The sequence below is a fragment of the Purpureocillium lilacinum genome, assembly GCF_023168085.1.
Source record: "Purpureocillium lilacinum CBS 284.36 DNA, scaffold_4, whole genome shotgun sequence".
Taxonomy (NCBI): Eukaryota; Fungi; Ascomycota; class Sordariomycetes; order Hypocreales; family Ophiocordycipitaceae; genus Purpureocillium; species Purpureocillium lilacinum.
The window spans coordinates 4455411-4593168 of record NW_027072114.1 but is presented as its reverse complement, the minus strand read 5'-3'; the positions used below and the strand labels follow the sequence as shown (position 1 = coordinate 4593168).

Sequence of the window (137758 nt, the reverse complement as noted above, 5' to 3'; positions counted from 1 at the left end):
ACGACTTGTTCGCTCATTGACCACTCGCGCTGCTGCAATTCCCAGTTTCCTGGACTGATACAAATGGTGACGCACACACTCCGCTTCAGAACATTGTCCCTTATTGGAGCCGTGACCTCACTTGCTGCATTTTCGTACAATGTTCCATCTCCGGCCAAGGCCAGCATAGGGACTTGTGCATGTGGCCGGCTCTGCCGTGGTGTGGAAGGCTGTGATCGATTGGCCATACAGTATGCCGCGCGCCCTTGCGCACCGAAAGTGCGGAGACAGATGGGACAAACCCCGGCCAAGGAGAAGCATGAATTGGCCCATGTGGTACAGTTGTCCAGTAGAGAGCTTTCATTCCACACCGGCATTGTCATGGAGGGGGAGCGAGTTGTGGCATTAAGAAAACGCGCCCATTTCTGTATGGACAGGGAGTAAGTGGACACTCGACCAGACCCAGACGCCGCTTTCTGGGCGTCGTTGAGCGGTATCTCTCGCTACCTTGTCTTCCGGTTTCTGACAAGCAGACCACACCATTGAAGTGTGGTCAGGTGTGGTCAATGTGACTCGCGCAATCAGAAAGAAGAATTTGGACATGGGGCTGCATCCAGATGAGGTGGCAGCATGACACTCCGTGCCGTGCGAAGAGAGCGTCGTCCAACTCGTGTCATGCTGCTCGCTGATTTGGATTCGCGTATGGTGTGCCAGGGCCATGTGCTGTGCGACGCCGCGGGCCGTCCAGTTTTCGACCTGCAGAGTACTCTTTCAAGAGCGTGCGATTGTCCTGTTCTTCTTCACGTGGCAGTTACCCACCGATCGTTGGCTTCTGGTCGCGCCGTTTGCCTGCTTCGTCCGATGCCTGACGTGGTCGATTAGGCGTGAAGCACGTAAGTGGATGCGTGGGCCGGGACCCGCTTCATCCGATGCCTGACATGCAGACCACCAAGGGCAGAGACGTGCGCCGACCAATTCTTCTGCGTCGTGTTGGCAGCTACAGTACATGTCGGTTTCTCGACATTGCTACGTAGCGGCAGCCAGAATTTGCCGTGCAGACCATTCGACGCAGGGCGAAACCGCTCCCCTAGTTCTTGCGTCACGTATGGCAGCTACAGTACATGTCAGCTTCTCACCGTGGCCGCAGGGTGACGGCCAGTTCTGCCGTGCAGGATCATTGCACAGTGGCGGCGGCCGCATCGTCCGCCTGGACCATCAACATTCAGATCCGGACGAAGGTCGCCATGCGGGGCGCGAAGACGGACAAGATGCCATGGGTGCTGGTTCGTCCAATCCTTTCATGTGGAAGGCGTCGTCCGGTTCCAGACATGCCGCTCGCTGATGTGGAGCCTGTGCCGAGACGCAGTCGCAGGGGTTTGTGCCGTCTACCTGTTGATCTGTTCGAAAAACCTGGGAAGGTTTTCAAACGTGGGAGAAGTTCACATCATCTGCGAAGATGGTCTTATGACTTGGCAAGAACCCTGGAATACCTACATCGGCCATATACAACGAAAGATTGGGATTCATCAATAAGAAGACGGCGGGGACGGGCATTTTAACAAGGCATACGCTTGACCCTTCGGATAGTGTTTAGCAGGTTTTGCCTCGACTCATATGCAAGTCAGCCCGACTTTCAGTCACTGTTGTAAGTGAGAACTACTAGGCCATAAAATCGTAAGCAATATTGGCTGCAGAACATGATGCTACATTGTAACAGAACCAAAAAAGTATTCCCATGTGAAGGGCAAGATGGCTGATGAACAGTGCACGCAAGCGGGGCCTACACCAGCGCCCATATGGAAGACTGGGAAGGGTTCCCGATACTCATGTGAACTACCGTTCGTTGGCCATCTCTGAATCCGTTGTCAGGCACACAATGCCACCATAAGTTCTGCCTCAGGATTGCAGGATTGTTTAAAAGCGCAAGGACAACAGATGCTGCCAAGTAAGACATGTAATATAGACCAGTCAAATTTCCTTCATGTGTCGTCCCTCCGCCACCCCGTCGATTGATGGGCATCCATTTGCGATAGACCGCCGACACTGGCAGCAACAATCCCGGGCATTCCAACCGCCGAAAGCATGGGCGTATTTATCGGTCGGATGGGAGGCGTCGATGACCGTCTCCTATCCTCTGTCCTGGTGCTGCAGCGAGACACTTCTCCGTGGCCATGTGGTGGCTTAGGCTCGTGAGACCTCGCCAGTGCCTCACTTAGCGCGCGTATACGGCCGCCCCTAACCTTTCGGAGAAACTCAAGGTCGTCCCCGATGTCTGAAAATACCGCGTTGTACTGTGCGGAGCTGGTGCCGGGCGAGAGTCTGCCGTCGCGCCCTTTCCTCTTGGCTGGGAGCCGCAACCAACATGGCCATTTCTTCTCAATCTTTTTGCCACAGCGCAATAAAAGTTCATCGGGGAACAGCCGGATAAGAATACCCACCGGGATCGAGCCGAAGCCTAGGCTAACAGAGATGGCCCATTGCTCCCCGGTAAGCCGGACGACAACAAATGCCGCACCACCAACGTAGATGATGATTAACTGTCCTCCAACCATTATCGACATCATTAATATGAACAACCAGTTGTGGTGTAAACCCTCAAATATATTGAGCTTGTTGTCAATGCGGCGACTGTTGATGAGCTTGAAGATCTGCATGAAAACAAAAACGTTGAAAATCAAGGTCCTCAGCTGAGCTTCCGGGTAACGAAGCAAATTCGGTCCGGCAAACCACAGGACGAAACAAACTACCAGCTGGTAAATAGACTGGCCGATAATCATTTTCCACATTGTGAGGTTGATCAGAGAGGCCGTTCGCAGCTCAGGTTTACGGTGGAGTATGCTTCCTGTTGGCGGGTCGGTCGCCAGAGCAAGCGCTGCAAAGGTATCCATGATAAGGTTCACCCACAGCAGCTGTACAGCGTTAAGCACTGACGTCTCATTGCTGTCCGACACTGCCGTAACGAACGTAATAACAACGGCGGTGATGTTGACGGTAAGTTGGAACTGTAGGAACTTTTTGACGGAGTCGTTGATAGCTCGTCCCCAGCCAAGGGCCTTGACGATTGAAGCGAAGTTATCGTCCATCAAAATGATATCAGATGCCTCCTTAGCAACTTCTGTGCCCGTTATTCCCATAGAAAAACCAACGTCGGCAGCTTTGAGGGCTGGTGCATCATTCGTCCCGTCACCCGTGACTGCGACAATCTCACCAAGATCCCTCAGTATCTTGACCAGAATGCGCTTATCTTCTGGGCTGGACCTAGCCAAAACGCAAAGGTTCTTGGAAATGGCTTCCTTCTCCTCATTGGGAAGTCGACGGAAGTCTTGGCCTTCCATAACTAGGCCATCTTCTTCTGCTAGGGTCGTTAAGATGCCGCATTCTCTTCCTACCGCTCTCGCTGTCTCAACATTGTCGCCAGTCACCATCTTGACTGATACCGACGCTGTTCGGCAATCCTCGACCGCAGCATGGACCCCTGGCCTCACTGGATCCCGGATCCCGACAACACCAATCCAGGTCATACCCTGAAGCACGTCGGCGAGCACGACATCTCCAGGGCCATCTGTCTGGGTCTGGTGAGGTGGCCAATGCTCGAAGTCACGATATGCAAGAGCCAGTGTTCTCAGCGAGTGTGCAGCAAAATCGAGCACAACATGTTTGATAGCATCCTTCTGGCAGGCTCGCAGCGACAGCGTTGATACACCCTTCGACGGGGCATCCAGTGAGTTAGTGCAATGGTCCAGGATAGTCTCCGGGGCACCTTTCGCAAATAACCTATATTTTGGGCTGACCGTAGGACTGTCGATTCCTGGCAGCTGAATAACGGCTCCCATGCATTCGTGGCGTGAATTGAAAGGGAAGAGCTGCTCGAGTGGGTTGTTGGCCCTTTCGATAGAAACTGGTCCGAGTCCAAAATATAGACGAACCCAATCAAGAAGCGCTGTCTCGGTTTTCGTTCCTACAAAGGCCATTCCACCGGCCCCATCGCCCTCAAAAGCGGTAGTGTTCACAGCCACGGCCGTTTTTATGAGACCTTTCAACGTTGTGTCAAGCTTCGAGGACAGTTGGTCCATGGGGATTCGAGTCAATTGCCCCTTTTCAATTCTCGTCGGCGATGAGTTTAATGGCTCCTGCTGTTCCGGTTGAATTCCACGCAAAATGCGGGCGTCGCCATCTGATTTCAGCGTCATATTCTCAGCGCCGAATAGGAGACCAGCTCCGTCGCCCAGTGCTCCCGAGACAACAGTCATGGCGTTTTCCGTCAAGGTGCCCGTTTTATCTGAGCAGATGACGGTGGCATTTCCCATTGTTTCGCATGATTGAAGATGGCGAACGAGGTTATTCTCCCTAGTCATGCGTTTCGTGGCGAACGCCAGCGAGAGCGTTACCGCAAGGGGTAAGCCTTCGGGGACAGCAACGACAATAATGGTGATAGATGTGATGAGGATTTGTAGGAAACTTTGCCCCTTTTCTTCCGGGGACTCATTATTTCTGGGCAGCCCGGCTAGGAACTTGATGAGAAGGACGGTGAAGAGCAAGCACCCTGCTCCGCTGCCAAGCTTCGCGATGTACCCTATCGTTTGGAGTATCAGCATTTGCACGTCGATATCAATAGATGTCGACGTAAATTCGTCTGCCAGCAAGTCAAGATGTGCCTACCAGCTAGAATATTGAGCTTGGACTGCAAGGGAGTGAGACCAGGATCTTCCTGTAGTGACATCATGGTCCGGCCATGACTTGAGTTTTGACCAACTGCAGTAACGAGAAAGGACCCGACTCCATCCAAGACCCTAGCCCCAGAGATGATGAATGGATCCAGTCTTTTGAGCTCGGGTGCTTTTTCGTTCAGAAGAGCCTGTAGAACATCATCTGCGGGGGTCTTCCTGACGAGGTCAGATTCACCAGTGGCAGAGGACTCGTCGCAACTCAAACTATGCCCCTCAACGAAGACGCCATCAACAGGAACGACGTCGCCTGCTTCGAGAAGCATTAGGTCGCCGACAACCACGTCATACACGGACTTTGTCGTGGGACTCCCCGAGCGAACTACCTTGACAAGACGGTTTTCTTTCTTCGTATTGAGCTTCTGAAACTGACGTTCCTTTTGCCAGTCGTTTAGCGCACCAACAATGACAACAATGGCGATCGCAACAATAATGGCTACGCCTTCCACCCAGTCGACCTTGGCGCCTTCATGGTGAGTTTGCCCGAATGTCTGATATAAACCGAGAGCAAGCGAGACGACAGCTGCGATGCTGAGTAGTATGAGCACACGGTCCTGCAACGCAACCCAGGCCAGCTGGAGAAACGACTTCGACTTTCGCTCTGGCAGTCGGTTTTCGCCAAACACTCGTTTCCTGTCGGCGAATCGGCCACCAGGTCCACTTGTTGGCGAAAGGAGAGGTGGCTCGCCGGCTTGTTGATCATTTTTGAGCCGGCAATGTGTCGGAAGAGTCGAAGTTGCTTGCTCGAAGGTAATTGACTTAGTTATTCGCCGCTCGTCAGTGCCTAAGCCGGCTCGACGGCTGCTCAGCAGGCCTCTCTCTAGCCCGTCCAGTCCTCCTAGGGCCAAAAAGCCGGCCAGGCTTTTCGGATTGATGAGCTTCCCTAACTGACCGGGACAGAAGGCGAATGGGTTGTTTTCAACCTTGAATAGATCTTCTTCGCCTGGATCTGGCAGCAGAGCGGTGGAGGTGGATCTTCGAATATCGTCCAAGGACCTTGATGTGCTGACGTGTCGGTCCATAGGACCAGCAGTGAGCTTCGGCGAGTTCCACGCATTTGCTGTGGTTGTAGGGACGTCTAGTGTCTTCGAGTCCCGCTGTGACGAGGACTGTGGTGCTGGAAGGTAATCTAAACCGCGTACAGGTTACTCTGTCAGTACTTGCGACAAAAGGTTGGTGATGTAGAGACTGCACCTCTTTCGTGGTCATGCGGAATGGCCGAGAGGTCGATCGCGATGGTAGGGGCGGTAGGTTGCGTCAAGCGCTGCGGTATATCTGACGAGTCCATGTCAAGGATTAAACTCGCGAGTTACTTTTTAAAGGTGGGTGAGAAACCAATTATGAATCTATGGCCAGGGGACTGGTCGACTGAATTATTCTGCTTCCTTGTATGCAAGCGGACATTCAGCCGCGAAAGCCACCCGACACAAAATTCGTCATCTACGTGTCATCGCCAGCCACGTCCCTGCTCGTCTTGAGCAAGTTTTAGGATACGTCAGGCTTTTTGCTATGTACGACCCGTCTGTTAGCTACGACCCGTCTGTTAGCTACGACCCGTCTTTTAGCTACGACGCCAACGATGTCCGCAGTCCCTGCCGGTCGCGTTCTGACGTTTGATCGTTGTGCAGTCCGTAATGCACAACGACCTGACGGCCGCGCAGAAGGCCCTTTGTGAATCAGGCAATAAAGTCTCTTCATTATTGATCTGATGGTTGAACTGATAGCAATTGAGGCCATAACCCTCAATTACAAGTGATTATTTGAGACATGGCAGGCAGAAGCCGAGCTGCATGTAACCATCCAGTGAACGAGCGCAGCTCGACATTGGCATGACGTCACGGATGTACGCGTTTGATGGTGTGCCACACGTTTATTGAACAGTGTCGTTTACCTGCTCCGGGTCGGTTCCAGGGCGGTCTTGTCACTGGAACCAATTTGGAGGTCTTCTATCCACAAGTGTTGGATTACCTGTATTCCATATGGGGGTGCTACCCAACACAAAGTACACCAGCCCGTGAACGACGCGCCACAGCTGCCCCTGGCTATGACACCACCGTCGTCTACAGCACCAGCACCTCCCCTCCGTATTGAGATACTGAGCAGCCTGTCGAATCTCAATATCGTCTCCCGACTCCTCCCCGCAGTGTCTCTTGTCAACCTTACTATCCTACCCTTCCCTCCTCCGCTGACGACTCTTCTTCGCCCTGTGTCGAACCCAGTCTCGCGTTCGCAAATGCCTCCTGTACGTTTGTGCCAGTACTTCCCTTCAGACAACCCCCCATCCTCAACCCTGGCACCCTTCTGCTAGTCGAGTCCACGACTAGATACGGGCATGCACACCTAGCACTGCTGCATCGTAGGCTGACGTACATTTCATCCAGATGACGAACAACGCCGATAAGGCCATGCATCGCGGTGAGCAGCTCCGAACGAGCTCTTACCCCTCTCTAGCGACCAAGCTGATGCCTTCACAGGAAAAATCTACTCGGTGTCCGGGTTAGTCGGCCGCCCTATGCCCAACGATATAACTCGAGAGCTCGACATAGAGAAATACGAAGCTAATCCAATCCTTGAATAGCCCTGTCGTCGTCGCTGAAGACATGGTCGGTGTTGCCATGTACGAGCTGGTATGTGCCGTTGTGGGTGGCCACTTGGCTGCGGGACAATGCTAAATTACGCTGCGCCCTGCAGGTCAAAGTAAGCCACGAAAATCTAGTCGGTGAAGTCATTCGAATCAATGGCGATCAAGCTACCATTCAGGTATACGAGGAAACCGGTATAAAACCAACGTCCGTACTTGACGAAACCAAGCAGCTGACCACAGCTCCAAAAGCCGGCGTCATGGTTGGTGACCCGGTCACTCGCACTGGCAAACCTCTCTCAGTCGAACTCGGCCCCGGCCTGCTGAACGGCATCTATGACGGTATCCAACGGCCACTTGAGGAGATTTCCAACGTCACCAAGTCTATCTACATTCCTCGTGGTATTTCAGTCCCCGCCCTTGACCGCAAGAAGAAGTGGACGTTCAATCCCACCAAGAGGGTCGGCGACCACATCAGTGGCGGCGATGTGTGGGGCACCGTCGTGGAGAACTCCTTCATTTCTACGCACAGAATCCTATTTCCACCCCGTGCACGTGGCACCATTACCAAGATTGCCAAGAAAGGTGAGTACACCGTCACCGACAAGATCATGGAGGTCGAATTCGATGGTCAGAAGACGGGATACGCCATGATGCAGTCGTGGCCCGTCCGAGTTCCTCGACCATCCACCGAGAAGCTCCCCGCCGAGGAACCCTTCATTATTGGACAGCGAGTCTTGGACGCTCTCTTTCCTGCTGTCCAGGGCGGCACCATTGCCATCCCCGGCGCTTTCGGTAGCGGTAAGACTGTCATCAGTCAATCCGTCTCTAAGTTCTCCAACAGTGATGTGATAGTCTACGTCGGTTGCGGCGAGCGGGGCAATGAAATGGCCGAAGTATTGAAGGACTTTCCCAAGTTGACCATCGAGGTCGAGGGCCGCAAAGAAGCCATCATGAAGCGCACCACCCTCATCGCCAACACCTCCAACATGCCCGTGGCGGCGCGAGAAGCCTCCATCTACACTGGCATCACGGTTGCCGAGTACTTCCGTGACCAGGGACTTAACGTGGCCATGATGGCTGACTCGACGTCGCGATGGGCCGAAGCGCTGCGAGAACTATCAGGTCGTCTGGGAGAAATGCCTGCCGACCAGGGTTTCCCTGCCTATTTGAGTGCCAAGCTTGCCTCCTTCTACGAGCGAGCTGGACGGGTCCAAACGCTGGGCTCACCCGAGCGCAACGGCAGCGTCAGCATCGTCGGCGCCGTCAGTCCCCCCGGTGGTGACTTCTCGGATCCCGTCACATCGTCCACTCTCAGTATAGTACAGGTTTTTTGGGGTCTCGACAAGAAGCTGGCGCAGCGCAAGCACTTCCCTTCCATTAACACGAGCGTGTCCTACTCCAAGTACACGGGCGTGCTGGACAAGTTCTACGAGAAGGACTACCCTGAGTTTCCGAGATTACGAGACCGCATCAAGCAGCTGCTTTCCGACTCGGATGAGCTAGACCAAGTCGTGCAGCTGGTCGGGAAAAGCGCGCTGTCTGATCCGGACAAGATCACCCTCGACCTGGCGGGCTTGCTCAAGGAGGACTTTTTGCAGCAAAACGGCTACTCTGACTACGACCAGTTCTGCCCTATGTGGAAGACAGATTGGATGCTGAAGCTCATGGTTGGGTACCACGATGAGTCCCAGAAGGCAATCTCGCAGGGCCAGAGCTGGGCCAAGATCCGTGAGGCCACGAGCGACCTGCAAGCCAAGCTGCGGCAGCTCAAGTTTGAGCTCCCATCAGATGGGGAAGAGGCCGTCACCAAGAAGGTTCGTGTAGCCTGTTTTTCGTCGTTAATGTAGGCACTGACTGGAAACAGTACGAGGCCATTCAGCGGGAGATGACGGACAAGTTTGCGTCTGTATTGGACGAGTAGGCGAGTAAGCGGCCTGCGCTATAAGAGTTGGGGTCCTAAGGCACATTATTCTGCCCGGAGGGTGGGTCAGAGCTGAAAACCGCCACCTCGTCGTCTATCCATTCAATGCGCCATCCTCCATAGTCCAAATGCCCGCTGTCTGAGTTTGTGCACTTGTCAGAGTCATCTGGCCAACAAGAACCAGTACATTGCTGCTCTGGACTCCAAAGCGACCATATACCTAGATTTCGCCACTGGATGACACATCGGAAGTGGCTGGTTATCTCTAGAAGCCTCTGTGGCCATGTATGAGTCGGGGCTATGCGAAAGGTAACATCCCGCTGCTTTCTGTGGCCAGAGACATCCACAGCATTATCGGGGCATTTTATACCCACACTCTTTCCCCGAGTGTAGGCCCGCGCCCTGCTGTTCCATCCTCGCGGTCCGGTCGCGCCGAGACGTATTAAGAAGCGCCTGAATGAATTGACTCGTCGGTCATGGATGCATGCGCGTGCATCAACTGTACAAGTTGTTGATCGAGCGAGGCTGTACGCGACGCGCGGAGCGCTGCCTTTCCCGACGCCGTACAGGGTCCAGGGGTATTTGGCGACAGGTATTTGGGGATCCCTATTTCGGCCTCACGGCCGTTTGCGCGGGCAGACTCCCCTCACCGCCCGGTATTTGGCGCCAAAAACCGCCACCCTTAGTACAGTAGGATGGTGCGCAGCAACCAGCTTAGCAACCCATACATTCGTGCGGCTCGCCTGCCTCAAGCCAAGGCATCATTTCCGCAAATTCCAGGTCACTATACTCTGTGGTACGCGCGGGATATCGTCAGGTTTGGCAGCCTAGTTATCTCTGACAGGAGGGGTGTCCGTGTCCCCAGAGCTGGACGAGGGACCGTTTCGGTTGGAACGGACGGTGAGGTCGGCGAAACAGACGGTAGCCAATAGCAGAGGCCGAAACCGGCAGAGGAATGGCCTTTGCGCCGAAAAGAAAAGCGCGAAAACAGACAGTAGCCCCGAACAAACCATAAGGCGGTGTTTCCGCATTGGATCGGGCGGCACTGCTAGACGGCCTCGCTGCGGTCAGCTTACATCATTGATTAACGGACACAACTGCCAAGGCGTAGGTGCGCGTCAGCAGGAAGTGGGAAGGGGCATCGATTTTGGTTGCACGTTGCGCTCAGCTTCGTAGATGGTTGAACTTGGCGTTTCCCAACTAACCAACCGTGCCATTACACCATTTTCGGTAAAGAAATTTTCATTGCCAAAGAAGCGTAAGCATAACCTCAAGACGAATCTGTAAATTAGATGAATTCTTTTGTGTCCATAAGGATGGAACCGCCAAGTGCGGAAGTCATAGCGATGTTGCCGGGACTGGGAGATCGGGCCCACAAAGACGATGAACCTCATGTCGGACTGTCCCCGAGGGCACAACCACCCTCGTGGGCATCGAAAGGAATGCCATGGTTGGCAATCTCGTAGACGGGGAAACGGCGAGCTCTCGTGGCTGTATTATAGAGCGAGTACGATACTCTCTATTGATTGAGAGCCTCGATTTGCTCATCCAGAAACGCAACAATCTGTCCCTTGTCGCCATGTGAAACAGCCGCAGCCACTGCATCACGCAACGAGCTTGCGACCCCCTTGTAGCTAGCTACATGGTCTCTAACTACGTGGTCTTTAATGGGGAGGGTTGCTCTGTGCCTCCCGGCATACCGAGCGCGATGCCCATGCGAACCGCTCTCCTGCCGCTGCTGTTCCAGCAGCTTCTTGGCCCTCAGACAAGTCCACACACAAAGGCCCTTGCAGACATCACGCAAAATGGACGGTGCCAGATCAATGAGGGAATGTGGGTTGGCCTCCTTGCCGTGCAGTCGGATCTGAGTAAACCAGGAGGACATGCCTGCAACCTGGTCAACTGCCTGCAATGTCTCGTACTCCACGCGGTGGGAGACAGCCTCAGATGAAAGGGTGGCTGCTTCCTGGATGCCGTACTGGTCGACAAGGTTTTCGATTTGCATATAGCAGTTGATCTCCAAAAGCCATGCCACCGCTCGATGTAGGTCTGCGAGGTGATTCACCGACCTTGCGTGATAAGAGTGCCTACTCTCGATGAAATCCACTGGGCTGTGTCGCGGTTTCTGTAGCTGTCCTGCGCAGCGATTCCGGCGCCAATTCGCCAGCTCGTCATACAATGAGACCACATCTTCCGACTTGACCCCTCGCTGTCTCGTCGTAGCCGTGCACAGCCATCGCAAGATTCTCCGCGCAATGACTGCTAGAGCTAGAATGGCTTCCAGGTAGCTCGCGCTCTGCGTCCGCGACAAGTCTGGCGGCGTGTCGACGTCGCTGTCCACTATGCGAGATGCCGTCTGGTAGTCCATGTTGTTGAAGGCGTCCAGGCCGTATACGTGCCAGAAAAGCAGTGTTCGCCGATCGTTGGCTCGTGCCAGCGCGGCAGGGGCATCGGGAGCGTGCGCCACATTGCCGCCTGCGCAAGACCGCAGCACCATAAGAACAAGCGAGTCGTGCGTCAGGTAGAGATTCTCCAGGTGATCATCCAGTGAGGAGTGGTCTGCACCGCTGTACTTGAAATGGAGCATTATGGCCAACGCTTCGAGGTCGTCGAGACGGGTTGGTGCTTGGCCGGCCGGCCGTCGGTGGGCCTCGAAGAAGGCATCCCTGAACTTGCCAGCCAACTTCTGCTGCACGTCCCACTTGTCGGGTGCATTGGTAAAGGGCATTCCACGACACGCAACGGCGAAGACCAGGCAGGGACTGCATCTTCCAGCGCGATAGTCCTCCCAGAATGCGTCTTCCAGAAGAACGGGCATGCACAACGCTGCGAGGTCAAAGTAGCCGTGCAGAGCGCCGTTGAACGTCGACGAGTTTAGACCACAGCTGAGCCATGGCTCGCGTCGAGCTGTGTGGCAGACTCCACTAGGCTCGGTGAGAGGCTGGGCAGCAGGACGGTAAGGGGGGTGTAGTTGAGCGGAAAGAGTTGCCGATGGGCTGGTGGAGGCAGGACATGCTGGATCCGCCACGAATATGTGATCTAGAAACAGACTGGCATCCAAGCTCAGTTCGAGAGGATTTCTCAGGAATGAGAGATTGGGTAGCGAGTCGTTTAGTAACGAAACGGTTTCTGCATCGGGCGGCGATGGAAACAAGGGAAGCCTGGTGTGTGTCGGGTGGTATCGCGAGTCGTCGTCACTGAGCACATCTTGCGTTGAGGAACGTGTGCCTGGTCTATCATCGTGCTGCGTGACTTGTGCGCGGGGTACAATCGCCTGACGTCGCTTATTGCGGATGCGAATATCGTCGGAGTCGTCGAGAGAGCACGTCAGTTGGCGCAGCGAACACTGTGAGCATCCTTCGTTGCCTCGACCTATGCGCAGCGCGCGGTCGCACTTGATCTTGCGTCGGTGGCAGAAGTCGCAAGACTCCCTCTCTACGCCTCTCTTGAGCTGCATTTTCTCGCGAAGTCGCCGCTGGGTGTCCCGACACCGTATGGTGGCTCGACGTTGGGTGCTGGGAGCCGCCGCGGTGATTCACATGTTGAGCAGGCGTTGCGGGCATGGCGGCCCTTGTCTTTCAGAATCGCCGCGGAATTTGGCTGGGTTCTCCACGCTCCTGCCCACTGTGGCGGGCGACGCCAGATGTTACTGGCTGCTCCCAGGGCGCGCGAGCTAAGGTCTTGGGCGGTGCACGGGACATTCACGGCGAAAACACGGCACTTACGCACCCAGTCGTCGAGAAGCTCAGGTAATCCCCCAAATGCTGGAGCAATATAACCTCTTCGCTTTGCGATGAAGTAACAATGGTGTGAGACGTCTTATGGTCTGCTAATATCAGGGCTTACTTCGACGAATACATATAATGAACGCCACTGGGCTCAACTCGACGGACCACATCGGCGTCCTTCCTTTTACGCCGGTATACGCACCCAATGCTTTCTTCCTCTCCATCTTCACTATCCTCCTTGTTGTACAAATTATCCTTACATACTTCTTCTGGAGATCCTACGGCTATGCAATTGGCATGCTCGGTGGGCTGCTGCTCGAGCTGCTCGGGTACGCGGCGAAGCTCATGCTCTCGCAGGATCGAAGGAACAAGAACGGATACATCATGTAAGCCGGGCGAGGATGGACCACCAACCGTGGCCTCGGTGGTGAACGAGGAAATTGGGGGCTGATCGAGAGACATTTCTCTTCCCTTCGCGCGCAGGTACATCATCGGCTTGACTCTCGGTCCTACCTTCTTATCGGCGTCTCTGTACCTCGGACTGAAGACGCTTCAACAACACTACAGTTTCACGGGTTTCTGGTACATCGGACCAGAGGTGTTTGCCGTGCTGTTTATTTTGGGAGACTTCATTTCTCTCGCTTTCATTGGAGTGGGGGGTTCCCTGGCTGCAATATATGCTGAGGATTCAATTGGCGTGAACCTCATGATTGCTGGACTGGCCACGCAGGTCCTCTTCACAACGATATTCTGCGGAGTCCTCGCCACAATCTTTCGGAAGACACGCTGGAAACTGAGACATGACAAAACTCGATTCTTCATGCTAGGTGCGTTTGCATTCCGGGGGTTTCGCTACTATGTGCTGCAGGGGTGTGCTGACGAACTGACCACCGCAGGGGGGCTAGTTGCTGCCATTTGCCTGTTGATTCGCTCCATTTGGAGAGTTTTCGAGCTCAGCGAAGGATTCAACGGTCCTCTTACCTCCAAGGAGTGCGTCTTTATCGCTTTGGATAGCATACCGATGGCCATCATGTCGGTGCTCATTACAACATTGCATCCCCGATTATGGTTCCACGAGAACCAGCATAGCATATCGAGAGTGAAAGACGGATTTTGGATTGTCTGTAGAGTGTAGTATACCGGAGTTCAAGTTGACGAAACATTCACAATTGCCTTCACAAGTGCCATCGCGAGTCTAACAACAGCCTCGTGTCCATCTGTGTGTCAGCCATGTTGCACTAATAGAACAGATTGCTAGCGTTGGTCATTGGTTGCTGTCAGCCGCCAAGCCATTGGGGCATTCCAACAGCATGTAGTCACATGCACGAGCTGCTGGGCGGGAAGAAGCAGACAATCGTCGCTGTGGCTTGTTCACCAAAGCCTCAATGCTCACCCCAAAAATCTAACTCAGTCACCCTTTTGGACGTCATCTTTGAGGCTACCAATTGCCGTTGTGAGGGACGCGGTTATCGGGCACCAGCCTGGCACCTTCCGAGCGCAAAGACTTGGGTTGTGGGCTGCGTTCAGTCCAAGGCACGGATGTCGCCCCCCAACGTGCTCGCCGTGCTCACCGTGCTCACCAGTCAAGGGCGTCGTTTCATACGGCATTTGCTTCCCCTTGGAGCGCGCCATGTCAGCGACGAGTCGCCCGGCAAAGGGGTCTTGCTCGGCTCGATGCGAGCGTTTTCGAGTGAAGGGCCTAGCTGGCGCAGTGTTCGCCGTTTGCGGGGCAACTTGGGGTCGCGCTAGCGAGTGTGCATCGCACAGTCCAACTGCGGCAAGACGGGCGGACTGAATTCCCCGATAGCAGCAAAACACGATCTCGTCTATGCGGCCGCATCGTCAGAGAGTGGAGCAGTTGGCGATCTACGCTCTTATACGGCCACGCGGTCCTCTCGAGCCATGTCTACATTTCGGTGAACGGCACCTCGCCCGCGTGGACTGTAGGGGGGTTCCCGTAGTCAACGATGAGGCCAGAACTGTTGATTCTATTGCTTGAACCTGAAGTTCTTGTGGGCGGGGGAGTGCCTTGAGGAACGAAGAGACGAAAGGATCCTTCTTCCGCCCCCTTGGTAAACTCGGACCACATGGTGGTCCGTGCCCTTCCAGCCACTGCTTCACCGCCACCTACTCCCCCCTTCACCTCACATTATAATCTTCAGCCACAGCATCGTCCATCCCCCGCGCTTTCCCCCCGCCCTTCCCCCCCGAGGCCCTCCGGACCGGTCTGCCACGGCCCCACTTCTCCGCCCAGTTCCAGAGCCTCTGTCAGAGGTCGCCGAGTCCACGCTTCTATGTTTCCGATACAATACCCAATACATTTCTAAATGTTGCCTCTGCCCCATACTCGAATATCGAGGTTCCCAGTCTTCCATAGAGGCGCTCCAGGTCTGACATTCATGAACCCCTCTCAGGCCGCAAATGCAGCATCCTAGCCGAGCAAGGGCTATCCAATCGTACGGAGCATGATGGAAAATCGTTTCTTTTGCCAGCTTCCCGCCCACTTTGACCGCCATTTCCTGCAATTCGTATCATTCAAGAATCACAGATTGCCTGATATCGACCGAACCACTTCATCGGCACTTCGGAATCTTGGCCAGCCGACTCACCCACAACAATGCTCGCGCCGTTGTCAAACAATGCCGCAGGAGCCACCGGCCACCCTTTCTCCACAGGAGGTTCGCCGCACGTTGAGAGGTATTGAATCACGTCGGGCACAGCAGCGGCGACCTTGCCGTCGCCGCTCACCCATCGTCAGAGTGCCACACGATGAAATCCTCCGTGTCTTGCGCGATTTAGATCGCCAACGTGACGAAGAACGCGCCCAACGCCGTCGAGATCGCAACCAGCATATACCTCACGCCCAACCGCCGACCACTCCACCTCCGACAGATGAACAACATGGGCAGTCCCCCCCCACTCCGCCACCAACACAGGCAAAACGTTCGCCCAAGCGGCCTCCACCTACCTCGGAGATGATCCAACAGCAGCGACACTCTATCGAATCCGTTCTACGGCATCGTGACAATTCTTTTCGTGCCAAGGAGCAGGCTTCAATCACAAGGTCCTGGTGCAACGAGATTCCCTTTCGCATTCAGGTCGACGCTCCTAGATCCTTCTATCAGGCGTTTACAGACGAGCAGACGCTGCCAATTTCGCACTGCGTCTTCTGCTATAGAAAGACACCACCGCGCGATCTTGACGCCGTCCAATGGGCCACTTACCTATCACCGTTCTTGCTACAGGCGACCAGGTCCATCCAGGCGTGCCAGGTGTGTCTCCCCCGAGAGCAAGGCGCCATGGTCAACGTGTGCAACGACTGTCACTCAGGTTTCGGCGGCAGAGTGCTGCCTAGAGCCTGCTCGGTCAATAACATGGCCATCGGTTGTGAGCATAGGTATCCGCCGGAGCTTGATGATCTCTCTCCCATGGAAGAAAGACTTATTGCCCCTCATACGCCTTTTGGCTACATCACCAAGTACACAGTCGACGACAATGCACGTTCCGGAATCAACTATCGCAAGCATGTGAAAGGCCATATATTAGTCTTTCCAAACAAAGTAGAGGACCTTGTGACTACGGTGCTCCCCCATCCATTGCTGGAGGCTATCGAGAACATACACGTTTCCTGGAGCGGCGCAGGTAAACCCGGCCCAACCGATGTGAGACACCTGCTTCAGGTGCGCAGGTCTAAGGTGACAACAGCCCTGGAATGGCTCCAAAAGAACAATCCTCTTTACGAAAACATTACCATCGACCAAGCTGAAATCGGCAGATGGCGCTATGCGGACGGATCTACTGTTCCGACCGCCATCATGGATCTCATGCGGCGAGAGGAGCCATCAGTCGTTGAGAGAACCCAAACCGACCATATTGTCCCGGACACGGATCGAGGCTTGGAAGCAGGCTGTTTCCACAGCATCGAAGATCTCGTTAACTCGATTAATTCTGCTGTAGCCGGTGAATCTTCTGATTCGGGCGGCGCTCCATCAACTGCTCAAGCTCAATCTCTGCTAGATGAGATAACGGCTCCTGCACTCGACCCCGCGGCCACCACAGAGCGAAACAATGCCGTCTATGAGACTTCTGCATCCGCCATGTTCCCCCTTGACGGGCCGGCTACCTTCGCGGAGAACGATAAGTGATCATTCCTGGCTGATGTCGTTGATCCAAATACAGAGCGACGTCGAGATTCAGTACCGTATGCTATGCAGGTCCAGTCTGCGCAAGGTCAACCATTCGTCCAGGTAGAGCGAGGCGCGGACTTTGCGGACAGTTTACATGAGGATTTCTTCCCTCGAACTTTTCCAAGCCTTTTCCCGTGGGGAAAGGGCGGCCCCAAATCGAAGCCAGATTCTTGCCATATATTGCAACAAGGACCCGCTGAATTGCTTCCCGGTCACTCGCTGCAGTACTGGGCTAGATACGTGTTACAGCGTCATGGTGGCCGGTTTGCCACGCATCCCGTCTTTTGTTTCCTGGTATTTAACACCCTACTCCGCTCATCCAACCGACGCATCAGCATGGTCCGTGTCACTAGAGACTCCTTCCACAGGCTTGAGCAAGCCTACTCAAGGCTGACGGAAGATCGGCTGAAGAGAGCTCAAGACGAGATGCGAGAGACGAGGACTACGTCAGATCCTGATGTATCAGTCTTACTCCGTGAGCTCTCCATTTTTGGTCACGCCCAGCCACTCTCAAACGAGTCTCGGTTGCTCATGCGCCGCAAGATACAAGCAATTGATGTTTGGACTGGCATGCCTGCAATTTGGATCACCATCAGCCCCAATGATATCAATAATCCAGTGAAGATGAAGCTCGCCGCCCACAGACTTCATGACCGCGAGGCCGCAGAGCAGCTCTTGGCTGACCTTCGGGAAAAATACGACAGAATTGCTCTCAGCACCACAGATCCGGTCAGTGCAGCTATATTCTTTCATCGAGAGGTATCTCTGTTCTTTCAGGAGTACGTTAAAGCAGGCCAGGAATCGATCTTCGGAAAGGTTAGCCACTACTACACCGCCATCGAGACAAATGAGCGCGGCAGCCTACATTTGCATGGACTCCTATGGCTAGATGGCAACTTGCAATTGCCCAATTTAATGAACGATATGGCCAGTCCCAACGAACGGGCATACAGAGATCGAGTTATCCGGTACGTAGACTCGGTCTTCCACGAGTGCCTAGACGAGGACGCGGGACGGGCCATTCGACAGCACAGGAAACCCATACACCCGGTGGAAGAAACTATTGCTAGCAACTCGGCACTTGCCAGGGCATTCGAGGAGGAATCCAATTACATCGCGTACTGTTGCCAGGTGCACTGTCACACCTACACCTGTCTCAAGTACTCCCTGAAAGGGATCGTCGAAGGAGACACGAACCCTCACAAAAGAACACTCTGCCGCTTCAGGGCACCATGGAAAATTGTCGAGAAAACAATGTTCGATAAAGAGGGCCTACTCCATGTTCGACGAAATCATCCCCTCGTCAATCGTTACAACAAGTCCCTGGCAATTGGTCTCCGCCATAACCATGACATCTCTATGATCTTAACCAGAACCAAAGGGCTGGCGATGGTGTATTACATCACCAACTACGCCACTAAATTGGACACGCCCGTATGGAAGCGCATTGCTCTTGCCGCTGAGGTGGCTCGCCAACTCAGTGAATCTAACCAATCTACGTCAAATGCACCAAACGACTCGCCTTTACATAACCAGAGGCAACCGGCCTTCTTGAATGCGAGCCGCCAATTCCTGATGCGAGCAGCAAATAGGATCTTTTCCGAGAGACAGCTCTCCGCTGTTGAAGTATGCTATCATCTTCTTGGTTACCCCACAGACTTTACCAATGTGCCACACTGGTCGTATCTAAACCTAACAGCACTTTATTGGACAATATTTCGCCTATGGCCACACCTCCGTTTCCAGGCCGCTGAGTTGACGACCGCCGAACAACCGCCGGAGACGGTGCCATTGAGACAAGGGGGGCGAACGCTTCTGTATCTGGACGCCTACGCGTACCGAGGCCCTATTTTACGAGACGTGTGCCTGTATGACTTTATGTCAATGGTTCAACTTGTTCGATGGAACGGCAAGGAAGAAGACAAATGCCACATTGCTCTCGATGGGCCACCTTCGATCTGCGATGGTTGGGCTCAAAAGCCTCGGCAGGCCGACCAGTACGCCATACCAATCTTCCAAGGATACATCAGCGACGATCTTGGCGAGGACCACCCGGTCTATGTCAAACGGTACTCTTCTATATCCCTACAACACCAGAATCCTCTGACCTTCGTCCAGGAACTCTGTGTTACACCTGGCTTTATTTATTCCCTGGGAAAATTTCCTGTCTCACAACGAAGGGGACGTCACCGACATATGGAGGAGCCATGAAACACAACTATCTCCACGTCTCCGTTTTCACGTCTCCAACATTTCCCTTTTGAGGAAGTCTGCCGAGGACGCGCGTAGGGATGCAAAGCTGTGGGCCAGCCAATCTGAGGGCGACGATTCCATCGACGTCGACTTTCTGCTTGACAATGATCCCTGCGGCGAAGACATTCCATCGACAGCTCAGCACCGTCAAACCTACGCCGCACTGGTCCATATCCTGCGCGATGCGGCAGTGGGTACTGACACTGCGACCAACTCTCCTATCCTTCAAAACCTGATACGTGACGTCTGCGAGGAGAACCCAGCAGAAGAAGAGCTATCTCTCGTTCAACACGAGAGCGGGTTGTACCGGCTCAACAAGAACATAAAACGCCTTCCCGTGTTGTCTGCAAATGATGTTCAAGCAGCGGCCAAAGCACAAAGTCTACTGTACCATCGGATGCTAGATGACGTGGCAAGCGCTTCTAACGACTCACTGGCTACGATCAACACCGACACCGACATGCTAGCTGGGAACGGTACTGCAGAGATTATCACCTCGGACGAGCGTGGTGGCCTCCATGTCCAAGCGCCTCGGATGCTGGTCAATGTCGGGCCTACCAGAACCTTTACGACACTAGGAGACGCCGCTGCAGCCGTCTTTGCCATGAATCACTTGCAGGCCATGGCCCTGCAGCTTGTTTGCGCCTTTTTGGACAGGTACACGGTCAGTCAGGACACGACTGGCCAACACCTTCAATATGTCGGTGGCCCGGGCGGTACAGGAAAGTCCAGGATCATCGACGCTTTAAAGGACGTCTTCACGGCGAGAGGCCAATCACATCTTCTACAGATAACCGGCACATCTGGCAGTTCAGCGGCCCATGTTGGCGGTACGACGATTCATTCCGCCTGTGGGTTGGACACGCACCGCGCTTCAAACAACGGACCTCCGCCTTTTCCCGAAGCAAAGAAATGGGCATGGAAACAAAAACTCGTCCTCGTCATTGACGAGATCAGCATGCTTGGAGGAGCTTCTCTGCACGCCGTCCATTGCCATCTTCAGGCGCTCCGAGACTGTTCAGACAAACCCTTTGGAGGCATCCCTGTCGTGTTACTCATGGGGGATTTTTACCAGTTCACCCCGGTTCGGGAGCTAAGCCTCCTACTCAACATTTCATTGGATCAAGCCCACGCCTCTGTCCGGCAGTCGTCCATTTCTCACCACAGTGGGTGTGCACTTTGGCACAAGTTCAAAACTATTGTCCTCCTCGAAGAACAAGTACGGGCACGGGATGATCCCCAATTCCGCGCGCTTCTAGATCGCGTCCGTAACGGATTGCAGACACAACGAGATCTGGACTCGCTCAACGCCAACATTGTAGATCGTTCTCAAATCACCTTCCACAGCGGCTTGCGTGCAATCACGCCGCTAAATCGCACTCGGTGGGCCCTCAACATGGAAGCTGTTGTGGGCTGGGCGCGCTTTCACAGGCGACATATTTCGATTTTTGTCTCAACTCACACTTGGAGAAGCGGCCTACCGCCTCAGAATGTGATTGCACGAACCATCGGACAAGGCGACGACTCCGCTTGTAAGGTACCCGGGGTCTTTTTCTACGCCCAAGGCATGCCTGTGGTTGTAAATAAGAACATCTACACCGGTTTGAAGGTTGTCAATGGTGCAGAGTTCACTACCATGGATGTCATACTCGATCCTAACCACCCAGGACACTACTTGGCTCACGATGTTACCATCCATTTCGGACCCCCGCTAGGCATCCTGCTGCAATCCAAAGACACCGAAGCATTCGCTATACCATCCCTTCCCGCCGGAACACTACTGATTCGACCAATATCCCATACGCTCAGCCCGAGTGACCCGCATTTCCAATTCTTGAGAGCGAAATGCACGCGCCGCGGTTTACCTGTTGCCCCAGCTTTCGTCCTCACCGACTACAAAGCACAAGGCAAGACGTTCGTGGAGGTGCTCTTGGAGCTGCGCGGCAATCGCGTGATCAATGGTGAACCCTCCAAGTGCGATTTCACAAGCCTCTATGTGCAACTGTCAAGGTGCACTACACTTCGAGGTATCAAACTTCTTGGCCCAGTGCGACCTCAGGATTTCATTGGAAATACTTTGGATGCGCCCATGATTGATGGCATGCGAAGACTCCAGAACCTGGCGGTAGACACGATAAAGGCGTATGAGTCTACCCGACCGCAGAGAGTGAGTTAGTTCGTAGCCACTCCGATAAATGCAAGAATCCCCATGGTTAGCCGTAGTAGCAAGCTGTACTTACTAAAGTGACCGGCCTGAGTCCCGACCATCTGGATCATGCCAACCGACCCAATGCGATAACATTACTATCGCATCAATGCCTACTGCTGCAACCGATTCTTTCGTGCCCAACTCCAGACCGTTCCTCAAGGCTTTGGAGGTCCCCACAAGGGACCGATCCCCTGTCGATGCTCTACCCTACGCCCCAGCCACCAGCCACAGCATATCGTTATATCCAACAACTCGCGCTCATGCATACAGCTAGCGCGCCCATCTAACACACCCCCCCAGTTTGTTGAAAACGGAGGAAAGGAGTGGCCTGATGAAAATGCTTGGGGTACACGTATGGACAGCATCGTCGCGCGGTGCATATGCAATATGCGGGATCATGCTGGCCAGACCGCCATTTCCGCACAAAACAGAACCCGAGGAGGAGAGATACACAATCCTCAAGCAACTCAAGAGGACACCAATAATAACCTCAGTCTTGATGACGAAGATGATCTGGATGCCTTCATTAATGTCGTGTGCGCGTTCATAATTCCCGTCGCGGATCCAACAACTGGCGACACCCGTTTCTGGCGACACCCTGTCGCCCCCTGGCAACACCCACTTCTGAGGAAGCACACCATCTTTTGTGAGCACACAACTTCGCTACACACCAATTTTCTCAATTTCCACGCGCAGCCACGCAGCCAAATCCAGCTTCGCTACCGCTTTAGCACCCGGCTCTGGACACTGTGATGCCTCTCTCCATTTTCATGGCGCTCAGAACCTCTGAACCTCCTTCTGTTGCAGCCTGCTTGATACTGGCAGAGCTAGACGCCCGTGCGAGGGTATGGTGTATCATACGTCACACAAAGCCAGAATCTGACGAAGGATTACGTGATGCTCCAGAATAACCTTGGGGTTCTATGTTCAACCTTGCGTTGCCGCATTCTGCTCCTTTGCGTTGACTCCGCCCTCTGTCGTCGAGCAGCCGAGTGCCCACCTAAAGTGGTCGGCAGTACTGTAGACGAAAGCACGCGAGTGTCAGCTTTCTACCCGGGACTCGTTGTATAAGGCTCTCAAACCCCTTCGGGTGTCGTCCTTCGGACTCCTACCGGCTTCGAAAACACTCGCCCTGCTCGCTACCGATTTATTCCACTTGACGTGTTTTATCCATATCATTCACTCTGTTCATTATGGTTCTCTCTCTCAGTCACGTGCCCGGTCACGTCTACGACGTTCCCTCTTGGTGTTAAGGGACATTTGAACAACACAACTTCTGGTCTCGACGGCCCTCACTGTGTAGCAACCCTGCCGGTAGCTATCCGTAATGCGCAGTGGGGGCCTCCGGCGGTGATCATTCACATTGAATTGTTTCAACAACAGCCCACTCTCTTTGGTGGCCTTCGCTTCACTTTTCTGGTCTCTGTCGATAGTCAAGTACATTTGTCTACTACATGTCGTATAATCTATACATTTCTACGGCCCGCTCTCTTTCCCGGCCGTTCACACTATAGCTGCTTTTCAGCCTTCCATCCCAGGACAGACGTACACGGAGTCTTACACCGAAACCCCGAGCCTAGGAAAAACCCCTTTTTCTCACATGCTGAGATCGCAGAGTGTCTGTGGTCCAACCATTCACGCAAACACGATTGCTCCACGAGCTCAACCGTGATGAATTTCGGCTCAGGGCTGCTCCCAAAGAGGTTGTCGCCGACCCGGTTGGAACACCAACCCAGGTAATGCTGTACAGCCCGTTGCGCTTCACCGAATGTCATTGGCCCTACCAAAGGAGACACTGCGTTGAAGAACAATGTGATGTAAGGATTCCCATCATTGGGAGTGGCGTGATACGCCGTCGCGTTCACAGCTAAAGAGTCCCGAAGCTGTTCCCAACAAGCATTTATGTCCTCGACACACCCAAAGAACAAATATACCACCACATGGTACGAGGACGTCGCCTCTACACATAGTCTGTCCAGGGCCCAAACCTGGCCCACAGTGAATGTAGGCACTCGATCGGTCCGAAGGATCCGCGTGTGCAAGCAACTGTAGAGGTCGGTATCCGACCTTAGCTCCGCAGAAAGGGTAGCATCACGGGCTTCGCGCGCCTTCGTCGACCATGCCTTAGGCGGAACGGGATCCGCCATCGCGTTTGCGAAACACAGGTTTCGATTCTTTGTATGTCTGCTCGTCGGCCACTCGCAATGGTAGTAGATGACAACCTCCCCGGTTGAATGACCGTTTGGGTTTCAGCACGATGCTTCACCCAAAGCCTGATTCGATCTCGTCGAAAAACGCCGTGTGTCTGTGTCCAGAGTGCAAGGATGGAACAGTGTTCCAAGGATGCCTCGCAGTATGGCCCCCGGGTCCAAGATTTGGGAGTAGGGAATTGGCAACGCCAAATGATCAGTCTCGTAAAATTCGTCACCGACCACTTTGAAAACAAGATGTTTAGAGGAGGAAGTTTGCTCCCGGCAAAAAAAGTCACGAGCCAACAGCTCTTATGCACATTGCAATGTGATCTCATCACGTGGGTGCCCCGCACCTTCCCTCAGCCAGCGGTGACTCGGCTGTTCGCGCATCTACCCGTCCAAATGGCTGCGGTTAATGAGCGGCTTACTACCGAATAAAAATTCCGGTCAATCTTCACCGAAGCTGAGACTTCCGTACGTCATGTGATTGATAAGCTCTACCCCGCTTCTGTGTCTCCGAGCCCACGAGTAAAACAGCTCCACACTTTCAAGGCAACAAGTGTTTACATCGTTCTAGCCGGGATGGCGGCACCTGAATCGTACCGTCTTCGGTTTGCGGACCTTCAAGATGTGGACAACAAAAGGGCACGCCTGGTGGAAGTGAGTAAAGGCCAGCCCAAAGCTTGGCCGCCAGAAAAGCTACTCATCGATGTTTGCAACAGGAGCTTCTGAACGAGCAGGAAAATACAAAGGGGGCCCTACAAAAAAGGGAATTGGATCTGCAAAATGAACAAGAGACGAGAAGAAGGCTTCAGCATGAAACGCTCGTCAGTGGGGCAGAAGATAGCCTGGGAAACAAGCGTCCCTTTGTGGTTCTGCTCATTGATGCTAATGTGGATGGCTATGCCGTAAGGATCCTTGCCGGCATCCCCGCAAATCGGGCTTGACGCTGACCTCCGCACTCAGTTCCAGGACAAATACACCACGAGAAGTGCGAAGGGAGCCACTGATGCTGCCGACGAGCTATTTGGCGACCTGCGGCGGTTTGTACGGACGCTTGATAGTGGCGCGAATGACCTCGATATCTTCGTCAAAGCCTTCGCGAACTTTTCCCGCCTGGCAGCCGCTCTTGTACGGGGCGGTAGGATGCGCGAGGAGGCCCAGGTGAGGGAATTTGCCGCGGAGTTTAGTAGCCGCCACGCTTTTTTTGACTTTGTGGATATTGGAGGTGGACAGCAATGCATCGACTGCAAGATTCATGGTAATTCCTCCTCCAGATACGGTAACTTTCACGGCTTTCCATTTCGGATCTAATAGTTCCCAGAGAGCTTGAGGTTTTTCGTGGACAGCCCACAGTGCAAGCATATCCTACTTGCTTGTTGCCATGGCTCTGGCTGCGGCCCTAATTTGGCGCAATATGTCGCAAATGAGCCGGCATTGGAGCGAATTACGCTTCTTGAGGGACCTCGACTGCCACCTAGACTAAGGTCTTTACAGCTCAGAAGAACCAAGTTCACCTAGGTGCTCATTCAGCCCCCGCCGGTACCAGAGGAGACCAAGGACGAGCAGACAAGCACCGGCACAAGCAGCTAATGGGTTACTCCGTGTCTCTCCTACATTGGCGGGTGGGTGTCGAACCTGTACGCAAGCAGCGTGCGGTGCAAAAGTGTTCGCAGAGATTGACTCACCTTCCCATGTAGTGCCGGAAGATCTGCGAAAGCGGCACCGAATTGCTCCAGTTGGCTGCGTCGCATACAGTACCCGTCTCGATAATATGTTGGAAGCCGACGGCGAGAGAGATATTTGGGCATCATAGCCTGCGCACCTGTCGGTAAGGCGCTTGGAGCAACGAATGACCCCAGGTCGCACGCAGAGATCGGTCGTCAGCCCTGCCAAGCAAGCGAGCCTTTCACCTCGGACAGTATTTGCCGACAGCGACGACGGTCGAACGTGAAGCGGAGTCAATCAATACCCGACGAGATCAAATACAAATATGTCGTATTGGGCTTGGTAGCGAAGTGGGATATGCAAGGAACTCGTCCAAAGGTATTTGGGTTCTTTTATGGACGGGGACGTGTCCGTCGGCAGATGGGGCGTGGAGGACCACAGTCAACAATGCGACCGCAATCGTCCGTGATCTGATCATAGCCCAGGACAATGTGCATTACCGCCCAGTCTTCCGGGGTTTATCGCAAAACAAAGACCGAGACGAGGTTTTGAGGCGTGTGTTGGAACGCTACGGACCGCTTCTAGGCACGGGTGAGATATGACAAGATTGTTGCACACATCTTAATCAATGTGGCAGAGTCCATCTCGATACGGCGAAGCAGTGTCGCCCGTGTAAAAGTGTAACATTGGTTACCACGCCCTGCACCAGCGAAGACAAGTTGGCAGAATGCATTACCATTCTAAGACGTTATGAGCTTTGGCCCTCCATGGAGCTCTTCACTACGTGTGTCCTGTCGGACATCGTCTTTCGCTTTCAGTGCGCTCAAACGGATCACATGCACCAATGCTCAGTGAAAGCGGCTTGTCCATTGAAGCGCGTATTGGAATACCCGCCGACCCAAGCAGATCGAGTCCAGGGTGTCAGAGGTACATAGGCTCGGTCAAGCCGCCGCGGGAAGCACTCATGTCGTAGGCTTGCGATGTCGCATATAGCGACCCTGTATGGCATGGCGATTGAACCTTGGTGGTCGCTACAGGAAGCGGAGACGTGCCACTCAAGTAGAGGCTATTGGCCGCGTTGATGCGTTGAGTGAAGACGCTATTGTTATTCGAGATGGACGTATGCGGTGACGCGGTTCCAACACGGCGTATGTAGAACTCGTCACTACAAGACATCCGTCATGCTTCAACTCAGTTTCGTCATATTTTGATACACTGCATTTTGTGAGTCCGCCGTTGTGTGAAATTGGGTCTGAGTGCGGGGACATCTCTCGTCGCGTCATGGCAAGCCAGCCACGACGCAACACAAGCAGTCACTCCTACACACCCCGCGCAGACGCGAAGCCAAAGCCATACTCCGGGTGCAGTGTCAGTGACTACGCCCCCTCGCTGCCAAACTCGTTTGTCCAGCGGACCTGCTTCTCAACGTCCCCCTTGGACACCGTCGGGTGCGAGTCCTCCAACGCCACCTCAAAGTCCTTGAGCGACACGTCGGGCGCCAGCATCTCGTCCGAGTTGACATCGTCGTACGTTATCTCAATTTGCTCGGGGTCGCCGGGCGAGCACGGCGTCAGCATCCGCCTGCCGTCTCTCATGACCTGCAATAGTTAGCGACTGCGGCCCCTCGCCGAGCTCGCGCGCCAGGATCGCGGGACCGGCGGTACTCGCCGGAACGGCGGTACTCACCGGCTTGTAGTGCGTTGCCTGCAGAATTTTGCGCACCGGCCGCATCAGCGCGTGCTGCACCACGTTGGCAATGTCGCTGCCTGAGAAGCCGTCCGATTTGGTTGCCAACGCGTTGCAGTCGTCCGCCTGCAGCACCGTGTCCGTGTCGCCGACGGCCAGCTTGAATATTTGCGCGCGTCCGTTGGGGTCGGGCAGGCCGATGTGCACGCGCCGCTGGAACCGCCGCCGGATGGCCGCGTCCAGCTGCCACGGGATGTTGGTCGCGCCCAGCACCAGGATGCCCTTGCTGTCATTGCCCACGCCGTCCATCTGCACCATGATTTCAGTCTTGATGCGCCGCGACGCCTCGGACTCGCCCTCACCGCGCGGGCCGCACAGCGCGTCGATTTCGTCGATAAAGATGACCGAGGGCTTATTCTCGCGTGCCATGGCGAAGAGCGCTTTGACAAGTCTACTCGATCAGCGATAATTCAACCCGTAGCCAAACGCCAGAGCCGGCAATGCAAACCGTTCACTCTCGCCCATCCACTTGCTCACCAGGTCCGAGCTGCTGATGCTGAAAAATGTGCTATTAGCCTCGGTAGCCACCGCTTTGGCCAGGTAGCTTTTGCCCGTGCCCGGCGGCCCGTACAGAAGGATGCCTTTCCACGCCTGCCGCTTTCCCTGGAAGAGGCTCGGGAACTTGATGGGCAGCACCACAGCCTCCTTGAGGGTCTGCTTGGCGCCCTCAAGTCCGGCAATGTCTTCCCACCGCACATTGGGCCTCTCTTGCAGGACTGCCCCCGATAGCGCGTTGCGCAGCTGCTTGCCGTCGTGGTCCTCGGGTGCACCCTCCGTCTTACCCGTGCTCGTCCCGTGAACGCCCGATAGTGCCTTGACGCCGTTAGAGTTATCCTCCTCGATTGCCAGAAACTTTTTGAGCTTCTCGGCCCGGTCCAAGTATGTCACCATCTTGTACTGCATCGCCACCTTGAGCCCCTTGTTCTTCTCCCACCTGAGCGCCTTGATCCAGAGCTCCATCGACGACATGTAAAGGCCGAACGCCTTTTCGTACTCCTTGGCGTGGTCCGCCGCGATGGCCTTTTGGACCTCCCCGATGACACGGTCCCGGAAGTTGGTCGACATGGCAGGCGTGGAAGGGGCACTTCAGAGAGGCCGTCGGCATCGAGAGAGTCGACGGACAGACATGAAGAGCAAGGGGCCGCGTGGTCGTTAGGCGATGAGGTAACCGCCGTAACTCTGTCTGCTCATTGGCGGGATAACAAGTTGGTATGGGCGTTGGCGCTGTCGCTGATAGCATGGTGGGCCACATTTGACCCCCGCGGATGGATCTACAGGCCTGGACACGGACAACCAGCGATACCACGGGCGAACTGTTGCCGTGATTCCCTTCAACTCCCTGGGATCAAGACGGCAGCCCATTGGTCTTCCAGCAACTGGCAACTGGCTCACAGCCGCTCTCATCTCTGAAATGGGGGGCGCTGCTGAACAACATCTTCCAGTCTGGGCTGGGGCCGCAGGGCCGCCACACATGCAGGCCACAGATCGATGACGTCACTGTCAATCCTGAATTGTCGCCACACAAGAGCGGGAAACAAAGCGCATAATTGGCCGCAAACGCCAAGAAAATAGGAAAACGCCCCTGCACCCCAACCCCCCTTTCGTCAGAGCACGATCGAAGCACGGTCTCGTTGAACCCAACATATGCCGAGAGCTGGGACAAGTAAGGAACATACCTGGGCCAGAGGTGACCTACAGACACGCGCACTCCAACCCATGATGCGTTCCACAGCAAGCAATGTTCTCCGCGCCACGACCCCCAGCCTCCGCTGCCGCTCCATTACGACTTCATCGCCCCTTCTATCCTCCCGTGGCATTAGGGATCTCACAACAGCTAAGACAGACACCGACGCCACTGGCGGTGGTGACAGCTCCTCGCCCAACGCCCGAGCTAAGCCCAAGGTTTACAACTCGAACATCTCGGGCTTGGGCTCAGGTCCGGGAAGTCAACTCACGGAGGGGCAGAGGGACGAAGTGGACGAACATAACCGCTCCTTTCCCACGAAGCAGGGCCCAAGAAAGAAAGAGAAAGTGGACCACAAGTTCTGGGGTGGCAGCTCTAAGGGCTGATGCTGTCGACGGGACGGTTGATTGACCAGCTGGAGGAAATTCGTCGGGGCGACATAAATCTGTTGAACAACGGGAAGAACGCGAGATGCCGCAGTAGAGCTTGCCAAAAGTTGCCTACGTACCTCGGAGAACTATTCTGAGTGCAGATGGTATGCGACATAAGTCTGGTTCTCTGTCGCACGCCACGATCCATTGGATAGCTGCAGAACGATCGGGAAGAAGATCCCCTGTGAATCGGGCAACGACGAAAGACACTTGCATTTCTAACTGCTATTGAATTGAGTTCCAACTTGGTATAAGTGACTGCAAGCTGTGGTTGGCTCCAATTGAGCTGTTTGTGCGAATGAATGAGTGAGTTGTTTTGTAGATGAAACAATCGTGCTACGATCAGGGATTTGACGTGCAATATTAAACTGTACTGCCTGCTTGGTGTGAAAGGGCGACGTGATGTTGACAGCTTTAGAAATGAATCGAGCGATTTCCGCCACGTACTGAATGAAGTTCCCTTCTTATACCAGAAGCAGTGGCGATAATGAGAAAGCTGGACATCCGTTGGCGACAGGTTCCTTAACAGCATCACGTTGACCCGTAATATACGGCACAGTACCGTACGACGCTTTGTGCTTCCAATGCCTCTGTTTTCTTGTCTTTTTCCTGTTTTCTCCTGGTCGTGGGGATTGCTCCTGTACCCACACCGGTGAAAAACAAGCCACTCGACAGTTCCCGCCTTTTGTCCGTCGCGCTTAGCCGAGATGTACGATATTTAAACCCGCTCCGGGAAAGCTTTGACATGGGCGTCGGCGACTCGTCCCATGGTTCGATGCGCCTGCAGAAGAGGTGTCTGCCCCCTGGTCGGCCCGGTCCAGCACAACGACGTTTGATGAAAGACGCTTGGTGACGATTTGTTGCTCTGCGTTTACAGACGTGGATTAGTTAATATCCACCACATGTTGCGCTCTGTAGCGCACAATGGAGCAAGCCGGGGCCAATCTACCAGTGGCCGAAGAGCTTGTGACGTCAGTGGTTTACGGCGCGCTCGGCGGGGTCCCACATACACATTTGATCAGTGTCGCTTGCCTGCCCCTAATTAGTCGGGCTATTTCTGTTCAAGGCGGTCTTTTCACTGGTAAGAATTAGTCCGCTATCAGAACTCGCCACATATCGCCCGTCTGGTCCAATCTATCATCCCATATGCATTGACCTCCTTCCCATGTTTGCAAAACTGTCAAGCAATTTTCCTGGACCTGAGCCGAAGCAGCCGCCATCTTGGTCAGCAACCCCAAGATCGAAGATCGGTACTGAGACAAAACACAGTTCTGCCATTGCCGCTGCCTTCGACAACAAGTTCCATTAGCAGCCTCAACCGAACGTCAACTACAGATTCCCGGATCTCCTCTGATCTCACTGCAGATTACATAGCATAGGCACATCACGTCATACTCCTACGACGACAGGAGAAGCATACCCAACCTTGCTCAACCCTTCACACCCCATCAGCGTCATACCCCACCAGCGCCAGCAATTTCCCCTTATGTGCCGGATAACCTCCACCTACATATCCACTATCCAACGCTGCCAGACAGAGACGAGCAGATCTATCACCCTCCAGCTCTGACCCAGCCATCTAACTGCAGGATCTTTTTGTTTGAGCGCAATTTCTCCTATCCGTGAATTTCGCAGCTCACTATGACGGTCTTTGTCTGCTCACTGTGAGTCAGCTCCAGGTACTACCAGGGGTGACTGTGCCGCGCAGTCTTATCCACTAACTCGTGACACTTTGCAGCTTTCTCCCGAAGACGATACATTTCAATCTCCCTAGTACGCCTCCACAACGGCTGACCGAATCCCTGGTTGGCTGTCCAAAGGCGATCCTCGTACCAACAGAGGAGCCTCCTGATGCTCCACTTGCCCGAGCCCGGCGAAGCGTCACGTCCCAAGCCAATGTCACGCCGCCACACACGCCTGTCAATATCGAGCCTGGCCTGTTCCCTGACGTCTTCCGCGTAAATCAGCCGCGTTCCCGCGCTTGCCCTCCACCGCCGGCCGAACTGTCTGAGCACCGAACGCGACAGGAGGCGTTTGACCTTGCCGATCCCCATGCTGCTCAACGTGGGCCGCCGATGAGCAGTGGCAGGACCGACGAAGGCTTCTTCACGTCGTCATGGATCGTCGTGGACTCCGACCGGCGCAACAGTGGGCTGTGCAGCGCCGTCCATGCTGCCGCCCGTGATGGCAAGCTAAATGATTACACCTGGGTTGGCACCCTTGGCATGCCCACGGAAGCACTGGAGGGTACACAGCAGCAGCAGGACATCGAGGACACCTTGGCAACCGAGCACGACATGCTGACCGTCTTTTGCTCCGACAAGGACTTTGATGGTCACTACATACAATTTTGCAAGAAGATCCTCTGGCCCGTCTTCCACTACCAGATTCCGGATGGCCCAAAGAGCAAAGCCTATGAGGATCACTCGTGGAAGTACTATGTCAACGTGAACCAACACTTCGCCGATAAGATTGTACAGAACTGGAAGCGAGGCGACGTGGTTTTGGTTCACGACTATCACTTGCTCCTCGTCCCCAGCATGGTGAGGAAGAGGCTCCCTGACGCCAAGATCGGTTTTTTTCTGCACGTCGCGTTCCCGTCATCTGAAGTCTTCCGCTGCCTCGCGGCCCGTAGGGACCTGCTCAAAGGTATGCTGGGGGCCAACCTTGTCGGCTTCCAGATCCACGAATACACGCGCCACTTCCTGCAGACCTGCAGCTGCCTCCTCACCATCGAAGCTACTCCCGAGGGTGTCCAAGTCGAGGACCGCTTCGTCGATGTCGTCAACCTCGCCATTGGCATTGGCCCAATCAGCCTAGATAAACACCGCGGCAATCTGGAGGTCCTGCAGTGGCTTTCAACAATGCAGAAGCGATACGAGGGCAAGAAACTTATTGTCGCGCGAGACAAACTCGACCTCGTGCGAGGCGTACGCCAGAAGTTGCTGTCGTACGAGTTGTTCCTGGACATGTACCCCGATTGGCGGGAACACGTGGTTCTCATCCAAGTTGCCCTGTCGCCCAGCGAAAAGACGAGCCTTGATGCGGCAGTCTCGGACATTGTAGCCCGTGTGAACTCGTCCCGGGCGAACCTTGCGTATCAGCCGGTTGTCTATTTGAAGCAGGATATTGACTATGCGCAGTATCTGGCGTTGCTTACTATCGCCGACGTCTTGATGGTCACTAGCCAGCGCGAGGGCATGGACCTCACCTCACACGAATACATCTTCTGTCAGGACGGGAAGATGAGTCCTCACGGGAAGCACGGCTCGCTCATACTGTCTGAGTTTACGGGCACATCGTCGCTATTCCATGGTAATCAGCTGTCTGTAAACCCCTGGAGCTACCGTCAGTGTGCCGAGGCCATCAAATTGGGGCTCGAGATGACTCAAGGCGAAAAGAAGCGCCGCTGGGAGAACCTATACGAGGCCGTGATCTGCCACACCGGGTCACTTTGGTTCGATGAGCTCCTTAGCCGCATTGACCAGGCATATGAGGAACAACATAAGCGGGATCAGACCTCGGTACCGCGCCTGTCGATACAGAGTGTCTCAGACATATACGGCAAGTCAAGCCGTCAACTGTTTTTGCTCGACTACGAAGGAACTCTTGTGAGCTGGGGCCCTGCCAATCAGACCATCCCCATAAGCCCGCAGCGGACGCTCACCGTACTCAACGACCTGCTCCTGGACGAATATAACATAGTCTATGTCATGTCTGGGCGAAGGCCGGAGGAGCTCGAGAGCGTCTTCCGGACGGTGCCAGAAGTGGGGGTTATTGCCGAGAATGGGTGCTTTATCCGTGACCGCGGCTCTGATGAATGGGTCAAGATGGCGGACGGCGCTCACATTGCGGAGTGGAAGACGTCTGTCAAGCCTCTTATGACCTACTTCCTGGAGCGAACTCCGGGCACCGAGATAGAGGAGCGGCATTGCAGCCTGCTGTTCCACTACGGTGGCGCTGAAGACTCTGCGACTGCGTCCCGCCAGGCGTCTGCCTGCGCCAGCCAGATAAACGATGCGTGTGAACCGCAGCATGTCCATGCACTCGTCATGGACGGATCTGTTATTGTAGAGTCTACCGACTACAACAGGGCTACCGCCGCCAAAAAGGTCCTCGATGATCTCAGGGGCAAGCTGGATTCGGCAGGCGACGACAGCCTAGTTGATTTCGTTATGGTCATAGGAGGCAGCAGCAAAGATGAGAAAGTATTCAAGTGGGCCAACCAGCTGCAGAAGTGCGGCACGGTCGATAGTGTCGTGACCGTGAGCCTTGGGAACCGTAGCACCGAGGGTCGTCCGAGGCAGAGGTGACCCTTGCTCAAGGCGTCAGCGGCAAGTTTGTCTTCTTCATCTAATTACTACCTGACTGTAGGCTAATCGTGTAGTAGGCACTCTCAATTGTCTACAGCGCCTTGCGTCAATTTCTCAATGATGCTCTTCGCCAAGATCCGCCTGCCCAGGACGGACAAGGCATTGATGGGTAATATTTATAGATACGAGAAAGCCTTACGGCAGTTTGATATTTTTGGTCAAGAAATGTAGGGCTACTTCTGCTGCGAGTTGAAGGCATTTGCGAAATGGTAATTAAGTCCATCCTTCGTTTTTCTTCGACCGACCAAACCCATGCATCGAACCCAGGTCCGCGATCTCTAGCTCCAATGCTTCTTGCCAAGACTGAATTGGGGGGAGGCAGGGGAGAGTCTCCGTGCGAGCATGACTGTCATTTCATCAGCCAGCTTATTGACGAGGATCGGCAATCAGTATCGGCACGGTCATATTTAAACCGACGGTGTTCGCCTTTTGACCGTGCCATTTTCTTGCGTCTTCATGCAGTGGCCAGTTTTTCGTGGGATTTCATGCTTTTCGCTGTGTACCTCTGACCTAGCCGCAAACCCGACAAGCCAACGGTCCAACCCGCACCCGCCACCACCTCCTATATATATATGAGGGTAGCAGCCCCGCACCGCGGTCCAGCACGCCCGTGTTTGTCTGCCAAAAGGGACGCAAGCATGCATGGTGTGCGACAACCACGCCATTGTAGAGTCTCCTGTGTCCGCTGGTAGCTTAGGCACTCGAACAGCACTTGTACCTTCAGATCTTGAGGTCGCCTTGGAGTCGACCACGCAATCTGCGATGCATCTGATTGCCATTCGTAGGTAGTGAAGGCTTTTCAATGCATTCTGGGCGTTTTTCTCATTCTTCTTCCGTTTGTTGCTGTTCTCCAGCAGGAGAGGTCTCAAAAGTGGTTTCGCCACCGACACCGGCCACAAACCCGTCGCTTTCCAGCCACCCTTGATGTTGGAAGCCGTGAGCGCTTGCGCGCGTGCTCTTTGATAGCAGGAAAGAAAGTTTTGCTTGCCGATCGGGCTCGAATCGGTCAAGAGGCTGAGAAATCCGACCTGTTTGCGGTAGTAGTGCTTCAGAGGGGAGAAGACGGACAAATCCAGCGGTTGCAACACATGAGAGGTATGAGGAGGCAGAAAAAGAAGATGGATCTTATGCTGGTAGCATAGATACATGAAGTCAACTGTCTCATGGCTCCCGTGGCCGTCCAATACTAGCAGTCTTCGCTCCGAAGTGTCGGATGGCTGGGTCCTCGGGATGAACATCTTCTCGAGCCATTCCACCGCAGTCTGGTCTGAAGTCCAGCCGTTCTTCGTCGCAGTGAATTGCCAGTCACTAAAAAGACTGAGATCTTGTGGAAACCATTGTTGCTGGACCGATGTCCCCTTGAAAATGACGAGAGGAGGCAAGAAGATGCCCGTGGCGGACACGCACTTGATGAACGACGTCCAGACGCGAGAACCAGGCGTTTTCTTTTGAACAGATCGTTTTTCAGCATTTCCGACAACCAGTCCATTCTCCCCAAGTCCTTCCATGATGCCTGCTTCATCCATGTTGTACCTGTTCTCGGGCTTAATGGCCTGAATCTCGGGAAGGAAGAAATTGTTGAACCAAGGCCGAATTACCTCGGTAGACGCGCCATTGACACGCGCAGAATCTCTGTGATGGCACTTCTGCGTCCGAACTGCAGGATTGCGTCCCAAAAAAGCTTGCATCCAGTGTTTTCCGAGCTGTGCGTGGTCTCCTTTGACGGCCAGCATGCGCTGTGCGCACTGCCTGATCTGCGAGTGCGTGGGAGGGAGCCCCAGAGCATCCTGGATGAGAATCCACTCGGTAAGTCGATTCTCTTGCGTCTGAGAAAGCCTCTGAAGTGAAGAAAATGCATCCTTTCTACATTCGTGGCCGTGCACGCGGTTGTAAAGAGTGGCCCTCGGGACACCCGACTCCGACGAGGCGGTCCTGACTGATTTGCCCTTGGTGATCGCATTGAGTGCCTGGCCAATGTCATATTCGGTATACGAAGCTTTCATCGTTCGGAGAATGCAAAAACAAAATTACAGAGAATTCAGCTCCCTGACGTGTCGACCAAGGCCATGGAACATAAGTGGATGGGCGGCGGAGACCTGCTTCGTCCGATGCCTGACATGCAGACCACTGTTGAAGGGAACACATACATACAAGGGCAGGGACATGCGCCGACCAATCCTTCTGCGTCGTATTGGCAGCTACAGTCGATGTCGGTTTCTCGATATTGTTACGTAGTGGCACCCAGAACTTGCCTTTGCAGATCATTGCGAAGTAGGGGGAAACGGCTTCGTCCAATACGTGCGTGGCGTGTGGCAGCTACCGTACGTGGCTGGATGGTGACGGCCAGTTCTGCCGTGCAGATCATGGCGAAGTGGGGGCCGGATCGTCCGCCTGGGCCATCGACATCCACATCCGGACGAACGTTGCCATGCGGGGGCGCGAACAAGCTGCCATGGGGTGCTGGTTCGTCCAATTTCTTCACGGCGTCGTCCGGTCCCAGACATGCCGCTCGCCGATGTGGAGCCTGTGCCGAGGCGCAGTCGCAGGGTGTCGCACAGAGAGCCAGTTGCACAACATCTGCTCTCAGAATATTTGTCCTCGGCAGCCAATGCTATAATCCGCGTGTTAAGGTCGAGCGCCTGCATGCGTTGTGCTTTGACTTCGTTGAGGTCAAAGCCCAAACACTGGCTGCATATATCGCAACACCAGCTTCAATTACAGGGACTCTGCACCACAAACCGGATCTTTCCTTTGTGTATAAAGAGCAGCGCACTGTCGTGCGCTTACAGATAGCGCTTCAAGATAATTCTCATCAATTACTACGATGCCAGCTGTGATCCCTGTGGAGCCAACTGTCTGACGCAGGGGTTTGTGCCGTCTAAATGTTGACTATGGCAATAGCGGACATTGTGTAAAGCTTGACAAGCAGATCACCGTAGCACACGCGGCCTTGGCGCATTCTTCAGGTACGTATTACGTCGCAGCTGAAAGTCGCTTTCTCGACATCGTCTGGTGGAATCTCGTGCTGCCGCGTCCATCGTTTCCTGCCGTCTAGCTTCTGCATGTTGTTGGCTGCTACAGGTCATGTCACCTTCTCGTCGTGACGTGGGTGCGTCCACTTCTATGCAGGACGTTATGGCTTCGCAGGACCTGATTCTGGATGTCTAGATGTTGTGCGGTATGCTGCCGCCGCGTCCGAAGGGCCAATTGCCCAGTTGGAGACATTTGCAACGCCAGTGGCACCGAAAAGCAGAAATTAGCCTTCTGTCCTGATGTGGGCAAAGGGCGGGTCAACCCCCAAGTGGTCATCTTGTCGACTACGGCACCTGCAGCCCGGTCGGTCGAGGGGTGCAGAAATAGTACCCTATGGGCCAAAAGGTGAACTTCAGTGACCCCATCCACCACCTTCCTTTGTCATCATACTTTCTTGGCATGCAATTGTTAAGAAAGTAGCGTATTTTACAGCAAATTGACTAACAACTGCACCACCAACACCTCGAGCCGCGCGCTGCGCTGGCTCTGGCAGCGGCCATGGCAACTGCCATGGGCTCGCATGCCGGCTCAGATCCCTTCGATCTGGACAATCATATCCCCCTAACTCTCGCCGACCGGGCCCGTGCCGCCCAGCTCCGAAATAGTTCTCCGGTTGTGGACCGGCCGATCGGTGTCTCGCCGGCGCCCCGGCGACCGGCCCGGACGCCATCTTCGCCTTTACTCCGACTCTCCCACTCTGCTGCTACGGAAGGGGCACAGCCCGCATACGCGTCGTACAGGCCTTCGCTGGAACCCATTCTGGAGCCCGTCTCCATCGTCGAAGGCGCCAACAGGGTCGCCCAAGAGCAAACGGATGCCTATAACGCCAAATTAGCAGTCTTCCACGCATTCTGCGAATCATTTGACCAGGCCGCGAAGCAATTCACGTCCGGGATTGAGCACACCTTCGCGAACCAATTCGCCACCAGCTTCCTCGACTTTTGGCGCCAGTCTCTCTCCATACTGCCCCCCGCGACGGCGCCGACGTACAGCAGCGTCGTCGCTGGGCGCAGCCCTCGCCAGCCCCCTGGGGTCCACGCCACTCCCATTGCTGAGGCCCCGCTGCCCGCACCACAACAAACAGCCGACATACGTCTCCAGGGACGACCAATCCCCGCCCCACCGAAAGAGGACCTCCGGGTCTTCGTACGACTCGACGCCGAAGCACCGGCGAGGAACTGCGAATCGTACGCGATCCGGACCCACATCGCCGCGAAAGCCGGCATCGACCTCCACCAAATTCCGGCAGCCTTTCCCGTAAACTCGGGCTGGGCTATTCGCACCGCGGACGCTACCACCAGAGATCTCATCGTTCAGCGCCAGTCCGAATGGGCGGAAGACCTGGGCGCGAAATCCGTCGAAGTCAGCAAGAAATGGTACACCTACGTCGTATCCCGTTGCCCTCGCAGACTCACCGACCTGCAGGGCAATGAAGCCGACTACGACACAGCAGTCAAGGACGAAATTGCCTGCCAAACCGGGCTGACACCCGTCAGCATTCGCCCGAGCAGACACGACTCAAATGACCTTCCAAACAAGACGCTCATAGTGTCTTTCCTCGAGCCCACCCAGAAACCCTGGAGGCTATTTGGCTCCAGCAGACTGGCCCGATACATTGACAAACCGACCGTGCCCAGCCAATGCGACAAATGTTGGGATTTCCACGCCCGACATAGCTGTGACCGCCGACCGACATGCAAGCGATGCGGAAAGGCCGGACACGACGACTCCTCTTGCGTAGCGCCGGAGCAGTGCGGCAACTGCCTCGGACCGCATGCCGCAGATTTTCTGAAATGCCCGGCACGTCCCATACGATCCCATGGCGCTTTCCGCCGATTGACCAAGGAAGAGAAAACCCGCGTCCGAGAAATGGGTGCCCAGCTATCGGCCCAGCTAAGGCAAGGCAAGGCTCAGGCGAACGCGCTCTCCCAACCGGACGGAGGATCGCCTCAGACCGTGAACCCCTCACCCAGACCGGCGCCATTGAGCGCTCCTGAGACGAACGACCGCGCTAGCCCTTCTGCTTCTGGTAGCACGCCCGGTAGCACGCCCGGTAGCACGCCCGGCAGCACGCCCGGCAGCATGCCCGGCAGCTCGCCCCCCAGCGCTCCCCAGCCCAACGACAGCCAAATCGAGCCTGAAGCCAACACTTCAAGAGCTGGGAGCGAGACCTCGACTCTCAGCCCAACCATGACTATAACCCCACCATACATCATCGTGGATACGACTCCTCGGCCAGCGAGCGGGCCTGCCTCTCCTTCTAAGAAGCGACGCATCGACCCCATCGCGCATGACCCATGACGAGGCATACCCGTGCTCCACAAAACGGCAAGAAGAATCTGCGAATCTTCCAAGCGAACGTGGGAAAGATCCCACCAGCACACGACTGCGCCCTCGCCCTTGCAGACTCTGAGCAATACGACGTTGTCCTGCTGCAAGAGCCATGGACAGAGGCTAAATATGGCTGCTGTCTCACCAAAACTCACCCAGCATATGATACCTTTTCTCCAGTCGATAGCTGGACCAATAATACTACCCGCCCAAGAGTCATGACATACGTCCGGCGACGCCCCGGCCTAACGGCCGACCAACGACGTCCCGCGACAACTCGTGACATTCTCTGGCTCACCATCAACAATACGACGATAGTCAACTGCTACCGACAGCCTGATTTCGACGGGGCTCTCGACATACTCCTCGCCTGGAGCCCGCCGAGCAGGTGCTTGGTCGCGGGAGACTTCAACGCTAAACACTACAGCTGGCAGACCGGTCGTCTCGATGGCCGGGGCGACGACATCGCTCACTGGGCATCAGAGTCTCGTCTCAGCCTGCTCAACCCGACCGACGTGCCTACAAACCCGCATGGAAATACCATAGACCTTGCCTTCTCGAATGTACCACTGTCCGAGGCAGTCGTGGAGGACCATCTGGCCACTAGTTCCGACCACTTCACGCTCAGCATAGCGCTCCCGGAGGTGGGCGTAGCGCCAATACCACCCGGAAAAGTCCGCGTCACGACGGAAGACGAGATCAAGCGGTTCGTAGATCTCGTCCAGTATGGGTCAGTGGATATCCCAGCCCCGACGACAACCACCGACGACCTTGATGCTCTTGCATCCGCCCTGGTGCGCCTCCTCCAAGCGGCGGCGAAGGTGGCCGGTCGCCCCGTTCGAAAGCAAGGGCGCAGCGCCCCATGGTGGACCGAGGAATGCCGCCTGGCCGCAGCGGAATACCGCGCGATCAGAAGAGTCTATCCCCTTGGATTTTGTCGGGATGTTCAGCTCGCCAAGAAGGACTTCCAGAGGGTTGTCCGCCAAGCTAAACGGCTATACTGGCGCAATCTCATCGACAGCTTCAACGACAGTTCATCTGTGTTTAAAGCCGTCCGATGGTTGAAGTCGCCAGGTGCCTTCCAACCACCACCCCTCGAGGTGGATGGCGTGGTACACGAAACGCAGCTCGACAAAGCCAATGCCCTCCGACGAGCCACGCTGGAAAGGCGAACCTCAGAAGACGACATTGCCGACCCGTGGGTCCCAGTCGCCCCGACTAAAGCGATACCATTCTCCCAGGATCTATCACTGGCCGAGGTGCAGGACGCGACCATCCGCACGGGAAACACATCCCCCGGCTCCGACAACATCACTGTCAATATGCTCAAAGCCGCCTGGCATATCATCGGCGAACATGTCCGTCGCCTCTACGAGGGCTGCCTCCGACTAGGCCACCATCCGCAACCATTCAGGGAGGCGGAAGTGGTCATGATAGCGAAGCCGGGTCGTCGGAATTTGTCGACACCGCGCGCCTGGCGACCAATCTCGCTGCTCTCCTGCCTAGGCAAGGGTCTTGAGAGGCTCATCGCACGCCGTCTAGCGTGGGCGTCCATCCACTATGGTGTGCTCCATCCGCAACAAGCTGGAGCCCTACCGAAGAGATCCGCTGTCGACCTCGTGGCTGCTCTCGTGCACGACATCGAAGAAGCATTCGCGCGCGGACTGGTCGCCACACTGGTGACAATGGACATTCAGGGGGCTTTTGATACCGTCCTCCGCAACAGACTGATCCTCCGTCTGCGCCAGCAGGGATGGCCCGATCACCTCGCACGATGGGCTGGCTCGTTCATGTCAGACCGCTCAGCGTGCGTGCGATATCAGGACATTACCACACCCAGTTCCCCACTGCAGTGCGGGCTGCCGCAGGGTTCACCCGTCTCGCCCATCCTCTTCTTGCTCTATACAGAGCCGATCTATCGCCTGGGCAATCCGAAGGGTCGATTCGGCTATGCCGACGACACCGGTATCCTATGCGTAGGAAACTCGCTAGAGATGACGGCCAACAGGGCGTCGCGCCATGTCAGCGAGCTCGTAACATGGGGCGCCGCCAACGGAGTAAGCTTCGACCCTGCAAAAACCGAGGTCATGCACTTCTGCCGAACCAAACCCAGGGTGTCGCCGCCTATCTTCCACGAGGGCGTGAGACGCCCGGAAAAGGCGATGCGCTGGCTAGGTATCTGGCTTGACAGCACCCTGACGTTTAAGACCCATGTCGAGAAATGGACTGCCAAGGCGCAGGCCGTGGCGCACCATCTCCGCGGACTTGCAAACACCAAACACGGCCCCCTCCCAAGCGCTATACAAAGAGCCGTCCGAGCCTGTGTCGAGCCAGTGCTGCTCCACGGCGCCGAGGCCTGGTACCCTGGATTGAGCAGCCCTCGCTGGAGCCAGCCCAGGAAAGAGGGCTCCTCTAGAATCCAGCAGCTGCTGCGGAAGATGAACAAGTCGCTTCACAACTCTATGCGTGCCGTCCTGCCAGTCTGGAGGACGACGCCTGTCGCCGCACTGCATCGTGAGAGTGGCATCCCGCCGATCGCCCAGTTGCTCGAAACTCGCCGGATGCGCTTCGCAGCCCGCCTTAAGCGTGTGGATGAGGCACACCCGCTGGCAAAACGCACACTGCAGCCGAAGCCGCCGACCATCCATAGGTCAATCAAGCTGAAGTACCAGATGCCTCGCGAGGCTTTCCGGACTAGACTCAGACGCAGCGATCAGCTGCTACCTCGTAGCAAACGACCACTGCTCCTCCCCCGCCGCTTCGACGACCACGCGACGCCCCTACAGACCGCGTCGAAAGACGAGTCTGCAAAAGACTTCCTGGAATGGCTCCGGTCTATCCCTCGTGAGACGCTCATCGTCTACTCAGACGGATCCCTCTCCACGGAGAAGGCCGCTGGGTACGGTTATGTGATTCATCGCAATGGACTCACCTTGACGAGTGGCAACGGTCGCCTTGGCCCAGCCGAGGTTTTCGATGCAGAAGCCAAGGGTGCCCTCGAGGGGTTGCGTGCTGCACTGAACCTCCCTAGCCCACGACGCATCTTTGTGTGCCTCGATAATCTCGCCGTCGCAAACTGCCTGAGAGGCACGCCCGCGGACTCTTCTCAGGAAGCCTTCCTCGAGTTTCAGGCTCTGGCCACGACGCATGGCGCCACAGAGGTCCGCTGGATCCCCGGCCACACCAACATTGCAGGCAACGAGCAGGCGGACGCCTTGGCGAAGGCGGCCACCTCCTTGCCCGAACCCGCAGACGCACTCCCAACACTCGCTCATTTGCGCAGGATTGCCCGGCAGCAGTCCAGAGACGCTTTTGAAGCCTGGTGGGACGCCTCTGCACCCGACCAGTACAAGCCACTGCATCTCAAGCCTACTACCGGCTGCCCGCCAGAGCTAGAGCTCCCACGACCACTGCTCCACCACCTGCTCGCGGCGCGGTCTCGTCACGGAGACTTTGCCGACTACCACGAGAGATTCAACCACGACGACGCGCGGCTGACATGCTCATGTGGCCGACGAAAAGAACCAAGTCATCTCTTCTATTGCCGAAAGATCCTGCCGCGACATCGGATGAGGCTGGCCCCCTCACCGGCTGCGGCAGTCAATCGTGCAATAGGCAGAGACTTCGACAAGTTCGTCAAGCTGGCGAAGGCAAGCTCGTTCTTCGAATGGGCGTGTCCTCGCCACTAGGCGGATGGTGGATGGTGATCGCTCCCTTTCTTTCTTTTGTTACTTCTCACTCTGTGACCCGTCCAGGCGGAGGGTGCTGCAACACCCTTTGCCCGCCCGGATCAATTGAGGCTGCTCTCGCAGCCTCCGCTGACAGCCTCTCTCGAGGCTATTAGAATACGGCACTTGGATGCCACGCTTGAACGACCCGCTGACGGGCACCGAGCACGAATTGGAGCGCCTTAGAGCCGATGAAATGCTGGATGGTGGTTTTGTTTACTTTTCGCGATGGGAAGATGAGGGGACACCTGGAGGTAATCTCTGAGAGACCCACCAGAACCTGTATCGATAACGTAGGATAGACCCACTAGCCCAGCACGTCCTGTGCCCCAAAGGGACCTGAGCGGCCTCACGGCCGCTGGACGGAAAATACACACACACACACACACAGTGACCCCATCCACACCCCCAGAAACTCATCCCCGCAGCCAAAGCCGGCCCTGATACCCACGTTTCTGGAAGCCATGCTGAAAGGCCACAAGCTCCCTGCTACCTGCATCGTCTAGTTCCTGATGAGTTCTGATGATGACGTACAGAAGAAGGTCATGCAAGGCCACAACTGACCACCCGAAGCGGCGGGGGAGGGGGTGGTCATAGCGGACCCTTGTTGGCAGGAAGTGGACAACCGCCTGTCATTCCCCCAGCCACCCCCCGCGACAGAAACCGCCATGGACGGCCACAAGCTGCGTCGGTCAGTTCCTGACGATCTTTGTCATTTACGTAAAGATCATGGAAGGTCACTTGTGGCCATCTGTAGGCGTGGGGGGGTGCAACCGCTCCTGACACCCACAGCAAACCACACCCCCCACCCCGCTTGGACTTCAATTTTTGGAAGTCCTGCGTGATGGCCGCAAAGCTCCCTGCGCTGCTGCGTCGTCCATCGCCCAGTTCCTGAAGATTTGCCAGCTTTGCGAGACGCTCATGCAAGCAGCATGGATTGCTAGACCGCCCGGTCTCACCAGCATAACGGCCCAACAATGCTTTGGCGATGGCTTCATTGGTGCCATGGCAGTGCAACGCGCGACTTTCCAGAAGAATTTGCGCCAGTTATGTCTTGGAAAGGCAAAAGCCTCATTATGGGTAGCGCCACCGCCAGCCGCACCTCGCTGGAGCACGGTGTCTGCCGTTGCTTTTTGGCAGGGCGGGCATTGACAACACAATATCAGCCGCAGCCAGCCAGGCCGGACGGCTTTAACCGTACAACACGAGTTGCACGTCTCGTCCAAGTCGACAGGGTGGGGCCCACGAATAGCCGCGAATGACAGCAACCGCAGGCGCGACGCCTCACTTGACCGCCCCTATTAATAGGGGGCCGTGGGCATCGTCACGATTGGGCGCCATCACTCGCGGTGCTGGTGCTGGGTCTGGAAGCGCGGCTGTGGAGACGCCGTGGCGGCTCGTACCGACAAGTCTCAGCCCTTGTTAAGACTGCTGCTACCGCGTCTAATAGGACTGCAACGTGCGTCGAGCGCTGTCCGTGGCTGCTTCGACCCCAATTTTCAGCTCGTGGCTGCCGTGCTCGGTACTTGGAGAGGGTCCGAGCCGACCCCCCGATAGCCGGGAAGTCTCCGTATCGGGAAAGGTCCACTTGCTACGGCACATGTACTCATTCAATAGTATTGATTCAGTTCCCGGGTTGATGGCAGTTGCATATTGTGTGTTGTGGTGACGGGACGGGGGCTCATAATTCAGTCCTGCCCGCGGATGTAAGCGGCGAGGAGCATGGGAGCTGCAGAGGAGCTGAAGGCATCGTGGAGAGTCCTGATTTGCACGGATTCCAGTATGAGTAACCACACAGTATGAAAGACGGGTACAGAATAGGCAGCACAGGCCGCAATATCGTGGCTTGTTGCTAGGTTGAGGCTTTCTGCAGCCCGGTCCAAGCCATAACCCCCCCCTCGGCTCTGGGGCCAGTCAACGAGCGGGTTGAAACCGTCAATGGCAAGAGGGCGCAGGCACGCCTCTTGCCTCCCCATGAGGCGGAACAACCCGTGCGAGTGCAGAATACGAACTCGATTGGACACACTGCCGCAAGCCCGACCCCAATAGACTGGGTGCCCAACATGAAGTCAACCTCGCCCTGGATATACCTTGCTCCTGGATATCGGCGAGGTGCCTGCCTCCTGGCCAGTCGACTGCACAGCCGCGACAGGAACTGAGATGGTGGATGTTGGCCTACGCACGGGAGCATCAGCCGAAGGCAGCCAGCCGTGTCCAGGCGAGGCATACCGTGATGCTATTCATGGATGCCGGCATCTCAGAGGTCGATGGTCCCGCGTCGTGGAGGCCGCGCCACGAATAACTGCATTAGGACTTGACGCCGTTGACGTGGTCGTGGACAACGGCTCAGTCCTAGCTAGGCTACACTTTGCGACGAAGTCAATTCTTCTCTTTGCGTGTTGGCAGTTGAGGCTTTCTATAAATTGGCTCCTCCCTCCGCCGTTTGTTCAGGATATTCCCACTCATCCACAGAACCAAGCCAGAGAACCACAGGCACAAAACAGTCGCTTCTTCTTCTCAAGTCTTCACACGACTTTCTTCCACTACAACAACAACAAACACTCTCGTTCACAGACGCCAATATGCGCTTCCTCACTCTCGCCGCCCCCTTCATCGGCCTTGCCGCCGCCATTCCCGCCCCTGAGCCTGCTCCCGTCAGCAAGCCCAGCAAGGTCAAGATCCACGGCATCAGCCTGCTCGGCAGCGGCTGTCCCCCCGGCTCGGCCGACGTTCAGGTCGATGCCACCGGCACGCTCTTTGAGGCGACCTTCTCCTCCTACGAGGTCCAGACCGGCCCGGGCACCAAGGCCATCGACTGGCGCAAGAACTGTAAGCTCACGCTGAACATGGAGTTTGACCAGGGCTTCCAGTATGTGGCTCCCAAAGTTTCCCTGTTCCACATCTCACGCTGGAGGGCTGTAAGCTGACTGCGTTGTTGCTAGGTTCTCCATCCTCGACACCGACATGATCGGCTTCGCTGAGATCCCCAGCGGCGCCAGGGGCCAGTGCTCCAACGTCTTCTCCTTCACGGGCAACCCGGGCAACCAGGTTACCTACGCCATCAACCTCAACGGCAAGTTCAGCGGCAACTTCGACCTCCACTCCAACCCCGGCATCGAGTCGTGGTCTCCCTGCGGCGGCAGCACTGCGATCCTCAACATGAACACCGCCTGCAACATCAGCCCGACCCACCTCCCTGCCCTCATTGCTGTAAGTCCCCTCAAGTCTCCCACCGCTGCAGCCCCCTCGTGTAGTTCACCCCCAGAGAGGAACGCTGACGATTATACTACAGGTCGACCACATCAGCGGCAAGCTCAAGGTCAAGTTCGCCGTCAAGTGGCGCCACTGCCCCCGCAAGTAAACGCTGCGGCCCACTTGCGTGACTGCCGTGCCTGCTGCGCGCGACTAGACACGCGGACTCAGATCTGCTAATACATGTCTCTGAGGACTAGGGCCCTGGGGGCTTTAGTCAAGACTTGGAAGATGTCAGAAGAATGAGGGGTGGATGATGGGGGAGTAGAAGTCCGTGCGAATGTTTTCGGCCGATTCTATGCTTTAGTTGCCCTCACGTCGCTCTTTTTCTGCTTGGGGTTCCCTGCCAGCTTCATGGTCGACAAGCTTTACATCACTCCCTAGGCTATAAGCTAATCAAACTTTGCTGCGCAAGTGATGATCACCTCGTGTTGCTTGGTCCTTTCCTGTTTGTGAAAGAAAGACGTACGCATCATGTGCCACTCAGCTCGCGGAAAGGTCCTGCGAAACTCTTCATAACCATACCCAGGCTTGCCGCTATATTCCTCGAGCGTACCGTAATCCCAAATACTCAATGTATTCTTAGTATTCCTGACAAGCAGACCCCATATTTGAAGTGTGGTCAGATGCGGTCACCCGGCCCGCGCAGTCAGAAAGAAGATCCTGGACGTGGGGCTGCATCCAGATGAGGCGGCAGCCTGTCGCTCCGTGCGATGCGAAGAAAGCGTCGTCCAACTCGTGGCATGCTGCTCGCTGATTTGGATTCGCGTACGGTGTGCCAGGATCATGTGTCGTGCAATCCTTACAGTAACACTGCCGCGGGCCGTACGTCGTCCAGTTTTCGACATGCAGATTACTCTGTCAAGAGCGTGCGATTGTCCTGTTCTTCACATGGTAGTGACCCACCGATTGTTGGCTTCTTGGCGCGCCCTCTGCTTGCATCGCGCTTCGTCCGTTCCCTGCCGTTCGATCATAGACGTGGAACATGTCAGTGGATGCGTCGGCGGGGACCCGCTTCGTCCGATGCCTAACATGCAGACCACCAAGGGTAGGGACGTGCGCCGATCGGTTTCTCGACATTGGTACGTAGCGGCAGCCAGAACTTGCCGAGCAGATCATTGTGAAGTAGGGGGAAACCACTTCGTCAGTTCTTGCGTCGCGTGTGGCAGCTACAGTACATGTCAGCTTCGTAACGTGGTTGCATGGTGACGGGCAGTTCTGCCATGCAGATCATTGCGGAGTGGCGGCGGCCGGATCGTCCGCCTGGGCCATCGACATTCAGATGCGGACGAAGGTCGCCATCCGGGCGCGAAGACGGACACGATGCCATGGGTGCTTGTTCGTCCAATTCCTTCATGTGGACGGCGTCGTCCGGTTCCAGACATGCTGCTCGCTGATGTGGAGCCTGTGCCGAGGCGCAGTTGCAGGGTTTTGTGCCGTCTACCTGTCGACAATGGCAATAGCGGACATTGTCCAAAGCTTGACAAGCAGATCACTGCAGCACACGCGGCCTTGGTACATTCTTCAGATGCACGCTACGCCGCAGCTGAAAGTCGGGTTCTTGACGTCGTCTGGTCGCATCTCGTGCTGCAGCGTCCATCGCTTCCTGCCGTCCAGTCTTTGCGTGTCATTGGCTGCTACAGGTCGTGTCACCTTCTCGACATCGTTACGTGGAGGTGTGTCCATTTCTATGCAGGACGTTATGGAGTCACAGGACCTGATTCTGGATGTGCAGATCTAGTGCGGTAAACTGCTGCCGCGTCCGAAGGCGGCCAGCTGTCCAGTTGGAGAGACTTGCAACGGCAACGATACTGAAAGGCAGAAACCAGCCTTCTGTACTAGTGTGAGCAAAGGGCGAGTCAGCTCGCAAGCGCCATATTGTCGACTACAGTACCTGCAGCCTGGTTGGGGGTGCGGAAATAGCACCCCATGGCGGCAAAAAGGGAACTTCCCTGACCTCATCCACGCCCGCCCCCCCCCAAAAACCTCATCCCCGCAGCCAAAGCCTGCCCTGATATTTCCGTTTCTGGAAGCCATGCAGAAATGCCACAAGCTCCCTGCGTACCTGCATCGTCCAGTTCCTGATGAGTTCTCATGACGTACAGAAGAAGGCCATGCAAGGCCAAAACTGACCACCCGAAGCGGCGGGGGAAGGGGTGGTAATAGCGGCCCCATGTTGAAAGGAAGTGGACAATCGCCCATCATTCCCCCAGCCACCCCCCGCGACAGAAACCGCCATGGACGGCCACAAGCTGCGTCGGTCAGTTCCTGACGATCTTTGTCGTTTACGAAAAGACCATGCAGGGCCACTTGTGGCCATTTGTAGCTGTGGAGTGGGCAACCGCTACTGACACCACAGCCACCCCCACCCGCACACCCTTGAACTTCAATTTGTGGAAGCCAAGCCTGATGGCCGCAAAGCTCCTTGCGCTGCTGCGTCGTCCATCGTCCAGTTCCTGAAGATTTGCCAGCTGTACGAAACGCTCATGCAAGGCCAATACCTGTAACCCGCAGCGGTGAGGGGAAGAGGGAGAATAGGTGCCCCATGGCGGCAACAAGCGGATAATCGCGCCCCGCATGGCGATCTTGTCGTCTAATTCTGGATGTCGCTGGCCCAAGCGGACGATCCGGCAGTCACCACGTAACGACGCCGAGAAGCCGCCATGTACTGTAGCTGCTCCACGCGACGCAAGGAATCGGACGAAGCGGGCCTTTTCCGCCGCGTCCACTTGCGTGGGTGTGCCACTCGAAATGGCTGTGGTTGCTTTGGAGGCTCGTGGTGCTTCTCTCGACCCTGCAATGGGTTTGCGATAACAGTGCTTAACCCTCGTAACAATTCGGCATGTCCGGCTCGCACTTCGCACCAACTTTACAGTAGTCACTACGCGTGGCTGTGAGCTGAAAGGCCTCGTCCACCTTCCGCCCCGCTAGACGACACATTTCCTCCAGCGACACGTTTTCCTCCAGGGTCGAGAACCGTCCACAGCTAAAAAAGCGGCAGGGCATCCGAAGGGGTCGGTGTCGTAATCTAATAGATTGCGAGCTTAGATACAGGTCGATTCTCGAACACCCAGGATGCCCAAGCATCGAAGGGGATACAACGAAAGAGACTGTGAGCCGCTCTTCTCAGTGCCTTGAGAGAAGGTTGCGACGAAGAGGAAGGATGAAGAACCAGGCTCTGGCCAACCGTGACAAGCGAGCATTATTGCTGGGAGAAAGACGTCCTTTACATTTCGCTGCATTCTCCCTGTCATAGTGATTGGTAGTTATAGGTACACCACTCTGAGTCTGTCTGCTGCATATCTCTGAGCATCGGCTGGTGTTGCCGGCATGCGCAAGGATCCTGTCGCACAGGGCTGGCACAGCCGAGACCCAACGTAGTGTAAGGATTATGGTTGTGTGTGTCCATGGTGACAGACAAGGCGTTCATCGGTGGTTCATCGTGTTCGGGCAGAGCCATGATCATCTGCTGTTCATAGGAGCTGGCTATCGAAGGGCTTGTGGTCGGCATTTCTCGGTTCAGCATGCTCGGTATTTGGGACGAGACACCCTGCGCCGGCTCCTCGGGCTGTTCAGGTAGATGTGGCTCCCGCAAATACTGGGCCACAGGCCCTGGGTTCACGGCGGGAAATGACATCTGTGCAGGCTCGGGTGTAAAGATCGCTCCGGATTGTAGATATTCGGTAATGGACTCGTTGCTGACGCCATGCTTGTTGAGGAGCTTTCGTAAATGCTTGTTCTCTTCCGCGACTCGCCTTGCGGCCGCCTGGATCTCGGCCGAGGCTTCGACGCCGTGGAGCTCGCAAGCCCGAAGCTGTTGTTCCAGCCTCTGCAAGTATTCCTTCCTCCTCGCGCGTGATCTCCTCTGGTTGTTTCGCACGCGCTCCAGGTTGTCCTTCTGCTGGGCGCATAGGAAGCAAGGGGAGGTCAGTTGTTGGCATTTGTGTTGCCCGGCTCGAGACCAGAGCTGGGTAAGTTAGAGCGAGTACTTACTGACGCTTTGGGCATTAGACCAAAGTTATTCGAGCGTACTAGACAGACGGTACGTCTTGCTCTCTCCACAAGCCCTATTATTTTCGCTCTCTGCTGCGTGTAGGCCAGCGAAAGAGAGTGGGCCGTAATTCGGAAGGAGCACCGCGCAGCAGTCAGGGGACACTGTGGCATTTGCACGTACGTGGGGGTTAGATGTCCTCACAGTTATGCAGCAGAGGAATACGACGGAGAGACGGCGAGGAAGGGACCGAAAGGCCCGAAAAGATATCACCTCGATGCCACGAATGTTTGGGAACATCTAGAGGCATGTGGCTTGATCCCACTGGCCCGCGACCTGGAGCTAGTGCGAGTGGATGTCTATGGTATGGGAGATGCTCCAGAGGAGAGGGTAAGGTTAGATGAAGAGATCACACCAAGAAGAGAGTATGACCAAAGGGTGTTCCAGAGGGTGCCCCGACATATTGACCTACCCAAAGGCGCAGGGCGCTCAGGCTAGCATTGTCTTTCATGGGTCCCTACAATAAGCCAGTGTCACAAAATCGCTGCGGCGTTAGACATGACCGCAACGTACCACTCCAGCTGCGCAACGCCAGATAAAGTTCATTTAGTCCCAGTGGCTCTAAGATTGACCTGTTAAAATTGATGCGGCTCTTGTTACTAGCTCGGCCTAGAAACTCTAGGGGCTGAGGGAGCTGAATTTGGAGCAGACCCCTCGAAACGCCACCGAAACTCACCTGGGCGAGTCGCACCACCTCAACAACTGTCGGACTGGACTCGTGTCGCAGTGAAGGCATCATAAATATCTGATCACGTAGACCGTTCACGGCACCACTGTTTTTGTCATGGTGGAAATAACTTCACGCAACTCAGCCTCTGCCTGCCATGTTCAGATGCCTACGGCCAACAGCACCAAGCAGTACAGGTAGCTACAAATTACTGACTACAGTCACCCATTAGATAGAAGAAACAAGTATTCCCCTACCTACGGTTTTCCTACCCAAGTGTGTGACACGTGCGAAATTATGTTTTCTGCAAACGTGTCCATCAAGGCCGGCAAGATGTAACCATAAGTCACGCGAGCAGGTGAACGAGATTTAGGCGATGCGATGATAAAACTTTTCAGAGTCTGTACAACAAGAGTTGTCGACGTACAGTCGGACGGTGGCTGTTCAGAGACAAGCTTTCCGCGCCGTCCTCTGCCTGCTTGAGTGCAGCCCAAAACTGCAGCTTCGTTGTCGACATATTGTTCCACACAACGAACACTAGCACTGTCTTTGTAAGTTTCGGTTTACCATCCTACAAAGCCTTCTGAGAGTGCAGATTAACAGCTATGATAGAGCTACTTGGCGACCGAACGAAGGCTTCGGGATCTACGGGATGATAGAACCGCACACCAAGCAGTTCACGTTTTCGGTCCAGGTATGATCGCCGCCATGCACATTCGACCTCAGATCACGGATTTCCCATACTGTTGGGACACTTTCAAGATTCAATCTCGCTTGGAAAAGGCCATCGTAGGCATGGCGCGTTCCCTTGGACGATCTTGTACTAACCAGCGCTGCGTCCGATTCATTCTCCGTGGACACCTGGAGTGATGTACCTGGATGTGGAGATCCCATAGAACCGGGCATGTTGCCATGGATCTGTTCCATCAGGACTGGATCAAACATGTCGCTTCCCTGGACGACTGCAGGCGACTGCGTTTCGGCAAGCTTCGAAGTGGCTGGTTTTGATGTACAGGGGCTCGCAAGTACCCTTGTAGCCGTTACGGCTTTCGCTGGACTCTCTGCTGCATAGTGCGGCTTCTCCGTCCCAAGGTCGTCGTGTACACGGGTGAGGAGCTCGTGCAGAAGACACTCGTAGTGCAGCCAGTTTTCGCACTCAGGGTTCGAGCAGCCGACCAACATCCTGTCGGGATTTGCAGGGCTTCTGCATTTGCAAACGAGGTCGACGGACTAAAGACATAGGTCAGTTCCCACAAACAATTTTCTAGTGGAAAATCCGAAATAGGATATCGCACCGAGAGTTCAGACGTTCGACAGTCAAATGCTTGCCTCCAGTAGAGCGCACCCTGAGTCGCTTCCTCTTCCGACTCCAACCAATGGTTGACTATGGCGGGCATAGCAACACTGACGACGTTGATGATATCCACTGACTTTGTGAGTCTTACTGCGCATCTAGCTGGGGGCAGCACCCAGGAGGTGTGTGCACTGACTGTGGTTGGAAGCTATCAACTCATGCTGTCCATGGTAAAGCTGTCGTCCTGACACGAAGTCTTCGTTGGTGAGGGTGTTTGGAGGCAACTCATCCGGTGAGTACATCCAAAAGACGCGTGCGTACACATTGTCAGCATCAAGTGCCCTGATCTCGAGAATCCTAGCCACCCAGTAGTCTGTGACTTCGGGTGGCCCTTGGTGTTCGGGGCTTGTACCCGTCGCGATCTGATGTTTTATAATCGTATCGTTCGTAACACAAACATAGTCATCGACATGGTATTTGACACCGTTGTCTAGAGAAGGACTCGTCAGGTTTCCAACCGTAAAGAGACATAGGCTGCCGGACCACTCACATATGAAACTCTTGTAGCGTGTCATGTCGAACCACTTTTTGCGCGGCTCGACGTCATAGGCCACATCCATAGTCTCATGTGTTGCAAACGCTCCCTTGGGCTTGAAGGGTGACGATTGCAGCAACTGCCCCTGGTCGTGGCCTAGGTCATCGCGTTTCCGCTTCTTGGTACGCTCCTGGCTCTCGGAGGGAGCTGAGAGTCCAGTCACTGTAAAGGGACAATGAGCACGATCCTTCTCCTGTATCCCGCGAAGCCGTCTTTTCGCTCTTGTAGTCATGGTCAAAACGGTGATGTTGAAGTGGGAGGATAGTTCGTTCTTGCGATGGCGACGCGACCGTGACAGAAGGGGACCCAGTGGAACGCCGCAACAATGCTGATTGGCTGACTAAACAGGGGTGGCGAGTCGCGCACTAAACGGGCTTAGGCTGAACAGTGGTCCTCCTTGTTGTAGGAGGCGCGACTCCTCGCCGTCCGCCTGCTTCAAACGATGGGATATATGTCCGAGACTCTACCCCGCGACAAACGCAAAAAGGAGCGCTCACGGGCGGGAACACGTATCTAGATAATTCGGACACAGTACATTTTGTAAATGCCCGTTTCTGCGCGTGGCGTCGTAGGCTCAGGCGCCGAATCCCACTGCTGATGGTGCGGCAGAAATCCACGTCGTCTAAATACGAAGCGCCGCCGCTGTCGCAGGAAATCGCACTGCCGACAAACCGCCCTAACTATGTAAAAATATACGCACAGCCAGGAAGGCCGTTTTGGGCCCATCAGTATCGGGCAACATCATCCGGCTGGGATGGTTGAGGCGCAGCTGCACAACAAGCTCAAGTGCAGGGTATGCAGGCCGCCGTGCAATTTCTCACTCCAGATTACACACAAGACTACTAGACTTCTGTGGAGTGGCTCTCCGCCGTGGCTCCTGGGTGGTTTGTTTTGGACGAAATACCTGAGGTACGTGTCCACAACGTTGATTAGCGCAACAGCGAACCTATCGGCATCCGTCTGTTATGGCCATGATGGTTCGATGGCAGCATCCGGACGCTGGTGAAGGCGCAGTGAGAACCGGAGGGCCTGTCGGTGGCAAAGGCTAGAACCCAATGTAGTAGGCGGTGTGGTCGGCGGGAGCGAACGTGGAAGGCGGCGAGCGACGGGCATTAACCGCACCGCCTTCCGCATTTGTCACACTCTCGGAGTGCCTGTCACTTGTGTAACTCCTGTAACTGGGACCTCTGAGATTTGACAGGAGAGCACTCAGCCCGAGGCATAAATGGCTCAATGCGAGGCAATTCCACGCAAAGCCATATTACGACTTACGAGACTCAAAAGTTCATCTGTTCTTGCCTTTCGTGGTGGCCAGCACAACCGTTGAGAAGCCTTACCCGGCCGTTCTTCGGGTAGTACAAGTGGCGCATCGGCAGTGGGACAAAAGGGCGGGCCGACAGTATGTGGATTCTAGACTGGAGGTGCTGAGGCAGACAATGTGACAATAGACCCAAACGCACGCGAATGTTGATCACTGCCTGAGCCGAAAAAGGCCACAGGCTGTGGTTGCCTGTTGATTGTTCGCCGTTTCGGGGAGCATCGATGTGTCCACGTCTGCGTGTGGGCGCGACTCTGAACGCGGCCCGCTTGGGGTTGGTTGGCCAGATGAGGACCAATTGACCAGTTCGAGACGGCGGTGTCCAATGGAGTAGGCGGTGTCTAATGAGTAGGCGGTGTCGAATAGGGTAGGCGGTGTCTAATAGGGTAGGCGGTGTCAGGTCTGTGGGGTACACATAAGGAAGGCGGTGTGTTCATGAGGAAGGCGGTGTGCACACGGGGAAAGCGTCGAATGGGGTAGGCGGTGTCAAATGTGGTAGGTGGTACACACGAGGGAGGCGGTGTTTCGTCGCGGATTGGTCATGCAGGAGGCATTCTTCACACCTCTCCAAGACGACCCAAGAGTCTCGGAGGGGTTTACCATTACGATCTGAGCAGGGCACGGGACGAGTCCTAGTCAGACTGGCAAGTCAGATTGGCCCATAGCAACAAGCCGCGATACAGTACAGCATTAGGGGCCCGGGCCATGCCTTGGAGCTTGCGAGGCAACGCAGGTGATAGACCGCTTGCCTGTGCATAGGCCGTCGACTTCATTCGCTCGGGGCGAGTAGGCGGCACCGGCGCTGCCGCAGGTAACGAGCAGGGAGGTGCTTGAGAGCTCCACCTACACGGGCGCAAGGTACGCAGATGGCCGTACCTCGCCTGAGCTTTGCTATCCTCGGGCCAGAGTCATCAAGCCGGGAGCCTGCACCGGACGTAAATGCACTTGACGCTATGCGAGCCATCGGCATAAGCCCTAATACTGTATTTCGTCAGAGGCCACGGACGTGCTGCCTTTCCATGCCTCGATGGCCAGTCGCGTCTGTCGGGGAGGGATGCAACAGCTGTCAGACGCGTGACGCGTCCAGGAACGGCCCGCACTAGATTGGTTATACATTGATGTAGGTTGCACTTTGGCCATTTTTGGCGACGAGGGACCAAGTGCCGCTACTGTCCGTTCGTCCGCAGCCTTTCCTGTGCCAGTTGAGCGCTCCTGGGCGGTATCGAATGAGGTAGGCGGTGTCGAATGAGGTAGGCGGTGTCGAATGAGGTAGGCGGTGTCCAGTTTGCAGCGTCTACATAAGGAAGGCGGTGTACGCAAGGAAAAAGGTGATTTGCACAAGATGAAGGCGGTGTGTACACGAGGAAGGCGGTGTGCACATGAGGAAGGCGGTGTGCACACGAGGAAGGCGGTGTGCACACGAGGAAGGCGGTGTGCACACGAGGAAGGCGGTGTGCACACGAGGAAGGCGGTGTGCACACGAGGAAGGCGGTGTGTCCGTCAGCGATCGATCATGTTATTCAGCTCTTCGCATTTATTCACTATGACCCAAGCGTCGTAAGGGATCCATCGTCATGGACCGACCGGGCACAGGACGAATCCCCAGTTAGATTGTCAAGTTCATTATGCCAACCTCGTGATGCAATCATTACGTTGCCATTCGTATCGCATTCAACTAAAAGTTCTCGGTCAGCCCTGCTATGGAAGGCACGCGAGCTGAAGCGATTTGCACTTGCTACGTGTCGGCACTGTGTTGGATGTTGTGGCGGCATGTCAGCTGTGGCGCGGTGTTCGATTGGGCAGGCGGTGACCAGACCTGAGAGTTGATGCCTGAAAACGTGCGGGGCGGCTGTGTGCAAATGCCACCAGATGTGGTGGGGGCCACCTACCCGAAGTGGCGGCATTTCCACGAACATCCAGATACTGATAGAAATAACTTAATAAGTATAATAGCGTTAATATTAATTAAGTAATATATATAAAGGGGTAGGTTTTACTATATTATATTTAATAAAGGTATAAAGTTACCCTTTAAATAAGATTATAAGCTTTAGTCTTATTTATAAAAGGTAAGTATATTATTATAGCGTATTAATAAGTATCTTAACCTTTATAAAACTAGTTATTTAAATAATATAATATATTAAGGTTTTTTAATTAGCGTATTAAATAAGCCTTTAATATATATATTAATAAATAATAAGAGAAGAGCTAGCTTTTATTAACGCTAAAATAATTAATATAAATACTATAGCTACCTTTAAGGTTAAGCCTTTAGCGCTTATAGAAATAGCTTAATAAATATAGTAGCGCTAGCGCTAATTAAGTAATATATATAAAGGGGTAGGTTTTACTATATTATATTTAATAAAGGTATAAGGTTACTTTTTAAATAGGCTTATAGGCTTTAGTCTCGCTTATAAAGGGTAGGTATATTATTATAATATATTAATAAGTATCTTAACCCTTATAAAATTAGTTATTTAAGCAGTATAATATATTAAGGTTTCTTAATTAATATATTAAATAAGCCCTTAATATATATATTAATAAATAATAAAGGAAGAGCTAGCTTTTATTAATACTAAAATAGTTAATATAAGTATTATAGCTACCTTTAGGGTTAAGCCTCTAGCGCTTATATAAATAGCTTAATAAATATAATAGCGCTAGTATTAATTAAGTAATATATATAAAGGGGCGGGTTTCTTAATTAATATATTAAATAAGCCTTTAATATATATATTAATAAGTAATAAAAGAAGAGCTAGCTTTTATTAACACTAAAATAATTAATATAGGTATTATAGCTACCTTTAAGGTCGGGCTTTAAGCGCTTATAGAAGTAGCTTAATAAGTATAATAATAAATAAGTCTATAGATATATATATATATAATAAGTTTAATACTATTATTAGGTTTCTCTATCTTTTATAATATAATAAGCTATATTCCCTTTAATTATTACTTAAGTAAGCTTTTAGCGCGTTATTAAATATATTTTAGTCCCTTTAATCCTTATATCTATTAAATATTAAATAAGAATATTAAGGCGTTATATAGGCTATATCCTTTTAAGATTAATAATGCTTAAAATATAGTTCTTATAGGCGCTTTTTATATTTATTATATTACCTTTAAGTCTTCTTAGCTTATTATATATTAAAAGAAATATAAAATCTAGCTTTTTATAATAAAGTTAATATATAATCTTAATTATTATTAATTATTAAGGCTTAGTTATTATATATTTTATACTTAAATATACCTTTTATATATTATTCTAGGAGCTATAAGTATTAAGGAAGTATAATAGACTATAATTATATATTAAGTTATTTAACTTATTATTATATAACTTATATAAGGCCTTTAATTTATTATATATAAAAGGTTTAGTCTATTTTAATAACTTCTTTTATAAGATCTTATATAACTTATTCTATAAGAAAACTAATATTAATAGAGCTATTAATAAGTTATATTATAATTAAGATAACTTTAAGGAGTTTTACTTATACCTCTTAGATTATATTTACGTTAATATAATATTATCTCTTATATATATAAATATACTTTTTTATTTTTCCTCTTTATTTTAAAGTCCTTTATTAAATATATATTATTATAGATACTTTAAACTTATATTAAGTAATATATTATAATAAGAAGGGCTTTATTTAGCTATTATTTCTTAATATATACTTTATATTTAATAGCTTTTATTGCCTTTATTAATCTTTACTTTAAGGAAATAAGATATTTAAAAACGCTTAAATAAGGAGAACCTTATTAAATATTATATATATATAACTATATTAAATTATAGTTATATATTATATTAACTAACTTATAGTAATTATATAACTTATATAAGGTTTTTAACTCGTTATATATATATAAATATACCTTTCTTATCTTAAAGTCCTCTATTAAATATATATTATTATAGATACTTTAAACTTATATTAAGTAATATATTATAATAAATAAGCTTAATTAATAAAATAAAAAGGCTTATTTTATTAATATTCCTTAAAGCTTAAATCGATAAAGTTTAGTTTTAATATTAAGATAAGAATAGAAATCTATTTATAAATAGACTAATTAATTATTATATTCTTACTTAACTACCTTAAAGGGCTTATATAGTTATTATATATTTAATTATTACTTATTTTATATTAAGCTATAAAAATTACTTAAAGAAGTTTACTTTTAATATTATTATAGTAATATACTTAATTATATTTAGATTATTTATTAATTCTTTATTATTAATAATTTACTTTTTAATATATTATTATATATATTCTTTATTATCGTAAAAGCTTAAGTAATATAATAAAATATAATTAAGTCTTTATATTATATCTTTAATAAAATAAGTAATTTTATTACCCCTTAATTAAATAATATATATAAAAAGGCTTAAGTAATTAATATTATTTATTTAAATAAATTAAGTATTAAATACTTTTAGCGCTTTTATTTAATACTTATTATTAATAATTATTAAGTATAAATAATATTAAAGACCTCTTATTATAATATATATATATTTCTCTAGAGTTAATATATAATATTAATAGAATTATAAATATTAAGTTTATTAATTATTAAATTTATATTAAAGTAACGCTATATCTTAAAAAGTCGCGTTATATAATAATAAAATAAAGTTAATAATAATAAAATCTTATATATTAATAAGTAGCTTTTAATAAAAAGGTATAATACTTATATAAATAAAGGAATAATTAAGGAATATTTATTATTATTATTCTTATTAATAAAAGATAATATATAAAAGAGTAAGTAAATTAGAGGCTAATAATAAAGGTATTAATTATATCTTAAAGGATAAGTTCCTTAAGGTATTTATAGTTCTAGCTTATAGTATTAATAATAATACGTAAAGGAATAAATAAGCTAGAAGTTAATAATAAAGGCATTAATTATATCTTAAAGGATAAGCTCCTTAAAGTACTTATAGTTCTAGCTTATAGTATTAATAATAATATATAAAAGAGTAAGTAAATTAAAGGCTAGTAATAAAGGTATTAATTATATCTTAAAGGATAAGCTCTTTAAAGATATATATATTAAGATTAATATAAAGATATATTATAAGTTTTATTTCTTTTAGCTCTCTTTAATAAAGCCTAACTTAATATTAATCGATATATTATAAGTTTTATTTCTTTTAGCTCTCTTTAATAAAGCCTAGCTTAATATTAATTAATATATTATAAGTTTTACTTCTTTTAGCTCTCTTTAATAAAGCCTAGCTTAATATTAATTAATATATTATAAATTCTACTTCCTCTAGCTCTCTTTAATAAAGCCTAGCTTAATATTAATTAATATATTATAAGTTCTACTTCTTTTAGCTCTCTTTAATAAAGCCTAGCTTAATATTAGCTAATATATTATAGGTTTTACTTCCTTTAGCTCTTTTTAATAAAGCCTAACTTAATATTAATTAATATATTATAAGTTTTACTTCCTCTAGCTCTCTTTAATAAAGCCTAGCTTAATACTAATTAATATATCTTATAAGTATATAAGTCTTTCGCTTAATAATATAATAATTAAAATAAGTATAAGCTAAAAGGTATACTTAAATTAAATAAAGTAACTCTATAAATAATTCTTAAGCTATTAAAGACTTAGCTATATAATAATTATATAAGTTTATAGCGCGCTTTTATTAATAGTTTTTAAGCTATTAAAGACTTAATTATATAATAATTATATAAGTTTATAGCGTGCCTTTATTAATAGTTTTTAGGCTATTAAAGACTTAGCTATATAATAATTATATAAGTTTATAGCGCGCCTTTATTAATAGTTTTTAGGCTATTAAAGACTTAACTATATAATAATTATATAAGTTTATAGCGCGTTTTTATTAATAGTTCTTAAGCTATTAAAGACTTAATTATATAATAATTATATAAGTTTATAATATACCTTTATTAATAATTCTTAAGCTATTAAAGACCTAGCTATATAATAATTATATAAGTTTATAATATATTTTTATTAATAATTCTTAAGCTATTAAAGACTTAACTATATAGTAATTATATAAGTTTATAGTATACCTCTATTAATAGTTCTTAAGCTATTAAAGACTTAGCTATATAATAATTATATAAGTTTATAGAGTATACTTATAATAGCGTTTATCTTTATTATATAATAGCCCGTTATAATATATCTAGCTTAAATATATCTATAAATATATTTATATTAATATTATAATAACTTATTATTATACTTCTTTACCTATAGGTTCCTTATAGATTCTTTATAGATTTCCTAGGGTTATAAAGGTATTATCTATTTTATAAGCTAATTAAAGTATAAATAAAGGTATTATTTAATTTATAGATTAATTAAAATATATATAATAAAGATATTATTAAATTAATATATATTAATTTTAAATATATATTAACTACCTCTACCTTAATAAAACTATTTTCCTTATTATTTTATATTTTTATACTTTATATTTCCTTTTATAAATAACTAAAATATAAAAAAACTAAAATATATAATAAATAAGTCATTATCCTATAATATATTAAAGTTTTAAAGTATATATTAAGGTATAAAGTAAGGAAATAAATCTTTAATAAAAATCCTTTATTAAACTAAAACTAAAAACTTTCCTTTATTTTTCTTAAACTACTTTTAACCTTACCCCTATAAGTAATATTAATAATTTACATTAAAGTAATACTATATCTTAAAAAGTTATATTATATAATAATAAAATAAAGTTAATAATAATAAGATCTTATATATTAATAAATAGCTTTTAATAAAAAAGTATAATACTTATATAAATAAGGGAATAATTAAGGAATACTTATTATTATTATTTTTATTAATAAAAAGTAATATATAAAGGAATAAGTAAGCTAGAAGCTAATAATAAAGGTATTAACTATATCTTAAGGGTTAAGTTCTTTAAGGTACTTATAGTTCTAGCTTATAATATTAATAATAGTATATAAAGGAGTAAATAAGCTAAAAGCTAGTAATAAAGGTATTAATTATATCTTAAAGGATAAGCTCTTTAAGGATATATATATTAAGATCGATATAAAAATATATTATAAGTTTTACTTCCTTTAGCTCTCTTTAATAAAGCCTAGCTTAATATTAATTAATATATTATAAGTTTTATTTCTTTTAGCTCTTTTTAATAAAGCTTAATTTAATATTAATTAATATATTATAAGTTTTACCTTTTCTAGCTCTCTTTAATAAAGCTTAATTTAATATTAATTAATATATTATATAAGTATATAAGTCTTTTACTTAATAATATAATAATCGAGATAAGTATAAATTAAAAGGTATACTTAAATTAAATAAAGTAACTTTATAAATAATTCTTAGGCTATTAAAGACTTAGCTATATAATAGTTATATAAGTTTATAATATACTTTTATTAATAGTTTTTAGGCTATTAAAGACCTAGCTATATAATAGTTATATAAGTTTATAATATACCTTTATTAATAGTTTTTAAGCTATTAAAGACTTAATTATATAATAATTATATAAGTTTATAGAGTATACCTATAATAATATTTATTTCTATTATATAATAGCCTATTTATAATATATCTAGCTTAAATATATCTATAAATATATTTATATTAGCGTTATAATAACTTATTACTATATTTCTTTACCTATAAGTTCCTTATAAATTCCCTATAAATTTCCTAAGCTTATAAAGGTACTATCTATTTTATAAGTTAATTAAAGTATAGATAAGAGTATTATTTAGTTTATAGACTAATTAAAATATATATAATAAAGATATTATTAAATCGATATATATTAATTTTAAGTATATATTAACTACCTTTACTTTAATAAAACTATTTTCCTTATTATTTTATATTCTTATACTTTATATTTCTTTCTATAAATAATTAAAATATAAAAAAACTAAAGTATATAATAGATAAATTATTATCCTATAGTATATTAAAGTTTTAAAGTATATATTAAGGTATAAAGTAAGGAAATAAATCTCTAATAAAAATCCCTTATCGAATTAAAACTAAAAACTTTCCTCTAAGTTTTTCTTAAACTACCTTTAACCCTACCCTTATAAGTAATATTAATAGCCTTTATTTCTCTTTAAAGGTTATTTTTATATTATTTTAATAATATAAAGCTATTCTTTAATAATTAATAATTTTATTTTCTTTTAAGTTTTAACTTAATAATACTCTTTCTTTTTTTATTTAAGTATAATTATATTTACTTTTTAATATCTTTTTTTTTAATTATATTATTATTTTCTATAATTTTAATTAATATCTTAATTAAAGTATATTTTATAATAGCCTATAAATACCCTTAAGTATAGTCTTTTTTATTAAGCTTAAGAAATCTTAGCTCTTATTCTTAGCTTATTTATAACTATCTTAAAATATCTTTATACCTTAAAGATTAGTTTTATTAAAGGAAGAAAAGTATTAAATAGCGAAATAAGATCTAATTATATAATATACTTTAATCTTAGCTTAGAAAATATAATATTATCTCTTAGAAATAAAAAGAAAAATAATAAAGAGTAGAAAAAGAGATAACTTATAATATTTAGTAAAATCTTTATAATTAAAGTATTTTTAATAATTTAAGGTAGCTTATATAAGAGCTCTTATTATAATTAAATAAATAAAGTATTTAAAACTTTTATATTTATATTTATTATAAAATTATATAAGAATTAAATTTATAAAATAAGGCTATTTATTATAATATAAAGTATTATAATTAAGGTAACTTAAATAAAGTAAAAATAATATTTATTATTAGCTATAATTATAAAGGTATACCTTTCTATCTCTTTAAAGAATAAGAGATTACTTTCTTTATATATACCTTATCTATCTAGCTTATAATATCTTTACTTATAGCGTTTTTCCTTTTATAGGCTTATATTATTTAATATTATACTCTTTTCCTAATAAAATATATATATAATATATATAGCTAAAAGTAAAGCTCCTTTATAAAGTTCTCTTTTTTAAGCTACTTTTATATATTATATTAAAAAGGCTTATATATATAAAGGAAGTATTAACTTAAAGAAGGGGACTTATAGATAAAGTTAATAATAATAATAATAAATAAGAATAATACTTACCTTAAAGGCTTATATTAATAAGAATATTAATAAAGAGAAAGTAATAATAATAAAAGGTAATAATTAAAGAAGTAAATAAAGGGGATTAAGGGGTAAATAAATATAAGCATAATAAAAAATAAGAGAGAGGTAATAAAGGTAAATAAGCTTAAAGGTATATATAAAGGTATAAAAGAGCTATTAAAATATAATAATAATAATATAAATAATATAAAAGGTATTTATATCTTAAGTTAATAGCTATTATTATAGCTTTATAATATAAAGTAAGGTAAAGATAAGAGATATACTTTATTATTATTATTATTATTATTATTATTATTATTATTATTATTATTATTATTATTATTATTATTATTATTATTATTATTATTATTATTATTATTATTATTATTATTATTATTATTATTATTATTATTATTATTATTATTATTATTATTATTATTATTATTATTATTATTATTATTATTATTATATAATATAAAAGTAATAATATAAAAGTAATAATATTAAAGGAAAAAAGGGACCTTTTTTAATATAGAAAAAAGCCTCTTTTATATAAATATATTAAATTAGCTATTAATTATATAAATTATAAATACGCTAATTAAATAGCTATTATATAGCTCTCTTATTTAATAAAGGGTAATAACTTATAAATTAACTCTTAATTAAGTAGATATTAATAGCTATATATAGCCTAGTTAATATAGATAATAATAATTATGCCTTATTTTAAATACTATAAGCGCCTTACTTATAGTTTTACTTAGATCTATATTATTCTATAAGGGCTACGCTCCTTTATAAGTAAGGCCTTTATAGCTATATATAAAGGGGAGGAAAGGGGTAATATTAAGGGTTAGTCCTTAAGGTCTAAGCTTAAGCCTAGCTTAAGCTATTTATTAAGTTATATAATACTATAAAGTAGAAAGGGGCGCTATATAGGGAAAAGGGGTACTATAAGTATAAAGGCAGCTAGCTTATATAACTCTATTTTACCTCCTTATAGTATATTTAATATTAATAAGCTAATTAGCTCTTACTTATTAAAGCTAGCCCTATTATAAAGACTAGAATATATTATATAATTAAATCTTATTTTATTATTTAGTACTTTTCTTCCTTTAATAAGATAGCTAGCTACTCCTTAAGAGTTTTACTCTATTTATATAAATAGCTATAAATAAGTATAAGCCTTTTAAATAGTCCTTAAGCATTAAAGCTATATATTTAAGAGAGTCTATTAATAATATATAATTATTTATATATATATTATAGAGTGCGATTCAGTAATTAAAAAAGGAGACTATTACCTCCCCGACGGTAATAGCTTAACAGAACAACCTAGAGTCCCTGCCCAGATTTACAAACAGCGGACATAGGATCCCTGCTACTATCCCTCAGCTGGTCTGGCGATTGTCTCCCTGAAACGCTGCTTGCGCCGGCCCAGGCTCCCATCTCATGACTCGATATAGGTCACGCCCCAACGGGAGCGGGGGCCAATCTCCACTCCACTCGGCTCTCGGGCCTAGCCCTGGCTCAGTACCACAGTGGGGCCGTGCTCTTTCGACAGCCTGCGCGCCATCTTCGAGGAACTGGCGAGTGGCGGCGTGTCCGGTGGCTGCAAAAGGCGTCAGTAACGCAATGGTAATGATTGGTCGGAAGGCCAAAACGAGGCGCGTTGTGACAATCAGTCCTGGGTCGTGACTCGGGAAATCCGGCAAACAGCTTATCAACGTCCACCAAGCACCTTCCTAATCAAGTTGGCCAGGTTGCGGACCTGGTGGTTCTGGTTCTGGCCTTTTCACACACTCTCACATTTCACGAGGACGTACGTACTTTCCGACAAGGATTCCCATCCCTTTGAAAGTGTGGAGGCAACCACTAGGTTCTGCGTCCACTGACACGTACTCCGCGCTGCCTCCAAAGACAAGAAACAGTGCGCCAGCGGTGGCGATTTTTCAAGGATCTCGAGGTAACGCTACGTATTTTAGGAGACTTATGGGTTGGGCTTGACTATCGCAGTGATTTGAGTACCGCAACTAGAAAGCGGCTCAGACGGGTTAGAATCCTTGCAGGATACCTAAGGGTGACCTTTGTACTTGCAAAGGGATATCAAGTCAACACAATCCCGACAACTAGAGGAGTCGAGACCAGCCTCCACCTTAGCCGGGATGCACTATTTATCCTCATTGAATCGGAGCCACACTGGGCCAGATACCGTTAGCGCCGAGGAAGCTTGTCTGAAAGCTTGTCTAGCGCGGTTATGTGCTTAAATCCTACGTCGAATAAAGACAACGCGTATGTCTTCCATGCTGCGTCTTCCTTTTTTCTGGAAGACCATCGAGGGACCATTCTTGGCAGTCTCTCCCCTCCCCCTGCGTTGAATTGGACACCCTCTGGCTAGCAAAAGCTCGTCTACTATGTCTTCACAGTCTCCCACGAAGGGTCTCGAGACCCAGGAAACGGTTAAGCCTCAGTCTCACGATGTGGAAGAAGGCACCACCCATTCGGAGGGTCATCTCAAGCGTGACCTTCGCACTCGGCACATGCAGATGATTGCTATCGGCGGTGCAATCGGTGCTGGCCTCTTTGTCGGTTCTGGTGGTGCTCTCCACAAAGGCGGTCCTGCGTCTCTGGTCATTGGTGAGCAATTTGAGGATTCGGAATTCAAGAAAATATAACGCTGACCAGTACAGGCTGTAAGAACCCTTACTACGACGCTCGATTTAACCTCAATAATTGACGAATATATTCCATAGATCTCATTATCGGCATCATGTTGCTGATCACCAATATGGCACTGGCGGAAATGGCCGTCCTGTATCCTGTCAACGGTGCCTTCTACACTTACATTGTCCGCTTTGTTGACCAATCTTGGGGCTTCGCCTGCGGTTGGGAGTACGCACTATCCTGGCTCACCGTCCTTCCGTTTGAGCTGATCGCGGCGTCAAAAACGATTGAGTTTTGGCGCACAGACATCCACATGGTTCGTCTCTCCCAGCATCCGCCTTGGCCTCTGCCGTTGGCTTGAAACTTAGCCCCTTCACTACCCCGGCTTCAAGACCTGAGATCTAACATATAATTAACAGGCCGTGTGGGTCACTGTCTTCCTTGTCGCCCTCACCATTGTGCAAATCTTTGGCGTCCGTGGCTATGGCGAAGGTGAGGGTTGCTGTTCAGCCTCCCGTGAACCTGACACTAATCAGTCGTAGTCGAGTTTGTTCTTTCCTTTATCAAGATCTGCGCTTGCCTCGGTTTCATCATCCTCGGTATTGTCATCAACTGCGGTGGAGTCGGCGATCAGGGCTACCTTGGCACAAAGTACTGGTACGACCCCGGTGCCTTTACTAATTTCAAAGGGTTCTGCGCCGTCTTTGTCGTTGCGGGCGAGTTTTTCCATCCTGTTTGCTAGTTTTTCTCTCTGGCTAATTTTACAAATAGCTTTCGCCTTCGGCGGTACTGAGATGGTCGGTCTCGCTGCTGCAGAGTCTGCTAACCCCCGGAAGTCTATTCCCACTGCTTCCAAGCAAGTCTTCTGGCGTATCGCTCTTTTTTACGTGATCAACCTCTTTATCGTCGGTATTATTCTCCGAAGCGATGATGAGCGTCTTCTAGGCGCCTCTGGTGCTAATACAAAGGCTTCGCCTTTTGTATTGGCTATTCAGGATGCCAGCATCAACGTCCTTCCGTCTATCTTTAACGCAGTCATCACCATCTCCGTCTTGTCTGTTGCCAACTCGTGCACTTTCGGATCAACTCGGACGATGCAGGCTATGGCGATTCGCGGCCATGCCCCAAAATTCCTGAACTATATTGACAACAAAGGCCGCCCTCTTTGGTGCGTGGTGATCCAACTTGCTTTTGGTCTCTTAGCCTATGTCGGCGAGTCTCCAAAAGGAGGTCAAATCTTTGACTGGCTTCTCGCCCTTTCTGGTCTTGCATTCCTTTTCGTGTGGGGCAGCATTTGCCTGGCCCACGCCCGTATGCGTGCTGGTTTCAAGGCCCAGGGCATTAATTTGCGTCTTGTTCCGTACAAGTCTCCGTTTGGCGTTATAGGCAGTTACATCGGCCTTGGTCTGAACGTTCTTGCCCTTATCGCCACTTTCTACTCCGCCCTTTTTGTAAGTTTGACATATGAATTGATTTTGCACTTTACTAACAGTGAGTTTGAGGCTCCTGATGGCTCCGAACCAACAGCTGAAGCCTTCTTCATGTCCTTCCTCGCCGGCCCTGTTATTCTCGTCCTGTACCTTGGTTGGAAGTTTTACTCTCGTGACTGGAAATTTTATGTTAGGGCTACCGACATGGATCTTCAAACCGGAATCGTTTTGCTGGACGAGGAGGAGCTTGAGGAGGAAAAGACATGGGCTTCTCTGCCTAAGCGCATTATGCATGCGGTTATCTAGAACGTAAAGTAATGCTTAGTTACTGTCGACTGGTTCTGAGATATCTCTTATCTTTCTATCTCCTTTATATACTAAACTTATACGCGTTAGAACTAGAGCAGTTCTAATATATAAGGGAGTTTTTTAATAATAATAACTATTATAACGTTATCTATTTCGTAGGGTCTGTAGTATATATAATTAGCGGTATATAAATATATATATCACTTATTTTTTAAGAAGGACGGTAATATAATTTAAAGGGTAATAAATGCTTATATATTAACGCTCTCGTATAAATAGTCTAAGAAAAGTAAGGGGCTGGGAGGAGCAAGGATTAAACCGCTATATAACCTGCCTATATATTTAAGTAATGTAACCTAATAGAAGGGAACGGTACGAAAGCTATCTATAGTGCTACTGTTTTCTATTCGCCACATGATTACAAGCGGCTCAGTCGACCACTCAAGCACTCTCCAGCAGTCAGAAGCTGATTGTGCAGTGAGCGCTCACTGCCAGTGCCCTCCATGATGCTGTTATAGGCCATCTCCTCTGGACTCAGACTCCTCCACCTCCAGTGTTGGAGGTAGTCATTCTTCCTGCCCTCAATCTTATCCACCACATGCTCACCCAGATTGGGGAGAAACTTGAACCCGTGCCCGCTGCCCCCGGTAGCGACCATGAGGCCAGAGGTATCGGGCACAAAGTCAATGACAAAATGGTTATCGTACGAGTCTGTGTACCAGCAGAGTCGGGTGGTCATCTCGCACTCTAGCAGCTCGGGCAGCTGTTCCTGAACAAAGGCATTGATGACGCGGGCCGCTGTGAGTGGGATTTGGCGGATGGCCTCTCGCGTCCAGCGTGTTGCCGGGACGCTTCGTGTAGCGCCGTCTGCCTGGGTCTGGGGGTTCGTAAATTTAGTTCCGCGGTATCCAATTTTGACGACGCCACTTGGATCGCGAGCGAAGCCGTAGAGGCCGCCATATTTTCCGCGGCGAATATCGTGCCTGTGGCATAGTGTGTCAGATTGTCACTTGATGAGGCTCAGAGTAGCTTGACTCACGACCACGTTGGGAAGTTTTCTGGCGCAAATCGATCCCATAATGCCTTGTTATTAGGTGGCAGCTTGAACATGGTAACGCTTCCGGAGGTGGTTTCGCAGAGGTTGTCAAGCTGCGTCAACAGCGATGGGGTCCAACCACCACATGCCATGATTGTCAGTTCAGCCTTGTGAGCTTTTCCGTCCGCCGTGAGGACACCCTTAGTGGTCGAGCCCGCATCTTGAAGCAAACCTGCGAATGTTCCCTTTGACCCTCCTAGGACAAGTTCCACGCCCAGCTTCTGGACTTTGTGAAGGGCGAAGTGGCAAGCTTTGTCGGCATAGACGAAACCAGACCTCGTATCAAGAAGAGCACTCTTATTCTTGATGTTGAAGGCATCTACCACGAATCCAAATCCACTGTCCCTTGCTCGCGCAACGTCTGAAGGGTCATTGAGATTCAGTTGTGTATCTCTCAGGCCCACTCTTTCCATGTTTTGGATCGTCTCTCTTTCAAACTGATCCATCTCGGATCCAGAAGTCATTGTGAGACAGCCATTGTTAATGAACAAGGCATCATCTGCGGAAAACCCTGCAGGTACCGTCTTGCCCGTTTTGACCTCATCGTTCCATTTCTTCCATTTCGTCATGGCGTCACGTGCAAGCTCTTGGTACTGGAACTGAGCACCATAGGCAGAACGAATGATCTTATTGATGTCTAAGGAGTCGCGTAAGTGGGTGCCTAGACGCCAGCTTCGGCAAACATACCTGCTGAGGCAGCATCGCAGCCTTTTTCGTACGAGTAGTGAGACAAGTCGTACGCTTGCTTGTCAAGCAATTTGACATTTCTATAGCCCCGTTCGGCGAGATGAAGCGCTGTGCTCAAGCCGAAAACACCCGCGCCCACAATCACGATTGACGCGGTCTTGTCTGTGATATGCGATGGCATGTTGGCAAGTATTTGAGACAACGTGGCCTGTAGATCAGTCGGTTTTCTGAATGCCAGTAATCTGAAGAATGTCACCTTGAGGGTGAGAAGCTCAAGATTCGTTTAAATATATAGAGTTGGGGATTCATGTTCCATCAGAGGGGCAAACGGCCGCGAAGGAGACGGACGTCAAAGCAGTGTGGTCGGAGATCCACACCACCAGTCAAGGCAAGCGGGCCAATTGAAACGAGGCCTCGTATACCTCCGAATTGAGGTCACCGACTCCGGCTCGGTGGGCCGCGCTCTGGGTGGACCCCAGGGCGGGGGAGGGTCATGTTGGAATGCCACGCCGTTCGTCGAGCATCGATCCCATCCTCCGCAACTGCATCTGGCCATCTCGAAGCAGGCTCATCATGAGACTAGATCCTCCCGCATGCCTCAACCATTCAGAAGCCGACCAGCCAAGGGTGCTAGCACACGCCAACGAACTGGGCCAAGGACACTTGTAGCTTGCATACACTGCAAAGACCGCAAAGTCAGGGTTCGGCGGCACCTCTACTCTTCGTTGAAAGGTTGATGATGCTGACGTCCCCGAGCAGTGTGATGGTCAGGCACCAGCATGCGGTAGTTGTCAACGGCAGAAGCTTGGTAAGGGCCATGAACGCTGTGTCTACAGGCAAGCGGATTTGTAACAGTGAGAGCCAGTCTGCGTCATTGAAGACCCAACAACAAAACGACAACAGCCCCGAAACTATCTCGAGACACTCGAACAGCGCGTAGTCTTTCTGGAAGACCAGCTACGAGCAACAAACACAAACGCAACATGCGACGCGGAACTCTCGCCCAGCTGCCAGCTGAATGCTGCCTCGGACCAAGGCAGTTCGACCATTGCCGAGGACGATGATCTCTCGTCAATGATTGGGACGCTCAGCCTCAACGCGGCTGGTTCTGAACCGAGCTATCTGGGGCCTTCATCAACCTTTGCGTTTTCGCGCTTTATGAAACCATCGCTTCAGTCAGCGCTATCGTCATTCCATTCCAATGTTGCCAAGCCGGGAACTGATGGACATGGTGTTGTGGCCCCAGAGCCATGTGCCCTGCCGGACTTTCACTCGGCCGTCAAGCTGAGCAACGCATATTTCCAGAATATCCACACTCAGTACCCATTCCTGCATGAAGCAACGTTTCGGAAATGGGAGGGTGCGCTGAAGGACCCCCAGAGTATGATTCACGACCTCAGTTACGACGCTGTGCCACTTTACTTTCTCAATATGGTATGTGCAGAAGTTCTATTTCAGAGATGAATTAACCATGTCCAAGGTATATGCAGTTGGAGCCCTTTTGTTACCACATATGGGATACTCTGCCGAGCAACTCTACGCATCGGCCATGCTTTATATCGACGACCTCCTTTGCCGCGATAACCTGGAATGCATACAGGCCATATTATGCTGCGGTACTTACTCATTAAGATCCTTTAAAGGCATATCCCATTGGTAAGCCCCAACCCTTCATTCTCAGTAGTATTGTTCCTGACACTGCAAAGGAAGTTGGGTGGGCTGGCACTGCGTCAATGCATCAATCTCGGATACCACCGCAGTCAAAGACGACTGAAGTCGACGGCAAACCAGTTCCAACAGGAAATGCAGAAGCGATCTTTCTGGAGTGCATATGTCCTAGAATGCACAGCTGCGGTTTTCCTGGGACGACCACTGAGTCTTCACTTGCAAGAGATAGATGTGGAGGTGAGTTTCAATATGTATGGCAACCCCGAATCTATGACTAAGTGTAGCTCAGTTTCCTTTGGATATCGAGGAATCTTTTCTGACCCCGGACGGGACATGTGGACCTCCACGCTCCTTGCCAACTGAGCCACCCACGCTCATGACCCATGCCATTCACGGTTTCCGAATCCGTAGCTTGTTTGGAAGCATTCAAAGTGCTCTCTATTCGGATTGCACTCTTCATGACCCACAGATTCGTCAAGACCGCGGCCAGCAATTGCTTATTGAGCTCGAGAAGTGGCGGGCTTCGACCCCTCCACCAATGAAGCCTCCTCCTGATGGAATACTGTCATTTTTCACGACCACCGACTGGAACGAGGTCAGCTATAACTATGCGATCTTGCAGATTTACCGGATCCAGATCGCCGATGGCAGAAACCCAGCCTCGGACGAAATGTTTCTGACATGTCTGAACGCAGCCAAGAACATCTGCCACGGCTTCCACCGTCAGTACTTTGGCAAGCCGACGACATATACATGGAGCGCACTACACGAGATGTTTCTGGCAGGTCTGACGTATATATACTGTCTGTGGACATCGCCAGCCGCACGCGAAGCCTCCCGGCATGACCATGTGAGTCGGACCTGCATGGACTGTACCATGTTCCTGGTGATCTTGGCAGAACGCTGGGCAGATGCTGCGCCATATCGTGATATCTTTGAGGTCCTCGCTAGCCGCACGATGACCATGATGGCCGACTCACAGCAGGGCAATTCTGTGGCCCCTGTGGCGCTAGTGCAGGGGCAAGATATGTATCCCGAGGACTTGCCACTGTGGATGGCGGGAATCTCGGATACGGGGTTGTCTATTGGTGCGGACTGGCTCTTAAGTGAGCTCATTGATGAGTTCCCGACACCGGAGCATTTTCCTCTTGGGGAGGAAGGTAGAGTATCTTAGGATTCTCCAACACAGCAGTTCATTACGCATGAAATAGTACTGTGCCTTGATGTGAAGGGAAAAAAGTGACTGCAAGGCTCGGTTGTAGATACTTGTGCCTGCAGCCAGCAGAAAGGTGACCATGTGCAACGGGGCAAGGCAACAAAACGCTGACTATCGTCACCACAATCATTCCATTGCATGCAACTCAATTGGGGTTAGTCAACCACCCACCCTGTCCCGCTCTCGGGGTAATCCGTACGGTAAGGGTATTGGCTGATGTACTCAGTCTCTACAGCGCACTCGTGGGATTGCGCTATTTTTTATCGAACCTGGCGGCGACGGATAATCCCGAGAAGGCGCATGTTGCCGTTTAGTGTTACCATATCACTTCCAGTCCGTGGTTCGATACGCCGGTACTACCCGAGGCCTCCCATCCGTCGGGTGGGCCAGCAAGGACAGCGGTCACGGACTGTCGGGATACCTGTAGCTGAACTTGACACGCTCAACAGCTTATTAATATCCTTTCCCTGCCCAGAAGTGAAATACTTTAGTCTTTCCAAACTATGTTTTCCGAGGCTGAAGACTATCAAACAACGCAACCATGGCCGACCGTCAAATCGTCAACAGACACAACTACACGTCTGCGTATCTCAATGAGGCTACTATCCACAATAGCGTGATATACTGTTCTGGAAAGGTTGGTATGGACGAGAAGACACGCACTCTAGTGTCAGATGATGTTGGTGAACAGACTGTAAGTAAAAGAAGTGACAATAGCTCCGTTCCTGGCTAATGCTTCACAGAGAGCAGCACTCAATCTTCTCCAGTCTGTGCTACACAAGGCTGGAAGTGACTTCACTAAGCTTCTCAAGGTATTAATTTACTATTAGATACGTAACAATATTGTTCGTTGATGATGACTCGCCGTCTAGGTCAACATTTTCTTGACCAACAGGGCCGACTTTGCGGCCATGAACGCTGTCTGTAAGGATGCTGCCTGTAGCGCTTTCTACTAAGCCCAACTAAAGAGTTAGACATTGATATGATCCCCGATCCGAAACCTGCGAGAATCTGTGTTACCGTTACAGAACTAGGGCTAAATGCCAAGGTTAGTGCAATGTCGGCCAGATTGAGACAATTCATTCGCTAATAAGTGCTTTAGGTAGAGATCGATTGCACGGCGATGGCTGGCGAGAACCTGTAGGCATCCTGGTGCTTGAATGAAAGAGTCACGTTCAGGCTGATTGTATATATGTCTTTTGTGAAGGAGACCCAAAATCTGAAAAGACAGAAGCCCGTATGTGCTAGGGCAACAGGCTTGACAGTACCGCCAGTTCATTCCTAACACGGTAGCAAGGGTAACTTCGCAGGTTACAATGCAATATAAATGGGTGCAGAGGGTCGATCAAAATTGGTTGACAGGAGCTGTGGGGGTTTGGAATGGAACTTGCGGAGTTAGCCCACCGCGTAGAAAGAAAGCGGTAGCAAATAAACGGACCTCAATGCATCGACGCAGACAGTACGAGTACTGCTGCATTTACTTCACTGACTGTCGTGTTCCTGCGCTTTCCACGCCAAACATTAGTACACCAAGTTGCCTTATGCATGCACCAGCGCATCAAGATTGTGTATTATGTCTTGAAATCCTTGATCTCAATATCGACACATAATTCTTCAAGTGAAGACCATGGGATGCTGTCTGATCTTCTATCCATACCGATTCGCTCAGGGTTTGCCGCACCGCACCTCCACCATCGTCGGCTCCCTTCCGCCGTCGTTTGACCCGTCCTTAAACCGCGTATGACCAGCGAGGTAAAGCTCGTCTTATCTCTCAGCTCAGACAATATTGTGTACGCTACGTTTGCTAATAATTACCTCCAAAACGATTGGTGCAGTTTCATTATGTAGAGCAGTCACACGATAAGGGGCTGCAGTGCGACTTGGATCAACGAGGGAGGTCCTAACAACGCCGCTGTGACACAGAGGAGCACCGGGAGGCGGGCCGCATCGGGCCGACCATTCCTCCAGGCGCACCTTAAGCCTGACTAATCACGCATCCACTGGTTTACCCCTGCGCCAGGATATCGGAAGCATACGACGCGGGTTAGACATTGGCCAATGCAACCCTTAATTTACTTCTCCGCACAAAATCTGGGGTATGGGGTAGCACAGCACGTGGATTCCGGACAATGATATCGGCGACGTCTCGCATCAGGTCAATGGGGAGCTGGCCTGGAGTCCCGGGCCTTTAAATTCAATGGTCTGCCTACATAAGGCTGCTGCTGTCAATACAAGCGATCAACTTCGTTGTCCACCAGACCCCGCATCGTGGTTGTTGCGAACAAGATGACGACCTTCAAAGACATTTTGCGCCGATCTCCCTTGGCCGATTACGGCAAGGCCCTACGAGAAGCACCTCGAGAAACAATCTTCAATCGCCGCCTGCTCTTCTCTGCCATTGTCTATGCTTGTGGTGGTATGCCAGTCAGTAAGTACACAATGAAAACGGACCTCGGAATGCATTAGCCATTCGAAAGACTGGGCTGACATTTGTTCTCTCAATCAAGTCTGGGATCAGGGCGCTTCGTCAGTCATGCCCTCACTTCCAGGGTTCCAGAAACAGTTCGACATTGACTCCGGCGCGAATGCGGACGCGATACGCACCTTCATTGCCATCATCTACATTGGCTACGGTGTCGGATCTGCCCTGACATTCTTCATCAACGATCGCGTCGGCCGTATATGGTCATTTCGCCTCTACACGCTTGTATATTGCATCGGCACATTCATGGCCATCTTCTCGCCGAACATCAAGGTCCTGTACGGCGCCCGAATCATCCAGGGCCTCGGTCTTGGGGCATTCACTGTCAGTGGCCCAATGTCAATTGTCGAGATTGCGCCGCCCCAGATTCGTGGACTGCTTGTATCCTGGTTTAGCCTGTTCATGGGCGTCGGACTCGTCGCGGCCGTCTTTTGCACCTTGGGCGCCTACCAGCATATCTCTGTGGGCAAGCTGCAGTACCAGATTGTCATGTTTGTCCCCATGATTTACCTGGCTGTCTGTATGGTGGCAACCCTCTTCATCGAGGAATCGCCACGCTGGCTCTTCTTGGTTCAACGACGCGAGGAAGCCATTGCCACTTTGGTTCGGATCCGCGGTCTGCCTGCCAATGACCCCCTTGTAAGCCGCGAGATCCAAGACATCGAGGACGACATCGGCACACAGGCGGAAGCGATCGGAAACTCGAGCTTCTGGACCATTTTTAAGGAAACCTTCACCAAGGCCTCAAACCTCCGACGAGTGCAGCAGAGCCTTCTCACCTATGCACTCGCGCAGCTTTCCGGCGCAAATCTCATTACCTCCTACTTTGTGCCGATCCTAGCAATTGTCGGGATTCAAGGGGACACGGCATACTCCATGTTCCTCAGTGGCATGTACGGAACTGCTAAGTTCTTTTTCATTCTCATCGCGTCCTTTTTCTTTATCGACGCCCTGGGTCGCCGCAGGTCTCTGTTCGTGGGCGCTGCCATGCAGCTGGTCACGCACGTCTATCTTGCTGTCTATGTGCGATACACGCAGTTGGGCCCTGTTCCCGAGGCAGCTTCGAATGCTGCTATCGCAGCTCTCTTCATACACGCTTTCGGCTATGGTGTTGGTACGTTGGCCTCCCTCCTGTGGCCATTTCCACCGAAAGCCTCGAAGCTAACTTGCGCCCAGGTCTATATCTTCTCCCTTACGTCTTTGGCGGTGAACTGTGGCCAAATCGTATACGGTCCTTCGGTGCCGCCCTGAGCCAGGCCTTCCACTGGCTCTTCATCTACGGGATGCAATATAGCATGCCTTCCATACTTTCCAGCTTTCACCAATGGGGAGCCTTCCTCTTCTTCGCAGCCTGGTGCGCTGTTGCTATCTTATATACGTACCTGATGATTCCCGAGGTGTCTGGCCTGACGGTTGAGGAGATTGAAGAAATGTTTAAGGGTCCGTGGTTTAACGCATATCGGACAAATAACCGAACCACTATCGAGGGGCGTCCTAACGCTGCTGACGAAGACATGGATAAAACAATATAAATATGCCATTTCATTGTTGCATTCTCTCTATAGGATAGAACAATATCTAGCTCGATCACCTCTGCCTGCCGTAGATTAAATCCTAGAGCACTATACTGATATCGGTAGGTAGACTATTGACTTCCGACGATCTGCCGCTACCTTATATAGCTGAATGACGTCGAGGGGTTCTTAAGTCGCGGCATCAGCCTTTTATTAGCTTAGAACCGAGCCAGAAAAAGTGCCTTATAAGTGATATTTTGATAGGCAATAAAAGCGTAATAGCTAGGTATACGCTATATTCCTCTGTAAAAAGGACGCTTAATATTAGCAATGATAAGTCCCCCGTGTTTAATAAAGGCGGGATGAACTGCTATACACGCACTTATTGAATTTAAAGCAGTGTTATATGGCGCGTGCCTTGGTGGTCCCTCGATAGGCGGGTCATTATTGCAGTGCTTCATGGTGACGAGTACGTCAAAAAGAGATGGGGCGCACCCGAACTCCGCCGCCTTGTTACTGTACGCAAAGAGCACCAGGACGACGAATGATGAGTACTGTTGAGGCGATTGCAATCCAACCATCATTCTCAGCGGTCACGATCACGTGTCCGCCCGGAATGCCGTCTAGTTGATATTCGCGCGCGAGCAGTCTGCACCGGTACGTCGCCTCAGTCACCCTCCGGCGGGCGGCAGTCGCCTGCGACCAAGGACACACCCGAGCTCCTAGTCGTGGGCTGCAGCGCCTAGTGGCTCGGCTTTCACCGTCCTCCCTACTTGGCAACTTTAAGATCCTCGTGGTCGTTCAGCTAGTCGTCAGAACACTTCGTTCAGACCGTTGAAAGTACAAATATTGGCTAGCCGCCTCAGCCACTACCTATATCAACTCCTGTTGTATTACTTTAGCAGCAATATCCGGATAACTGGTCTATAGACGAAGCGAGATAGCCCCATGGAGGGTTGCACCCATTGGCACCTAAGTTCTTCTTATTGAAGAGGTATACCCAGCCTGGAACAGCCCATAAGCTTTCATCGAGTGTGGGGGAAAGAGACAGACCATTCGCGCATCGGCACACGCCAGGGATGCAGCAACGAGGAGATGCACTATGTGCTGGTTCATACACTAGACTTCGCTGTGGAGTAAATAAGGGCAGCTCACTATGGGTAGCAGCCGCTGTCCCCTCGAACGCCAAGATGCATCTCAGGTTGGTTGACGGGAGAACATGAGACCGTTCCTACCACAGCGACGACTGACAGCAAAACTCCTAAGAGCCTCATGATCTATGTTGGAATCATATACTCCGAATGAGACCTTGAAGTGAAGTTGGTGAAAGTACACGGAGGTTTGTTCCAGGACCGACGAGATAATATATCCGGATACATGTTACACCGATTTAAGCGCAAACGTGCCTGGAGCATAGTTTGGTGACATCCAGAGGCAACACAATTCATGCCCACCGGTGACCGATTATGGCTCGTTCAAGCTTTGCCAGCCCACGGCGGTGAGTTGCCGTCCACGATGTGACTGCTGCACATCAAGAGCGGTTTAACGTGGCTCGACATATAGCATCATCCACCCCAGTGACCCCACCCTTGGTCATGGGAAGGATTCCAACCACATGCTACGTCAGAGGTGCGACCTTTCACTAGAGCTTATACATTGGGAGCTCAGAAATGACACGGTTGCGACGAGACCACCCCTTCGTTCACCCCTCTGCAGCAAATTGCGTAAGTTGCTCCTTCCCGCCCACATGGACAGACCATAGGGGCATGCAATGATACTAGTTTGCCGTATAAACTCCAAGATTACGAATAATTCGGTTAGAAGGGAGGAGCAACCCGGTCTCTGATGCCATGTGGCATCATGTTGTGGTGTCACAGAAAGTCTGGATACGAGACTTTCGCACAATGCGTCATAAGATCCTGTGCATGGGTAAACGATCACCTCAGGGGGCGGGAGCACCGGCATCATTTCTCTGCATCCCGCAGCTCCTCTCCGAGGCAGAGAGTTACACATCTCTCTCAATTTGACAACTCATCGACAGCACTCTTCGCGAACCCTTCATCGCACAATATGGTTCATGCAGAGAGTTGCCGTTTCATACAAGAATACCCCTACTCATCCATGTCCTTACACTCAACGAGAGCCTCCACGGTAGCCACTGGAGCGCTGCAAGTCATAACTAGTACTTGTATAATACTCGCAACGTCGTGGACCGTCGCCACACCCCAAAGCGCCGCGCTTGCTTGCTTCGCCTTTGCGTCGCCAAGAACGGGCGCGCACGAGCCGAGAAACTTCTTCTCCAGCATGGCGTCATCCATGGGCACCTCGCGGCTGCCTGCGGCGTGCGCGACATGCTTCTCCAACATGGTCCCGTCCTGCCAGACGACGGTGACACTGGCCGCGTCCGCCCCTCGCCCCTCCTGGGCGTGCGCATTGATCTTGTCGCGCACGCTGACAATGGCCGGGTCGTGCACCACGTCGTCCTCGTATTCGCGTGGCGTGGCTCTGCCCAGAACCAGACCGCAGGCGCCGCTGTGGTAGACACTAAACTTGGCCTGGAGGCCGTCAACGGGGGTTCTCTTGCCCGTCAGCTCCAAGACCAGGGCATGGACCTTGACATCGACGGTCTGGATGTGGGCGGCGTTGAGACCCTTGGCTTCCATGTCGCGGTGCAGGCGGATGCAGGCATCGATGATGGGGTGGATGACGATGCCGCAAGGGAAGGGCTTGAAGCTGTTGCGCAAAATCTCCCAGCGACCCTTACCGGCCGCAGCAGTGAAGAGACCTACGCCCACGTCGGCCTCGCCAAAGCCAATCCATTTCTGCAGGCCGGCCTGGGGGTCGGTCTTGGTCGCGGCCACGACGTTGGCCCAGCCGCGCTTGGCCTCGAGCGCCTGCGCACTGCTCGTGTAGCCCCGTTGCGCCAACAGCGCGGCCAGTAAGCCCGCCTGGGCGGCACGGCCGGGGTGAAACGACTTGGTGTGGCTGCCAAACATGTCGCGCAGGCCGACGACCTGCGTGGCCGCAAGACCGACGGCGTGCGTCAGCTGCTCCGGCGACAGGCCGAGCAGCTTGCCCACGGCAACGGCGGCACCGATGGACCCCGCGGTCGACGTGATGTGCCAGCCCACGTCGTAGTGTTCTGGCCACACGGCCAGGCCGACCTTGCATTCGGCCTCGATGCCGGCGACGAGCGCCAGGAGAAGGTCTTGTCCACGGACGGGCGCGTGGAGCTCCGCCACGGCCAGCAGCGCTGACGCGACGGGACCGGTCGGGTGGATGATGGTGTCGAGGTGGGTGTCATCATAGTCGTGGACGTGGCTGGCGATGCCGTTGAGGAGCGCCGCGTGCTGGGCATCTGCCGATACGGAGAGGCCCAGCAGGGACGCGTGGGCAGGCCCGAAGAACGGGGAGAGGGTGTCGTGCTGATTTCAGGGGGGCAGGGGCGGCAGCCACCAGGCCACGGGTGTCAGCGGCATTTGTGGTCTCGGGTATAAGGCCTGGTGGAGGAGCGGCTCGGGATCTGTGCTTACGGCGATGGACGCTGCCTCGTGCCGACTCCCGCCAATGGTGCAGCCAGCCCAGTTGTAGAAGCTTCGGACGGCGGCTCGCACGACATCAGGGGGCAGGTCGGCAAAGGTAAGGTTGTAGGCCCAATGGGCCAGACGCGCGGTGGCCATTGTGATGCCGTCTCGACTCTCTTCTAGTTGTTTGTGGACCGCGAGTGGCGGAATGGTTTCTGCCGAGCGCAAACGGCGAGGCGAGGCGAGGCGATTCAGGCAAAGCAGGCCACCACGCGTTGAGCACGGCCGTTTGTAGACTGGGCCGAACCACCAGTTTACATACTTTACACACGGCTCCGCGATCGGCAGACAAAAGCTCCTCGGAACTTCAAGGATCGCGCGGCAGTTGCCAACCCGTGAACTGGCGCCCACTTGAACGGCACAATCGATCCGTGTACACAATAGCATTGATCCGGCGAACCACGCATCGCCTTTGCTGATGGTGCGGGCGAATGGAAGAACCGACGGCGGGGGGCAACAGAGATGCCGCTCGACGTTTGTCCCAGCATACATGTAACGGCTGGCGTCGTTCATTGTCCTGGGTACCATGCCATGTCCCTCCTCAGTCTTGAGAGCAAACTCGAATCAAAACAACTATACCATGGCAAAGTACTTTGGATTGCGCGGGCGTAGGCTCGAGCAGGCCATTATCTGGACCGTCATTCTGCCCACGTACATCCTGTTTGGCTACAACAACGCCGTGGCCGGTGGGCTCTTGTCGCTCCCTTCCTTTGTCGAGACCTTTCCGCGAATCGACACCCTCAACACGACGGGCGCCACCAAGGCGAACAACTCGCGCGTTCAGGTAAAGCACTTGGGCCGTGGGTCTTTGAGTATCGTGCATATGCGGAACTGACTGCCCCCAAACCAGGGCACCGTCGTCGCCATCTACACGCTGGGGTGCTTTTTCGGATGCCTCGACTGCATCTGGCTCGGCGACAGGCTCGGCCGCAAGCGCACCATTATGCTGGGCGCGGCCGGTAACATTGTTGGAGCGATCCTGCAATCCACGTCCTTTTCCCTCCCGCAGCTCATCGTCGGGCGGTTTGTCTCGGGCTTTGGCTACGGGCATGTGACGGCGACGGCGCCTAATTGGCAGGCCGAGTGCTCACGGGCCAAGCATCGCGGCGCGACGGTCCTCTTGGAGAGCGTCTTCATCAGCTTCGGACTGTCCGTCGCGGCGTGGGTCAATCTTGGCATCTCCCACGCCAGTGGTTCTGTGACGTGGCGGTTCCCCTTGGCCTTGTCGACCCTCTGGTCCATTCTCATCCTCTTGACCATTCCGCACATGCCCGACTCGCCCCGCTGGCTCATCAAGAAGGGCCATGAGGATGGTGCACGCACCGTCCTGGCCGCGCTCGCCGATGCGGCGCCCGACAGCGCTGACGTGGAGGAGAGCATCCTGGAGATGAAAAAGTCGCTCGCCATGGCTGGCGAAGCAAAGTTTCGCCACGTCTTTGCCAATGGCGACCTGCGCCTCTTCCATCGCGCCTGTCTGGCAGTGGCCGGCCAAGTGTTTCAACAAATGTCCGGCATCAATGCCCTCGCCTTCTACCAAGCCAAGATCTTTGAAGACGACTTGGGCCTGTCGGCCACCAAGGCTCGCATTATTGCTGGCGGCGTCTTCACCTGGCAGACGGTGTGCTCGCCAATCGGCGTCTTGACCGTGGACCGCTTTGGCCGCCGCAAGCTGATGCTCTTTTCCGCGGTGGGCATGGGCGTCTGCATGGCCGTGGCGGCGGGAACATCCTCGCAGCCCAACAACATGGCGGCGATTGGCGCCGCGGCGGCCTTTATCTTCCTCTTCTCCTTCTTCTTCCCGATTGGGTTCCTGGGCCTGACGTTTTTGTATGCGGCCGAGGTCGCGCCTTTGAGTTATCGCGTGCCGATTACGTCGCTCTCGACGGGCGCAGCATGGCTGTTCAATTTTGTACGTGGTATCCGCAGCGACTCATCGTAGGCCCTTGAAAAAGAAGAGAGAAACATGGCGGCCCATCTGATACAGTCTACAGGTCGTCGCCGAGATCACCCCAGTGGGCTTTGCGACAATTGGGTGGCGCTACTTCATCGTCTACGCCTCCATCAACCTCTTCTTGATCTATCCTGGTAAGGTCTCTGCCGCATCCCTTGAGGGGCAATGTCGCTAACCCGGCAGGCGTCTACTTCTTCTTCCCCGAGACCAATGGCCGGCATCTGGAGGAAGTCGACGAGATCTTCTTACAATCCAAGTCCATCTTCGATACGGTCAGCGTGGCGCGGCACCTTCCTCGGGCGACGGGTCATTTTGGCCAAACCTTGGAGGAGAAAGTGCATCACTCTGGCGACGCGACCAGCGCCGAACAGACCACAGTATCCGCGGAGCACAGGGAGTAAGTTTGTGGGCATTGCACTTGATGATGGGGAGAGAGCCCAGCCTCTGCGTGGACCTTGGGCCCCCAGTACGTGTAGAGTCTGCGAGGCCACCATATGACGCGCCTAGTCCCGGGAAATTGCACACAGCGTGTGCTCCTCTGACACATTGTACGCCGATCATAGGTGTTGTGCAGGTGCTGTCCGCAATCCGCATGTCCGATTCTGTCAGGGAGCGATCCCTCACCAACCCCGCCTGCCCTCACATTCATACAGGCCAAGTCGGGGGATCTGCAGGTCACGATTCTGGCCAGCTGCTCCAGTGCTCATAGAGTAACCCGGGGAAGCTGGCTGTCACCCACCAGGCCCAACCTGGCTGCGATCATCCGTCGTAGATGCGGTCCAGTCGGAAGAATACGACGAAATCCCGGACTTGCAGAATGACGCCAGCTTGCTGTTCTTCATGTTGTGGAATCGCACCAGAGGTGGGGTTTCCTTGACCGACGCTCATTGCAAGACAATCTGTGATAATGAACACACAGCCCCTCCCCTTCGGTTCAGGGTGAGCGGGATGACCTGACTCTGCATTGCCGTCTCGTCTCATCAGCCATGATGCATTTCACGGCCTCGTCCGCGTGCGCGGCACTGTTGGCTCTGGCCAGCATCGGCAGTGCTGACCACAGCGCCTCGTCTCCTTCGGGCTCCGGCTATCACGACGGCGCAGGGGTGCTCCAGCACGTCAATCCACTCGTTGGCACCAATGGCGGTTCCCCCAACGACAATGGCGGCATGATTCCCTCCATCGCCCCGCCCTTTGGCATGACGCGCTGGACGCCGCAGACGCGCGAGAACTTCATTTCCCAGGTGCCGTACTCGGACAGAGACCGCCGCGTGCATGGCTTCCAGGCAACCCATCAGCCTGCCATATGGATGGGCGAGCAAGGCCAGATGGTGCTCATGCCCGGCCTCAACAGCGACGGAGAAGGCGGCGTCCATGTCGCCTTTGAGAAGCGAGGGCTCGCCTTTCGCAAGCAAGATGAGCGGAGCACGCCGTACGTCTACGAAACCCTCTTGGACGCAGCCACCGCAGGAACGTTTGGGTGGAACCTCACCGAGCAGGCGGCGTCGGAGCAATTCGGCTCAGCGTGTCCACCGTGTCCCGGCGGTGGAGCCCCGGTTCCGGACGCGGTGTCAGAGGGAGCCAACGGACGCGTCCGGAAGCGACAACTCCTGGGCCATGACCTAGCGCCGGATGCCCGAGATCAACCCTCGGCTGACAATGGCACGTCGCAGGAATACGACCGTGGCATTCGCGTGGCGATGAGTGCGACGGCGCACACTGGCCACCTTCGCTTCGACTTTGAACAAGGCGACGCGCACGAGCCGTATCAGCCCTTTGTCGTTGTCCAGGCCAGCCGGCTCAACTGGACGGGGCATGTCGAGATTGATCCGCGCCGGCGCGAGGTCTCTGGCAGCAACACGCAGCGGCAGGACTACGCCCTTGGGCCAGATCGGCCCACGTCATTTAGGGGCTACTTTGTCTCTCGCTTCTCGGCACCATTCTCTTCCCACGGCATTGCACGCGGCAACGAAACCGAGCACGGCAAGCGTCAGGCCAAGGGTAAGAACATGGCTGCATATGTCACCTTTGACAGGTCGGTGCGCCGCGTCGAGGTACGAACCGGCGTGTCCTTTGTCAGTGTCGAGCAGGCCCGGCGAAACCTTGACCTGGAGATACCAGACGGCAAGTCGTTCGAGTCAACTGTGCAAAAGACCAAGTCCGCATGGCTCGAGAAGCTGGGCCGTGTGGACATTTCGGGTGTCAACAAGACCAACGCGGACCACGATGCACGCACAATCTTCTACACGGGTCTTTTTCATGCTCTGCAATATCCCAGCGACTTCTCCGAGCCAACAAGCTCGGCAAAACATGGTGGGAAGCGATGTTTCTACAGCGGCTACACGGACAGCGTGCACGAGGAAGGCGACTCGTATTACCAGTCCTGGTCCATCTGGGACACGTATCGCGCCGAGCACTCGCTGCTCACGCTGTTTGCGCCGGAGCGCGTCGACTCCATGATGCGCTCCCTACTTCGCATTTTCGACTGGTCCGGTCGTCTGCCCATCTGGGCCAATGTCGTCGAGACAAATATCATGATTGCAACGAATGCTGATGCCGTACTGGCCAACGCCCTCGCGCGGGGGTTTCGCGGCTTCGATGTTGCGAAAGCGTGGCAGGCTGTCCGCAAGAACGCCTACGAGCCGCCCGAGCGCGACACGGAGCTTTTATACTACGATCGCGAGCCCGACACGCCCCACGAGGCTCGCGCCGGCCTCACGAGCTACATGCGGCACGGGTGGGTGGACAATGACGGCTGGGCCGAGGCGGGAAGCCGGACCCTCGATTTTGCCTTCAACGACCACGCGGCGGCGGCCGTGGCATCGCACGCGGGCGACAACGCTTCGGCAAAGGAGCTATACGCTCGTAGTGGCAACTACGCGCACCTCTGGAACAATGCCACCGAGTTTATGCAGAGCCGCAACGCCAACGGCAGCTTTGCCAATGACGAATGGGGATGGACCGAGGGCGACAAATGGGTGTACACGTTTGACGTGATGCATGACGTGTTGGGTCTCGCGGGGCTATTCCGCCATGGCAAGGCAGGCATGAAGCGCAAGCTGGATGAGCATTTCGCTGGCGGCCACAACATGCACAGCAACGAGCCGTCGCACCACGTGCCATACCTGTACGCGACGCTGGGATACCCGGCCGACACAGCGGACAAGGTGCGGGAGATTGCTTGGCGAGAGTACAACGCCACCGCGGCCGGACTGAGCGGCAACGAGGACCTCGGCCAGATGAGTGCGTGGTACGTGCTTTCGGCGCTGGGGTTCTACCCCGTGAACCCAGCGTCGGACGAATACATTATTGGAACACCGTTCTTCGATCGTGTGACGATTCGTGTGCCTGCCGTGCCTGGCGGGCCCGCGGAGCACGAGCTCGTGCTATCGGCGCCCGGTGCGGGCACCGGCGGGAAGGCGTATATCAATGGTCTGAAGCTGGATGGAAAGGCGGTGGAGAGGCCGGTGCTGAAACACGGAGACATCGTCCGGGCGAAGAAACTTGAGTTTGAGATGAGCCCTCATCCGACCAAATGGGGAGAAAGGGGAGCAAAATGAAGCCAGCTTTTGCTAGTTGTAGGCTGGAGCCTGCTCCACTGCAGGCGCAGCAACAGCAACAGCAGCAGTGCTGGGAGCGCGTTGCGCCGCCCGATGCCATGCCTTGCAGCACTACTTAAAAAGGCCGGGGAAGGGCGCGGCTGAGAAAAAAAGTAAGAGGGGTTCTACAACGAGCAAAATATGGCTCTACGAATAGCAATACTCTTTCTTTTTCATGTGTAATCGGGACAGCTTTTGGGCATGCCGGCCATGCTCCGGGCTGGATGGTACCCTTCCGTCCTGCCGGTGCCATGACTCCCGCTTGGACCCCGGAGCGGCATCCTTTCGCGACCCGAACCCCACTGGTTCGGGTCGCTGTGGACTGCCGTATTCGGCTCCCCTGCCGCCGCGATTGGAGCGGCACACCACACTAAAAATCGGGAACTGTGGGGGCTCCGCATGTCCGACCCGGCTTGCCGGTCCGCGCGGGCAGGGCGACTGGCATTTGGCTGAATATGCCCCTACGACATCGGTTCCCGCGACCTCCCTGTGTGACACAACCATGTGGTGTGTCGTGCCCGTTCCACTGCCTGGTCAGCCCTCTCCCAGTGCCAAGGATTGCGTTGCGCCGTGCGATGTCAGCCCGACTTGGACGCAGCGGCGGGCTTTATTAAACTGTTCCGGGGAGCGTGGCAATTGGCCCCTAGTCGCTAAAGCCTTGCCTACCGTGGTGCAGGCACCGAAAGATCTACCGTCTTTATTGCGCCGTAAGCGCTTATCAATCGCCCCTTGTGAGCAGCATCGTGCTCAATCGAGACGCCTCTGGAGCGGCACAGCATCGTGAGTGGCACGGCGGTGTGTGCCATCGGGCAATTGCCAACATAAGAAACGGCCCTATCGTCCCGTTACTTCGCCACGGCTATTGTACCTCCAGCGTGTCACAACCTGTCTCCAACTCATGTTTTGTTCCCTGAATACCCTCCCACCAATTCTTCGCGCGAGCACTCCATCCATTTCCGTACATGGATGTAGCCGCGCATCATGGCGGCCGAATGGCAGGCACTGGGCCCGTTGGCCTACATCAACACGGGCGCCGTGTCTGGCAGTGCCGACTACACAACCACCGCCTGATTCACAGATTTGGATTCCACAGCGGTGAGATGAGCTTCGACGACGGACGTGTACCCAGAGGTTAACTCGCTCTCACAAACTAGCCATCATGTCCCCCATGAAACCGTTTGCCGTAAAGCACAACCCCCGGCTCGTTCTAGTGTACAGACGAGACCACCCTGGCTCAGCACCCTATACCGAGGTCGAACTCGCCCTCCTCCGTCATATGGATGGATTGTCCCCGCAAGAAGCATGCTCTCCTCTGGATGCCTTTATGCGTGACCGTGCCTTGGAGCTGTATGAGTTTGTCTGCGCTTGGGCGCATCAGGCGGGGATTCCCTCGGCAAGCGAGCCCACGGATGGCATCGTTCTGGCATCGTGGTCCATGGGAGCGAGCTGGCTGATGGCGCTCCTAAGCAGCATTGCTTCTTTGACCTCGCGAGGTATATACAGCGTGCGATTCTATACGGTAGGCTTAGACTGCCCTTTTCTCCCGCCCTTGCTGCTTCATATTGCCTTTAAGACATGCAAGACTGCGCACATGTGAACTGATGTTCATTAGACGCGCCATTTGCTTCTCTCGGTTACCTGCCACCGAGCGATGCATACGCCCCACTCCTGGACGAAGATATCCCGCCTCCAGACCGACCGAGTACCGTCTTGTCGTGGATCTCGGGGTACTACTCACACGATGGTGCCGTCGATGGGCTAGAGAGGCGCACCTCGTCCACATCGCCGACGCCGCCGCGCGGCAGGATGACACCGGAACAGCTGCAAGGCGTCTTCACAGCCAGTGCTGCCGGAGAAGACGGCCCTGACACATTGCATCTCCGTCTCTCCGAGGTGACTGGGGCAAGTTCTCTGTTCCGGCACCGCGTCCTCTTTCACAACGGCTCTCACGCCATGCGCCCAAACCACTGGGCTGCCCTTCCAATTCGCCACGTAGCGTGTAATAGATCGGCGTGGCATATGCCGTGGTGCGCTGCCGCCCTGCGTCGCGAGCTCGACGAGGCAAAGGACGACACGCGTCGCGTGCGTGACGTAGAGATTGTCACACTAATGGGCGCAAATCATTTTGTAGGCTGCGTCGGGTTCGCTATACGGCCTACAGCACTGACGACTCGACAGGCTCACTGGGACGAACCGTACCGACTGATGCATTTGCTGCACTGGGAAGGCTCTTCATCCCCGCACTGAACGTACATATACAACATCTCCATGCTAGAAACAATCGCCACGCCACTGCCTCTTCGAGTACATATAGCTACCGCGGTGCTGACTTCTCTGGCGTGCGGCACCATGCAAGTCTCGGTAACAAGTCTAGCAAAAGAGCTTATACAAAAACATTGACATCTTCTGCCCACGACAGGGAAGTTCCAGTCATCAGGCACTGCCAACATGAAAGCAAGCCATGGTTCTTTGTCCGGTGGGCTTCTCAAAACAATTAGTCAAGAAACCATGCACATTGTGGCGCGTGAGAAGGGTGCATGGTTGCTTATTAGCTATATCTCCGACCGCTAAGGCACCAAAATACCTGTGCATGCCATGGCAATGCGGGAAAAGCTTGTTGGGCGGATACCTGTGACGAGTGTGAGCCCTCCCTGTACATGTACCCAGAGTGGCGTGGGCAAAGTACCGAGCGGGCCTGTTCCGTCGGTCCGGAGCTCAATACCCACACGGCGTAGCAAGCCTTCGGACTGGGGTTGCCGTGATCAGGTCCGAGTTTGCCCCGGGTAGGCGATGTCGTGCCAGTGCGGAGGAACATATTTGTCCGTTGCCACAAGTTTGCCCGACGCAATCATTCCACCTGCACCGAAACTGAAATCTAATCCGCTCAATCATGCGAAGAGACCTAGTAGTGCTCGTGTCGGCAATACACCCTTTCAGGCATTTCCGTGTCGAGGCCTCCGATGCGCTGACAGGTTTTCCCAATGTGGCTGGCTTACATGTAGTGACACAGGAACGGAATGTCGGCTGAATGTAGGCAAAATGGAATTTCACTCTATGGGAGAGCGCATAAGAGTTTGACTGCCGTAATCTTGTGTTTACCGTAGCAGAATGGGTTGCAGTCCACGTATCGTCAAGTTGGCTCGGGTTAATGTTTTGCCCGCCTCCTCCTACCCACCTTCTCTCTCCTCAGGAACACTGTCAATATATACACCGTGCCTTTTGCGTGCTTCACGCAGTCCAAACGCACCTCGCAGCTTCCTTTCGAGAGCAATAACTGACCCTTCGTTCCATCCATAGTGAACCCTCTCACTACACAATGAGGTTCTTTCAGATGGCAGCTGTGCCTGCCTTGTCTGCTACACTGGCGAATGCCCAAAACATTCCAAAGAAAGTCACCATCTTGACTCCTTTAATGGGCTCCACGGTCGGCATGAAGGGCATGGGGTGGATGATGGATGTTGTAGCAGAATTTTCTGCACCATCGGCCGCTACCTCATCGGCGGTTGCCACAGCTACTCCTAGCTCGTCGGGCGGCGGCGGAGGGTACCGACGTTCCAACCCAACGACGGACCCCGATGATGGATTCTTTCCCTTTCTCAACTCCCCGAACCTCACTACGTTTGGTCCTGGTCCGAATCAGGCGGCCCCGGGTTTCGTGTGCCTACTCAACACCTCATCCAACCCAAGCCAGAACTTTGCCGGTGCGTTCCAGCTGAACGCCATCACAAACTCTGACAAGCAAGGCAATATATTAGAGGCCTATTTCTCGTGGTTCGTCGGAGCCCCTAACTTTGCCTCCAATGCCAACGCCGCCGCTACAGTCTTCTTCTTGAAGGGCGCCGCTCCGGCCAACTATACCGGCGACCCGAAGACCGATCCCAACATCATCTCAAACGTTGCTACCGTCACATTCTCTATTTTCGGCGACGCCGCTTCCAACGCCACGTCTGCTTCGTCCGTGGACTCACCACTAAGCATTACGCTCTTTACGCCAAGATCCGGGGAGCTGGTGGGCAAGAACGGTTCTGGTTGGATGGTGGACATGGTGATTGGCAATAATGACACCAAGGCCAATTACTTCGCCCCTTCCAGGGGCTACGAGCCACTCTACCACGACAACTTCACCGACAAGGACTTTTCTCCTGGTGCCAGCAAGGCGGTTCCGGGACTCGTCGTTTTGTCCAATAGCTCGACCCTTCCTGGCGGCGCCAGCACGAATCTGGCAAACCTTTTCCAGATCAACGCCGTTACGCGTGTCCAGAATCGTATCATCACCGAGTATTGGTGTACGTGGTTCGTCGGCTCGCCTTTTGCCGGCATGAATCAGCCCTCTAGCCTCACCATGTTTGTTGTCAACGGAACGGCGCCGTCCTCGGTCGGCAAGACCATGCCATCCAACATTATCTCCAATGTCATGACGGTCAACTTCACGTTGGCGGGACCGAGCTCCGCCTCAGCCGACTCAAAGGGATCAACGTCTAGTGCCGGTAGGCTGGATCTTGCGATCGGCTCGCTTTTTTTGGGTTTATTGGTCTTTTTGTTCTAATCCTGGTACATGTACGAATGATGTGCGCACTATGCCTCGTCTTTTGTTTCTTTGCTTTGGCCCAGACGGCGAGATATGACAGATCACTTAAAGTACGGTACGCAAATATAGGCCGACGAGTGTATCTAGGAACATAGGACTCCGAGTCGTGGCGTTACCTTTTACTTGCACCATCCTGGGGCCTCGTCTATAGTATCGACGTCCGATGCCAGCGTCTCATCACGAGCATGGAAGACGAAAAGCAAAGGGACTACCCGGCTCAGAGTACAGTACGCCCTAAGCGCGTTCGTTTTGTGGTGTGCTTTGTCTTTGATGTCGCATCTTTTGGTTGCCGATTCTTCGAGACGACAGACGTCCAAATGCAATTGCCGAGGCCAGAATGCCACGACCACAGCGCGCCAGTTCCGAACGTGTGGCTTTGTGTAACTGCCCCCCAGCCATTCTGGGTCGCGTGCTTCACATTTTCCTCGCCACCTTGGGTGACATGGGGCTCTTGAAACGTACGTTGCCTGGCTCCCTCTCCCATCGCGTCGCGATGCTTGTCATGAACCGCATGTGAGCCTTAGTCCGGCACGGGAACACGACTTGTTACAACAACAGGTAGGCCGGCAGGTATAGAAACAGCTCGCGCCAAGGAGATGAGGAAATATGACAAGGAATGATGCTGCCATTATTTGCCAGTGTCTATGCAAACTATCCCAAACGAGTGACAAAATTCAACGTTCCTCCACGCGCATCAACAACCCCAGTGGCAGAGGACTCAGCGGGACGGACCAGCCAGACCAACACGCCATGCACCGGACAAGCCAGTTCCATGTTGCCGCATGCATCACTTTGCGCTGGAGTCCGGGGCCAGTCGTTTGTGGGCTTCCTCTACGGCTGTGCGCCGCTGTTCTGCGGCCCAGTCCCGCAGGTTTCGGTAGGCGGCGACCCCCCGCCGGAAGTCACGGGGGCTTGTAAGGCTATAAGCGGAGACGTATGTCATCACATAGCCGTCCGCCGTATTTGTACCCCTCGGCGGGACTGGGTGACACGTAAACAGGTCCAAGTGTCCGTTTTGGAGCGTGGTAACAATGGTGTAAGCCATGTTGTCGAGGGGAGGAGGCGTCGACTGCCCGGCGACCTGCAGGTTTCTTATGGCCCTCGCTCCTAGCGCTCCGTCGTAACACGCTTGCCGTCGTGCGGCGTGCAGCGTTCCACTGGCACCCTTGACCTCCAGAAAGAAGTTGGGCACAACCGGACGACCCTCCTGTGTAGAGGGCACGATATGCTTGGCCAAGTCGCCGGCGGATCTCAAGACGTCCGGAATGCGGGACTCGCCGTACCAACGATCCGGCTGGCATGCCACAAGGCTGCCATCGGTGAGGTGCTTCAAATTGTTAAAAACAGTTTCCCTCTCAGTAAACACGCTGTCATCGAGAGTTAGGTCCCCTTCGAAGTAGGGGAGGCATTGGGCCTTGACGGCGTTCTCGTTCTCAAGCCAATAAATTTCGGATCGGAATTTTTCGATGTCGGCATCCGAAATTCGCGACGGAGAGACGGAATCCCTCCGCCGTGCCATCCTCTCGCGTACCTCATCCATGTTGTTGGGCACTGGCGGCACATAGCCATCCAGGAGGGAGGAGTAGGGAAGAAAGATGCCCCACTCGGCCATGTGTGCTTCGAAGTTCTTGTCGCAGCCATTTGTCTTGCCAGTGCTCCCGGTCGTCGTGCTCCCGCTCGAACCGGACGCTCCGTCTCGGTCACCAGGTGGTTTCCACTGCTACATCGTCAACGAACAGACGTGGGCGGGAGAGGAAAGGAGGAGACGGGAACGGGATTGTTAAACGTACACCTCGAACGTCCTCGAGGTTTGGCCCTCCTCGCCTGGCTAGAAGCCTAAGCTGCCTCAAGTCGCCCGCAGAGAGCCTGCGGATCAGGTCCTCTGCGCCCACTCGATCTGTCGGCTCGCTCCTACCGATATCGTGTATATTTGGCTCGCAGGTGGATTCCGAGATCCTCCGCTGTAACTCCCGCAAGGCTCTTCGCGTAAACACTATAGTAGACAATCGATCCCAAAAGATTGGTGGCGTAACTTTTGGGTATCCCCCGTAATCGTGCGTCTCCTTCATCTTCTTATGCGAATGGTCGTTTTCCGTTTGTTGCGTGGCAGAAGGCGCGCGGCTGGCGCGCTTGCAAGACATGCTTTGAACTGTTTGTGAACAGGCGGGAACTATTGTGTTTGGCCTCTGGGTGCATGATTGTGATGCCAAACCGAGACTTTTATCCTCAGAGCCGGGAGTTGACGGACTCGCTTTGACGTCCTGGCACGTTCAACGTTGAAGCGGCGGCGTCAAAGAGCGAAGAAATCCCTTCAATGTTGACATTCATCTCTTTGTGGAGCACTGGAGACACAGGCTTTACACAAAGCCCATGCAAGGCTGGGGCGAAAAGCAAAGCAGGACACGCCCACGGGCCACTGTGGCGCGGACGTGACTCAAAGGAAGCGACTGGTCAATGTTCTCTCCCAGATCGTCGCCACGAGAACCGGCATCCTGCTCGGCCATTCAGGTTCCGCGCCATCAACAAAGAAAGGCGACGACCCGTGTCCGCGGGCGTCCGCACACGGAACATGAAGATAACCGTGCCTAGCTCACATCAAAAGGGCACTCTCAAAGTGCTCAAGCTAACAGTTGGCGCCACATGTACTCGGATCATGGAAGGGGAATCTGGGCGCAGGTCCGTTCAGTCCCTCGGGCCTAGCGCGCTTCCCGCCGGTCAGACAACGGGTAGTCCAACGACATGGAGTTGAGGCTACAAAGTAACAAACAGGAGGGGCTCATAGTTGTCTCAGCAAGATCACGAGTGGTCCCGTACAGTAGCACACTAAGTGTCATGAACTCGTGTAAGAACTAAAGAACCCGACCACGATCGATCGGACACCCTGATACAGGCATCGTGAATGGACGGAAAGCATCCCTGCACCATTCATGGCATGCTACGCCGGGCCGTTCCCTGAGCCAAATGGGCTGAATGCGTATTGCACGCCCAAATCCGAAAGAGACGGGCCACCATTCTGCAGAAGCACCTTGGAATTGTCCGCGGTGCCAAAGTAGGCATATCTCTCCACGCACGCGTTATTGTCCAAGAAAGGAATGGCCTTTTCGAGAAAGGCGGCTTGTTCGTCGTCTGACCCAAAGCCCTGGAACTAGTCGAATATTTAGTATCGGAGCAAGTCGTGCACACGCGGCCGCGACCCTTGAAACAAACGTACTTCTGTAATCCACACGGGGCGGCCGTCCCCGAGATCGCAAATCTTGTTGACCCAGTCCTCCAAATCAAACTCGATGGAATGGTCGTTGTACCAGTGAATCGGAATGAAGTCAATGTGGCAGCCACTGCATGCTTGCAGAAACTGGGAAAGCCACTCGTACCCATCGTTCGACACGGAAGGTGCTCCAAGCTTCGCGACGCCGGAGAAGTCCTCCATCCAATCTCTCCAGGCGTCGACCGCCTGAGAGACGGACAAGTTTGACTGGCCTTGCTGCTCGGGCTCGTTGAATCCTAGCAAATGCTGTGCCGAGTTCGATACCCACCACTGCGCATTGGTTCGCCACTGCGCCGTATGAATGTTCGCGGGTCCCCAGAGCATGGGAACAAACTCAGCAAAGTCTTGTTTCTGCTTGGTATCGCTGTCCCAGTTGTACTGCCATGTTACCTGTGACGGATTGCCGTTCCATTCGCCGCCAAACCCCGATATTGGTACATCGTCGTTCGCAGCCAAGCCGCGCTTGCCCGAGCCCAGCGCAGTCGAAAGGAGGACGGAAAGGACCAGAGACTGGCGTAAGAACATTGTGGCAAAACGGTTCAGCCGTCGGGTCAGTAATTTGTTCTTTACTTTCTTGTCCACAGCATTCGCCTATCAAAGCAGAACCTGCCGATGCACTCTTGAACGAGAGGTTTTGGACCGAAGAGAAGAAGTCATTCTTGCCTTTTATGTTGCGTTCTATAATCTCTAATTTTATTAGGCTACTGTGCTGTGTGCTGTACGTTATAACATGTCTAAACTCCTCGCCTGGCCCTTGACTGTGCATTCAGGGATCAGGAGTCATGTAGACTCTGCAGATGTCTTCCATCTGAGCAAGTTTCACGACATCAAGTCGAACTGTTCCTGGACGGACTTACCAAAAGGACCGACTTGGAGTGAATGGGTTCGGGCCCAAAGGGTTATCAAAAGGGCCGACTATACTATGCAGAGGGGCTGCTATGTAAGGAGAAGGACCGACGCTCAGACCCTGCGGTCTCTTTCTACGCACGGCCGGTGAGCTGGGACGCGACCAGCTTCTACGCATTGCTGACGATTTCAGTGAAAGGTCCGACTCACATTGACAACCAGTTACATCCGACGTTCTCAGCCCTCACCAAACGCGTAGTGTTTCCAAAATTCCTCAAGTACAGTACGAAGATGTGCTGGTCCTATGGCAAAGAGCTGCGTTGTATGCATGGCGGGGCTGCGACAGGGAATCCTCATTGACTAGGGTGAGAAGGTGAGTTCATCCTCCAGCACAAGCCTTATTGCCCTCTCGCGCAGATTCAACGGAGGTTCTTGACCTTTCTAGCTCTTGGACCTGATCCGGAACTTCGCGTTGCTGGTCCGTGGTGACAGTCTCGTGGCGTGGGTGTCTACTCTGTTGGCCCGCATCGTGTCAACCATGACCTGGATCGCAATAGAGGAAACGACCGAGAAGTGTTGCCAACCGGGGCCGCTATTTCGCCGGGATGAACTGGCAATGCCGTTCGGCGGCTCGGGCCCGGCTACGAGAACAATGGGACTTTAACATAAAAGGGAGAAGGTTCTCGAAGGAGCTTCCGTCCCTGCAACGCAGATCATTCGTCTATTGAGCTAGACTGTACATACAGCACAGTTTTGTACAGTACTCTCAAGTCCTATTGTATCAACATGGTCAAGTTGTGTCTGTCCATTGCCGCTCTCTGCGGCATCGTTGGCGCCCTCCCCAGTGTCGATCCGATCTTCACGCGTCAATCCCTCGACAAGACTGATGTCAACATTGTATCGTCCAAGGCCAGTCCTGAGGGCCATTTCAAGGCGTACAAGACGGGTGGACTGAGACGTCTCGGCGCCAAAAAGGACAAGGAGAACGAACTCAGCAAGAGGTGGTCGTGCAACTCGTCGCCAACGTACACCTCTGGCGACAACGATAATGGCGGCAAGGGCGTGTCGATCCATAACAGCGCCTCCGAGACGCAGTGCTTCTACATTTTTCATAACAACTGCGACACCGTTCCGTGGAAGTACATCTGGGTGAAGCCTGGCGAGACCCGGTTCGTCTCATTCCCAGACCAGTGGGAGGGCCGTATTCAACGCGGCTTGGACGAATACATGCTCAGGGGCACGGCGGAGTGGTTGGGCTCTTGGTTCGAGGTGAGCTGGGACCAGAACGGCTGGGGCTGGGCCGATCTGTCTCTCATCCGCGGCAACGACGGCGGCGTTATGCTCACGTCCGGGGACGGTTCCAATGCCAAGAGGGGATACTCGCAGTGGGTCTTGGACGGTGCACCCAACGACGCCTACGCCCAGAAGTCCGACGGCGCGTGGGTCATTTCGGCGACTGAACGGCTGGACGGATCGATTGCAACAGCTGCGCGGGACTGGAATCTCGCCAAGGTCGGCGCGGAGAATGCCTATTGCGATGACTATCACGGCCACCCTGTCATTGCAGCGACGAACGGTCGTTTTAGCACTGATTGGCCTGCTGGCAGGGCTTAGAGCGGCCTTCCAGGGGGTCGACACCAAAGTGACCAGACGGGTATGCCTCGGCCAGGCATCACGGCCGCACTCGCCAGAGCGGGCGATCTAGGACACGCACTATCTCCCGTCCGAGGGTTGTTCAATGTATGCATCTGATTCTTGCACGAAAAAGGTTCGCTGCATACACTGTGACGTGAGTAGCGTGACCGCCGTACATGGCGGCAGTAGTGGCCAGTATTTCTCTTTCCTCCATCATTATCCATTGGCGCGGCATGACCTGAGCCAACGGCCGTTGCTAATGGTCAAACCGGAAGTCTAGCCGCTTGTTGCCCTGATCCGTTGTCGTGGAGAGATACTCGAGCCTTTGTTCCGGCGTCATTGCCTCCCACTTGCGATCTCGTGTTTTGTTCCGCCACACGTAGTACACCTTGACCAAGACGTACACCACGAAGTTCATGCAGAGCAGAGCCAGCAGCTGTCTATTGCCACGAACATAGCGCGGCTTGTCGTCTGCATCACGTCAGCCAGGTCTCGATTGCAGGGTCGAACATGTGCAGGGAGCGAACCATTGCGATAGATGTTGGATGATATGATGCCCCCGGCCTGGACAAACATGTTGTAGCAGGCCGCCGAGACGGTGCGGGACCGAACAGCGTTGGAGTTGCGTGAGTTCCAGGCGACTTGGATGGGATGGGCTACGAAAGTTCACTATTAGCGTACGCCTCCATCGTAGAGCGGGGAATGGCGCCTTGTAATACCGTTTGGATAGCCAAGCAAGAGCGTGACAATTGTCCAGATGACCCATTTATTGGCCGTTGCAGTATTAACGACGTTCATGTAGATGAGGAATGGGAAGGCCCAGAGCTGACCGAGCAAGGCGACGAGGGTGAGCTGGCCCGTACGCTCGGACAGGTAGGTCAAGGCGACCATGGTCAATACTGCTTTCATTAGTTCTTGTCCCGTGGTGGAAAGTACCCCGGTCTACATACTGTGAATGACAGTATAGGGAATGGTCAGGAGATTCGTCTCGAACGTGTTGAAGCCCAGTCCTTTTAGTGTGAGTGTTAAGTACTGTTGAACAGGGGTCATAGGGATCTGGAAGATGAGCCCGAGAATATAGAGTGGCCTACAAGATTAGCATTGATCCGTAAAGTTGTTCCAAGTCTCCTTACCAGAGATCGTAGTCCTGTAAGCTTTGCCAGAGCAGCTTAGGCGTGACGGGCTCGCGGTTATGCATCGAGCTCTTGCTGGGATCCTCCCGCAGCACCCGGTTGACGATGATTTTCTCCTCACTGATTGGTCAATCAGGTTTCTTCCTGTATTTCAGGGGCTTCTGGGCTCCTACCGCTCTGTGAACCAACCCTTCTTGCCGCGGAACCAGCTAGCCGTCTGGCAGGGCCCTGCCGGCATGAGCAGCCACGACATGACACCAATGATGAGAGTCAAGAGGCCCTTCTTGGTGTCAGTCGAAGCTCACTGAAGGCAACACGTTTGCCAGACACCGAAACAGAATAACTCACCTCGATGAGGAAGAGCCACCGCCAGCCCGAGCGGCCCTCGACACCCCGCATGCGCAGCAAACCATAGGCAAAGATGGCGGAGAGGATGTCGGCTATGCTCATGGCTGTCCAGAAGAAGCTCAAGCGGATGGAAAGCTCTGCGTGCTTGTAAAAGTAAGAGAGGTAGATGACAATCTGAGTCCGTTAGCGGCATGCGTGGTTAACTCGGATGAGAGACGCGGCATACATCCGGGATAAAGCCACCCTGTAGAATGCCGAGCAGGGCACGCGTCACGAGAAATGATTCTCGGCCTGAGAGCCAAAACTGGCTGCCGGCGACGACGCTCCAGAGCGTTATCTGCAGAGGGATCCAGCGATCTGGACCCATCCACTTTGAGACAAGCTGGGACGGAAGCTCAGCGCAGAGGAAGCTGAGCTTGAACACGGTGTTGCCCAAGTTGTAGTCTTGACTCAGTCAGCTTGGAGAAACGTGATCTGGGCTGGGTGACCTTACCGTTTGTCGTCATACCCAGGTCTGGGAGGAGCTCATCGGTTAGGGCCTGCGAGATGTTCGCGCGATCAAGTTCGAGAGCCATGAACATGATGCATGCCCAGACCATGATGTAGAGGTCAACCTTGCGCACGAGTCGGAACTCTTCTCTCCACGTCCATCTGAACAACGGATCGAAGCGATGAGTGTTCTCCCTAGACTTTGTATGAGCGTGCTGCGCTCGGCGGCTGCGCGGAGAAACGGCACGTACCAGTCTGGTCTGGGATGATACTTCTCCGCCGTGACGGGATCGTCAAAGACGCTTGCCTAACGACGTTGTGAGACTTGGGCGCTGTCGTCTGGTGAGACGAGACCACCTCACCTGTGTAGCGACGGCATCCCGGTCTATAAAAGGCGAGCGCTGAAACCACGACTTCTTCTCCTCTGTCGGGGCGCCGAGGGGAGGGATATTGCTGTTTAACGATGTCGTCGAAGCCGACGAGCCCCCTTTTCCCAAGCCGCGAGCAAGGACTGTAGCCATGTTGTCTACGACGCAACTGCAATGTCTCGCGATACTGGTCACACTCACGGCCTCTTCTATGCCCGGGGAGACAGCAAGGTATAAATGTCTCCTTGGTCAGGAAGCCGCGCCGAGGTGTGTTACGTCTGGATCCACGCCGCGTACGCTATGGCAGCATGGTATACCGCGGGCTAGACCGATTGACCGTAACGACGCGCGACAAGAACCAACAGATAGTGGGCGCTTCACTCATTGGCATCAATCCGTCTTGTTAGGTCAGGTCTGGGTCCAGGCTCTGCGCGGCTTTGCCTCTGTGCTACCAAGCCTTGCATCGCAGCTCCTTGTAATCGTTATTGAGGCGCCGGATGGTGAATCGGCGTAGCCATCTATCACGTCAACCAGCGGCACCGTAACCAACGGCTCAATACTTTACATGGCAGATAAGCTGGCTTTCCACTGAAATGTCCGCCGTCGCATTCCCCTCACGCATCATGGCGTGGCAGTTCGAGGCTAGTAGGATTGCGTGATGGCATCACAAGGTAAACACCCTGTTTCGTTGCGCCCCATCTTCACTCGCGACTTCCAGTGAAGAAAGGCGTGATAATAAGCTGAGCATACTCAAGTGTGCCGTTAATCCCGCAAAGTCCGCTCGCATTATTCTCAAGCTGACCCAGGGGCGTGTGGCCCGTGTCGTCGGTGTCGCTGCGGCCGCGCATGGTCGGCGGCTTGGCTAACGACAGCACCTCATCACATCACCACCACGCGCGAGCACGACTTGACGCAATCAGCCTACTGGGCGACTATCTCTTTTATCTATCCGAGGCAGGCGACCGCCCGTCTGTTCACTCGACGGACCGACGCTGCCACAAGACCGACTTCCAGGTGTTGACTGCGACTGATGGCGTGATTCCGCGGGGGAATTGGCACAATGCATCTACATGCTAGTTTGGGTCGGATTACCAACGACCTGGCCTTCATGCAATAGCAGCACTTGAGCTTGCGACGTCTCATGAAGCCATTCGAGCCCGTGGGTGAGGGGAAGTGTCGATGTTGTAGCATGTATGCAGCGAAAAGCGTGATTCTGTCTGGGAACGTATCGGTGCCGCGTCGGCGAGTGTCTCGACAGGATCCGGGGTGGTCGCGTATATAAACATGATGATTATGCCCTTGCTGCAGCCGCAAGTTGCTCAACCAAGGCATCCAAGACAAACGTCATCATACACTCACATCATGGCTCCCGCAGTAGTCGATGCTCCTCCGGCCGATGTTCCCGTCATCACCAAGGCGGCGGCGGCGGCGACCGCACCCAAGCCGGTGAAGGCCACCGGTGTCTTGGACCAGTACGAGTCGTTTGACGTGACGCCCGTCATCGGCCGCGAGTTCCCCAGCGCCAAGCTGGTTGAGTGGCTCAATGCCCCCAACTCGGATGAGCTCATTCGCGATCTCGCAGTGACCAGTACGCTCTCTCACTCTCCACGACGCTGTATAGGGGGTTGAGCAGACTGCAAGTAGAGAGCTAACTCGGGCCACCCGACAGTCTCTGAGCGCGGCGTTGTCTTCTTCCGCGCCCAAGATGACCTCACCAACGACCTACAGAAAGAGCTGATCCTACGCCTTGGCAACCTGGTTGGGCGCCCCGAGACGTCAGGCCTTCACATCCACCCCGTCCTCAACTCGGAGCGTGAGCTTGGTGGCAGCGATCCGGAGATCAGCACCATCAGCTCTGTTCAGCACGAGAAGCTCTACAAGTCGACACGCGCAGACGAGCTGAGCCCCAAGAAGCAAAAGACGGCGCAGTGGCACAGCGACATTGCCTTTGAACCGGTGCCGGCGGACTACACGTCCCTGCGGCTGGTCCAGCTGCCAAAGACAGGTGGTGGTACGTGTGCAATCTCGCCATACACGCGCAGGCGGGCGATCGAACTAACGCCTCCCCAGACACCCTTTGGGCTTCCGGGTACGAGCTGTACGACCGCCTCAGCGAGCCGTACCAAAAGTTCCTTGAGTCCCTCACGGCCACGTTTGAACAGCCCCGGTTCCGTGAAGTGGCCGAGAACGCAGGCTTCAAGCTCTATGACAAGCCTCGTGGGGCGCCAGAGAACGTCGGAACAGAGCTCAAGGCCGTGCATCCTGTCGTCCGTACCAACCCAGTCACCGGATGGAAGAGCCTCTTCCCCGTCGGCGGCCATGTTCGACACATCAACGGTGTGACCGAAGAGGAAAGCAAGCAGCTTCTTGACTGGTTCCTCGACCTCGTGTACCATAACCACGATCTGCAAGTACGGCTGAAGTGGCAGAACCCCAACGACATTGGTACGTCTGCGGTCCTTGTTCGCATATGACACCCCCACCCCCCGCAAGACAGATTCACGTTCTGACTCCATGGGCAGCCATCTGGGACAACCGCAGCGTGTTCCATAGCGCCACGTTCGACTACAACGAACAGGGTGAGCGTTTTGGCAACAGAGCCGTCGGCCTGGGCGAGAGGCCGTACCTCGACCCGCACAGCACATCGAGGCGCACCGCCTTGGGACTGAATTGACCAGCGACTGGTTGAACTTGGGTCGAGCGGGAAGTAAGGGTCGGAGTCGGTACACGCGGAGTATTGCTGCGGAGATGACTTGGCGGCCCAGAATGTCTACTGTCTATTACATCCAACCAATCTTTCTCCAGAGAAATACCGTTCCGCTCATGGCCGCCGTTGCTCCGGTAAAGGCAATCAGCGGTCCGTATCCCGAGCCGTACGCGCCGAGCGCTTTGCCCTGCCACGGCAGCCCCTTGATGAGTACCTGACTAAGGGGCCCCGAAACTACGCTTCCAATACCACGCCCCGTGGACAAGACGCCGAGCACCATTGTCGGGTCGAACGTGCCGCGCCCGGCGCTCCCGGCGACCGGCTCCGACGTGATTTGTTGCATGATGCCTGTCCATGCTGACGTGTAGGAGCCGGCAAAGAGCCCGTATATAATGCAGTAGACAAAGAGCAGCGGCAGCGACGTGGCGAATCCCCAGAGCAGGAATGTACCCAGCGCGGCACCAGTCGCAGAGAGGAGCAGGCACGTCGTGACATGCAAGTGATCCGTCAGGGAGCCCATGACGGCGCAGCCAAATACGGATGCCACGTTGACGAGGAGGATGGTCAGCGCCGAGGGAAACGGGCCAGCGCCTATCGAGGTCGCGTAGGTCGGGAGGTAGATGCCGGGAAGGAAGAACCCCAACGCCTGAATCACGTTCGCGGCCTGATGCAGCAGGAACGTGCGGCGCAAGGCAAAGCCCAACTTGAACGGCTTGATGTGTTGGGTCGCTGTCGGAGGCAGCCGCGGCTTGATAAAGTACGCCAAGGGCAGAGTGAGAACCAGTAGGGCGACCGCCCAGATGCGAAGAGTTGTTCGGAACCCCCAGCGACCAAGTAGGTACTCGAGTACCAAGGGCAGGATGAAGCCGGCGAGCCCGGTGCCGGACCACATGGTGCCATAGGCGAGTCCCTTTCGCTTGACGAACCACTCGTCCATGTAGAGGAGGCACGGGCAATACGAGACAGAGCCACCGAGAGCGTACAGCACGCCCTGGGTGATGATGAGATGGGTCGTGTTCTGCGAGAAGGAGGAGGCGGCCAGGGAGAGGCACATGACGAGCAGGCCGATGACGGGCGACCATCTGCTGAAGCGGGGATAAAGGCGCTGGACGCCCATGACCAAGGGGATGTCAAGGTACATAATGCCCTATGGTGGACACGACGTTAGCAGAGGGCGGGCAGGGAGCCTAGGTGTGCCACGAGAGGGACGACTGGACGCACCATGGCGCACGTGCCGATGATGGGGATCGACGAGGAGCCGGCAAAGGGGTCGTGTGTACTGTAGTACTTTTGAAAGACGCCAAACGCAAAGGGAAATCCTGGGTTCGGGCATGTTAGCGGCCGATGTTGCTGCCGCTTGGGAAGAAGAGCAGTGGCTAGAGGGCCGGGAACAGTAAGAGGATAAGGAGGCTCATGATGACCACGTACCCCACGTCAGAGCCTCGATAAAGATGCACGCCACGAGGAAGAACCAAGCGTGCTTGCCCCGGTCCACGGGCGGCAGGGAAAACTCGGGCCTGGTCGTCAGGTGGCCGTCCGAATCGTCCTCGACACGCGCCGCCGTGTCAGCCTCTGCCGGCGTGGACGACTGCGTGGGCGACTGCGTGGGCGACTGCGTGGGTGACTGCGTGGGTGACTGCGTGGCGGCATTTCTGTCGCGGAGTGCGAAGGAGCTGCCTGCCTCCATGTTGTCTCGCGGCCTCGACCACCGTCGGTGGCGCGTCTGCACGAACAGTCCCAGGTGCCGGTCGAGGAACCTCTTGCCGGAATGAAAGGTCCATAGTCCCTCGGACTCCTCTGACGCCATGGCCGGGCCCGGGCTGCCTGTGTAGCCGGCGGCTTGCCTCGGGCGGTGATGTTGAGGGTGGTGCCACCTGCTGGTGCGCATGTCGGGCATCGTGGAAGTACGATCCATGACAAGCCGCCGCGGATATGGATCCGCTTCCTAGGAGCTCGTCGCCGTGGCAAGCAATCAAGTCAGAAGATTCAAGGGCGCCCCACCCACGGGACACAGCCGATGCGACTCTTTTCGTCGTCTTTGCTGCCCTATGCCGGAAGAGGAGCTGCCGGCGTTGCGGCGACATACACAGGGTCGGCGACATGTCGAATGTTTGTAGGTTTAAATCCTCGGTGCGATGGCGCTCCACAACGGCCACCTTCTCCACCGCAAAGACGAGCACCCACCAGCAAGGCGCAATTGACGCGAAGCCAAAAGGCGCCCTTGTCAGCACCGGTGGGTTCCGCTGTGACGGTCCATCTCGCGCAGCACCGCGCGCACAACCGTGCATGGACTTGAAGTTGTATCCGCCTCCCTACCTCGGAGGACGAGGTGAGGGAGGGCGTGGCCCGTTGTCATGGCGGTGGCACGGTTGTGTTGATCGAATGGTTGACAACCCGCCACAGCTCGCGACGCGCTAAAGAAACGGCTCAATAGTATTCATGTTGTTTTGGATACGCGCTGCTATGCCTCCCTCCCCAGCCCATCCATAAGCCCACGTCTCTGGAAACGAACGAGCGAAGCAACAAGGCAGAGAACCCTCCCATCCAGCAAATAATTCCATCAGCGAGCCTCGGCAAAGCTTGCCACCCGGCATGGAGACCGTTGTCGCCGTACTGGACCCGGCTCCTCGTCCGGCTCAAGCCGCTCACCGGCGCTGCTGCCGTTGCTCACCCTCCCAGGGCCATGCCAGCCCGTACAGCCGACGTCATGCTTTGGCAGAGAGACCGAGAGACCGCTGGTCTCTATCCCACTCGCGCCCACGACCGAGTCGTTCACCACGCGTTGCGGTCCCAGTTCGGATCTGCTTGCCGTGTCAGCCCAGCACAGCGAGTGCACCGTCGTGGTCGAAAAGGTAAGGGCCTACCCTGCACAAAGGCGGCGAGGACCTTGCTCCCCGTCTGCAGCAACGGGTGGCCGACGACAATCTTGAGGAACTTTTCGAGCCCCGCGCGACGGCCCTCGATAACATCGTCGCTGAAGCGATTGGTAAAGACCTTGCCCGGGAGCGGCGGGATGGTGACGCGCGCGCTCTCGCGCTCTAGAATGTCGCGAAAGTACTCAAAGTCTGAGTACCTCCGCCGAACGCTGCTCTGGCGCAGCTTGAAGGCGGGGATGTTGGTCCGGCACAGGATCTCGTAGTCGGTGTACATGTGTCGCCCGATGCCGTGCGTGCGAGGATTGCGGACCTGTGCGCGGCGTGTGGGTTGCGCCCGTCAGCAACGGCGTCATGTTGGGGCTCTCCTCGTCGGGCGCTCGCGCGCTCGCTCGCTCGCTCACCTCAATTTCGAGAAAGTTCTCGGGCGGCCCGTAGATCTCGTCGAAACTCTGCTGCCGCGTGTCGGGCATGGCCTGCATGATGGGCCGGTGGAAGTTGGGGCTCTTCGGAGACGTCGATCCCGCCTTGGTGGTCGTGCCGGCGGCGGCGGGCTCGTTGTCGCTGCCGGCGGCCCTCCCGGCGTCCTGCTGGCCAGACAGTTTGGCGGCGGCTGCCCGCGCGGGCGGCTGGGGTCTGTCGGCTGTGGGTGGTGGATTCGTCCCCGTCGCCGTCGCCACCGTCGTCGTCGTCGTTCGTCGGCGCGCAACGGTTTGGCCGCGCAGGCTCGATGGTACCGCGCTCGGGAAGTGGGAGGGGTACAAGCTGGCTCTGGCCAAACGGCGCGGCGGTCGGCGTTGTGCAGTAAGCTGGGTGAATCGTCGAGCGGAGGGAGACGAGGGGAAGAGGAATGCGCTGGTCGAGTGGTGCGTTGGCGGGCCAGAGACTTGGTGAGAGGCGTGGAGGGTTCGACGGCGAAGGTGGTGAGGTTCAGGTTCCCAAGGTTGACAAAGGGCCGCCCCCCTTGGCCCCGCGCCTGCTGCCCGGGCTGGGAGGGTCGGGTAGGTGGGGTTCGGGGGACGGACGCAGCTGATGAGGGCTGGAGGTGCGCCGTTACAGGTGCCACTGATGACGGGAGCCTGCCAACGCGCGCCACTGCCCAGGTCGGGTATACGAAGTACCTACCAGTACCGCCCATACCACCTGCTCGGTAGCGGTACTATCAAAAGTACCTTGATTTGGGTAGAGGTCCACGGGCACTTCCATCGTGCGATGTGCATCGGACGTCCCCGGACAACGAGGGCATCCTTTTCAGGCAGGCTCCAGCAATTTCGCGATTTCCCGTGGCCAGACCATCGCGGGCTCCCTCGTTGCTTTGTGGTGTTGCCTTTGTAGACTGGTAGAAACGGAAGCAACCCGGAGCCGGCGGCCGCTACCAAGCGGCCAGCACACGAGCACCCACCGTCAGTGTTGAACCCGTCAAACCCAGATCGACATGGCACGCGTACTGGGCACATCATGTCCATTTGGTTTACATGCATTATGTACATTGTGAAATTGTAGCCATCTCATCATCTTGTGGCCCAGTCGACGCCTCGAGGCTTGGAGAGCCACAGCAGCCATCTGCAATTTATACAACAATGCAAAACGTGCCCGGTGTCCTGCGCACGCCATGGCGTCCTTGCACCAAACAGCAGCCATCTGCCCAGCAAAGCACCCATCTTCGTGTCGCAGCCGGCCCCAGACAAGAGCATCTTGTGCCAGATGCCGCCCATGTCCGCCCCAGCCCACTGTGCGGGTCCGGCAGACAAGCCCTGGCGCCCATCGCGGAATAAGTCAGTCTGACGTCGCAGTAGAAAGAGCGCTGCAAAGGATGAGTTGCTGTATCAAACTGGCAATGAGCTTGTCCGCCTCACCTGTCTTCGTCTGCCCACTAGTGTTCGCCGCGCCCAGGGATGCGCTCCTTGGCCCAAGCCGCCCAGGGTCGGACGCCAGCCAGGTAGTATAATAGTGGTGAAGGAATTCCGTGGCGGGAGGACACGAGCCGCTACAACGCCAGCAAGCACGGCACATCCCAAGCCCTTCCATGCGCACGCTGCCTCACTTCTTGTCGCCCGCAAATTTTTGGTGTATGGCGCGAATCTGCTCCTCCACATTGAAGCTCTGCAAGTGGTCCATGTGCGCCTGGCTCTTGCCTTCAGGGTTGCCGTCAAAGCTGTTCATCGCCGCCTTCTTCCGCCGTGCCAGCTCGTCCTCCGAGATGGCCTGGCCCGTCACCGGATCGAACACGTCACTTCGCTGGCTCGCCAGTCGCTTGAGGTTGTTGGCCACGTCGGCGTGCGACACGTTCGCGTGCGCATATCGCGCTTCCGCTCGAGCCTTCTGTTCCTTCCAATGAGGGTCCAATAGCTCGACTGTGGGGATCGTTAGTTTTGGTGCAGATGCACAAGGGGAAGGGGGGAAGAAGGGGGTGGCAGCTCACTCCGCATGTGTTCGTCGAGCTCGTTGATGGGGATTTGCTGCTTGCAGTTTGGGCAGAGAGCCGTCTGCGTGCCTTGCCGGTTCGCTGCGCGCTGCGCGGCACGCGGCACGTAGTTCTCGCGGATCTTCATGGGCGCGTTGCCGCCACGAGCCTCTGCCTGAGCCTGCTGCATGCGCGCCTGCGCATCGGCTCTCTCTTGGATGCGGCGTGCCTCCTCCTCCTCCTGTGCAGACCTCACGGGCTGCATCGGATGGTATGGCGGCTGCATCGGGCCAGCTTGCTGGTATGCTTGGGTGGGTGCTGGGCTCGGGTGCGCCGGGAGCGGGTACGAAGGCTGAGGGTATCCGTTTTGCATGCCAAGCTCCTCGCCCGGCATGGCCTCCTCGATTCGAAGATTGGCACTGATAGATGCCTTGTTGCGGTCCTCGAGGGATGCGTACTGGAGGTCGGACAGGCTTGTGGGTGGCGGGAGATTCGCCGTCTCGTCGGCGTCTGTGAATGTAATGGTTTCGACAACCACAAAGTCACCCCAGTCTATTCGGGCAAACTCCTCGGCCTTTTGCACCTCTTCCTCCTCCCTCTTCTTCCTCTCCGCCGCCTGGAACTTGGCGTACTCTGCCCTTTGTTTGGCACGTTCAAGCACGATGTGCGGGTTCTTGGCAATCTCCCGCAGCTCGTCCATGAGCGACATCCTCTGCCTTGGGTCCTCATAGCACTTGAGAATCTTGGCGTACTGCTCGACCATGTGTTGGAAGAAGTTGTGGAAGGTGTGGTTGGGAATCAGGAACTGGAACTGCGGGTTGCCGGCCTCCCGTTGGGCCAGCTGGGTCATCCACTGACGGCCATGCTTAGCTGTGAACAGTGCCGTGTGCTTGAGGATGTCCAAGTCCTTTTGGTTGAGACGCGGCATCTTGGCCGAGAACTGGAATTCGGGTGGAGGGGGTGGTCCCTGGGGCTTCTCGGGTTTGGGCGTCTCGCCCGCTCGGCCGGCGGCGATGTCGGTGCCGCGACCCGCCCGAATCTCGCTGAGACGCCATTGGTAGTAGGGGAAGTAGGCGTCGGAGGCGTTTAGAAAGCTGAACTTGGGGTTCTGGCTCTCCTTGTCGCGGATGCGGTCTTCGAAGACGGCTCCGTTGCGAGCCACGTAGCCGGCCGTCTTCTCGAGGATGTTGCGGATCTCGCGAGGCGGAAGGACCACGCCTGCGGGTGGCTTGAGGTTGTCGAGTGCGGCGGATGCGTCGCCGTTGGCCACTGGAGTCGCCATGATGGTAGCGGCGCGGCGCGACGGTGTTGTGTTGGCGAGGTGCAGGACGTGTGAGGTAAGAAGGTGACGGGATCGGCGAGCTGTCCGCCTGGAAATTTCGAGTGACGCGCCTCGAGTAGCGAGCGAGACTGGCTGGCTCGCAGGTGCCGTTCCGGCCTGTGCAGATGGAATAACCGGAATTATATCGGGCCGTCCCAAGCACCCCTGCGTTGCTACTGAGTGCACTTATCATGTACAAGTACTCGCGCGCCACACCGGGCACGTGATGTCGTGGCGTCGCTGTACCTGGGGGGCTGAGACCTGGGGAAGGGGATCCATGAATGAAATCCATACCTAGGTTTGTGAGCACATGTCAGTGCGCCTCCTGGGGGACGGTCGCGGTGTGGTGGGACCATTGCATCCCGGATTGTGGGCTGCAATGTGTGCGGCTGATGGAGTGAGAATCCTGCTCTCCATCGCAGCCGAGCGTACGATGCACCCCGCAAGAAGCAGCACAGGATGTCATCTAGTTGAGAAGCGCTCCTGTGCCTCGACGCAACAGTTCCAGAATGCTCAGACGCTGTCAATACCTAGTAGTGCCGTAACGAGAGGCGTCTGTTCGAGGCAATCGCCGCCAGGTAGCACCTCCGTCGTCTTACATCGTTACCCTATTACTAGGTAGCCCACAGCTCCAGCTGGTTACTGGCCAATGTTCCACAATGTTGAAGGTGGCGCTCGCCGGCCGCGTTTGGTGGTGTCGCATCCTTCCTACTTAGAGAGGTACTCGCAAGAGCCAGCCAGCGACTGGCGCAACAGCAGTACCTCGCTAATACCTGAAGCGACGCGAACGCGCAAGAAAGCGTCTGGGGCGCGGCCATGCTCGTGTTCGACGAAGTCGCCAGTGGCCAATGGCGGGGCCGCTTGTGGCTGGCGGACGCGCTAGAAGTTCCTGTGCTGGAGCCCTGAGCGCTCGGCAGGGGGCGGGATCCATGGGCGAGACCTGCCATGAGGCAGCTGGGCGTGGGAGGTCCCTGGCAAGCGGCCCGGCGGAGGGCCCTGCCCCTGTGCTGTGCTCTCAGCGGAAGGCTCCAGGTTAGGTTGGATCTCCACACCGCGCGCGTTGCCGCTGCAGCGGACCAGCCAGGGGCTCGGGGGCGCTCGCGCCCGCAGCTGGAGGTGGCGGTACCCGCCACTAGCCAATGCGCAGACCAAGAGGCCACTGTGGCCGGGACGCTTCCGGCGACCGCAGCTGGTCGCGCGCAAACACAGGCGAGCGACGCAATGGAAACCCGACCCTTGGAAAGCTCGTGAGGGAGGTGAGGTGTCCAAATCCATCCAGCCATCCACAGCTGACCCCTTAACTCTCTTCTCTCCACGCTCTCACGGCCGGCGACTCCTTTCTTCCCGTCCCAATCATCCACCGACGACGGCCTCTCGTCTGTGCGGAGTGATTGATTGATTGATTGCGCCTTCTTTCTTCCTTACATTTAATTCCATCAACTCATGACGGCGCTGCTCCGCCCGAGGACCCCCGTCTGTTCCCTTCGCGACTCTCGTTAAACCATTCGTTCCCGTCTACAACTCCCGCCCCTCCTCAGCGTCGACAGGGCCCGACCGACCGACCGACCGACCTGCGCACGCAACCGCCTCGAGACATGGCCAGGCCGAGCTCCAGCCGGGGCAAGAGCCCCCAGCCTCCGCCGGCTCAAAAGCCCTCGCCGGCGACGTCGCCCGCGCCGCCAAAGAGCAAGGCCAAGGCCAAAAAGAACACCTCGTACAAGTCGGACGGCGTCGCCGACAATGATGTCTTCCTCCTGCCCGGCTCCGATTACGTCGTCGCCCTAGGTGTCACCGTCCTCGCCGCCTTGGTTCGCATCTTTCGCATCTACCAGCCCTCCAGCGTCGTCTTCGACGAGGTCCAGTGCGTTGTCCGCCCCATCGCCTCCCCCTCCCCCCTCCCTCCCTCTGGGCGCGCCTCCCGTCTACGCGCGTGCTAACATGCCATCAGCTTCGGTGGCTTTGCTTCCAAGTACATCAAGGGCAAGTTCTTCATGGACGTGCACCCGCCCCTCGCCAAGATGCTCATCGCTCTCACGGGCTGGCTGGCCGGCTTCGACGGCAACTTCGACTTCAAGGACATTGGCAAGGACTATCTTGAGCCTGGCGTACCCTACGTTGCCATGCGCATGTTCCCTGCTCTGTGCGGCATTGCTCTGGCTCCCTTCATGTTCCTGACCCTCAAGGCCGTCGGCTGTCGCACCATGACGTCTGCCATGGGCGCGGGCCTCATTGTCTTTGGTAAGTTGCCATATCTATCGCTGCGCGCAGGCGGGATCGGCTGCTGACGGGGCGGCGCGCAGAAAACGGATTGCTCACGCAGGCTCGACTGATTCTCCTCGACTCGCCCCTGGTGGCCGCAACCGCTTTCACCGCCCTCGCCTTCTCGTGCTTCACGAACCAGCACGAGCTCGGCCCTGCCAAGGCCTTCCAACCGGCCTGGTGGTTCTGGCTGGTCATGACAGGTCTCGGCCTGGGTATCACCGCCAGCATCAAGTGGGTTGGCCTCTTTACCATCGCCTGGGTCGGAGCCCTGACGCTGGTGCAACTTTGGGTCCTGCTGGGCGACAACAAGAACGTCACGCTAGTACGTCCAAACAAAAATAAACGGCACTTGCTGCCAAACCCCAAAGGGGCTCCGTTTACTGATAGATCGCGCAGCGCATCTGGGCCAAGCACTTCATGGCACGCGTCTTCTGCCTCATCGTCATTCCCATCACCTTTTACATGGCCATGTTCGCCATTCATTTTGTCTGCCTGGTCAACCCGGGCGACGGCGATGGCTTCATGAGCTCCGAGTTCCAGGCTACGCTCAACAGCAAGGGCATGAAGGACGTCGCCGCCGACGTTGTTCTCGGCAGCCGCGTCTCCATTCGTCACGTCAACACCCAGGGCGGCTACCTGCATTCGCACCCACTCATGTATCCGACCGGCAGCAAGCAGCAGCAAATCACCCTGTATCCTCACAAGGACGACAACAATGTCTGGCTGCTTGAGAACCAGACCCAGCCTCTGGGCATCGATGGCCAGCCCATCAATGGCACCGACGCATGGGACAAGCTTCCCGCGCCCGAGTACATCAAGGATGGCGCAGTCCTCAGGCTCTACCACCAGCCCACCCACCGACGCTTGCATTCCCACGACGTCCGCCCTCCCATCACGGAGGCTGACTGGCAAAACGAGGTCTCGGCGTATGGCTTCGAGGGCTTCGAGGGCGATGCCAATGACTATTTCCGCGTCGAGATTGTCAAGAAGAAGTCGGACGGGGCCATCGCCAAGGAGCGTCTCCGCACCATCGAGACCAAGTTCCGGCTCGTGCACGTCATGACTGGCTGTGTGCTCTTTTCTCACAAGGTCAAGCTGCCCGACTGGGCGTCGGAGCAGCAGGAGGTGACGTGCGCCCGCGGCGGCAGCATGCCCAACAGCCTCTGGTACATTGAGTACAACGAGCACCCGCTGCTGGGAGAGGACACGGAAAAGGTCAACTACCGCAACCCGGGCTTCTTTGGCAAGTTCTGGGAGCTCCAGCAGGTCATGTGGCGCACCAACGCCGGCCTCACCGAGTCGCACGCGTGGGATTCGCGTCCCGAGTCGTGGCCCATTCTGCGCCGCGGCATCAACTTCTGGGGCAAGCACAACACGCAAATCTACCTCATTGGCAACCCCATCATCTGGTGGGCGACGTCGCTCACCATTGTCGTCTGGGTCCTCTTCAAGGGCATCGCCGTCCTTCGTTGGCAGCGCAGCTGCAACGACTATTCGAGCACCACGTTTAAGCGCTTCGACTACGAGATCGGAACCTACGTGCTCGGCTGGGCGCTGCACTACTTTCCCTTTTACCTCATGCAGCGCCAGCTCTTCCTGCATCACTACTTTCCCGCGCTCTACTTTGCCGTCATCGCCCTGTGCCAGATGTTCGACTACCTGACGGCCCGCATCCCCGGCGTTGGCTCGCGCGACAGCGCCGTCGTCAACAAGATCGCTGCCGTCAGCTTCCTGGCCGTGTCCATCGCCGCCTTTACGCTATACGCGCCGCTCGCCTACGGCAACCACTGGACCAAGGGCGAGTGCAGCCGTGTCAAGCTCTTCAACACCTGGGACTGGGATTGCAATAACTTCCTTGACACCGTAAGTGACTCCACGGTCATTCCCCAGCGGCAGCTCCCGCAACGTGGCGTCTGAGCCAGAACGACTCGAGAGAGACAAACACGTGCGAGGGTAGGCCCCCCACTAATGTGAACTTGGACATAGTATGAGGCGTACTCGTCGCAACACGTTGTCGATGTCAGCAGCTCCGTGACGGGCGCCGTACCGACGGCCGACGTGTCGGGCAACGTGGGCGAGCTCGACAAGGACGCCGCGCAGGACAAGGCCAACGAAGAGGCGAAGCCGTCGTCCCCCCCTCCGGAGCCCAAGGTCGTGTCCAAGGAGGAGCGAATCGAGTACCGGGATCAGGACGGCAACATTCTCAACGAAGAGCAGGTCAAGGAGCTCGAGGGCAAGGTAGAGTTCAAGACCAAGTACGAGACGCGCACGCGCGTCGTAGACGACATGGGTAAGGAGATCCCCATGCCCGAGGGTGGGTGGCCCGCCGACATTGCCGGTGCCGGGGTCGCGCCGCCGCACCCGGACGTTGAGGGCGTCGACAAGGAGACAGTCAAGGCTGGCGGCGACGCCGCCAAGCCACCCCAGGATGCGGCCGCGAGCCGCGACGGCGAGAAGGAGTCGGAGTGGTCCAAGGCGAAGCCCGCCAGCGAAGGCCAGGAGGCCACCGGCCGCGACGAGCTGTAAGGCGCAGGCCAGGCTCGCTCGCACTGGGCGCGTGATGACGTCGCTGCTGTACTACCTACCACGTATCTAATATCACGCACGCTGATGGACGGCTCGGCCAGCGAGGAGGGAAGACGGTCACCGTGAATGATGGCTGGGAACAGAACGGTGTCGACGACGACAAGAGGGCGAGCGTTGCGTGGCTACCGTTCCCTCCCGGGCTCCCCCGCGGCACCGGCTGGCTGGCGAGCCCATGTCTTGGGCTCATACATCTAACTCTCTCATGTACTCTACCACCTACCTTTATAGTCGAACAACCCCTGTTGATGACGCCTGCGTGGCCTGCCCATGGCTGCACAGAGTCCATGATGTGCTCGGGACACGGCGTACTTATGTGTCCATATGCAGGATCCGCGACATCCAGCTTCTTCTGTTTTTATTTACTCTTCTTCTATTACTACCCCTCAAGCCATGGGAAGGCGCAGGTGCCAAGATACTCGTACAGGTCATGCCAAGGGTAAAACACTCGTCCCGTCCCGTCCCGTCCGTCGTCTCGCGCCAACACCGTGTGTATGTAGGCAGAAAGATAAACGTGGTCCTCTGCAACTGCTACTACCCCAAACGCCTGGAATGCACAAATCAGCCGCGTCTCCTCTTCCATCCGGGCCCGACATGGCACGGCCGGCGAGCCTATGAACCATACGGGCCAAGACTACCTGTTATACACGTGTGTAATCTACTGTTATGCTCTCGAATGATGTGATGTGTACTGGCTCGCTCGTCTGCATCAGTCTGCAACGGACGGCGTCGCAGGCTGCTGCGGTGCGTCGTTGGTCGATTCATGCGGGTGCGTCGACTTGTCGTCGTCGCTTGTGTTGCCATCCGTCTGCTCGGGTGGGGTCCGGGGCTCCTTGGGCTCCGCGCCATGCGTGGAGGCAGCGTCAGCATCAGGCGTCGTTTCGTTTTGCCCGTCCTGGGGCCTGGCGGCGCTCGCGCGCTCGTCCGACGAGAGAGTAATCCCAGAAACCGGCAAAGGCCCGGCGCGTTCTTCGCTGCGCCGTGACTCCTTATCAGCCGCTGCCGCAGCCGTCGTGGCAGCCGCAGATGGCACCCCTGCTTGGGCGGTTGGGACGACGCCGCCACCGATGCGGGCCCAAAACATGTGCTCGCGCAGCTTGACACACTCCTCCCAGGCTGCCTTCTCGTGATTCTCGTCATCCGTCTTCCAATGGCCGTCCCGAACCATGCGCAGGAAGCCCAGGAAGTCACACGTGGAGCGGACGCGTGCCAGGCAGTAGTTGCACAGCGGGTAGCGCTGCGCCGACTCCGCCTCGCTCGTACGGAATCGATGCCTGCGCAGGTGTTCCTCGTCTTTCCTCGCCTCTCCACACAACGAGCACGGGTAGTACTGGGGTCTGGCGGCGACGTAGGTCGTGGCAACCTGCGGCACGGGCTCCACCACCAGCGAGCCGTCGGCAATCGCCGCCAACACGGATCTTCGCGCGAGCCACGATAGCCCCGGTGCCGTGTCCAGGCGGAGTGTGGGCTCAATGTCCTCGGACAGGACGCGCTTGTAAAATTTGGTGTCCTTGAGGTTTGGTATCGGGGCACCCCCGAGACTGGTGGAGCCCATGCTGGCTGTGGACGCGGGCGTGTTGGGCGACTGGGGAGCGCTGCTGCTCGCTGTTGCGGTGCTCAACGAGGCTGTCGATGCGTTTTGGTGGGCGCTAAAGGTGGTGCCGCCGCCGCCGCCGAGGCCAAGGGTCGAAGACGCCAGCCCGCCCATGGAGCCCGAGGAGATGCGACTCCCACGCCGCTGGTGTGACAGGTGGGCTAGGGTCATGAAGTCCTCGAATGAGCCCAGATCGACGCGCAGCACGGGCTGGAGGAGGTGCTGCAGGCTCATGGGGGGACACGGGGCGTTGCTGTCGGCGGAGGAGGCGTCGGCGGGTGGCGGGAAAGCAGCGGCGACGGCCTCTGCAGCGTCGAAGCGAGGCGCCCCGGGGGAAGGCGGCGCCGTCGTACCCGTCGTCAAGTCGTCGCGCTCCGTGGCCATATTCTCCAAGACTTGTTTGAGCTCGGACAACTGTTCCTGCTGTGACTTGAGCAAGCTCTCCGAGTCCGTGAGCTGCGCCTTGAGTTGGTCGTTTCTTCGCTGCAGCGCTTCGTGCTGGACCTGCGCCTCCTCCTTGGCCCCAATGACCATCTTGTTGGCCTCCTCGAAGAGTGCGGCTGTCAAGTTCTCGAGCTCTTGTTCAATCTTCTTCTTTTCCTTCTCGACATCCAGCCGCTTGGCCGTCTCCTCGGCGAGTCGTGCCTGGATGAGCTTCTTGTCCGCCAGCATGGCTTTCCGTTCGTGATCGAGGCTCGATTTGCGGACCCAGACATCGCCCGCCATCATGTCCCGCTGCGACTGGTTGCGGCGCTCAAGCTCGCGTATGCGGTCGCGGGCGGATTGCAGCTCGTGCCGAGTCGCGGACAAGGTATCGTCGAGGACGGTCTGGTGGTTGATGGCGTTGATGAGCTTGGTGCTCAGGGTTGCCACCTCGTCGGTTAGGTCGGGGTGCTGGGTCGGGATCGAGTTGGAGCGTCCGTCATCGCCGGCCGAGTCGGAAACGCGTCTCCGCGGGTCGGGCAAGGTGCTCATCTCATCGCTGCCCCCGAGGATGGGCGCCGAGAGGGACGCCTTGAGCGAGGCCACTGGCAGCTGCGACGTCGACGACGACTTGGGGAACGGACCCGTCTTGGGGGGGCTGGGCGAAGGGGGGGATGACACCGAGGTAGTATGGGCGACGGAGGAGAGGGAGCGGAGATGACCAAAGGAGCGGCCTGATGACGGCCGCGAGGAGGGCTGATGGTGCTGAGACCAGCCAGCGACATGGATGAAGCTGGACAACATGTTAGCCACGGCATGTATGCTCTCGTGCCGGCGTCAGAACATCGGGCGTGGCGGGCGAGACGCCTGGCAGGTAACTTAGGCAGTCGAGGGCTCCAGTGTCTCGGCCAGCAAAAGCGCGAGTGAGACAATTGGACGTCTCGCAAGACATGCTATGCTGGCAGGGACGAGCGAGAGCGGTGTGGGCACAGATTTTGGCGAAAGGGGGGAGGGGGATGGACATACGATTCCATGGTGGCTAGAGCTCAGAAGGAGCGAGAGTTGGTCACCACGGCCAGCGATGTGTCGAGGGCTCGGGTCTTCGTGAAGCCGGGCGTCTCGGTGGCGGCCGGCGAGGCAAGGACCAAAGGTTGGAGCGGAGCTGCGGCGCGGCGAGACGACGCGGAGAGAGGCCGAGCAGAGCAGAGCAGCGACGAAGCTCTGCGCCAGAGAGGTGAGACGGGAGCGCCGCGCGCGGCCGTCGCCAGCTGCACTGCTGCAGCTACTGTAATGACCGCGCAGCACGGTGCAGCACAGCAGTTACTGCAGCTGGTATTGTCCCGCCGCCGTACGTCTGTCGGTGGTCGGCCGGTGTTGGTCCCCTTTTTTCGTCGCAACCCAACAAGCTCGGAAGCTGGCTTCGGCCCAATCAAAGCTGGCAATGGGATGGGTGGCGGAGAGGAGCCCAGCGCACGAGGGCGGCAGTCAGAAGAGGCGGGTAGGAGGCGGGCTTGGACCACGGTGCATGGTGGGAGCCGTGTGGGAAAGCCGCCAGCCAGCCACGGATGGCGATGGGGGGAGATGGCAGCAGCACGGGCCGCGCGGGTGTCGATGCTGTTAAAGGAGGCGAGGCGAGGCGAGGCGAGTTGAGGTCAGAGCAGACTGGGTGGCAGTGCGGCCCTGAAACGATTTCGCTGTCGCGGGCGTGGCGGACGGGATCCTGTTCCTCGGCTTGCTCCTGGCCGGAGGTGAAGAGCGCGGCGACGAAAGACGGCTTGCGGATGGGGAGGCAGCGGATGAGGAAAGAGGCCTTGGGCGGCACCAGCAGGTCGAGGCGCGCGCGACGGCTCGTGACCGGGGGGGGCAAGGCGAGGCGTTGCGAGGCGATGCGAGGTGCGGCAAAGTGAGGTGAACTGTGAGGTGACGAGAGACTGCGGTTGGGTCGGGCTGCGGAGAAAATGGAGAGATGTCCGGGCGAGCGAGAGCGACATCCACCTCATGGATGCTGGGGGGCCAAGCAAACCTAAGAGAGAGCGCGCAAAGGGAACCAGGACCGCCCGGCGGCAGCGGAACCGGGGCCTGCCCGGGCCGCCGACTGGGCCGCCTATAGGGCAGCTGCAGGTGACGCTGACGCTGGATCCATCCGCTGTGAGGCCCACGGGTGCCGAATGCGACAACGGATGACGCTGCCAAATGCCCTCCATGGTGCCCAGGGACCACGGGGGGCCGGCTGGGGAGGAGGGCCCGGGGAGGGCAGCGACGCCAGTGGCCAGCTCAGCCGCCGTCCAGGACTCGGGGGGCGTGCCTGGGCGCGGGCGTGGAGCCCGCAGTGACGGGAGGCACCCAACCTACCCAACCTTGGAAGCGCCCAGTGGATTTGAACTGTTGCTGGCGGGCACTGCAGACCTGCTGGAGGCAGGGATCGCTACTGCTAGCATGCGGTAGCGCCTCTTGCCTCCGCCGTCCGCTGCCGCACTGCCCGGGTTCACCTCAGGCGAGCAAGGAAGCTAGGTTTGCGCGTGGCCCTGTCCTGTTTGTTAGCGCCTGCCCTGTTGTTGAGCCGGGGCCGCCGCCACCGTCGAAAGGCCAGACAAGGTTGCATCCATTCATCATTCATCCATCATCAACCACTCAACCGCGGCCAGCTACGCCTGCCGGCATCGACGACATAACCTCCCTGGCAAGGAAGGACCTGCCAATCTGGCACGGGCCGGGTGCCATCTTGTCGTTCGTTGCTTAGGGCCACGCGCGTCCAATGACCCCACCAGCGGCAGGGAATGGCCGGGCCTCACGCTGGCACCGGCCGACACAGAGGTGACATGCCGCCCTACAATGCACGTATTATGTGCAACATTGCAGTCTGGGGGTGCCGCCACACTCGTCGATTTGGTCGCAGCCGGCTGCAGCACGAGGTGGCCTCGACAGGCGCGAGACCGGGTCGCGTCGGGGCGATGGCTTGCACGGCGTAGGGCGGGATACCTAAGGTACACTTCGTCGATGGCCCTGGCAAGCCCTGGGAGGCGCGACATCTGCCCCCGCACGCCCCGGCTAGCGCCCAAATAGCCCTGGAGCCCCGCCCTCTGCCCCTGTCGGTGACGCCACAGACGCACCGTCGACGCGCGCACTTCCAGGTTCCATGTGACGGGAGGGAATGGGCCGGGTCTCTGGGACTCTGGGCTGCCATGGAAGCTGCTCGCTGCTCACTGCTCTGGGGCGCGCTGCTGGCCGCCGCCGTCAGCGCATCGCCGCAATCGCCCGCGATTCCAAACCACATTCGCGACGCGCTCGCTACCCTGCACCTTGCGGCAAGCCCTCACGAAGCGCAGCTCGTGCATGAAAGGTGCAGTGTCAAACTGGTTTTTATTTTATACTACTTTTTCTTTGACCTTTCTCAGAAAAAAAATCGCGCCGTCGTCATCCACTGCATTGCACGGAACACGGGCCGCGCCAGAAGAAAAGAATGAGAGAGAAAAAACTGCCCATGATACGAGTGCTTGAGCACTCAACGCATCACTCACGCGCGACTCGTCGTATCCGGCCACAGGCGGAGCTCGAGGTGGCTCGTATTTCACGACACAGGGGTCCGAGACACTGACGGGCAGACGGGCTACCAGGAACCGTGCCTGCTGAACGCGCGCCCCGCCGGCGTCCAGCCAACTTTGCTCGTTTGATGTTCAAATCACATGTTCAGCTCATCCCGAGTACGTATTTTACAGATCCTTTGTCCTCTCATCCGCCTCCGCGATCCACTGCCGCAGCTTCGCCTCGTTGCGCGCCCGCAGTCCCACCTTGAACGGCTTCGGGTCCATGGTCAGCGAAGTCGGCGTGGCGTTGGCCTCGATGGCGTCCATGATGGGCGCGTCCGCCGGGTCCCGCGCCGGCACAATCTCAAACGCCGTGATGATGCGCATGTAGGCCGTGTACAGCTCGCGGTTCGCCAGGTGCGACCCCGCGCACATCCGCGACCCCGCGCCGTACCCGTAGTGCGGCGTGCCCACCTCCTTGTCGTCGAGGAACCGCTCCGGCACGAACTCGTACGGCTCCTTGAACCGCGCCTCGTCGTAGTCGGCGGCGTACGCGTTCTGTTTTGACAAATTGTCGTCAGCAACAGGATAGCCACGGCCATCATCACACCCTTCTCGCCCGACACTGGGACCGGCACCAACAACGTGTGAACGTACCATGAAAAACGTGGTTCCCGCCGGAATCACCGTCCCCTCGTACGGAATGTCCTTGATGCTCGTCCTCGGCAGACACATGGGAATCACCGACCAGTACCGTAGCGTCTCTTTGACCAGCGCCGTCACGTACGGCACCTTCTCCTCCACCAGGCACTTTTCCCACGCGTCGCCGTCCGGGTACACCTCCTCAATCGCCCTCAGCGCCTTGGCCTGCACCGCCCGGCCCTTTTCCGTCGACAGGTAGGCGAGGCCCATGATGATGTTGCCGGGGACCGTGTCGAGGCCGGCCGAGACCATGGTCAGGCAGATGGACTTGAGCTCGGCTGCGTCCGCCCCGTCAGCGCCGTTCCAACCCGTGCGACGGGTACAAAGAAACACGAATAGACCCGTCGCTTCGGTCGCGTCAGTCACGGAGGGCACATACCGAAATTGAGCTTGGCCTCGGGGTCCTTGAGGATGTTTCCGGTGATGCACGGCTTGTCCGTGCCCTTGGCGATGCGGTCCTGGAGGGCGGTCAACATGTCCGTCAGGTACTTGTCCCGCCGGGCCCGGTACTCCTGCGCGGCCGAGTTCTGAGCCCCCCACAGCCGCAGCAGAGGGACATAGTCCTGCCAGTTGTTGCTCGTGGAGCGGAAGTTGGAAATCTCACGCTCGACGTGGGTAATCTCCTTGAGCAGGTCACTGTCGATGCTGCCGTCGATACGGAAGCCATAGTTGAGCGTGAGGGACGTGTTGAGCGCGAAACGCTGGACGTAGGCGTTGGGGTCGACGTCGACGGCGCCGCCTTTGGAGTCCTCGAGGAGCTCTTTGATGCTGGCGGTGGACTCCAGGTCCAGGATAGGCATGTACGACTGGGTCGCTGGCCGGTTCAGCGCCGTGGCGGCGGCCTTGCGACGACGCTTGCACGATTCATCCCACGGCGAGGTGCCAATTGTAAAGCCCTGCGACGTGGAGACGACCGAGTGGAACGTATGGAAAGTCGGTCGGGAGATGAGGGCCGACTGGTGTGTGATCCAAAAGTGCTTGACGCTGTCGTAGCTGTTGACGAAGATGATGCGCTACACGCGGGGTGGTGGTCAGCTTGCTGCCCTCTGCCCGGCGAACCGGGGACTGGTCTGCACTACCTTGGTGCCCAGGCGCGTCTGAAAGACGGGCCCGTACTTGCGAGCCCATTTCTGCGCGACGCGAGCGTGATCCACGCCGAGCTGCAGGAGGTTGCCAAAGACGGGGACGCCGGGAATCTCGGGCAGGCCCTTGATGCGGGGCACGTCGGTTGCGTTGAGGAACCTGATCAAGGCGTAGACGGCGGCCACGATGGCGATGCCCAGGATCTGGTACGACATGGCGGCGACGCTGCTGCGTTGTCCTGTGTCGTGTCGTCACTGGCGATGGAGGCTGCGATCCTGCAAGGCGCGACTCGAGAGCAACCTCTACCCTGCAGCAATTCCACGTGGTGGCTTGTGAAACATCGACAAGCTGAAGCGGCCCTTTGTCCTGCAGGACGACGAGACGCCTTATTTATGCTCGCATGTCGGCTCGAGATGTGCGGTACCGCGAAGCCGCAGAGCCGGCAGTGGGGACGCGGACGTGCGCGGGGAAGGTTGCAACGGCCTCGCAGGCTGACCACAGCTTGCCGCAATGGATGCTGCATAATTGGACGAGAAGAGGAGAGGTGGTCGCGATGAGGCTTGCCTCGACGTCGAGGAATCCGCTTCCGATTCCGACGATTCCGATTCCAATTCCAGCCCAGCCAGCGCCGCCGCACTCTCTCCCACTTTACCCCGGACTTTAGTGGGCGGCTCCACGTTTTCGTCGGCAGCGGGTAGGAGTGGGCACGGCGGGTGTCGAGATGGAGGTGGTGGCGGACTTGGAAACCTAGATGCGATGATGGCTCGGGGATGTTAGTGCGAGCACAGGAGAGTCCGCAGGGGGAGGACACAGGCGGCGCATCGGCCCGACATCGGATGCGCCGCGGCGGTGCCTGCGTCTGCATTGACTGACACCGCGTGGCGCCCGTTGCACCAACGAGGTCGCAGTCATGTCGAACACTTGCAGCAGTTGATGACGAAGGTGACAAGTCGGCAGCTGTCAGCCCCTAGCAAGACAGGGTGACGCTGTGAGAGAGACGCTGGACGGGAGGATGGACGGATCAGGTACGTACATATACGTGCGTGATAGCCTGGGCTGTGGTGATGCCCGAGGTGGCGAGGCCCAGCCGTGTTTTGCTTCGTGGCAGCGTCGCTGCGATGGCAACATTCGTTCGTGCCTTGTCGAGCCGCTTTGATGGAGATGGTGCGGCGGCGGCCCTCCAAGGGCGCGAATGCGCATCAGGTTGCGGACTGTGGACTGCGAAGGAGGGCCCACGCTCACCGGCCCAGTGGAGTGGCGGCGCCCCGGCCCAGCGACCAGGACCTGGAACCCACGCGTTACAGGCCACAGCAGTGAGATGGAAGGCAGCCCAATGGAATGGCTTGCCAACCACGAAACATCGATTTGCACGTCTGGAACCCCGAAGTCGTTCCCCCGCACTCCACCTCCGCTCCCCCCCGGTTCCCTGGTTCGAGCCGTCGAGGCCTTTCATGAGCGTGCCGCGCCAAACCCCGGATGCACCATCGGACACCATCGTCACGACTCACTGCCGCGCCCGTCGAGGTCTCATTGCGAAACACTATCCGCCCGCCCGCTACGACTCCTCTGCAATGTGCTGACCCAGGAGGCGGCAGCGGCATGTCCACCACGCAACCCTCTGCTTCCGCGTCGACTACGGCGGCGGCTCCGAATCTTCGCAAGCGCCGCTTTCCCTATACCCAGGTTGCATGGTACGCCTTGCGCGCCCTTCGCTGACGGGCTGCGCCGTCTTGTTTTGCTGTTCTGCTGACGTCGCGCAGCGACGAGTGCCAACGACGCAAGCGAAAATGCTCTGGCGAACGGCCCTGCAAGGGCTGCCGAGACAGCAACGCCACTTGTCTCTTTGAACGCAACACGCGATTCAGGTCGGGAAGCAGGCGACAGTACGTCTGATTCTGTCAATCTCATCCACGAGGCACTGCTGATCAGGCACTGCCGTCATCAGGAGCAATGAGGGCCACAAAGTTCCTCTGCCCAAAGGCCGGCTCGCGAGCCGCTCCAGCGATGCAGCCCGGACCACGCCCGCTGCCCCAGGCACCTCCGAGTACTACCTGAAGCTCGCTGGAAAGTTCCTGGCCTCGTCAAGACCCCAACTGGACCATCTGGCAGAACCCGCTGTCGAGACCACCGGCGTCGACGTCCGCTCTCTCCAGCGCCTCACCGATCACCGTCGCGCGGGCGACCCAGCCGACATTCTTGGCCTGCTCAGCGAGATGCAATGGGCCGGCATCTTGCAGAGCTACCAGGAAGAATGCGGTCTTCAGTACCCATGCCTGGACCTCGAGGAGCTGAACCACGAAATACGAGCGGCGAACCGCAGCATACCCGGGCCCAACCATCCGCTTGGTGGCCGCAGCAGGTCCGACGCTGCCATGCATAGGCAACAGCTTGGAGACATTGCCCTGTTGGTCTGCGCCATCGTTTCCATTCTTGCCGACCCCAAAGCCATTGACGTCGCCGACGCGACCGTCGATGAGATTCACGCCGCCGCCCTAGTCAAGACGCATCTGAGCAGCATTGACCTGGACGACCTAACTCTGTTGGTCTTGACTGTAAGCAATGTCATCCTGCCCTGGCCGCGTCGCGTCTGATCAACTGGCAGAGCATATACTTCTTCCTCAGCGACAGAGAGCAGCAAGCCTGGCGGGCGATTGGCATGGTCATGAGGTTGCTCCAGGAGTTGGGCTACCACACCTCCAGAAGCTCCGGTGCGGGGGGCGAGCAGCTCAAAGACCGAGGCGAGAGGCTCTTTTGGACCGTCTACACACTCGACCATCGGTGGAGTTTTGGCACGGGATTACCTTTTGGTATCCAAGATTCTGACATTGACCATAACCCGACGTTTGCCGTACGTCTTTTTGTCCCGATTTCTGCACTGGAGACGCGCGCTAACGGGTCCAAGGACAACTCCATATCGTCGGCGTACGTGAAGCACATGGTGGCGTATTGCCGCATCGCCTCGGACGTCCGCAAGTCGATCCAGGAGCAATCGGCGTCCACCCAGGGCATCCAAGATTCGACGCGAGACTTCCTCGACTTTCGCGTCATCGAGTGGCGCCGAAACCTCCCCGCACGACTTCAGTTCCAGGGTCCCGAGGACAAGTTCAGCCCCAGCGAGGAGAACCGCGGCCACTATCGCATACGGTTGACCCTGTATCTCCGAGGCAACCAGATGAGGACGATTATCCACAGGAAATCGTCGGTGCGCCCGGGTACAAGCAGCCTGGACCCGTCCAATGCAAACATCATGGCTCAGGTGGCCCAGGACACGATCCGCGTACTCGTCGGCCTGGCTCGCGACACGGACATTTACCGCGCTCAGCACAGAACCTTTAACCACTTTCTGCAGACGGCACTATCGTCGCTCCTGCTGGCCATGTGCTGCACCGGCGACGTCGACATGAACACCTGCCTGCGAGACGCGCACGATGCCATGGACCTGGTGAAGCGGCTGTCGACCGAATCCCCCATCACGAGGCGGCTGCTGGACAAATTGCAATACGTGCAGGATACGCTGAGCAATCTCAGGCCCCCCCCTTCCGAGGGCGTGCGGCGAAAGAGCCCAAAGCCGACGCGCCAGGCAAAATCGAGACGCGCGCGGCCATCGACGTATCCTGACGCTGCAGACGCCCTGGTGAACTTGCGCGACCAGCACGTTGCGGCGCCGCCGCCGCCCCAGGCTGCAGTGCCGATGGCAGATATTACGTCTCCGACCGACGTAATGCCGAGCCCGTCGATGCCGCGGGCATCGTTCGGGGGCGACTCCTTTGCGGGCGTCTCCCCGTATGCGCCGACGCCGTCGACATCGTCCGACTCCTTCCCTTCCGGCCAACCCAACTTTCCACTAGGCCTTCCCCAAGGCCTCGACTTTCCTGATGCAACGCAATATGCGTCCGGGTATCTGACGCTCATGCGGTTCCCGGAGCTGGGCGAAATTTTGAACGATTACGAGAACAACTTTACATTTTAGTGCGCGGAACATGGTAATGAATGGCATGGACACGTGTTACTTGGGCTGTATGAGTTGGACGCTTGGGGCCAATCGAGATCTGGCAACGGATCAGGACGATGACGAGTGCGATAGCACCTTGGGATTGTGGAATTGAATGTGGCGGTAGCTGGTGCATACTGCATACGCGCAAGTCACTGTCGATGTCTACCCGCTCGGTTCTACTGCGGCCGCTGTCACTCAGCGATACCGTGACTCAGTGAGACTGCCCGCCTGAATGTGGCTGCAATCGTGTCTGTTGCCTATTCAGCCCTGTCCTCCGGCGCGCCATCGCCGGCTGGTGCTCCTTGCGGCATGCACGAGCGGAATCGGTAATAAAGCAGCTCTTCCTGCCTCAATGCCATGATGGAGCTCACATCGTGCCTATAGCTCTTTGATCCTCGTGCCGTTGAATGGGCGAAGCTTAGCCCACGAACGCTTCATCTGCCGGCATCGCGCACAGCCCCCCGTGATGTCCGTGTGTTCCCAACAGCGTTGGCTGCTGTCGGCGTATACGGCTGGCACCACGCGAGACTTGATAACCTCGCTTCCTTGCTTTGTGACGGCCACCATGTCCCGAGCGCTGGTGGGGAGTGCCTGGGATGTCATGTCGGCCGTGTCAGACCCGTGGCCATGCGTAGAGCGGTAATGAAGGCGTATAGTAACGGAGGCTGCATACGTTAGGAGATGTGGCCAGCAAGGAACTTGAACGAAGGAAGCGAACGGCCAGGATGATGTTCCAGTAGTGCAACGCTTCTTGGCTTGCCTCTCGCCGGCTTCCTCGTTGGCCCGAGGAAACGCGCCTCGTCCATGCTTTCGTGCTGGTGGCAGAACAGGCCATGGGGCCATAGTACCGTCCTACGCCGATGAGCTGCGAAGTGCCAAAGAACCTCTTCTCCTGCCGCGCAGCCTTTGCACCGGCGAGAATCGTCATCTAGGCAGTAGATACTAGCATTTACTTCACTTGCGCCGACGTGCACGGAGAAAGTGGCTTCGGCCGGAAGACTGACTCCATATACATTGGCCCTAACGCAACTCGGTGGCGGCTTGGAAGCCTTGCCAGAGACAAGCCGATCGAGCAAGTATACAACAGGCCACATGCATGCCACAATGCCAAGGGCTGCATCCGACCGTCGGCATACACATTCGGCCAACACGGAGTTACCTCAGAAGTTCGTGGGCCATGCACTGGGCATCTCTGTGCTATGCTTGCCGCATACGATCGTTTCGCTTGTCCTTGGCGATGGGCTCCAGCTAGCTACTGTCGTGAGGCATTACATCCTCTACCTCCGACGTGAAGTGGCAGTGGTCAAGAGACGCCCCAGCAGAGCCGCAACCACACCACTATAACTAACTCTCTCTGAGCTATCGCTCTGGACGCCCCTACCAGAAGTCACACTAGCGACTGCACATGGCAAGCAGTGTGCGAAAACAAGAGGTCGTGCAGCTGCCATGCATACACATGTCTTGTCGGCGCACAGGGTTCGTAACGCCGCAAACCGCGCGCCTTGCTCGCTTGGCTGCATCCGCTTGCTCTCTGCCCTCGCAGTAGAGGTGACAAGGAGGAGGATACTAAAGTTCCACCTTGTAGCCATTGACACCGTGCCGAGCCTGAACTTTTTCCCACGGCGGTTGCATAAACTGGACCGCGCGTGACAGGTGGTAGGAAAGAACACCAGGGCCAAGGGGGAAAAAAAGGAGACACGGTGAGGGCAGCATTGGCGGGTCTGCAGTCGCTCGCATCCGAAATCTGGAACCATGGCGGATGGTCTTGATTGATGGTGGCCTCGGAGGAGTCGGACATGTCAAAGATCCGCTGCTTGTCTGAGCAGGCATCGAGATGCCCGATTTCATGACGATGGCGGATCCCGCGGCCACCGCGTCCTATACAATGAGCGGCCCATACTGCTCCATTTACTCACGCGCAGAAGTCTCATCGGTCAGATGTCAGCTTGCCTGTTTATCGGTACTATAGTCACTGTCACAGTCCACATCCTGGCAACTTGGCTCGGCCATGGTCCGGAGGAGCCTGTTTTGGTGGCAGGATCTTGGCAACTGGGTCCACGGCCGCAAGGTGAGAGTGTGTTACTGCTGCGCATTGGTCCCGAGGCCATCCCACTCTGCGATGAAGTGCCCCAATTCCCCAGTGGCTCTGGCTCGCTACCGCTTTCCAGGGTGGTTGGCCGACCGCCCAGCAAGAGTTGGCCGCAAATGCAAACAGGAACAATGGACTCACGCGACATTGCTTGGCGCCTTTGCATCTCCGACACTCTCCGGTCCAGGGTCTCTTGACCTTGACACCTGCGAGTCCGGACTCTCCCCGGCGAGCAGCATTTCATCGTCGCGGCCGCGCGGTCTATCAACGCGATTTACGGCCAAGTTGTCGACGTAAATGGCCGGTCGAGTGCCTGGACTATGCTGCTCCATGGCATCTAATATAGCCACCAACACAAGGCGCGCATCGCAGGACTTTCAATACGGAAGTGAATTGTATCGACGGAACAGCGGCCTTGCGGTCTCCAAGCCCCACACACAAGAGACTGGAGAGTAAGACCGCCCCGCCTTGCGAGACCCAGCAGGTACTTTGGCAGCAGTGCTTGTGTTAAATATTTGCCACATGGCCTCGTCTTTTAGATGTGGCCGTGAACGTATTTGCGGGTGGTTCGTCCCAACTCCCCAGTTCTCGACGTTGTCATGGATCAAACCACTAATCAGATCATCTGATAAGATAAGATTCGGGACAGTGGGGAGCCTAATGCAAGCCCCCGAGCTCCCCGACATCGCTTCGGGGCACCATTTCCTGGTTCATTACGTAACTTGACGTCCATTGCCTTTGCCAAGAGTAGCCGGTAACTGCACGCACGCATGTGAAGATTGAAGAAGTTCCCGTTTGTATTGCTGGGTTGGCGAACAGACGGTAAGAGAGGCGTGTTGGTGTTCGCCCCTTTGACACGGGTGAGACGGACGACATTGCCGACAAGTGACTCGCGGCTACTCGACTCTGCAACAGCTTCGACTATGGTAGTTCCCTGGTTTTCCAGTGACAAAACTGCATATGGGTGGCGTGTCGCTGGTGGACCATTACTAGGTAGCTAGCTCAGCGGCAAGCCCAAATTCTCTTGGCGGCAAGCCGAACCGACCGACGCAAGGTGAATACGCCCGGCTCTGTCAAACGTTGTGGAGACGACCCCTGCCACCAACGGCAGTGCTCACGGCGTGCAGGCGTGCAGGCGATGGCCGAGAGAGGAGTCATTCATGGCCGCCATGGAGTTCTTCGCCCAAGAGAGCGGGGAACTTTCGGGTTTCGTGGGCACCGGAATCAGGCTAGCGGTATTCCCTTGATGTGTCTGTCTTGGCATCGTTGCTGCGTCTGCCCTCGTGTCAGATGGCTTTGGAGCTTTCCAGGGTTGACTTGGCCACAAGATATCCCGCATCATCAGGTCGGTTACCGCCGAGCACCGAGTGGCCGATATGTCGACGTCTATAAAGATGAGGCCGCCGTCGTGTTTGCATTTATATCTCGCTCCTATGACGACCAGGAACCCGGGGGAATCCACTGTCCTACCACGTATCACCGAGTGCAAGTCCTTTAGATGCATTTCTCAAGCACCCTTTCGGTCCTGCTGGCCTCGGCCACTGCCTGCCATGCCGCCTTCCGGCCGGGATGTGAAGACGCCTCCTGGGACTCGGACACGGACTACTTCCTGGACAAGTTCGATCCCAAGGACGAGAATCTTCCCATCGCCCCAACGTACAACAAGACGTACGTGGCCATCAGGAACCGGCAGCGACGGCATGTTGTGTTGCACTGCACCAATACACCACCGCCGAGATCCATTGTCGGTGAGGAGGCGTTGATGGTCAAGGTGCCTGTCACGAGCGTGGCGGCACTTGATGGCTTCAGCCAGACAGTCATAGAGGTACGACACGTGTACACGCCAGAAATGCAAGGATGGCATGCTAATTCCTCCTATCTAGATGCTCGGCATGTCCTCGACTATCAAGCGCACCGGAGCGTACTCCGATGTCACAAGCTCTTGCATCCGCGGCAACATGATGAATAATGTTACATACGACGATGATCACTGGGACAAGGCTGACCCGGTAAACGTGACGTTTTACGGTGACTGGACTCGGGAAGACAAGAAGAGCGTGCTCATTTACAACAACGGCATGTACTCGCCCCTCTCACAGCTTGCGTACATCAAGTTCATCGCCATGTTTTACGGCGCAGAAGAGCTGGCCAACCGGGTATACGACGAGATTGCCAACAACTACCGTTGCGCGGCCGCTCAAGTGCAGCAGGCCTTCATGTCGGGAGACCTGCGCTCTGGGGCCTTCATCTCCCCCGTGCAAAAGGATGGCGATGCCTTTACCGTGTTCCAGAGCGAATGGTGGTCCGCGCTGCTGTCTGACGCCGGCTCCAAGCTTGTCAACGTCTCCGCGGACGGGGAGACTGCAAACAAGCGCTTTGGACCAAAGCAGGTCAACCTTCAGGCCAACAGCGACGCGAGCGAGTTTGCAAAGCAGACGTGGGCTATTATTGACACCACTCAATATAGCCAGCTGCCAGGCAAGCAGGCGCCCAAGCAGTCGCCGTCCAGCGAAAGAGTGGACGAGAACAGCTATGCGCGACGCTCCGGAGCTTCTTCCAACTCCTTTGCGGTTAAGAAGAATAACGTTTACCTCACGGACAAGGCGACGAATCGGAATCTGCGTCATAGTGAGTTCTCACCCGGTCCCTTGGTTCTCGAACATGCCTTGCTGATGCCGCGTAGACTTTTTCGATCGGAGCTCGGCGCGGCCGGACTTGGCGCTGCGCGATGTCATTTCCATCGTTGCGCCTTCACTCGTCCCCGGTTACGAGACTTCATTCATTCGCAGCGTTAAGAACCCCAAGGAAAAAACGGCGCTGATCCGGAAGCCCGATGCCTGCCCGTCTACGGGTAAAGAGGTGGAGGCCTTGCAGTTGACACAGTGTGACGCACCTTCGTGGGTCAAGGGATATAAGACGTCGGGCCTTACAGCCAATGCCTACGCACGGTCCGACTCTGTCACGTCTTTGGCGGCGGGAGGTGATGGCGACAGCGGGGGCTTGACCGGTGGTCAGAAGGCCGGTATCGCGGTCGGCACCGTCTGTGGAGTCGTCTTGATTGCAGGGGCTGTGGTGGCCGCGGTGCTTATGAAGCGTCGCAACACCAAGAAGAAGCAGCTGAAGCGTGAGATGGACCAGGTCGAGAAGGGGTCCACTGGCAGCAGATCCACGAGATGAAGATGGGCCATCGTCTGGCATCTGCAGTGGCTGTGAGATCGTCGGTGTACCTCCCCTGATTGCCCACTGCCACACACTCCCCTGGCGCTGATCAGTCGAGTGGTTAAGTCCTGCCGGTCGTGTGTAGGCCACTACGAAATACAAACTTTCCTGAGCAGTGGAACATGCCCGGTTCGTTAGCCAACGGCGCGGAGTTCCAACATGTCGCACACAGTGCCCTCTGTCTCGAAATCGCCGGTCTCTGTCTTGTTTTGGCCTACATCACCAATCAACCAAAGGATGCCCAGTTCCTCGGTCAGAGAGAAGCCACCTGGACACCCCGTCCCTCTGTATTTGGCCACTACCGCAACTATCGCTGCTATCGCTACTATCGCTGTTACCGTTGCCACCACTGCTCCTTGTTGCTGGCGTTCCTCTCGTTGCTGGTGACGCTAACCAGCGACGATAGTTCGCAGGGAACCATCGTCGACGGGAGGAGGGGGTTCTGCGTCACTGCCTAGCCTGCACGAGAGCGGGCTGAACGATGAGGGGAGAAATGTGCCATGTGACCCATAGGGAGGGACAGGTTGAGCTATGGTTGGGGTGAAGAAGAGGCACGGCAGTGACCGCACCTCGTCCCCTCCGCGGATACGTGCTCGAGTCTCATACATCAATCTCCGCCTCTCGTCGCCGGATACGCACGTTCAAAAAGGGGTCGTGCGACAGGGCAATGCCATACGCCCGCGACGTGGGCACCACGCCCTCCGGCAGTTCCACGTCATACTTGAGCAGGATATTGAGCAGCGCAATCTTGGCCTCCTCGGCGGCGAAGAAGCGGCCCGGACAGGCATGCGCGCCGTGGCCCCAGGCGAGATGCTCGGGGCTCGTGGCGACGAGATGCGAGAGGTGTCGCTTCTTTGGGTCGTTGCGCATGGCGACGAAGCGGTACGGGTTCCAGGTCTGGGGGTCGGTGTGCACCGATGCGTCTGTCCACATGTTGTGCGAGGAGACGCCGATGCTGTGGCCTTGCGGGATGAAGGTGCCGTCGGAGAGCGTCATGTCTTGGAGAGCCATGCGGCGCATGGAGACTGGAGGAGGGGGCATGTCAGTTAAGAAGAGAGTCCCATCAAGAGATGAAGGAGACCGTACTCAGGCCGATGGGTTTCAGGCGCTGCGACTCTTTGAGCACGCTGTCGAGCAGCGTCATCTTGAACAGTGCAGACTTGTGCCAACCCTCTTTAGAGAGTGCCGCGACCGCCTCATCGCGGAGGGGCTGGATGATCTCTGGGTGTTGCACAATGTCACCGAGCGTCTGGCACAAAAGGTCCGTCGTCGTGTGAATGGCCGCAAGCGAAAGCACGAGCTGCACAATGGCCGCATCGTAGTGACCGCCCGTCGTCTCCCTCTCAAACCAGTCGATGGCGTCGTCGTACCTTTCGGGCTCCTCGCCGCGCGCCCTCGCTTTCTTGGCCTCGCATCGCCGCTCATCGATGACGGGCTGGATGACGCTGCGGGTCTTCTTGACGAGCGCGCGGGCGTCGCGACAGCTCTTGAGGAACCAGTGGACCACATAACGCGCGGCATAGGGGTATTTGCGCAGCTCCGTGGCGGCCCGGAAGACGGTGACAGTGTATTCGCGTGTTACGTGGAGCCAGTCCTCGTTGCGGCAGAGTGTCTCGCCGAGAAAGACGCGTGATGACATGCGCGCGACGAGGCGCAGGATGTGGTGCCGGAGGTTGACTGTGTGCCATTCTGTCGTACATACCACAGTCAAACGGTTCGTCACTACAATACGTCGATGATGCACGGGTCGCAACTCACCAGCGTTGTCCGTCAAGAGATCTCGCAGCGCCAAAGACGCCTCTTCGGCCAGCGGCTGGGAGATTTTGCCTATGTTGCAGTGTCAGAACGTCGACGTGATGCTGACGCAACGGAGAAGGCAAATATTGACACACTCAAATTCTGCGTGAGCTCCCTGAGGACGGTGCGTCGGACAATCTCGCCGTCTTCTGTGCCTTCCCGGAAGCCCTCGAAGCCAGGGAGATGCGAGTGAAACGTCTGCGCCCGCCAGCGTCAGTACAACAAGCCAACACCCGCCAATGCACACAGAGCGAACGTGCAAAGACGCACCTGTTGCGTGAGCTCCACAAAGCCCAGCCTCTTGTCGTTGCGAATCTCGTCGGCCATCCGCGGCGGCAGGACCGTCATGCAGCCCATGTCGGTGTTGATGGTGACGGGCCTGTCGGGGTTTTCGCCGAACCATTGCTCCAGCACCCGCCGCGAGTTGCGCGCAAACTCCTCTTTGGCACGCGTCGTCGTGAATTCGTATCGCTTCTTGGGGTTGAGGAGCGGCGGGTGCGCGACGGCCCGCTGCGCGCGCAGGTACAGGACGAGGAGGACGCCGACAACGGATGCGGCCACCAGCGGCAAGGGCTTGGCGGAGAGGTCGAGCGGCACGTCGGCGCCGCCGAGCAGGCTCGCAACGAGGCCGGAAGGCATGCTGGGTTGTCCTTTGCTTGCGCTCGCCGCTGAGGCCGGACTCCTTGTTGGACCAAGTTATCGCTATTCCACCCAGCCGGGCAGGCAAAGACTTTATAGTACGAGCTCGGACTGTGCTGTACCCCAAGCCACCGCCAACACTTGCTCACCCACGCGGCCACGTAGTGTACTTGCTGTGCGTCGGTGGACAAACTCGCGGCTCGAGCAGTGGAGTCGCATCGCATCGCACGCGCGCATGCACGCCATCGTCGGACTGGTCCCAGCAGCTCGGATGGGCGCCTCCGAAACCCCAACACATCTCGTGGCGTCGCGGTTACACGGCTTGCGAGCAGCGTCAACGGGCGATCTGCCAGGGTGCACGGCATGTATCATTGGTGCCTCTTTCGGTGGTGGTGGTGGTGAAGGCGGCGGCGGCGTCCAGGGTCAGTCACGGAGTCGCAGGCAGGCCCGCCGGTCGAGACATGTGCCGGCTTTGGCTGCCCTGCCTGCCTTGTTGGTGCTACGTACGCACGATGCCGTTGCGCAACAACCTGGAATCGGGGGGCCTGCCGTCTGCAAGTGCCGGCGGTCGTTTGCGGGGGGTTCGGGGAAGGGGTTCGATTGGCAGGGTTTCTGTGGTCGTCGGACCTCCGTCGAGGACTTTGTCCGACGCTTGCCCCTTTGCAACGTGAAGCGAAGAAGCGAGTGCTACGGTAGTTGCTTGTCCATGATCAAGTGATGGTTGCCTGCGCAGCTTGCCGTTGGGTCCGCACACCCCCCGACACCCCGGACCGGTGGCAGTTCACGCACGGGGCTCACACACAAAGTCGGGAGGCGATGAGGGCCAACAGGCCGACGGCAGCCTGCACTGTCGCGGCAGACGGCTCACAGGATGGCCCTGGCGACGTGGCAATAGCGCCCAGCCCCGATGGCCCGCCACGCCGAACCCATGCATAAGGGTCGGGAATGTTACGTACGTATCTCACAGGATGAGAGCGTTCGAGAAGAGTACCAGACAGCGTGACTCTTGCAACGAAACGCATGAGGCAAACAACAGCCCTACGAATTGGCAAAGGCAGAAGAGCGGCCTCGCGCGATAGCGTGCGACCCCCTTCAAGTGCACCTCGTCACCCAGCGACTTCTCATCGCTCTCTTCGATGCGGTGCATTTGCCCGTCGCACACTTGGCGTGTCTGGTAAGCTTTCTGCATTCTCGACGAGAGACAGTTGACAATCATGGACATACTGTTTTCGGCCTACGCGGCGCAGTCGCCTCACCCCACCACAGGCTGTATTCGCCAGATTGAGGGGGACCATCCCGCGTCTCAGCGCAAATGCGGGCCGTCTTGACGATGCACTGTTGCGTCTTGACGTGGCATACCTATATGAGAGCCCCCCGCCCCATCAGCTTCGTGACATTGATCCGTGATTTTTGGGCGGGCGTGAAGAAGAGTACATACGCCTTCCGCTCTGCTGTGATACAGGCTTTGTATGAGTCAGGCCTGCTCGTGAGAGCTGGCCGTCATCCAGTACGATGCCAGGTCGCCATGCACGGTCGATGCCAGCGTCAAGAGCAGCAAAATGAGTTGCGAGTGCATCGTGCTGGGGGGCAAGGCGAGAAGTCGAATCCTAGCGAAGCCGGGACGAGGGGCCTCCGCGCTGATATAGTAGGTGCGCGCGGTCGGTGTTGAAGAATGGTCACAAGGATCGGACGGGCCACTATCTCGTGGCTCGACACTGGATCCTATGTACTCCGGGAAAATCGAGGTGATAACGATCAAGAACGACCTAGTGATATTATCGGGTGCGCGAGCAGCTGCGACGTTGACGAAGCTTCATGCGACCCACGGACACTGCATTGGTACATTGGCATCCAGGAACATGCAGCCTTACGAGCAGCATGGATGTCAGTGCAAAATGTCGGGCGTAACGGTTACGTGAAGCCCAGCATGCAAAAGGTTGACCTCGTTTCAAAGAGACCTTGCACATGACTGTGACCAAGCCCACGTTCAGCATGCAGTGCACAGTGATGTGAGCTTCATGGTTGTCATCCCGACTGTTGCGCCTCACGGATATCATGATGCAACTGCGCTTGCGGACGGGTTGCGTCAAAGTCGGCCCCAGATATCCGTTGGTTATCGTCGAATAGACACGTGCAGGTGACCATGTGAGCATGAGAAAAGGACTCTCGAGGAATGCGCAACACCAGCCAAGTAGCGAAGCAGCCTTGGTCGGTCATCCAATGTAGGTTCATGTTCGTATATCTAGGCACACACGCGCGTCATTACTTTCCGATACGATTTATAACGGTCCATTGCCAAAGGTGACCCTCTGGTTGCCCTCCCTGCTGACGACGATCATTCTAGATCCGCCGTCCCCCTTAACCCCCTTCATCCTCTTGTTGATGGCGTCCCAGGGTTTCATTACGAGGCCCTTGCCGGTGTAGTTCATGTGCCCGGTGAATGTCGACGCCATGATGGTCCCTTCCCATTCACTCGGGTAGATGGCGAATAAATCTCCGCTCGAAGACGCGTGCCAGGAGTGAAGCGCGGAGGCGTTGGAGCGTGTCTCGTATGCCGAGGCATCGTCGAGGGTCTCGCTCTCTTGCTTGGGTGTCGGTGCTTCGAGGCCAGACACGTCGGCGCGGGAGGGTGCGTTGATCAGGACGTGTGACGTGCCAGACTTGGTTTCCGTCAGGACTGTGCAGAAGTCGTATCCCCATTTGATACAATCCGCGTCGAACGCCGGCGTGAGAGATACGTTGAGACTCCCGTCGATCGACTTGATATGAGCAGAAGAGCTGTAGAGCGTCTCGGCCCAGATGTGGCCCGTCTCTGTTTCAATGGCCACTTTGTGATCGCGTGGCCGCACATCCACAGCGGGCGACTGGCTCAGCTCTTGGGCGGAAATGTTGCCGTGCAAGGACGTCAAGGCCAATGTGGAAGGAGTCGATTGCCGAGACCTTGGCAGCTTTTGGCCGATGGTCGCCGCAATGTTGCCAAACCTCGTGATGAGTGCGAGGTCCTCATACAGAGGAAACCACCCACGAATTTGGCCGGTCAGGCTCTGCACGACAATGGAGGGAGCTTCCAGCCTGTACGGCGCAAAGCTCTCGTTCCGAGAGCTCGCCGGGGCTGTAACATCACCCGAAAATGTCAAGATCTGGACGTCTTCCGCGACGGACATAATCGTACCCGCTTCAATACCTACGTCGAGATGTTGCGTCTGGATGTCGAGAGCTTGCAGCACCGTCTCGCGAGGTACATAGAGGATGATGCGCAGCTGGATGCAAGGCTCCGCATCGCGGTCCTGCCAGTTGCGGATCGTTCCAGGTGTCGCCACCTTGAGCGCGCCGTCGTCCGGGTCGAGACTAAAGGTGAAACCCAAGGAGTCGTGATTGGCCATGGACTCGACGGCAAAGTAGCCTGCAGGAAAGAATGATCCCGTGGCGGGACGGATGATGAGTTCGCCAAACGTCTGGATGGCTCGTCCGGAGGACGTTGTCCCGTCCTTGGTGAGCTGGAGTATGGTGAGGTTCCGATGGGCATCGAAGTGATAGCTTTGCCCTACCGCGAGACGGCTATTGCTTTTTTGTCGGCAGCTGGGAAGCGGCCTCCAGAGCATGTCGCCGTCGGGAGCGCCCGGGGGCTTCACAGGTTCCTCGATGTATTCATGGTTCTGTTGTCTGTCAGTGATGCTCGCGTGAAGACGAGTCGACATGAGTGCCAGCGTCTGGCTGCGCTGGCGAAAACGCGGAGACTCGCTCACCTGAGGCAAGGAGCCTAACAACAGGCCGATCAAGATGGTCACGGCGATGACGAGTAGTACTAGTGTGACGAGTAGGAGGACAGCTCGCTTTTTGAACGCCTTGCCCCCGGCGGTCCAGTCAAAGTGCATTCGAAAAAGGCTAGGCGAGGCAACCTCGGGGAACTGCGAGGTCAGTGAGTGAGGTGTGGTCGACAGCAGCGGCTGCTGCTCGCTCGGGGTGAAGACGTCGTGAGCCGGCGACGAGACGGCTGTCGAGCTGTGCGCGATGGCCCCATAGGACGGCCCAGGACGTGGCGAGTAGGCCGGCGGCGCATCGAGGTACTGCATGGGGCCGTGGCCACGACTGTGATGGGTAGGCTGCGTCGCCGGTGCCGGCCGTTGCCATGATGGCGACGCGTCGCTGGGAGGAGGGTGATGGCGAGCGGCGTTCTGCAGATTTGTTGCGCCCTCCTCGCTTCCTCTGTCGAACGCTGGTGAGCCGGACTCAACCTGTGCATGTGATTGCGACGAGTCAGAGCCACGCCGTCCCGGAGACGGGTCCGAGACGGACTGCGATGGAGGCTCAGAGCCAGGAGTGCCTGACGCCGACTCGGCCGCCTCGCGAGCCTTGGCCTCGGCGGTCGCGCTCGGGCGCAGCGTCGGGTCGACCACCATGATGTTGGGGACGATGGGCACGTTTGCCGACGTGCGGCTCTGCCCGGCAGGCTGGGGACCACTCCGTGGCTCGTCGTCGTCGCGCGACGAGCCGCCAAAATAACCGTCCGCCGGCGAGAGGGCAAAGTCCTCGTCGCCTTCGGAGGCGGCGCCATCTTCGGTGTGCGCGTACAGGTCGTCGTCGTCGTCGGGCATGTTGATGATTCGACGACGCGTAGGGCGCTTGAGATCGGGTGAATGAGGACTGCTTATTACCTGAAAGTTGCCCGTGCACAGTTGAGTCCGGCGCTAGTGATCCTTGCTCGCTGCGCAACGCGTGAGACCTCGTGCCGTACAATTAGTACGCCGTCTCCAACAGCTCACCCAGCTCTTGCTACGGCCGCGGTTTGCGCCATGCTCCCTATAGGTGCTATGGTATCCGGACTTGTATCGGGTCACGTTTGTCAGAGCCCCGAAAAGCCGTGCGGACGGTCTCGGTGCTGCGATCCCGACTGAAGGGGAAGGTTCAGCGTTCTGCTGTAAATACTGCTGTGCTGGGGGCGGCGCCGGAAGAAAGGGGGGGTTGTTTTATATGGCCGGCGCGATGAGGCATTGTCCCTTCCAAAAGATGGATGAGGAAATGTAGTTTTGCCTAGCGGGCGCGTTGTTTGCGAGGTCGGGCAGGAATCATCGGCCTGCAGCTGGGAGCACGACCCTCGACGTGACAGGCCGATGGAGAAGCGCCCTTCATAATTCACTCACATAGAGAAGGTGCAAAGCCCGGCTATACCAGAAATTGGGTATTTTCATGCCTTGAAACCGCTTAAGGAGGAACCTCCTGGTTGCCTTGGGTCAGGTTAAGGCGCAACACTTGCTCGAGTTAGTGAAGCTCTGCCAATCGCCAGCCTGAGAGCCAATGAATGGCCTGGCTTGGTCGCACCACGGCGCGCAAGAAATCTACTGTGTTGCCGACTCAACGATGGTACCACGACTCCACGAGCATACGGGCCTGCGAACCTGCTGGCCACGTCCTCCCAGCCAAAGGGCTAAGGCGGACTGGAGCTCTTTTCCCCCGAGGCTGGGATCGGACCTGCCCCCCCCCCCCCCCCTTTTTTCAGTTCCAAAAGACCCTACCCCGAGAGTGTGTGTCCAGTGCCGTCTTTTGTTGACCGGCAGATTTCCGGGGAGCCTCTGTTCCAGGCATCCAGCACGTTGATACCCACCCCTCGCCTCCGCCCCTCTGCCCGCCCCGTCCCCCCAAGACCGCCGGGGCGCCCCAGCCAGGTCGTTGCGGGGTATGACCAATTATTGCTCGCAAAGATCAGGGGCAGATTCAGGCGCAACACAAACGGTAATTCGTTCTCTCCTTCAAAACAACACCACCATCTTGCACAATGTTTTCCGTCGCTAAGCACTTCCCTGCGCCAGTGTGGACTACCCTTTAGTGTGTATACATTTAGCTAGTGGTCCTTTTATGTGAACTTTCATACTATGCATATTAGTTGGAAAGCCTGAAGTGCTATCGTTCATTATGGGATCCCTTCAGCGGCGGCATCAGCAGCAACACTCCAATGTCAGAGTCACTTTCATTCCCACATCTGGAGATCAGTATCCTAACACACGTCTTTAGACAGCACGCATAGACGCCCCGCACCAGCTTACTTATGTGCCTATCCTAGGGCCGTGGCGACGGAAAGAGAAACCAAACTGGCCTGACATAGCCTTCCAAATACCTGCCGAGGTGCCTGATGGCACAATATACTATGTGACGAAAGGGAGATGGATCGGTTAGGGGAGCATAGCGTATATTGAACTGCTTGCGTTAGGCCATATCGTCAAATACACCAAGTCGAGTCCGTATTGCCGAAAGAATGAGGAGGAAAATCGCGATCGTGTGCGAGCGGAGGCTGAAGTCTATAAGTGACTCAATAACAGCCCCTACGTCCCTAAACTCGTTTACTGGGATCCGGATTTGTGCTGCTTGATATTAGAATATATGGAGAACGGAAGCCTCGAGGCTTATGTTAGAAAAATCGCTGAAGCGACGACTGGCGGCCGGGGCGTTACGTACGTTCCTGCCTAAGTTCGACGACGGTGGGTAGTCCAAGCAGCAAGGGCATTAACCGTCATTCATGCAGCCGAGGT

At 54.4% G+C, this 137758-nt stretch overlaps 29 protein-coding genes across 29 annotated transcripts; 15 read left to right on the top strand and 14 right to left on the bottom strand.

The window, feature by feature from the left end:
* Positions 1–7084: 7084 nt before the first annotated feature.
* Positions 7085–9208, top strand: PLICBS_006540 (H(+)-transporting V1 sector ATPase subunit A; the record flags this gene model as incomplete). Its single annotated transcript, XM_065600966.1, has 6 exons — positions 7085–7118; positions 7178–7199; positions 7282–7330; positions 7395–7479; positions 7537–9101; positions 9152–9208. The coding sequence occupies 6 exons, from the start codon at positions 7085–7087 to the stop codon at positions 9206–9208; spliced, it is 1812 nt and encodes a 603-aa protein (XP_065457038.1).
* Positions 9209–10727: 1519 nt separating this feature from the next.
* PLICBS_006539 (uncharacterized protein) lies at positions 10728–11936 on the bottom strand (the record flags this gene model as incomplete). Its single annotated transcript, XM_065600965.1, has 2 exons — positions 10728–10807; positions 10931–11936. 2 exons carry the CDS (start codon positions 11934–11936, stop codon positions 10728–10730), a joined length of 1086 nt encoding a protein of 361 aa, XP_065457037.1.
* Positions 11937–13071: 1135 nt separating this feature from the next.
* Positions 13072–13326, top strand: PLICBS_006538 (uncharacterized protein; the record flags this gene model as incomplete). The annotated part of the gene is made up of 1 exon (XM_065600964.1): positions 13072–13326. One exon carries the CDS (start codon positions 13072–13074, stop codon positions 13324–13326), a length of 255 nt encoding a protein of 84 aa, XP_065457036.1.
* Positions 13327–26821: 13495 nt separating this feature from the next.
* On the bottom strand, positions 26822–28256 carry PLICBS_006537 (vacuolar protein sorting-associated protein 4; the record flags this gene model as incomplete). The annotated part of the gene is made up of 3 exons (XM_065600963.1): positions 26822–27043; positions 27132–27582; positions 27640–28256. The coding sequence occupies 3 exons, from the start codon at positions 28254–28256 to the stop codon at positions 26822–26824; spliced, it is 1290 nt and encodes a 429-aa protein (XP_065457035.1).
* Positions 28257–31381: 3125 nt separating this feature from the next.
* Positions 31382–33619, top strand: PLICBS_006536 (uncharacterized protein; the record flags this gene model as incomplete). The annotated part of the gene is made up of 1 exon (XM_065600962.1): positions 31382–33619. The coding sequence occupies one exon, from the start codon at positions 31382–31384 to the stop codon at positions 33617–33619; it is 2238 nt and encodes a 745-aa protein (XP_065457034.1).
* An 11734-nt stretch (positions 33620–45353) lies between these two features.
* PLICBS_006535 (uncharacterized protein) lies at positions 45354–46132 on the top strand (the record flags this gene model as incomplete). Its single annotated transcript, XM_065600961.1, has 3 exons — positions 45354–45640; positions 45714–45981; positions 46064–46132. The coding sequence occupies 3 exons, from the start codon at positions 45354–45356 to the stop codon at positions 46130–46132; spliced, it is 624 nt and encodes a 207-aa protein (XP_065457033.1).
* Positions 46133–65565: 19433 nt separating this feature from the next.
* Positions 65566–67551, top strand: PLICBS_006534 (uncharacterized protein; the record flags this gene model as incomplete). Its single annotated transcript, XM_065600960.1, has 6 exons — positions 65566–65788; positions 65905–66131; positions 66235–66307; positions 66358–66548; positions 66652–67266; positions 67318–67551. 6 exons carry the CDS (start codon positions 65566–65568, stop codon positions 67549–67551), a joined length of 1563 nt encoding a protein of 520 aa, XP_065457032.1.
* Positions 67552–67972: 421 nt separating this feature from the next.
* PLICBS_006533 (uncharacterized protein) lies at positions 67973–69518 on the bottom strand (the record flags this gene model as incomplete). Its single annotated transcript, XM_018328252.2, has 3 exons — positions 67973–68537; positions 68594–69287; positions 69338–69518. The coding sequence occupies 3 exons, from the start codon at positions 69516–69518 to the stop codon at positions 67973–67975; spliced, it is 1440 nt and encodes a 479-aa protein (XP_018173110.2).
* Positions 69519–72762: 3244 nt separating this feature from the next.
* Positions 72763–73365, top strand: PLICBS_006532 (uncharacterized protein; the record flags this gene model as incomplete). Its single annotated transcript, XM_018328254.2, has 5 exons — positions 72763–72915; positions 72965–73033; positions 73094–73145; positions 73196–73269; positions 73324–73365. The coding sequence occupies 5 exons, from the start codon at positions 72763–72765 to the stop codon at positions 73363–73365; spliced, it is 390 nt and encodes a 129-aa protein (XP_018173112.2).
* A 1142-nt stretch (positions 73366–74507) lies between these two features.
* Positions 74508–76235, top strand: PLICBS_006531 (uncharacterized protein; the record flags this gene model as incomplete). The annotated part of the gene is made up of 3 exons (XM_018328255.2): positions 74508–74649; positions 74729–75817; positions 75880–76235. 3 exons carry the CDS (start codon positions 74508–74510, stop codon positions 76233–76235), a joined length of 1587 nt encoding a protein of 528 aa, XP_018173113.2.
* Positions 76236–78328: 2093 nt separating this feature from the next.
* Positions 78329–79897, bottom strand: PLICBS_006530 (uncharacterized protein; the record flags this gene model as incomplete). The annotated part of the gene is made up of 2 exons (XM_018328256.2): positions 78329–79642; positions 79751–79897. The coding sequence occupies 2 exons, from the start codon at positions 79895–79897 to the stop codon at positions 78329–78331; spliced, it is 1461 nt and encodes a 486-aa protein (XP_018173114.2).
* Positions 79898–80381: 484 nt separating this feature from the next.
* PLICBS_006529 (uncharacterized protein) lies at positions 80382–82153 on the top strand (the record flags this gene model as incomplete). Its single annotated transcript, XM_065600959.1, has 4 exons — positions 80382–80585; positions 80652–81710; positions 81793–81886; positions 81936–82153. The coding sequence occupies 4 exons, from the start codon at positions 80382–80384 to the stop codon at positions 82151–82153; spliced, it is 1575 nt and encodes a 524-aa protein (XP_065457031.1).
* Positions 82154–82738: 585 nt separating this feature from the next.
* PLICBS_006528 (uncharacterized protein) lies at positions 82739–85309 on the top strand (the record flags this gene model as incomplete). The annotated part of the gene is made up of 1 exon (XM_018328257.2): positions 82739–85309. The coding sequence occupies one exon, from the start codon at positions 82739–82741 to the stop codon at positions 85307–85309; it is 2571 nt and encodes an 856-aa protein (XP_018173115.2).
* A 3355-nt stretch (positions 85310–88664) lies between these two features.
* On the top strand, positions 88665–89894 carry PLICBS_006527 (uncharacterized protein; the record flags this gene model as incomplete). Its single annotated transcript, XM_018328259.2, has 1 exon — positions 88665–89894. The coding sequence occupies one exon, from the start codon at positions 88665–88667 to the stop codon at positions 89892–89894; it is 1230 nt and encodes a 409-aa protein (XP_018173117.2).
* Positions 89895–90723: 829 nt separating this feature from the next.
* Positions 90724–91548, bottom strand: PLICBS_006526 (uncharacterized protein; the record flags this gene model as incomplete). Its single annotated transcript, XM_018328260.2, has 1 exon — positions 90724–91548. The coding sequence occupies one exon, from the start codon at positions 91546–91548 to the stop codon at positions 90724–90726; it is 825 nt and encodes a 274-aa protein (XP_018173118.1).
* A 1323-nt stretch (positions 91549–92871) lies between these two features.
* PLICBS_006525 (uncharacterized protein) lies at positions 92872–93726 on the bottom strand (the record flags this gene model as incomplete). The annotated part of the gene is made up of 2 exons (XM_018328261.1): positions 92872–93081; positions 93148–93726. 2 exons carry the CDS (start codon positions 93724–93726, stop codon positions 92872–92874), a joined length of 789 nt encoding a protein of 262 aa, XP_018173119.1.
* A 1107-nt stretch (positions 93727–94833) lies between these two features.
* On the top strand, positions 94834–95661 carry PLICBS_006524 (uncharacterized protein; the record flags this gene model as incomplete). Its single annotated transcript, XM_018328262.1, has 1 exon — positions 94834–95661. One exon carries the CDS (start codon positions 94834–94836, stop codon positions 95659–95661), a length of 828 nt encoding a protein of 275 aa, XP_018173120.1.
* A 277-nt stretch (positions 95662–95938) lies between these two features.
* On the bottom strand, positions 95939–98173 carry PLICBS_006523 (uncharacterized protein; the record flags this gene model as incomplete). Its single annotated transcript, XM_065600958.1, has 11 exons — positions 95939–96153; positions 96210–96338; positions 96402–96581; positions 96633–96769; positions 96816–96935; positions 96989–97098; positions 97164–97337; positions 97390–97607; positions 97657–97847; positions 97904–97959; positions 98015–98173. The coding sequence occupies 11 exons, from the start codon at positions 98171–98173 to the stop codon at positions 95939–95941; spliced, it is 1689 nt and encodes a 562-aa protein (XP_065457030.1).
* A 1209-nt stretch (positions 98174–99382) lies between these two features.
* Positions 99383–100694, top strand: PLICBS_006522 (uncharacterized protein; the record flags this gene model as incomplete). The annotated part of the gene is made up of 4 exons (XM_018328264.1): positions 99383–99608; positions 99690–100031; positions 100091–100465; positions 100543–100694. 4 exons carry the CDS (start codon positions 99383–99385, stop codon positions 100692–100694), a joined length of 1095 nt encoding a protein of 364 aa, XP_018173122.1.
* A 106-nt stretch (positions 100695–100800) lies between these two features.
* On the bottom strand, positions 100801–102534 carry PLICBS_006521 (uncharacterized protein; the record flags this gene model as incomplete). Its single annotated transcript, XM_018328265.2, has 3 exons — positions 100801–101874; positions 101949–102046; positions 102156–102534. 3 exons carry the CDS (start codon positions 102532–102534, stop codon positions 100801–100803), a joined length of 1551 nt encoding a protein of 516 aa, XP_018173123.2.
* A 965-nt stretch (positions 102535–103499) lies between these two features.
* PLICBS_006520 (sorting nexin-3) lies at positions 103500–104738 on the bottom strand (the record flags this gene model as incomplete). Its single annotated transcript, XM_065600957.1, has 4 exons — positions 103500–103528; positions 103592–103913; positions 104005–104213; positions 104726–104738. The coding sequence occupies 4 exons, from the start codon at positions 104736–104738 to the stop codon at positions 103500–103502; spliced, it is 573 nt and encodes a 190-aa protein (XP_065457029.1).
* A 902-nt stretch (positions 104739–105640) lies between these two features.
* PLICBS_006519 (SF3a splicing factor complex subunit) lies at positions 105641–107286 on the bottom strand (the record flags this gene model as incomplete). The annotated part of the gene is made up of 2 exons (XM_065600956.1): positions 105641–105954; positions 106023–107286. The coding sequence occupies 2 exons, from the start codon at positions 107284–107286 to the stop codon at positions 105641–105643; spliced, it is 1578 nt and encodes a 525-aa protein (XP_065457028.1).
* A 1634-nt stretch (positions 107287–108920) lies between these two features.
* On the top strand, positions 108921–112113 carry PLICBS_006518 (uncharacterized protein; the record flags this gene model as incomplete). Its single annotated transcript, XM_065600955.1, has 5 exons — positions 108921–109186; positions 109274–109563; positions 109626–109909; positions 109975–111450; positions 111574–112113. The coding sequence occupies 5 exons, from the start codon at positions 108921–108923 to the stop codon at positions 112111–112113; spliced, it is 2856 nt and encodes a 951-aa protein (XP_065457027.1).
* A 766-nt stretch (positions 112114–112879) lies between these two features.
* On the bottom strand, positions 112880–115221 carry PLICBS_006517 (rab guanine nucleotide exchange factor S2; the record flags this gene model as incomplete). The annotated part of the gene is made up of 2 exons (XM_018328268.2): positions 112880–114980; positions 115214–115221. 2 exons carry the CDS (start codon positions 115219–115221, stop codon positions 112880–112882), a joined length of 2109 nt encoding a protein of 702 aa, XP_018173126.2.
* A 2676-nt stretch (positions 115222–117897) lies between these two features.
* PLICBS_006516 (uncharacterized protein) lies at positions 117898–119711 on the bottom strand (the record flags this gene model as incomplete). Its single annotated transcript, XM_018328269.2, has 4 exons — positions 117898–118269; positions 118369–118691; positions 118793–119426; positions 119493–119711. The coding sequence occupies 4 exons, from the start codon at positions 119709–119711 to the stop codon at positions 117898–117900; spliced, it is 1548 nt and encodes a 515-aa protein (XP_018173127.1).
* A 1384-nt stretch (positions 119712–121095) lies between these two features.
* Positions 121096–123466, top strand: PLICBS_006515 (uncharacterized protein; the record flags this gene model as incomplete). The annotated part of the gene is made up of 5 exons (XM_018328270.2): positions 121096–121187; positions 121257–121379; positions 121442–122048; positions 122099–122344; positions 122399–123466. The coding sequence occupies 5 exons, from the start codon at positions 121096–121098 to the stop codon at positions 123464–123466; spliced, it is 2136 nt and encodes a 711-aa protein (XP_018173128.1).
* A 3611-nt stretch (positions 123467–127077) lies between these two features.
* On the top strand, positions 127078–128756 carry PLICBS_006514 (uncharacterized protein; the record flags this gene model as incomplete). The annotated part of the gene is made up of 3 exons (XM_018328271.2): positions 127078–127404; positions 127463–128207; positions 128263–128756. 3 exons carry the CDS (start codon positions 127078–127080, stop codon positions 128754–128756), a joined length of 1566 nt encoding a protein of 521 aa, XP_018173129.2.
* Positions 128757–129398: 642 nt separating this feature from the next.
* Positions 129399–131234, bottom strand: PLICBS_006513 (uncharacterized protein; the record flags this gene model as incomplete). The annotated part of the gene is made up of 5 exons (XM_018328272.2): positions 129399–129823; positions 129885–130475; positions 130557–130625; positions 130691–130793; positions 130866–131234. 5 exons carry the CDS (start codon positions 131232–131234, stop codon positions 129399–129401), a joined length of 1557 nt encoding a protein of 518 aa, XP_018173130.2.
* Positions 131235–133513: 2279 nt separating this feature from the next.
* Positions 133514–135829, bottom strand: PLICBS_006512 (uncharacterized protein; the record flags this gene model as incomplete). The annotated part of the gene is made up of 1 exon (XM_065600954.1): positions 133514–135829. The coding sequence occupies one exon, from the start codon at positions 135827–135829 to the stop codon at positions 133514–133516; it is 2316 nt and encodes a 771-aa protein (XP_065457026.1).
* Positions 135830–137758: the final 1929 nt, after the last annotated feature.